The sequence below is a fragment of the Rhineura floridana genome, chromosome 9 (genome assembly GCF_030035675.1).
Source record: "Rhineura floridana isolate rRhiFlo1 chromosome 9, rRhiFlo1.hap2, whole genome shotgun sequence".
In the NCBI taxonomy this organism is placed as follows: Eukaryota; Metazoa; Chordata; class Lepidosauria; order Squamata; family Rhineuridae; genus Rhineura; species Rhineura floridana.
Window position 1 is genome coordinate 3,397,984 of NC_084488.1, and position 144,179 is coordinate 3,542,162.

Here is a 144,179-nt window from a genome sequence, read left to right on the forward strand (position 1 = left end):
TTGTACACAATTATAAAACATTGAATTACAATCCTGTTTACATGAAACCCTAAAACTTTAAAAGAAGAAATTAAAAATTTTCTACATTTATTTGCCTTAGAAGCGCATCAGATGAGCTCCCCATTGCTTTTAAAAACTGGTATGTTTAAGAAAAGCCATTCTAATCTTTGCTGCGGCTAATGCGAACAGAGCTACTCTGTGGGTGACAAAGTTGTCTGTATCTGCCAGCAGCCATCTGATTTTAAGCTCATCTGGCTGACTTTCTAGGAAGGACAAAAGAGGAAGGATGAACTTGGCCCTTGGGGAATTACATAAAGGACAATATAAAATGTAATGTTCCATGCCTTCTATTTGACCTAATCCACAGATACACAGGTGATGTTTTGATGTTTTTTTTGCGTATCTACCGGCCAGATATTCAGTCGGTATCAACTGAAACCTGAACTGAGTGAAAGCTGGCATTATAGGAAAGAAAGTTAACTCCCTCAAGTAAGTGGCCCTTTCATGGTCCAATTTAATTTTGGCATACCAAATGGCGGACTTACAATTCTTTATATATTCAAGATCTTTTTGAGCATCTTTACTGAAAACCAAATCCCAAATCTCATGTCTAGCGGCATCCTGCGTTGTCATGGCTGGGGAATTGAGTAACTGAGCATCAGGCCTCTACTAGATTGTGCCCAACCTTCTCGGTTTTGTAAATCCAAGAAGCAAATTTTTGCTAAGTGATGTTCTGGCATCACTGATAACTTATTCCAATACAGTACAATGGATTTATGTATGCGTGCTTTTAGGGAAGGAAGGTCTTGCCTCACTCCTTAGCAGTGCACCAGGTGTCCCATGTGGTACAGATAGAATCAGGCGCAGAAACTTGTTTTGAATTACATCCAATTGCTCTCTGCAGTGTTTCCCCTAAATTGCGGCACCATATAAAAGATGAGTGACAATCTTGGCCACAAAGATTTTTAACGTTGGCTCTACTAAACGGTTACCTATAGTGTGATAGAGTTTCTTTATGGGCCCCAATGAACGAGCTGCTGAAGATGTAATTGCTTCAAGATGGGTATGCCACAGGGTGTTTTCAGAGAAATGGAGCCCCAGATATTTAAATGAGCAGCATTGTTCTATTCTGTGGCCATCCAAAGACCATATATGCTGCTCGTGCCTCTTAGCAAAAACAACTACTTTGGTCTTATTGTAATTAATAGATAGTCCTTCATGCTTACAGTACATTGCGAACCTGGTGAGCAGTCTCCTCAGGCCCACACGAGTTAGAGAAATGAGGGCCATGTCATCTGCATAAAGCAGAACTGGGACCTTCTGATTCCCAACGGTCAGAGGAAAGAAGGACGGGTCAAGAATTTCCTGTGTTCTGTCATTTATATAGAGATTAAATAGGAATGGGGCCAAAATACAGCCTTGCTTGACACCCTTTGACGTGGGGATTGAATCAGAAAGAGAGCCTGTCCTACCAACTCGGATCCTAATATCGGTGTTAGAGTAGAGCCGTTGTATGAGAAGTAGTAAGCGTCTATCCATTGAGCTAGCCTCTAGTTTTTCCCATAGTCGCTGCCTATCTATGGAATCGGATGCAGATGACAAATCCACGAATGCAACATATAATTTATTTGGTGCATTATGTACGTTTTTTTGAATTAAGTGGTTCAGAACAAAGCACTGGTCAATTGTACTGAAATCCTTGCAGAGGCCAGCCTGCATTGGGGATACGATCTGTTGTTCTTCTGCCCAAAGTTCTATTTTATCAAGGAGGTGTCGTGCATATATTTTGGCAGGGACATCAAGTAGACTTATTGGTCGATAATTTTGAGGGTCCCCCCGGACCCCCTTCTTGTAAATTGGGAATACAATACTGGATGTCCAGCTCCGTGGCAATAACCCAGTTGTGTTAATTGATGTAAATAGTTTTGCCAGAATTGGTGCCCACTTCACTGGGTCTAGATGGAAAATTTCAGCTGGTAACATATCCCAACCTGGGGCTTTGCCCAGGGTGAGCTTCGCGATAAGACCTTTTATTTCTGCCACGCCCACCGGGGGGCATGTAGGGAGGATCCCTAGAGATGACTTGTCCATTATTTCATATCTCAGTGTTTGATGGCCTTCAACCCTACCTTTGTACATATTTCCGAAGTATTGAACCCATTTTGCCATTGGGATATGGGCGTCCACTATTGATTTCATTTGTTTAAGGCTGCGTGCTACAAGATCCCAAAAGTATTTTTCATCCTTACTAATAATGGCTTGCCCAAGATCTTTCCAGAATTTGGTAGTATAATCTTTCTTTTTCCCTCTTAGGAGTTGCTTATAATCTCGCCTGTGAGTTATGTACCTCCTTATTTGCTCTTCAGATTTGTTTGTTCTAGGAGATCTGGCTGCTTTTACCAAATTACGTTTGCTATTTCTACATTCTACGTCAAACCAGGAGTTAGTGAAGGATTTCGGCTTGTGGTGCCCAGATTGCACCAAATATGGCCTTAGGTTTTCTATCAGGACCTGCTATGTACCAATAGCATTGCATTCCTTATTTATAAGTTGCCTTATACTGACTCAGGCCGTTTGATACCATCTAGCTCAGTACTGATGACATGGACTAGCTTTGGCTCTCCAGGATTCCAGGCAATTGTCTTTTCCAGAAATTGAATTTTGGACATTTGCATGCAAAGCATATGCGCTACCACTGAGCTACAACCCTTCCCCTGTTTAAAAAAGTATATTTTAAAATTGTTCTTTTCAATTCACTAATGAATGCACATTACAGCTAGGGCAGATCCACACCATTCATTTAAAGCACGTTCAACACACATTTGAAGCACATGAATCCCACCATAGAATCATGGGAACTGTAGTTTGTTAAGGGTGGTGAGAACGATAACTGGGAGAAACGACACTTCTCAGGATTCTTTAGGGGAAGTCATGTGCTTTAAATGCGAGTTGGATGTGCTTTAAATGTATTGTGTGGATCTACTTAATACACATTGCCTGCATGTAAATGTTTTAATTAATTTTTCAAAATGGAAATCAGCTGTAAAGTGTAATGGGTAACCATGGGCTACTCACTATCTCTCAGCCTATCTGCCACTCAGGATGAAAACAAATAGGGGAACTATGAACACCCCAAGCAAGAAGGGCACACTTAAAATGTAGAGGAAATAATAATCTACAACCATATTGTGAAATCAAATACTTCATACACAGTATGAAGAAATATTTATATAAGCATGACTATCAAAGATGTTTATTATTTAGAAACCTGTAAAGATATTTATAGTGCACTCTTATGCTTGTTTACTTAGAAGCAAGTAAAAATGTATTCAATGTGAGTTACTCAAACAGGGAAGTGCAACCTTAAGTGATAAGGAACTTCATTCACCCAACCTAACATTGAGAATCATGTCACATTAAACTGTTTTGCAACTGTTTATACTTGTTTTTATGGCTATTGGATTTTAAAGGGATTTATTTCTTATTTTGAGTTGCCTTGGTTTCCAATCACCAACCCTACCTCACAGGGTTGTTAGAAAGATTCCATACACACACACACACACATTGCAGATGTAAAAATACATACACTGTATATAATACTTTATTGTCAAACCAGTTGGTTATTGTAGAACATTTTTTAAAATCTGTATTAGTTTCCTACATAATAAAAACTGTGATACCTAAGTCCCATTAATTTACAGTACATTCCTAACCATGTTTACTCAAAAGTAAGTCCTATTGAATTCAATGGGGTTTACTCTGGGTATGTGGGATTAGCATCGCGGCTTTACTCCCAGAAAAGCAAGTACTGGATTAAAGCTTCATATTGGGAAGGTTTTCAAAACACTGCCCTCTTCAACAGCTCAGGAAAATTTAAACTTGTGTGACTCCTGCACACACGAGAAAAAAACCTGAAAGCTATATACTTACTCAATTTATGAGATTTTCAGATAAACAGAAAAAAACATTTTCTGGTATTGCAATGGGAGCTAGGCAATGCCTAGAGATCAACAAATCATAACTCTGACTTCACTTATTGGCTACAAACCTGAAAGCATGGGGTTAGGGCAGCCTGCTACCAGCTGATTTAACAGAAGTTGCAGGGGGGCGGCTGATGTTTTGGTGTATATCTCGTGAACCAGACCACCTGGAAACTTAATTTTTTTTTAAATGAAAGTTGAGAGTCCGGAGATTAAGGTGACTTATCCAAAGAGGACCCCCAACATCCAGAGTCTCTGCGCAAAAACCAGACACCTGACAACCACACAGGTATACACATATACATACACACAGACTCTATATTCAGTGCAGTAGGGGATGCAACCTTTCCTCCTTCCTTAAGACCAGTAGGAATGGAACAATCCACTGCACACTCACCAGCTTGGGAAAAGTTATTTGTTTACTATGTGGTATATTTTTTTCTTGGTGTCATATGTCTGTCCCACGGCAGTGGCTGAAATCCCTTGTTCCTAATGCCAAATTAATACAGGCAAGCTTATAATTTAATGCTGTAGAATGCACTCAGCACATATTTAGAGGATCTATTTTCTTTATTACTATTTCACATATTCAAAGCCCAATTCTTGTTTTTGCAAGGACTGGGGAGAATTCCCTTTATTTAAAATTTGAAATGAAAAGGATTGGTTTGTAGCTATCTTCTTTTATATAGCCAAATTTAAAACTTTTTTCTATGTAAACCACTTCGGGAACTTTTTGTTGAAAAGTAGTATATAAATATTTTTACTACTACTATTTTTGGCAAGATTCCATATACATTGTATGTTCAAAATACTCTGAAGTTCGGGCAAATCTTGCTGCACACCAAGATTCTATTCTTTCTAGTGGCATATTAAATACATAAACAGAATACATCAGTGATTCCCAGCCTTTACGAGTACAGTACCCCCTTTGTAAGCTCAAAATATTTTGAGACCCCCCTCCCACTAATTGTAGTTTTAGTATATCTTAATTGAAAAAATAGTGTGTAGCAAAAATCACATCTCCAAATATCCATTTCCATAAGATGTTTCCTGCAAACAGGGAGGTGTTGCGTTCTTTTCTTAATGCAAAGGTCCAATCAAATTGGTATCCTCCTCTCCCTCCACCAGTCTGAAGATGTACAATCCTGTCTCCCAACACCAGTGGGTGACAGTGTTGGACTAAGATCCAGGTTCAATTCCCCATCCAGCCATGAAGCGCACTGGGTGACCTTGGACCAGACACAGTCTCTCAACCTGACCTATCTCACAGGGTTGGTGTAAGGATAAAATGGAAAGGCGGGGAACCATGTGCACCATCTTGAGCAACTTGGAGGAAAGGTGGGATATAATGCAATAATAATAAATTAAATAAATACATTTCAGCTGCAGTATGTGGACCCCAGCCTCAGCCAACCTGCTGAGCTTTTAACAACAACAATAATAAAAGCAGCAGCAGTGTGGTAGTGGTGGGGATGCTAGACGGTGAAGACAAACGGGTGGATAGATTGAGTTGGGTTAGTGCTTTTAAGCCTTGGGATGATCATCAGAACCGATGACTTGATTAGCGTGCCCTTGGGGAATGAGAGTGGAGCAACAGAAGACAAATCAGTACGCACACACATCTGCCCCCCTGCAAGCATTTGCAAGCATGCAGGCATTTGGGCACGTGGGAGAGATGAAGTCCTCAATTGCTGTAGCATCTTGGAGAGAGAGAGGTTGTGGGGGTGGAGTGTAGGTGGAAGAAAAGGGGGAAGCTGGCACATACACTTAGCCTCAGAGATGGGGGGCGAGCAAGTCCTGAGCTTCCTAACTGCTCCTTGGTTCTGTCCGGGCTGAAGGTGAGATCTGGGTGGCCTTGCAAATAAGAATAATTTTTAAAAGGAGGTGGCAACGAAGCGGGAGTCAAGAAAGGCCGGCCGGCTGGCTGGCTGCCAAGAAGGAAGGGAGAAAGCAGCCTTTCCTTGCAGCCTTGCTTCTTTTTGCTTCAAGAAAAGCCCTCTCTCTCCTCTTGTTCTGAGCAAGGGCATCGTCAGCAGTGGTAATACAAGGAGCTGGGAATAGTAATCCCCTCTTTTTCCTGGTAGCTCCACCCTCAGCCTCCTTCAGTATCTGCCACGTGTTTTATAGGCAGATGCCTGCCCTCAATGTGCTTGAAAGATGCTCTGGAACTTCAGCAAAAGTCCTCCCCTCTCATTTGGAGCCAGGGGGAGGTGTCATCTGCAGTGTCCAGGTAGTGAAGAGTTTTGTAAAAAAAATTAAAAATTTACTATTTGCAGCCCCTCTGGATTAGTTCATGGCCTCCCTGGGGGTCATGGCCCCCAGGCTGGGAACCACTGGAATACATCATTCTTGTTTACTTGATGATCTTCAATTTACTGGTCAGCATAAGCTTGGGTGTCTTCAGGTACTTCAAACTTATGCAGGAGTATAGTCTGGTGTTGGAAAGGATTCTATGACAGCACTGCTTGAAGCTAATTAGCGAAGATTATTGACTGAATTGATAATATTGAAATCTTGATTTCTATCTGTGTTACAGGTTGTAGCGTTCATTTCACATTTCCTAATTGTTGCTAAGACAATATCTTGGTCACAATACTGCTATTAATTGACTGATTGTGTATTTTTATTGTTTTTGTAAGCTGCCCTGAGGCAGGATATAAATCCTCTAAATAAACAAATAAATAAATATTCCAAAGTGTTGGAAACTAGAGTCTAGGTATTCAAGTCTGAAAATGTAAGTTAAAAAAAAGATTCCTTGCATCCTTCCCCAGTTTTTGGTGGTAATTACTAGCTACGAAAACAAAACAATTGGACAATGTAACCATTAATGTGATTAATCTGCATAATTAGCAAATAATTTGCATAATATGCAAATTAACCTGCCAAGGTTTGTGGGACTAGAATAAGGCAACTCTACCAAAGCACCACTTCCTTGATAATGAAAACAGCTCTGTGGTGCTGTTAATTCCATTTTAAAAGGGGGGAGGAGTGTGTGAGATCCCCTAATAAATCTCCTGTGTGGCATGTCTACTTTTGCCTTGAGAGGTCTGTAACTACAACAAAAAGCAGTGATAAGAACATCTATTAGATACAAAGAGTAACATTTTATTTAAAAGGGAGAGATGTAATGATAGTAGTATCCAAAAATATTCTGTGTGCAGGTGCATCAAAGGAAGTAAATACAGGAATGCTAGCAGAGAATTGAAGCCTAGGACAACAGCCATGTTGAGATCAGTTGTAACTGTTGCACAGAGTTAAGTTTATTTTATTATACCCCCTCAGTCTCCTCAAGCATTTTACAAATTTTGCAGCAGCCAATATTGAAGTGGTGATAAGCAAATAAAGCAAATAAGCATTTATTAAATATACACAAAGAGAGAAATCCTAAGCAGGTTCAGTGGGGCTTACTCCCCAGTATGTGTGTTTAGGCTTGCAGCCTCTTGCTTTCTTGTCCATGTTGAATTGTCTAAATAAGTATTGTGTTTAAATCAGAGAGAATTTTCTCCCAGGCCAAAATTCTGGATGTTGTTGTTTTAGAACTGACAAATTAAAAGGTAGCTAGTCACAAGGGCTAGATATTATTCATCTGAGAGTTCCTAAGAACTCAGATATGAAACTGCTCACTTTTGAACAAAAATAAAAGCTATAATTTTGTAAAATAAGTAATGAAGGTCTAGAGAGGACCCTCTAGGAAATTATAGACTTGTCAGTCAAGCAGTCTGATCCTAAGCATGTTTATTTGGTAAGTTCTACCTAGTTCAGTGAGTGGGCATTAACAGCCTGATGTCACATAGAGAGCTACTTAAGCCTGCTAAAATTAGTGGTCTTTCTTACATGTTTCTAACTGCATTGGAGGCAGCTGTTACTCCCAGGTAACCGTGCATAGGACTGTGGCCTTTATTTCCATTCCACATATAGTATGACCCTTCAGCAGTTTACTTGGACAAAATGTCCTACTACGTAATTCAATGGAATTTATTTTGTGGTAACCAGAGTTAAGACTGCAACCATAAATTAGTGGAAAGCATTATAAAGGTAATGTTGCTAAAGATGATCATACTTTGATGTGCAATAATTAGCTTGTAAAAAGGGGACGTTCTGTCACACTATCCATTTTAAATGTTGGTTGTTTCCAGATTGCCTGTTTAATGAGCATTTATCCTGATTTGTTTGTGGGGATATTAGATGACATCAGCTATTTATTGACTATTCGTTCTGATTTGTTTGGGGGCAGGTTCAATTACATTGCATCAAACAACTGTTATCCCACACTTTCCAGTGCATTTTGCCATCACTTTCCTTGTTACAAAAAGTTCATTTTGGGAGGGAATTGGGTTTGTTGCTCTAAATCAACTGAATTTGCCAGTATATGACTGAATGACACTTAAAAATAGAATCTGAAAGTACCCTTCGAGGACATCAACAAGCATGTACAAATACTGATCTGGTAGACAGCCACAGGAACAATTACAAAGGTAGCTGGCATTTCAGAATCATCATTACAGAAACACAGGAAATTGCTTATACCAAGTCAGACCGTTGGTCCAACATGTCTACACTGACTGGCAGAGGCTCTTCTGGGTTTCCAGTCCTACCTGGAAATGCTACAGACTGAACCTGGGACATTCTGTGAGAAAGCAGTTATTGTACCATAGTTATGACCATTCCCAAACATAAAGTGTGAAGAATCCATTCACCATTAAATTAGGATTTTTTTTCCTCTCAGTACAAAATTTTGCAAAGAGAATTTGATGAGTGATATAATTTGACCGAATTTCAGAAAATTTTGAAGAATTTGTAGCTTTAGAACTTTGTAACTTTAGAACGTTTGCTTTAAGATAAAGCATTCTGTATTTTGCTCACCCAAAGCACATTTTAAGTCTCTCCTTTTTGAGCTCTGCCCAATTTTGGGCATTTCTCTTCTCTTCCAATAGCCCTCTAGTCCTCATTCCACACTGTTCAGGAGGGTCTCAGAGGCAGTAGGCTTCTGAATACTAGTTGCTGGAAACTGCAGGGGGGGGGTTTCTCGTGCTCAGATCCCGCTTGTGGGCTTCCCATGGATATCTGGTTGGCCACTGTGAGAACAGGATGCTGGACTAGATGGGCCACTGGCCTGATCCAGCAGGCTCTTCTTATGTTCTTATGGCTCCTGATTCTCAGAAGAGGATTTTCAGGGAGTGCATGGAGCTAGAGAAGATAGGATGAACCGAGGTGGGAAAGTCCCTTGGGTTGAGCTCACTTCTTCTCTACTATTGAGGACCTTAGCTTATGAAGCTAATAATAAAAACAGTGCATAACATAAGGGGATAATTATTAAAATAATTATCTTAAAACGTAAAGTTTACTGAGATCCTATATAATAAGTACTCTCCACGTTAAAGGGCACTATAAATGCTAACTATTAAACAGCTGCAGAGAAGTCCCCTCTTTGTATATTACACATAGAAGAAGCCTCTCTAGACCTCACCTTCTTGGGCAAGATGCTTGAGAAGGTAACAACTGGACAGTCCCAGGCATTCTTGTATGAGACTGAGTTTCTGGATCCATTACGTTCTGATTTCACACCTAGTTTAGTGACAGAAATTGCCTTGATTGCCTGCATGGGTAATACCAGGAGAGACACTCTGAGCGATGGGAGTGCAACTCTCTTAATGATCCTAGATCTCAGTGGCTTTTGGTACCATCAGCCATGGAGGTGGGAACTGGAAGCATAATGTTTTGGTCATTCTATTCCTAACTGGAGAGTTAATTCCAGGAGATGGTGCTGGGGACTACTTCTCATCTCCATGTCATATATGAAACAGAGTTGCATATAGTTCTGTCTTGTCCTTCATGTTATTATTTTACACATATAGCAGGGATGGGAAGCAGAATCCTGCCCTGTGGGTCATTTTGACAGGGTTTCCCACATGTCAATCACCTGATATCACAATGACATCAGGTGACCCAAACTATTTTGTTTTCTTTGTGATCCTGGCATTGTGGTCCTGGCTTCAGCCTTGCCTGCAATGGAAGAATCTTTGCTGTATGAAAGTTCAGATTTCAGTGAACTTACTGTAAGCATTGATCAACTGGGGCTGACAACAAGCATTTTTTGTGAAGGAGCCATCAGGAGCGCACTTTTATTATTATTCTTCCTTTGCAGCTGCATTTCTATTTGCCCCATACCTGGCATCACATATAATATCAGATGGGCATAGTTTGGGGGAAATGGCCTTGTGGGCTACCCATGCCTAGCCTAATTTGACCCACAGGCTGGAGCTTCCCCACCCCTGTTCTCAAGGAAATGCTGAGTGAGATAATCCATGCAGTATCACCAACATGTTGATGACACCTAATCCTGTGCAAGGTCAGGTGAGGCAGTAAAGGTGCTAAACCGATGTCTTGGAACAATAAAGGACTGGATGCAGCCCAAGAAGTTGAACTCATTTCTGACAAAATGAAGGTGCTGTGAGTAAGTGGCTCATCTGTCCTGGAAGGTGAAGTTCAACCCATTCTAGATGGGGTTGTGCGCCCTTTAACTATCCAGAAACACAGTCTGGGGTACTCCTAAATCTAGCTTTGCCACTTGAGGAAGTGACCACCGTGGTCCAGAGCATCATTCACCAGTTTATGTTGGTGCACAAGCTGGTTCCCCTTCTGGACAGAGAGCCTAGCCACAATTATCCATGCTCTGGTAAAAACTTTCACATCGGATTATTGCAATGTGTTGTACAGCTGCCAGGCTGTTAACTGGGACTAGTGTTGATACCATATCTCGGCTACATTGAATAGCTTCACTGGCTTCCAGTGAATTCCACACCAAATTCAAAGCTCGATATGGCTTTTTGGACAGGTATTTATTGGACTGTCTTCAACCTCACCACTCCATTAGATTACTGAAATAATCATATGAGATTATTATTATTATTTCATTAATCCCTTCCTATGAAGCATCTCAAAGAGATTTCACAATACAATAAAAAGAGATATAAAACAATAGGATGCCCCCATCTACTAAGTTAAGATGACCAGGGAGAGCCTTTTTGGTGATGGAACCTGAACAATTGATTGCTAACTATTTTCTATGTTTTATTTTATTTTTTAAATTTTATTTTACGTTTATTTTTTGGAACGGCTTTGGGTACCTTGGAAGAACAGCCTAGCAAGGTTTTTTTTTTTGTAATGGTCCTTTAATGATTTAGGAAACAACGCTAACCCACTTACCTGGGAGTAAACGCTATCTTCAAAAGCCTCCGGCAATGGGTTAAAAAACAACTCAGAAGACAAGACCAATTAAAGTTTTTTAAGACACATAATTGTCCCTATGAAAAAAAAAGGAAAAGAAAAAAGGAGAAACTCTGTCCATAATAAGATTTTTTTCTTTCTCGCTACGGACAGAACTCTGAAATGTGAGCGACCCATAACAAGTATTGAGAGGTGGTAAATCTTTTCGATTTAAATATTTTAAATCCAAACGGGGAGCTAAGATATTGAAACGGTAGCGCAACTGGTGGTAGGTAACTGGGAAAGAAGAGGGCGAGATGACGGCAGCAAATTTGGAGTTCGTCGCCAGGCGCGGGCGAGGAATGAACGATAACGATAAAAGAGTATGGTGGGAAAAATTAGTAACTATCCTTTTGGAAGAGGAAAGGCGTATTGTTTCTCGTTTTAGGGGCCAAATCAGGTGATAATTAATTATCTCAGAAATAAGGAGATGTGGTGGATTGATTTCCCGCCTGGCTGAACGAGATGCTTGGGCGTTGTACCTCTCAGGCAAAAGCCATGGAGAAGCGAGAGCTGTCTCCTACGAGAGGAGCCACCTTAAGGCGGGGAGGCGGGGGTGGCGCGGCCTGGAGGAAGCCGGGGGAGGCGGAGCGGAGGCTGGGGCGGAGCTGGGGCCTGCAGTAGCGCCGCAGCCCGGAGCACACGGAGCGAGCACCAGCAGCAGGATAAGGAGGAGGAGCGAGGCCGGGGCCTGCAGAGGGTCTGCCCAGCCGGCGCCCCCCGCCGCCGCCTCGCACCGCTCGGGAGCCCCCGGGGAGCAGCCCAAGCCTGGACAGCAGCAGCAGGCGGCGGCGAGAGCGCCCAGGCCCAGAAGCCGCCGCGGCCTCCAGTGGCAACCGGGTCAGGAGGAGAGCGCCCCCGAGCCCTCCCCCTCCCGCCGAGGGAGAGAACTCCCCAATTCGGCCCCAAGATTCTGCTGCCCTGTTAGGGGGAAGATTCCTCCCTCCCTATACAGACCGAGGGAGAATCTTGGGAGGAGCCCTCGATTACCCGCTGTCCTCTTTTCCTGTAGAGGGTGGGTCTTACATTTATTGCCCCCCTCTCTGCCAAGGACAGCACGCACAACTAGGCCCTGCTTGGCCAGCTGCACACTCCCACAAGTTTTAGTCACCCCCAGCCTTAACCGAGGAGGTATACCGAGGATTTAAAGGGCGCTCAGAATAATGGAAGGGAGAGTAGTGAAGGAGCGCTTATAGCGGCCGCCAGAGCAAAGGGGGGGAAACTCCTATGTACCGTCATCTCCTTTTTTAAAAAACCACCACTCCCTACTTAAATTATTCTTTAACTGAATAGGTACCTACCTACTACTCATTTAATTCCCACTGTCTTATTAGAACCACCTTCTTTATACTACCTAAACCTAGCCAATAACAGCCCCCCCCAAGAGATTGTCGTCGAATATCAATTGTGAAGGGGGAAGATTGGCTTAACAGGCAATCAATCCCAGGGTAGAAAAAGAACAATATCAAACAGCTGTCAAAGGGAGGAGACCTATAATAACAAAAATCCTCCTTGAAAAAATGAAAAAGATGCTTGTTCCTCAAAATGTCAAAAAGGGGCTGTGTTAGCTAAAGAAAATAAGGAACTCCTCAATATCAAAGGAGGTGAAAGTGGTTCCCATTATAGCTACTCGCCCAAAAAAGAAGGGGGGGGAGAACAGGAGTGACATCATTTAAGTAGCAGCCTAGTCAACATAAAAGAGGAATATACCTGTAGTTTTAAGGGTTTGGAAACCCAAAGCTGATCTCTCTACCTCTCACTATCATTCACAACTCAGAAAAACCTACAGCAGCGGCACTTTGAGCATGAGGCCTGTGTGCAGAGTGTGAAGGACAACATCTTTTTTTAAAAAAAGTTCAGAGTCATCCACTGCAGAAAATCTTACAGTGAGTGACAATATCTTATCACATATATCTCCTTATCTGTTTTGCTGTTCTTTCTCCCCACCTGCATTCTTTCTCTCTTACCATTTTCCCCCTCTTGGTTTTCTGCCTTGGAAGTCTGTATGCCTGTATGTGTTTTGCTATCTTGTTTTCTAGAATTTGTTTCTTGCCTTTTAAAAAACGTTCACCTACTTGATTTTTCCAGTGAGATATCCTGCCCCAAGAAATTTTCAGCAGCCCTCTGGTATTTTTCAGCACTCTGGGTAGAGGTGTATGTATGTAGAGATATATATTCCTACCATTCAGGAGTCAATGAGGAAAGAATCGCAGTGGTCAAAAGTTAATGGGTGGAGTGTGTGTGATTATTTACTTGGGAGGTATCATCACACTGTTAATGCAACTGTACTTGCATGGTTGTCAGCACAATCCTGTGCATGCTGAACTCTGTGTGAGACTTAAGCTTCAGATGATAAAGCTGCATGTTAAGTTTCCCTGCTGTGAATTATCTTGAATTTGGTATAGTAGGTCTCTCTTTCCTCCACTCTTTCAAAGGATAATATGGGGATTCTAATGCATGTTAGCAACCAGGAATACAGAGCCCAGAGATTGTAGCTATTGCTGATTGATTAATATTGGAGTATAATCTTGTGAATGTGGAGAATTCTATCTGCAGTGTGAAATTAGGTGCACTTGATGGCCAAGATTTGTCTCGCCATTGCTGCCCTTGATTTGATCTTTCTACTTTATGAAGAGATACAGACAAATTTTAGTGCCAATGTCCTGAGATGGGAGAGTTAAATCTCAGGTCATGGAAGCCTTTTGGCAACAGTGCATAGAGCAAGTTACACACTGCAGCTGCTTCTGGTAGGAAATAGAAGCCTAAAGGGTGACCACTTCAGATAGTGCTTTTAATAGATTTCATTGACAGTGATCACTGTGAGAAAATATACCGAATTACTTACTTATGGTATATAACTGATATTTCAGTCCAGTTTGGGGGAAGACAGTTGCAAGGAGATTTAAGATCAAACTATCTCTTGCCTCATTTACCCCTAGGGACGTCTGACAAATGATTGGTTACAGAGTATACCTAGAAAAAGTATTCAGAGGAGGAGTTCTGGGTTGTTGTCATTGACTTAAATTCAAAACTGTCTGGAGATTTAAAATTAATTGTCCACACCTGGCATTGCTTTTTTATGGCTGCGATGTTTTAATTGGTGAATTGCTAGATTAATCAATGGAAAAATATGATAAATGAAAACAATGCCTTTATGTAATAGAGCAGTGGAGTTTAGAAAAATGTTGATTGTTTTTAGTTCACATTATTATAAAATATTCCAGATGAAAAAAAGTATGCATTCCTGTGTGAAAAGAGGTGGTAGTGCCTCTTTTTATAAGATGCCTGCTTTGAAACATGCATGCAGTCATCTAAACTTCATCATCCAAAAAACAAAGAAACTATAGAATCATAGTTGCAAAGGACCTCAAAGATAATCTAGTCCAACACTCTTTTGCTGCAGGAAATTTACTGCTACATTATCTGTGATAGGTAGCCTCTGCCTAGAAATTTCTAATGAAAGAGAGGCCACCTTTAACATGTTTTTTTCTTTAGAACGATTGCTTTTTCATGTGTGCAAATTCATACAGATTAACTACACATGTAGTTAATGGACTAAGATTTATTTAGTTGGGTGGCAGCTCTGCAACATTTGTATTTAAACTTCCCAGTTGACAAGGTAGTTTTTTTCTGGAGAACTAAAACTTGTAATATATGGTCTCTAGATGATTTTTTGGGAAGAATCATAGAATCATAGAGTTGGAAGGGGCCTTGTAGGCCATCGAATCCAACCCCCTGCTCACAGCAGGAAATCCACAGCTAGAGCATCTCCAGCAGATAGCTGTCCAGCCTCTTCTTGAAGATATCCAGCAAAGGGGATCCCACCACCTCCCTAGGCAGTTGGTTAAAACAAAAGTTAAAACAAAAATGAGTCTGTTGTAAAATTCTCCCGAGTTGTCAACAACGTGACCATTTTCTACTGTGTTTGCTTCTAATGGTTATATTTATTTATTGATTAAATTGATATCCTGCCCTTCCTCCCAGAGGGTAGCCCAGGGTAGCTAGTATAAAGTACTAATAAAATGAGATTGAACTTCAGACTTAATGGAAGGGCAATATGCTCATTATAAGTGGATTCCAAGTATTTTTCTGTTGGAGGAATTATTTTTCTGGGGTGTTTTTGTTACCATTCTCCTCTCCATACACATTACCAAGAGTGTCAGGGGTTTGGATATGCTATGAAATACTTGCAGTGTTGCGCGGGAGAATCATTTAATGGGTCTTATTTGTTAAATGTGAAACTGCACGATGCTGTTCATAAAATTCCTACACATCAGTCTCGGAGTTAAAGAACTTTGATAGTAGGAGCGTTATGTGGAAACTGGGTTCCAGGGAATGGAAGATCCGTGGAGACAGTTGTCTGATTAGTACTTCTGGTTGCCAATGGAAACAATTGCAAGTATTTTTGGTGGAATTGTTCAGTTGTTTGTGACCCAGGAATGTAAGCAATAGGTGGGAGTGGGAATGGAAAGAAGAAGCTTGCACCCTTTCACAGTGTACTTCTTCATAACTTATTAATGCCCAACAACTTCAAAATCAGACTTTTTCAAAATAACAGTCTATAGATTAAAAATATATATATTTAAAGTTACCTAGATTAATTTTTGTGGTCTTTCGGAGTGAGAGATCTGCTTCCTTTGGCATTATTTAAATAGTGCTGAGAATTGTCAACTCTTAAGTTCAGTGGCACTTATTCACTGGAAAAAGTCTGTTTAGGATTAGGTCTAAAAAAGGTTTATGATTAAATTATGGGCATAGGAGAAACTAATGAAATATATATGGAGTTGTTATTAATTCTTTTCATCTTTAAATAGTTTTTTTAGAGTAACGTTTCTAAGACTGAGGGATCAGGCAAATGTCATATTGAATTGAAAAACAATTTGAAGAGGCTGAATATTATTTTTGAAACTGGTTGTGATGATCTCTGCTTCTTGCAAAAATACTTTTGCTTTATACATGGTGCTGTTTGACATCAATTTTAATTTTTTTAGTTTCATTAAGTTTGTAAGTTCTTTAGGTTTGTGGTCCTCTTGCGTTCTTCCTAGAGGGTTTGGTAACGACATCTTGATATTTAACAAGTGCATCTGACGGTTTAATGTTAAGGCTCAACCATAAAGTATGTGAATGAGTGGTAAAGATCAGTGCCTTTGGGCATGGTCAGAGTCTGTTCTGTCCCTCCAAGTAGCCACAACCAGTGCCTATATACCTGGAGTAATGGACTTCAGAGTCAGATGCCACCCAAGCAGGCTTGAGTTTGGATTGATGTCCTGTTGGTTTTCCTATTGTTAAAAATAGAAGATTTCATTTTAAAAATATGATTTTAGTTTATATCCCACCCTTTCAAAGATTGTTCAAAGTTACTTAGTTACTTAAAAAAAGTTCTAAACATTTTTTGAGTACAAAATATTCATTGTATCAAATCAAATCTCAAGAAAACTTCAAAATGAGTATAATAAAACAAAATAGTAATTCATAAAACTGGCCTCTGTGACTGTCTAGTTGCTTTTGAGGATGGAAAGAAAATTCCATGACCTGGATGAAGGTGCATGATGCTGATACAGGCCTGGGCCTGCCTCTTCTTTGGTTCTTTCATGCAAGGCAGCTGTTTTTTCTTTAGGCCCACGGTGATGGAAGAAACATTGATAATAATGCAGGCTTAGGTTTACCCGAAGAGCAGTTTGGAACATACAGTGGTGTAGAGGGTGTCCCGTTTCCACACATGTATAGCCAGAAATGTTAGACTTGTCCTGGAATTTGTTATATAGGTGAGATCTGTACAAAGCCACCATGGGTTCTGAAAGTGATTGTGATCCTGCCCATCTCTGCAGAAGACCCTTTCTCCCCGAGTATTATAGGAGATCAGTGCTGGAAGTCCATAATCATACAGGAAGTCCTGTGCACTGTTCTCTGCCATAATATTTCGGCTCTTTTTTGCAGGTATCTACAGTTAACGGAAGGTCCACAGAAGGTCAGTTAATGTTAAAGGATTTCTGGTTAGTAATCCATAAAGAGGTAGATAATTCACAGTTAGTTAGGCTTGTCAGCTTTTATTTAAAAAATGGCATGACATGGGAACGGGTGGACGCCAGAACAGAAGCCAGTGGATCAGACGTTGTTGTTATGTGCCTTCAAGTCGATTACGACTTATGGTGACCCTATGAATCAGTGACCTCCAATAACATCCATCATGAACCACCCTGTTCAGATCTTGTAAGTTCAGGGCTGTGGCTTCCTTTATAGAATCAATCCATCTCTTGTTGGGTCTTCCTCTTTTTCTACTCCTTTCTGTTTTCCCAAGCATTGTCTTTTCTAGTGAATCATGTCTTCTCATTATGTTTTCAAAGTAGGATAACCTCAGTTTCATCATTTCAGCTTCTAGTGATAGTCCTGGTTTAATTTGTTCTAACACCCAATTATTGGTCTCTTTTGCAGTCCATGGTATGCACAAAGCTCTTCTCCAACACCACATTTCAAATGAGTTGATTTTTCTCTTATCCGCTTTTTTCACTGTCCATCTTTCATCTCCATACATAGAGATTGGGAATACCATGGTTTGAATGATCCTGACTTTAGTGTACAGTGATACATCTTTGCATCTGAGGACCTTTTCTCGTTCTCATAGCTGCCCTCCCCAGTCCTAGCCTTCTTCTGATTTCTCGACTATTGTCTCCCTTTTGGTTAATGACTGTGCCAAGATGTTGATAATACTTGACAAATTCAATGTCCTCATTGTCAACTTTAAAGTTACACAAATCTTCTGTTGTCATTACTTTAGTCTTCTTGATGTTCAGCTGTAGTCCTGCTTTTGTGCTTTCCTCTTTAACTTTTATCAGCATTTGTTTCAGATCATTACTGGTTTCTGCTAAGAGTATGGTATCATCTACATATCTTAAATTACTGATATTTCTCCCTCAATTTTCACACCACCTTCATCTTGGTCCAATCCTGCTTTCCGTATGATATGTTCTGCATATGATTAAACAAATAGGTCAGATATAAATAAACAGATAGATATAAACAAATAGATCAGATATAGGGTCATATAGTATCTGGAATTGCCTGAGTTGTCTAGCTCTAGTAGTGGCTACCTGAGAGAACAGGTGTTTACTAGTCAGACCAGTGAAATACTGACTGGTTAGTTTCCTGCTGTAAACAGGGTGGCGTCTCTCTCTTATACTGCAGTAAATAATACTATTGTATCTCTTCCCCCGTCCCCAGGACCTTAACTACTGTGTTTACTATAGTTCAATACAATCTGGCTTATAGTTGTGTTCTAGAGTGAAGATTTTCATTGTAAATTTTACTGTAATTAGGGAGATAACTTTTGAACTGACTCCAGTGCTTGAATTTGCCACTGTTGTGAAGCAATATTTTCTACCCTCCCACCCATCCCCTTGTTATGTTTAAACTGTCATTTTAGATTTCAGAGTAAATGCTAATAATATCATTTTTCCTGCGTTTTTTTCTAGTAGAATTTAGCTCCTGTGGAAAAGTTGCATATTTCAGATGCCAGTTGGCCCTGGTGGTTCTTTTTGCAAACATAGTACACTGAAACCATGGTATGCATTTATGTGTATATTTCATGTAATTTATAATAAAACCCTAAAGGTATATTTGCAAAGCTAAGTGATGAAATTGGGAGTAGTGGCTGCTCAACACTTTCCCTCTGGTCATTTTTTCATTCAGAATTTCTCCCCTCCCAAACAGCATTTCCCCTTGCAAGCAGAAAAGCATCTTGAGAGGATATTTATATTTTGAGTGAAAAAAACAGCTGGAGAGGCTAGAGTTAAGCAGTCCCCCACCTTCACTATTCCTCTGTTTAACTGCAGTCTCCCAAGGCTATTTTTAGAGTGTTTTTTTTAATTAGGGGAAAGTTGGATACACCTGTGTGTATCTCTTCAGATTCAACCAGAACGGTCTATGATGAAGTTGTACAATGTGTGTGCAAAAATCCGTAGTGTGTTAAAATGAAGGGTCACTAAGAAATGAGTTTAATAAGTAGGAGGATGGTATATGCTCTGACACTCATTTTAGTATCTTGATGACTAAAGCTTTCCATCTGAATATTTTATAGTTCATTCCCTGTGTAGGACATCCAGAACTTTGCAAAATGCAAATAGTATGCAATAGGCCCAGATAATAGTAAATTTGCAGGGTTTTCCCCAGACTGAACTGTGCATAGTATTTTTTAAACTCTGTGACACATGGAGGTTCTCTGAAGTAGGAAGACTATCTTCCTCTGCTGTTACAGTGCCTCAATTCAAATCCCCCCCCCCCCGTTTAGTGGCTTCTTATCTGTTTATTGCATCAAACCCTTACCTGAAGCTTTCAGGCTTTGTAGTACTTTCTCACCTCCAACACTGCTGTTCTCATTTCCTCTTACATCCCTCCTCCCAGCTGTTTCTTTGTCAGAGTTTTTTTCTTGGGTGTCTACTTGTGGCATTCATGAACACGGTTGTACTCTGGGATAGTCTTTTTGATTCCGTTGACTAATTCTCCTATATTCTACTTTTTCCAAAAATGTTTAGATTTTTGTATCATCTTCTAGGCCAGGTGTTTTAAACTCCCATCAGCCCTAGCCAACCAGAGAACCAAGATGGCTGGGGCTAAACCAGGTTGAGGTTCTAGTATTTCCTTCTAGTCCTGCCGAGTTAGCAAATACCTAGTTCAAAATGAAATTTTTTTATTAATCTTGGAAGGTATAGCATAGCTAACTTCCTCTCCACACCACATCCAGGTACATGAACCCTAGAAAGTAGTTCTAACAGGGCTAAACAGATAATTTACTTTAAAATGAATCTCTGACAAGTTCCAGAGGAGGAGACGTGTTAGTCTCTCTCTCAGCAAACACAAAACAGTTTTTGATGACATGGGCTTCACTCACAAAAGCTTATGCTTCAATAAATCTATTAATCTTTTGGGTACCCTAGCCCTTTTTTATATAAAAGTAGGAATGTGTGGCAGGCACATCCATTTAATCTTCCTGGTGTGTCTTCTTAGGGATATGGTTCAGTTCCAGTCGTGAGAAAAGATGGAGAATACCAGTTGCTTTTAAAGGAAGCATGTTAAAACAGTGCAGCATTGGGGTTGGTGCAGGCTCAGCACTACTAATATTAAAAAGATATATTGTTTCCTGAGCTAAATGTCTTGGAGGGCCATGTTGAGAAATCAGTAAGGAATTATAGGCCGCTTTCTCAACCTGCATTTCAGAAAGTAGCTTGCCAGCTAGCTATGCTGCCACTAACTCCAGTAGTTTCAAATTCATATTGGAGTTCTATATTGTCTTATGTGATTTTTCATATTGTTTACTACTTTGGTAAAAAAATCTTTTTGATTGGGCAATACACACATTTGCCAAATAAATACAACCATTACCTTGCTTGGCAGGTAGTGGGGAGAGAAATTTGATGTTTCTGTAGAGGACCATATTTGTCTCTATTTGCTGTTATCTATGGTTATAATAACATGTTTATTACACTAAAGTAATGATAGCAGAATTTATGTAACTTTAAAGTTAACAATGAGAACATTGAATTTGTTAAGGATTATCAATACTTTGGCAAAGTAATTAACCAAAATGGAGACAATAGTCAAGAAATTAGAAGAAGGCTAGGACTGAGGAGGGAGGCTATGAGAGAACTAGAAAAGGTCCTCAGATGCAAAGATGTATCACTGAACTCTTCAGTCAGGATCATTCAGACCATGGTATTCCTGATTTCTATGTATGGATATGAAAGTTGGACAGTGAAAAAAGCATATAAGAGAAAAATCAGCTCATTTGAAATGTGGTGTTGGAGGAGAGCTTTGCGCATACCATGGACTGTGAAAAAGACAAATAACTGGGTGTTAGAACAAATTAAACCAGGACTATCACTAGAAGCTAAAATGATGAAACTGAGGTTATCATACTTTGGACACATCATGAGAAGACATGATTTATTAGAAAAGATAATAATGCTGGGAAAACAGAAGGGAGTAGAAAAAGAGGAAGGCCAAACAAGAGATGGATTGATTCCGTAAAGGAAGCTACAGACCTGAACTTACAAGATCTGAACAAGGTGGTTTATAACAGATGCTCTTGGAGGTCGCTGATTCATAGGGTCGCCATAAGTCGTAAACAACTTGAAGGCACATAACAACAAAGACTGCAGGCTTTGAGGAGCGGAATCCTTGTTCTTTGGTTGTATGTGTTTATGCAGTTGTATTATGTAGTTCACACTATACTGTCTTAACATGGTGCTGCTAATCTGGGATTGGTACCAATGTATTTTTGAACTGTATCTGTTTATGGGTTAAAATTTTCAGTCTAAGATTTGGAGTCTTAGAACAATAGGGGTTTGTACTAGAATCCTAGGATGGAGCATACTCAAGATAGTTTAACAGAGATTAGTAAACCCTACCTCATTTTAAAGAGGACACAAAAAGGGTGTAGCTTTCTCTAGTCTATGTATGACTGAAGTGCATTTATCAGTTGTGAATATGTAACTGAGAGATGGTTTTCTTCTACACTCAGAGTATTATTTATTTATTTATTGCATTTATATACCACCTCATAGCTGAAGCTCTCTGGGCAGTTTACAACAATTAAAAACATTAAACACAAGTATACAAATTTAAACCATACCAAATTAAAATCCATAAAAACCGATAGGCAAGTTAAAACACATGCTATTCAAATGCTGTTAAAAATTCCTGGGAGAAGAGCAAAGTCTTGACCTGGCACCGAAAAGATAACAGTGGTGGTGCCAGGTGCACCTGATCAAAGAAATCATTCCATAATTTGGGGGCCACCACTGAGAAGGCCCTCTCCCTTGTTGCCAGACTCCCAGCTTCCCTCTGAGTAGGCATCCAGAGGAGGACCTTTAATGTTGAGCGTAGTGGGTTCATGTCGGGAGAGGAGTTCCATCAGGTATTGTGGTCCCAAGCCATGTAAGGCTTTATAGGTTAAAACCAGCACCTTGAATCACGCTCGGAAACATACAGGCAGCAAATCCAAGCATGCCAGAATTGGTTTTATATGTTCGAACTGTGGTCTCTGTTACCAATCTGGCCGCTGCATTTTGCACAAGCTGCAGTTTCTGAACTGTCTTCAAAGGCAGCCCCACGTAATCTAGCTTTAGAAAAATGGCTTTAGATGCAAGTTAAAGATGTGAAACTCTTTACCCCTGCCTACTTGCCAGGCCTAAAATGCTTGATTCAAGGGTTTATTCTTTTTTCTTAGTATAATTTCTAAAACAACCTGGAATGCTTTGTGAATGACTATGAAAAAAATCAAGGGATATTTACTTTTAGTTCCATGTTGTGGAAATCCAGTTTACTTCTACATTACTTTCCAAGTTGGAAGGCTTTACAGATGACTGCAGTAGGGCTTCAACATCCAACACACCAAGGAAATGAAATTTGGAAAGCCACTGGAAAATGGCCTGAAACTTTGCTTTACCTCTCTATTGGAAGAGGCTTGTCTTTCCATGGTCACCTCCAGCATGTTGTTCCCAACAAGTCCTTACACAAACAGAGCAACAATTATCTTCCCAAAGAATATACAATTAGATATTTTTCAATTTAAAGGTAGTAAACCAAGAAAAACAGCTCAGATTTTGTTTGTGAATTATAACATTAAAACAAAATCAACACTCTGCTCCTCCCTTCTATTTACTATTTATTTAAAACATTTATATACCACTTAATTTCTAAGCAGCATACATAAACATAAACCATACAGATAAGAAATTAATAAAAACACACCATAACTTGTCTTAAAATGTTTGCTGGAACAGAAAGTTTTAGTCATGTGCCTGAAGTTCAGCAAAGAGTGTGCCTGTCTCATCTCAGTTGAGAGGGAGTTCCATAGGCTTGGGCCCACTACACTGAATGCATGACTTCTAGTAGTCACAAGCAGTACATCTGAGCCTTGGATGGCCTTACGAGGAAAGGTTGCAGCATTTGGGGCTTTTTAGTTTAGAGAAAAGGCGAGTCAGAGGAGACATGGTAGAAGTGTATAAAATTATGCATGGCATTGAGAAAGTGGATAGAGAAAAGTTCTTCTCCCTCTCTCATAATACTAGAACTCGTGGACATTCAAAGAAGCTGAATGTTGGAAGATTCAGGACAGACAAAAGGAAGAACTTCTTTACTCAGTGCATAGTTAAACTATGGAATTTGCTCCCACAAGATGCAGTAATGGCCACCAGCCCTCTACTTCCTGGACTTCCTGGACCGTGTTTCACCTGATGAGCGCATGGAGGCTCGCCCCCCCCCTGCTGTCGGCGGTGGGAAAAGTGTACCGGGCAGAGGGTGGGTGTGCGAAGGAGTGAGAGATTGCGCTCAAAAACTTTCCCTATATAAGTCTGCTGAGTATTGAGGGGGGTGTTGAGTCAACTTTCTTCTTATATCGCAGAGCATGTCCAGAGTGTAGTTAGGGATTCCTAGTGAGTTGATGTAGGGTTTTCTATGAAGCGCTCTGCTTTTGGTATATCCATTACTCTAATAAAACGAGATTTACTTGCGCCAGTGTCTCAGTCTCCTGGTATCGACTCTGGACGGGACAGAGGGTGAGTAACTCCGTTGATTGGCAAATGGCTAGTCTCCTGGACACGCGAACCACCCTCCCACAGTGCCTCCATCTTCCCAGGGTTCCAGCTCAGTTTATTAGCCTTCATCCATTTCACAACTGTATCCAGCCAGTTTTCAGCCTCTCCTGACTAGATGTTATGGAGAAATAGAGCAGCGTATCATCAGTATATTGGTGATATTTTGCTCCCAAACTCTTAATGAGTGCATCCAATGGCTTCATACAGATGTTAAGTGGCATTGGCAGAAAAATTGTGCCCTGCGGGTTCCTTACTATCTGTATCCTGTCCCACCTTCTGAACTCCTGCCATAACCTGCTTTTCTAACATGTCATCATGCATGTCCCACTTTGCTTTAATATTCTGCATACCTACTTTTTAGCTGTGCAACAAGAGGAGGTGGCTTCAGGGGGGAAGAAACCTCTCTCAGCACCTACTGCCTTGACGTGCGCAATAATATTCTCTTTGATTCACTTTTACCTGTTTCCTGATCTCTTCAGAAAATGTCTTGTGTAGCATTTTGTGATGCTGCCTCCGGTTACTGTGAGACTGCCCTAGTGCTTGGAGCTTAGGTTTAGATTAACTAAATTTGTATATAAATGTTTCAAATGAATATAACATTTAGAAACTGTATACCCTGCCCTTCCATTGCAGTGATACCATGTTTTGCTTTTTCTTCTCATATAAATCAATAATATGCAGAGTACATGTGGGGAGTTCTCCGCATATACAGCAACCGCTATGTGGATAGTTCTGTTTCACTGTCAGATCCAAGGCAACGTACCCCTCCTGAACAAAACGTTATAGTTTATCACCATCCTCTAATAGTAATGTTAGCCGATGGGAAGGGGAGTTTCAGAAAGGGGGGCACATGCTTTTTCTGTTCCCACCATCCTGAAGTCTTTCCAAACAGTGCTATATTGTGCTAAAGGGAAAAGGTGGCCTTTCCCTTCCCCACTTCTGAAATCTCTGAAAATAGCATGGCTAGAAGAGGGTTTTTATTTACCCTCATGGTGCTTCCCCGCAAACTGTAATCACCCCTAAAGGATTCCTGTATATCTTGGAGAGGGGAAAGGGTATCCCTTTTCCTTTCTTCATTCCTGAAATCTCCTCATACAGGTTTTTTTTTTGGGGGGGAGAACTTTAACTTCATTGTGCAGATCTCACTCTTCCTATTCTGAGGCACTTTTCCCCCCATTCATTTCTCTTGTGGTGTGAAAGCTGAGAATCTATAGATTTCCTGAAAAGTAGCATCACTGCAGCTTCAGATTTTTATGCATGTACAAGTCTTTTCCTGAGGGCAGCATGCCGCTGAGCATCAGTAGCTCTTATGGAAAGCGGTGCAGGCTTGCCTTGTTTTTCTTCTTCAGTTTGCCTGAAGCAGCTTAGAGATATAGAGAGGCAGCTGGACAGCCATCTGTCGGGAATGCTTTGATTTGGATTCCTGCATTGAGCAGGGGGGTGGACTTGATGGCCTTACAATTCTATATTGCCCCAAATCAGACCTCTCTGTCGCCCTCTTTCTTTTCTCTCCACAAGTGCCCTTCAGACACACAGCTGTATGGGAGCTGCTTTGTGGGGACCTGAGGGCCCCAAGGGACTGGGGGCTGCATGTGAATCTGGTAACCACAAGAGTCTTTCCCAAGTTCCCTGTGCCTGAAGTCTGATGTATGTGTTGATCACAGGCAATATAGTAGCAATAATGAAAAACTGTTATTGCCCAGCCTTATATATTTTGAGGCATTTCCACCACCTGGGGACCAGTTGTTTTCCTCAGTAGTTGCCCAGATACTTAAGTAGTGTTTTTCTAATCTTCTTCCCAGTGAGATCAGGGTTTGTGAAAAGAAAGTTTGAATTTTACCACTTTTCTGGTGCACATCCCCTGACCTTAATCCCTACCTCCAGGATTCTTACTGTTAGATGCCATTGGCCTGCTCAAGCCCTTATCTCCTCCTCTTCCATTTTTTTTTAACTGACACCCTCAATGTCGTGTAGACCTTAGAAGATCACAAGATGTTGTTGGTACATTTTAAGGGATTAAACATAGTTTTCTCTTAATTTGTAAAAGAAAATATTTTTGTGTACCTAGGAACTCTCCCAGTTACTTAGAAAGAACTACGTTTGTTTTGGGTAGCCCATTTCACTTCCAAACTGATAGGCATTCAACCACTTCTAATGAAGGGAACAAGAGGGTACCTGTAAAAAAAAAATTCAGTCTGTTCTTAGCCCCAAACTGGAGTGTTGTGTTCAGGTCTCCAGCCAGCCTGGAACAAGATTCTTGTAGTGCTCTTAGGACTGGCAGAGGAATCTGAGATTTCAGAAAGGGAATGGGAAATGAGGCCAACCTTTTTTTTCTTTTTCCCACTCTTTTAAATCCTTCCTGTGCTATAAAGTGCTCTGGTTTGTGGCTGGTTGCCAGCCCTGAACTTGAGAGACTGATTCCTCTAGTGCAGGAAGGTTTCTGGAAAGTGGGAAAGGGAATGAAAAGTGTCCTTTTCTTCTCCACTTCTTGAACCCTCTCTAAATAGCATGGGTAAGGCATCCCACCAACCCTAGTCCCCCTTCCAAGATTGGATGGAATCATGATAATGGGAAAGTTCAGATGTTATTGTTGGACCCCATGGTGCAGTATTCTAGCGAGCATCTCTGCTCATTCATTCTTCCAGTACTATTGAAGGAGAATGTTTGCCCAACCTTTCATATTGATTGCCAGGGACATTGGGATGATGATGATGATTGCAGTGGGGGACTACTACAAAAGGTGTCCTGTACCCTGATTTCCGTATGTTCTACTTAGTGCACTCTTTGCAGCCATGGCTGGTCAGGGCAGCACTGATAATTTTCTCATTGAACTCTCTGTATTTGTTTTGTGTTTGCTATCGTTTCAGAGTCTTTAATGTTACCAGGATCACAAATTTAAAATCCTTGATGCACGTATCAAATTTAGTAGCCCCCAGTGAGGCAGCCTGCCCGCTTATACTCATGGTAGTTATATTTGGCACATGGACTGCCTGAATGAAAAAAAAAAGAACACATTTCCAGTTTTAAAAGCCTTTACTATCTAGTCTCTGGGATATGATTGTTATCCTTTCTCTCTTTTACATTCACCTTGTTTAGATGTCATTATTTTTCTTTGTCAAGTACTGTATATCTTTAGCATTATTGTGTGGTGTAGTGGTTAAGGTGTTGGACTACGGTTCAAATCCCCACACAGCCACGAAGCTCCCTGGGTGACCTTGGGCCAGTCACTGCCTCTCAGCCTCAGAGGGAGGCAATGGGAAACCCTCTCTGAATACCGCTTACCACGAAAACTCTATTCATAGGGTCGCCATAAGTCGCAATCGACTTGAAGGCAGTCCATTTTTTCAATTTTTGTAATATAACAAAATATTTTACAAAAAGTTGAAGCGATGACAGGCTACTGCAGGTTACAATAGAAAATAGAATATTTGGTGCATCTTGTTGAAAGATTAGTCTTGTTTGTATCACATTGGAACAATATGTTTCAAGATCATGTTGGGTCTTGCGTCTCTTTTTTACTTAACATGAGAATTTGAAGTTTATCTTCAATAGGTAGAGGTTATTGCTGATCATACAGATTTGAGAGTGCCAGTAAAGTTAAAGCAGCAAGATTTTTCAGCCTGAAAAGTTTGAGATTAATGAAGAAGGCTTGTCATATCAAATGAAATTTGGCGTACAGAATCTATCTGGTCAAATTTTAGAAAAGTGTGATAGCAAATGCCTGAGTTGGCATTAGTTTAAAAGATTTGCATTGAAGTGCAAGCCCCCCTTCTAATACTTTCTGCATCCACGCACAATAGACCTTCAGTTTCTTCTTTTAGCAGTTGAGATTATGTCAACAAGTCAATGGTATTTTAAGAGCTTCCCTTTGCTGGCTTGATGAAAACATGTTCTGTATCCCTAAATTATGAAAGTTCAAAATGTAAGACTTCATGTTAGTGGGTCAGAGGTGCTGCATTTGAAGTTGTCACTTGGATAATAGGTCCAATCATTTTTAGACTTTTACCTTTAACTATTTATATGCCAAGAACAAGGCAAGAAAGATATTTAGCTTTCTTTTTAGCACTAAACCGAATACGTTGTACATTATACTATTTTATGTTGAGCTTATTGTTATCCATGCACAAACACTGTTGACTGTTTGCAATAGTAAATAGTAAAAACAAAGAGGTACTTGACAACGTGGATTGATCTACACAAATTCTAAAATCTGTATCTGCTCTTTTGATCCTCAGAGTATTGCTTTATTTAATTAGATATTTTTGTGCTGGCCGCATAGCTTTAATTGGTTTCTGTGTTTATGCATGAGACTTTCATTTCTCATTTATTTTATATTGTAAATGTGTCTGAGAAGAGTAAAGCAAAAGCATCCTGCTGTGGACAGACATTCTCTCTGTAACAAATGCCTTCATGTTCATTTAGCTCATGATGTCATACAGAACTGTGCAAATTAGTGTGTGTGATTGTCATTTTACTCTGTTAAATGCTTTAAGTGCTTGGATAGAGAAGTGGCAGATGAATTCTATCAATAAAAAGACCCAGAGGCAACCCTCCTATGAGACAAAGGGAAGCTGCCAACACAGATCGTGGATATTGGGCAGCAGAGTAGAAGATAGGTCTGCCTATGGGCCATAATCCACTAGACACCTAGAGTGCAATCCTAAACACACTTACTAGGGAGTTAGCTCCTTGTAAAGAAGCAGGTCTTGCTTCCAAGTAAACATGCATAAGATTGTTCTGCCAGAATCTTCATTGCTTGGCTTTTCCTTAACTTTTAAAATGGCCTTTCTTCTATACATGCATTTTATTTATTTATTAGATTTATTAGTTGCCCATCTGGCTGGTTGTCCAGGCACTCTGGGCGACGTACAGAATAAAAACATACAAATACATTAAAACATTAAAATCTCAAACTGTAGTAATAAAACCTAACCCACCCCAAAAGCCTGTCTGAAGAGCCAGGTCTTCAAGGCCTGGTGGAAGCTCATCATAGCCGGGGCATGGCGGAGATCATTTGGGAGGGAATTCCACAAAGTGGGAGCCACAATTGAAAAAGCCCTCTCACTAGTTCTCACCAGTCTAGCTGTTTTAACTAGTGGGATAGAGAGAAGGCCTTTTGAGGCTGATCTTGTTGCGCGGCATCCTTGATGAAGCTGGAGGCACTCTTTCAGATAGACTGGGCCGAGACCGTGTAGGGTTTTAAAGGTCAAAACCAACACCTTCAATTGGGCCTGGAAAACAACCAGCAACCAGTGCAACTCCTTCAGCACTGGAGTGCTGTGATCTCGCCGGCGGCTGCCTTTGATCAGACAAGCTGCTGCATTCTGTACAAGTTGCAGCTTCTGGACCATTTTCAAGGGTAACCCCACGTAGAGCGCATTACAGTAGTCTAGGCGAGAGGAGGTGAGGGCATGTACCACCGGTGGGAGCAGATGGTTGGGAAGGTAGGGGCACAGCCTCCGTATCAGATGGAGTTGATACAGTGCCGCCCGGCTCACAGCTGAGACCTGAGCCTCCATGGACAGCTGGGAGTCGAGAATGACCTCCAGGCTGTGGACCTGGTTTTTCCTTGCCATTAGATTTACCAGACAGGCAAATTTTGGTTTGGAGGGGATCAGAAAAGGGCTGTGCCCGAAGTATTTTTATTTAGGACAGGAATGAGGAACCTGTAGTCTTCCAGATGATGTTGGACTACAGTTTCTATAATCCCTGACCACTGGCCGTGCTAGTTAGTGCTGATGGGAAATGTAGTCGGTTTTTGTATTTGGAGGGCCACAGGTTCCCCATCCCTGATTTAGGATAAGAAAGATTTGTTTCACTTTGACAAAATAAATATGTTGAGACAGGTTGAACAAGCTCAGTTTATCCTGTTTCTTTGAATCAGATTAATGTAAATTTTAACAGCTGCTGCAAAACTGATAATGGAAGCCACAGATTTGCAGACTCCAAAGCTGAAAATGTAAATGTTTGTTATAGAATTTTTTTCTTAAAAAGAAACTAAAGTGAATGGGATTTTGTGTGTACTAATTGTCTTGCACATTTATTTGCACCATTTATGTACTTTTTTTTGCCAAAGCATAGTAATTTACATTTTAGAACAGCTTGCAATCCAAGAGGCATGAAACAAAAGGAAAAAGAAATGGGGAAGATGGAAATAAGGATATTTAGTTACGAATTCTTTCATTTGTATTATATAATGGTTATACAATCACCAGGTGGAATTGCCACTGCAAGAGCCAGTTTTGGGAGAAGAGAGTCCAAATGCCAGTTGGTCCTATCTGAGCCAATGGAAGAGGCTTTTCTGTCTCACCTCTCTCTGAGATAACCATTAAAAGGGTTGGTAATGGAGACAGGTCTGGGAGAGGGGGAGCCAAATGTCATTCTGTCACAACTGGACAGATGGAGGAGGCCTTGCCATCTTTCCTCTCTCAAAAGCGCATAGGTAGAATTGCACCAGGCATGTTGAAAAAGCAACAACAAACCTTACCTTTTTAGTGTCTCGCACAGCTACATCTCATCTGTGTGTAGAGTGGCTCACTCTTAGCATGCCAGGGGTCTGTGGTCTGCGCAGGTACCACGCCAATAACAACAACAGTAAAACATGATAACCCACCCTTCCTCCCAGTAGGAGCCCAGGGCAGCAAACAGAAACACTAAAAACACTATAAAACATAATAAAAACAGGCATTAAAATAGATTAAAACAAAACCTCTTTAAAAATTATTAAAACAAAACCTCTTTAAAAACATCTTAAAAAGCAATTACAGACGCAGACTAGGATAAAGCCTCTACATAAAAGGCTTGTTGAAAGAGGAAGGTGTTAGTAGGCGCTGAAAAGATAACGGATGGCACCTGTGTAATATTTAAGCGGAGGGAATAATAACATATAAACTTTAAGCCAGCTGTATAAAATACTTCATGGATATGTTTTTCTTGTATACCTGATGTTATGTTAAATTCAGACTTTAATCCAAGTGTTCAGAGGCTTATTGACAATGATTTGTTAATGACGATTGATTAATCTGGTCTCCATGACTTGTATGCTGATACCATCACAAGACTTAAAGCTAGTTCACAGTGAGAAGCAGGTAACTTCCTAGTTCTTTAATTTTTTTCTGAATAGCACAAGCTGGGACAACACTTATTCATTATCAATGATCTACATTGGTGGTTCTTAGATTTCCTCTTGTGCGTTGGTCCCACAGCACAGGGCACTAGCTGCTTGGTAACCCATGAACTAGCTTGGCAATCACATGTTTCTTCTGTTGTACAGCTTCTACCCACTGAAATCCTGGCTTTCTGATTCCAATTAAAAACAAGTCATTCAGGACTTGTAGGTGGCATGGCAGAGTTTAAGCTAAAGTGTTGAGGAAATAAGATAAGTGTTCATCTTCCTTTGTTGAGACGTTGAGGAAATGTCAATATTTGCCCTATTGTTACATGTTAAAAATATAATTATTGTGATACTTTTACCAGTATTCAAGTTAATTCAGGTTTGTTTGTTTTTAAAAAAATGATTCATAGTGGCTTTCCAAATACTAACAATTAAAAATTTTCTCTCAGTTTCTTCATTACTGTAGTGCCTATAGGGGCAGGGCTCTGGCATAGTGATTGTGATACATTTTAGTCTGATTACTGAGGCTCCTTTCTCCACCTTTTGGTTTTGACTCTCAAATTATATCCTCTTGAGGTGGATCACTCTCATATTGTAGTTGATTTTCTTCTCTCCCCCAAACCAGCTGAAAATACTACTTCTCTATTTTAAAAGGAAAAAGTAAATGATACGATTGTTATCCAAACTTGTTAGCCAAGTTCCAATTACTGCACATGTGTGAGCCCCCCATCATGGCTACCATTTGCAACAGGATCTAAATAATAAGAAAAAGTCACCATGGCAGGTTACTCTGAAGGTTTCTTTACAAGCCTTGTGCAACTCATAGGCTCAGGCACCAAATTTCAGCATGATTTCAAAATGAATATTTAGAGTTCTGCCACAGAACATTTTTCAGACTGAAGATTGTGTTGCTTATAACCTTAATGCTTTCATTACTACATGTGAAAAAATCAAGTTTTGTTATGTGAAGTCAGAGGCATGGCTTGTCATTACATGATGAGGCAGTGATGAAAGAATTTAGCAGAAAAGCAGGATGAGTAAAATACTGCCTTCTACCAATCAGTGGCATTCAAAGTGTTGGGAATCTGAGACTAGGGGCTGGATTCAGTTTTCAACTTAAGGTCACATATATTAGTCACTGCACTGCATGTTTTCTGGAGAGCAACAGCTAAATGGCACTTGCATTGAAATGTGTCTATTTCATGCTGCAAGGTAATAGCACCTTTCTTACGTGTTCTGAACTACACAAATTGCCCTGTGCAAGTGTAGAAAAAACACAGAATATGGTACAGTAGGGCCCCGCTTATATGGCGGGTTCCGTTCCGGACCCCCGCCGTAAAGCGGAAAATGCCGTAAAGTGGAACCCCATTGACTTTAATGGGCCGTGTCACGCAAAAATGATGCAAAAATGACGCGAAAACATTGCAAAAGAGAAAAAATTAGCTTTTAAATTAAAAATGAAAGCTGCTGCATCAGCGGAATGCCTTAAAGCGGAACGCCATAAAGCGGGGCCCTACTGTAGAAGATACATGGTATATGGTAGAGGATATATGGTTCAGCTTCCTGAATCCTCTTGGATCCATACATATGTTTGAAAGGGTATGGGTGTTAAAACTGTTATTAGCAATAATGGAAAACTTTATTTTGGGGTTGATGGAATGTTGACATGGTCCACACCCTTGGGAAAGCCTCTTGGCTTTCAAAAGTTAACTTTGTTTATCCTTGGATGAGAGTGTTTCACTCCCCCAATTCCATATCATACATATAAACTACTAGTATCTTGACCCATTCCAATCTGGGTTTAGGCCTGGTTATGGGACTGAATCGGACTTGTTCGCCCTGATGGATAACCTTTATTGGGAGAAGGACAGGGTAATTGTGACCCTGTTACTCTTACTTGATCTCTCTGGGGCTTTTGATACCATTGACCATGGTATCCTTTTGAGCCGACTTGGTGAGATGGGTATTGGAGGCACTGTTTTACAGTGGTTCCAATCCTATCTCCAAGGTCGCTCTCAGATAATAGCATTGGGTGACTGTCTTTCGGCCCCCTGGCAGTTGTGCTGTGGGGTGCCACAGGGTACCATCTTGTCCCCCATGCTGTTTAACATCTATATGAAGCCCTTGGGAGCAGTCATCAGGAGATCTGGGGTGAGGTATCAGCAGTAAGCTAATGATATCCAGCTCTATTTCTCTGTAACATCTGAATCAGGAGAGGCTGTGCAAGCCCTGGACCGGTGCCTGGACTCGGTGATGAGCTGGATGAGAGCTATATTGAGTCTGAATCCTACCAAGGAGGAGGTGCTGTGGGTTGGTGGTTCCCAACTTCAGATAATTGGTCAATTGTGTGCTTTGGATGGGGTTGCACTCCATCTGAAAGAGGAAGTTTGTGCTCCCGGTTCCATCTTTGCTGCTAGAGACCCAGGTGACCTCAGTGGCTAGGAGTACCTTTTACTAGCTTTGGCTGGTAAGATAGCTGTGACTGTTTCTGGACAGGTATACCTTGACCACTGTTGGCCAGGCACTGATAACCTCCAGACTGGATTACTGTTATGCACTCTATGTGAGGGCTACCCTTGAGGTTAGTCCAGAAGCTACAACTGGTGCAAAATGCGGCAGCATGACTGCTCTCTGGGGTAAGATATTTTTTGCTTTTGTTTGCTGCCCTGGGCTCCTTCTGGGAGGAAGGGTGAGATATAAATTTAATAAATAAGTAAATTAAATAAACATGTTACTCTGCTGCTGAAAGAATTGCACTGGCTACCTATTAGCTACTGGGCCAAGTTCAAGGTTCCAGTTTTCATGTACAAAGCCCTATGCAGCTTGAGACCAGGATACCTTGAAGATTGTCTTACCCCTTATATACCCAGTCAATCACTGCGCTGTGCAGGTGAGGGTCTCCTGCAGATACCATCTTATCAGGAGGTCTGTTCTGCACAACATAGAAAGCGGGCTTTTAGGCTTGTGGCACCAGCATTTTGGAATTCCCTCCCCTTATATATGAATGAATGAATAATTTTATTTCGGTCATAGACCAGCCAGTATAATGTAAACATCAAATACACAAAATGGGTTTTACAATAAAATCACTAAGTGAGACATGTAATATATAAAATTAATAATACTGATAATATATAAAAAGAAACCAAGAATTAAAATATTTAATCCATGTTTAAGATCTTCTGTCTGCAGAGGATGGCTGCTGCACAAAATTTAGCTACCCTAAGTGTCACCATTGGGCTAGAATCTGCTAACAGAAAGTAAAGATAATAATCTTCGGACTTTATAGGGAACTCATGTAAAATAGTGATAAAAACGTGCCGAAGACCTCAAGCAGGGCAGATGGCAGAACGTTGAATCTAGCTTTATTTAGTAACTGTTAAGTTTGTCAGATAACACATAGGTAAGAATACTCTTCGGTTTAAGATCAGAGTGGAATATGCCACAGCCAGGCTTAGATTGTTTTGTAGTTCTGTATCCTTAATCCGTTGGAGAACAACTGATTTGGCCTTAGTAAACCCAAGCTCAGTAAGCACCTCGGGCGAAAAACCTAGGGCATAGAGTTTGTTATATACGCCTCACTTCCACCTAGATTGAAAGGAATCTGCTAGTGTCAAGGGGGCCAGTCCTGCAGGTGTAAAGATCATCTTAAGCCAGTAATTAATTCTGTAGGTCCAAACATGAGATTCTATGAGCAGAAAACCAACCTCATGGCGTACGGCCACATTGGGTACATAGGAGGGAAGGCCTAGAATGGCTCTTAGGAATTTAGATTGAATGACTTCCAAAGGGCCAAACTCCTCAAACACACAAAATTGCGCTCCATAGAGCATCTGTGCTATTACCTTGGCACTAAAAACCTGGATCGCTAAGGGGACATATTGCCCCCCTTTGCCGTAATAAAAGGACAAAAGGGCCTTGGCAATCCTCTGTGCGTTCGCCGTTGCGTAGGTAATTTGCGGTTTCCAGGAGCCAGAAGAATGGAAAATAATGCCCAGGTACCTATAGATTGTGACCTGCTGGATCCGATGGTCATTTATATGCCATTTGTGCTTAATCTTTTTCTTAGTGAAGATCATCATTTCCCCCCTTATATATTAGACAGGCGACATCTCTGTTATCTTTTCAGTGCCTATTGAAGACTTTCCTCTTTCAACAAACCTTTTAAGTAGAGACCTTATCCCAGTCTGTGTCTGTGCTGGTATTGCTATTTAAGATGTTTTTAAAATACGTTTTTTGAATGTTTTGTTTTAATATGTTTTTAAAGATGTTTCATTTTAATGTGTTTTAAATTCTTTTGTTTTTAGGATGTTTTCAAGTGCTTTTAGTGTTTTTGTTTGCTGCCCTTGGCTCCTTCTGGGAGGAAAGCTAGGATATAATTTTAATTAATAAATAAATATCAACTCTAGTTCGGTATATTATCTTATTTCTGGGTCTAGTGTTACTTCTTTCTTCTATCAATCACTTTCTCCATTCTTTAGGATTCTAATCTGATCTCATTCTATAATCTCATTCTAATCTGATAGATTCTCCTACTTAGACGAAGAATACTGTTGTAAACTCAAACTGCTTCTAGATCAAGGAAGAATCCAGAAAATCCTTGGCTCTGTTATGAGGAATTAGTAAGAACTGACCCTATTATAATAATTTGTGAGATAGTAGTTAATGTTTATCTTACTAAAAGAGCATTTCTGGCATCATTAGGCTTGGCTTGATAGTCACTGCAATACATTTTAATATTGGCATTTACAGATACAGAGGGGAATTAGGAGTGATGGAGCTGAGCCCCCCCTCCCCAGCTATTTTAGAATGTGACACCATTGAAAATCTGATTTGGTAAATAATCATAAATCTTACAATGACCCATATAATATATTTCAGTGCTGAGAGGGGTATACGTACTGGGCTCCCTCCCTCCCTTTTTTTAGCTTGACACCATTGAAATTAGGATTCAGCAAAACTTCACAAATCCCTTGATACCCACCAATCAGTGTACTATTAAGTGTCCACTGACCAGTATTTTTACTATATGTGCTTCCAGACAGAGGTAATAGCGCTAACCTACCATTATAGGGATGTAAAGACATTGATGTAATCTATGTGAAGTGCTCTGAATACTGTTAAAATAATTAGTGTAGTGTGTGGAGCTGATAAGCTAGCAGATACACATTTGAGAGAGTGATCACATAAGCTAGTGCTGTTGAGCACTTGTGTGAGTCCTTAAGGTGGATGCTGGGTACCAAGATAGCATCATTTTGTGTTATAGAAGCAGTGGTGTATGATGGATCATTGTGTGATGGCACTGAGTACATACATGTCTGGATTTGTGCAACTGTTTTCTGTCATCCTGGAATACCTACTTTTTTGGAAACAACTACCAGTTGCATTCATGGTCAGATGGGCGTTTCCTTCCCTCAGCCAATCTGCTCCTACAAGAAATAAACTGCAAGGGAAACTGATTTTTTCCACCTCCAGGTGGTCAGTCAGTGTCTGCTTGTTAATTAATATGTTAGTTGAGCTTGCAGGTTTCCAGTCTTTTAAATGCACCAGTTCTATACTGAAATATATCCCCTCCTCACAGATCCTGCAGGGGAGTGGTGTTGCAGACTCTACCACTCCTCCTCCTCCTCCTCCTCCTCCTCCTCCTCCTCAGTACAGGCGTCCTTCCCACAAGTTAATGGTGTAGTAGCACAGGTTGTGGAGTCAAGCTCAGAATCTTTGGCTGAGTGCTATAGTTGCCTCAAGCAGTAGATTTTATTTTTCACTAAGGGCAACAAAATGAGAGCCAGACATATCCAGCTCATGGGGCAGAATCCTGCAGGCAATGCTCTGGCACAGCTCCTATTCATTTTATGAGGTTTGTACAAGAGTACCTACCACTATTTTGTGCCCATGCTAATATGTGTCTTGTGGAGGGTTGCCATTTGCTTTTCCATTACGGGTACCAAAATATTGTCTTAAGCTAGCTATGGCACTATTGAGTGCTGTTCTATTAAGCAGGTTGAGTGAGGGAGCCTGGATTTTTGTGATACAGATCTTGTTGATTTCTACAGCAGTTAAAATACTTACAGTAATACTCAAGGACAGGAGAATTGACATTTTTACCCCCCCCGTGTCATAATCAGTCATCACTGCCTTAAACAATCTTGTCAGCTGCCTTAGAGGCCTATTGGCAGGCAGAAAAATGAAATATAAATATTTTAAACAAATAAATATAGCAGTAGCTCATTGTCCTTATGGACCCTTGTTCCATCCCTGCTTCTAGAGGAACCAATGCCACGGTAGGGCAGGGGAGGATTGAGAGGTTGTTTGGTCCTAAATCAGTGTCAGTAGTAACACTAGTCTAATTTATGGTGTCCTCATGAAGAAGGACATTTGCATATTTGGGCACCTGCTGAGGCATGTGTCCCAGGAGGAAGTCCACGACCAGCTCCACAGAGTTCTGGACCTTGTTCTGCTGCCTCCTTGCTGTAGCTGCCTGTTCTGCTGCCTTCTGTAAGTGAGGACTGATTGGAGTGATGCACAGGAACAGCTGTCACTGCTTGGCTTCCAGAGTGATGGTGCAGATTAAGCCTGGAAGAAAAGGGCAAGTTAATGGGTAGCAATGAGGGTAAGGTGGGCGTACTTGGGGAGGGGGCTGTGCCAAGAGCATCTTGCTCAAGGGCCCCGCAAACACTGGAGCTGACTCTAGGTGCTCAGATTGCCATGAATTTACAGGCTGATATACATAGGTCTCTGATTAGCTTTATGTTGATACTACAAATCGCGGACATGAACATTACATTGTAATAAGACATTATTTCCCAAATCTTTGATGCCCAAGACAAAGTGTTGCTGTTTTCCTGGAGTAAAAGCGTAGGCACATTTCATACACTCTCAAAACTATGCAATAGTGGTGAATTCCTAGAGGGCAGGCACCCTCCTAGTAGGCATGGGCTAATCCAGGTGATGCAACTTCCTGACATGCTGCCCTCTCCTTTGTCCATTCAGTCTGTCAAGACTCAGGGACGGGGCTGTGCTTTCTAGACAATGATGCTTCTGAAATTCCTTTGTGCCTTTAAATGGTAGTGTCAACTGCTGAAGGGAATCCTGGTACATCCTTGCACCCATCCTTGGGGTGTTGCCCTTGCCCATATATTGGCATAGAAAGGCAGAAATCAGTGATTTCCTGCTCCAAAAAAGTAGTGTTGAATGCACTCAACATGGTGGCCTAATCTTTCAAGACATATTTCAGCTCGTGTAATTTGTAGGATACTCTAACAGAGTTTTTTCTTTGCTTTCTTTTCTTCTTTTAAGTGTACAATAACAAAGCAGGAATGAAATACCTCAAACAAAACATAATACGTATCCTTTACCTATTCAAAACCAGGGCTGTGGAGTCGGAATCGTGGAGTCGGAGTTGGGAGCAATTTTGGGTGCAGTCGGAGTCGGTAGAAATGTGCCAACTCCAACTCCAACTCCGACTCCTTCATAAATGTCAAATGTATATTAACTAGTAATAACACATTTACTGTAGTAAAATGGTAGCACAAGGCATTTCATCACCACCACATGAATGCAGAGCTTGGAAAAGTTACTTTTTAAAACTACAACTCCCATCAGCCCCAGGGATTGGGCTCGTAGGAGTTGTAGTTCAAAAAAGTAACTTTTCCAAGCTCTGGATTCACGTGGTGGTGATGAAATGCCTTGTGCTACCATTTTACTACAGTAAATGTGTTATTACTAGTTAATATACATTTGCCATTTATGAAGGAGTCTGAGTCGGACAGTTGAAAAATAGAGAAGTCGGAGTCAAAGGTCTGGCATACCGACTCCACAGCCCTGTTCAAAACTTATTTCATTATTCCCACATAATGAACATTATATGGGAAATACAATTTAAATGTCCAATACAGGCAAGTGACCCAAGCTGACAATAAGGACTAAAGTAGCAAACACTGTGGCAATAAATCTTTCCAAAAAGACTTCTCAGATCCCGGTGGCATTAGATTATCACCTTGTTTAGTAATCAATGTTATGAATGGCCTCCACATTGCCATGAAGTTATCATACCTTGATTTTAATGGTCAACTTCCCCATGTTTGTTGGCTTTCTTTGAGGGGCTGATACTAGATTCTGCAGACTACACAATTTTTCCTTGTCTTTCCAGCTCTTGCAAAACGTTTAAAAAATCTGCAAACTCAATCCATCTCATTAAAAATATATTATGCAAATCGTTTGCATCACTTATTCTGACAAGCATTTGTTCTTAGGGCTTTGAATATTTTCAGTTGATGATATCTAAGGAAATACTTTTCCGTTAATAGAATTTTTCTTGGATATTATTGCAATTTCTTAATGGGCCTATCACGATTAAGAGTATGTATGTTTTTCTTTCCTTCTTGATATACATTTCATGGTTCTCTCAATATCTCGACAAGTGACCCTCTTCCTATAGCAGTTCCATGTTTGCCATATTAGGTTTGTCATCAAGCACCATATCTGCAAAAAGTATGTGTGGCTCCCCAGACTGATACTGTGATGTTGCTTTTTGTATGGAGAATTACATTGGATTTTGTTTCTTAGCTGTGAAATTTTAAAAATGCTTCAATAAGTTTTCTTTCCTCCCTTCTTGTTGTTAATTTGTAACGTGAAGATAGCTGGGGCTTATATGCCTTTTCATCCATAAATGATAAGCTAGCCTTGTAACTAGCCCACACAAATTTCTACCAGCCTACCTGTGTTCATTTACATGTTGCAGTAATTTGTGGTCCAACTTTCTTACAGCTTCCCTTTTTGTGTTGTCGGGAGAGGATTCTTACTCTCCATTGGTGACAAAAGGAGTGACTATTTACAAGCCTGTGCTAACTTCTCTAAGTCTGGCTCATATAGTTGTCTTCTCCTTTCCTGACCTGTATAACTAAGCAAATACAATGTTATTTGTGGCTTTGGAAGCTGAGTTGTTGGTGTCCTTAACGATGCAGCCTTTGTTTTAGCCTTATGGAGCGTTTTCCTTGTGGGGGAGAAGAGCCATGTAGTAAGATTATATTTCAACAGCCCTATCTGTGTTTGTCTCTTTCTCCAAATTAGATACCTTTGCCTCCAGCACCATGGCCTCTGACCTGGAAAGCAGCCTCACTTCCATTGATTGGCTCCCACAGCTCACCCTTCGAGCCACTATTGAGAAATTAGGGGGTGCTTCCCAGTCAGGTCCCCCAGGGGCTGGTAGGAAGTGCTCTCCTGGCTCGCCCACTGACCCCAATGCTACATTGAGCAAGGACGATGCTGCTGTCCATCAGGATGGGAAGCCGCGCTATAGCTATGCTACTCTGATCACTTATGCCATCAACTCATCACCTGCCAAGAAGATGACCCTCAGTGAGATCTATCGCTGGATTTGTGACAACTTTCCCTACTACAAAAATGCTGGCATTGGATGGAAGGTGAGAATGCTAAAGACCCGGTTGTTGCCCCTATAAAAAATCATTCCCATTTAACATGATACACTTGTTTAATAGTGTGATCATGCCATGAATGCACATAATGCTTTACAGACTGACTGTAGCAAAAAGACAGATCTCTGCCACAAGGTGGTTATGTTCTAAATTTTGACCAAAGGGGGAAAGGTGAAGACAGAGGTGAAACCTTCCCATGCAATATTCCAATGTCTAGGTTAAATCCCACACATCTCTTCTATACACTTGAAGCCCCTTCTGTATTTCAGTGGATGATATTTAGTAGATATTATTTATTGCATTGGCTGCCAATTAATGACTGGGCCAAGTTCGTGCTAGTTTTGGGACCAGGATACGTGGAAGATAATCTTGCATACCCTGTTGATCACTGCACTCTGCAGGTGAGGCCTTTCTGCAGATATAATCTTATCAGGAGGTCTATTCTCCACAATAAAGGAATTAGCAGCTACCTCTTGTAACTCCCTCCCATTAAATGTTAGACAGGTGGCTCTGTTACGTTTTTAGTGCCTACTGAAGACATTCCTCTTTGAAGAAGCCATATAGCTTGAGTTTTTTCTGTCTGTGTCTTTATTGGAATAGTTTTCAGTTGTTTTTAGATGTTTGCCACCCTGGCCACTTTGGGAAGAAGGGGGATATAAATTTAATAATAATAATTATTAATAATAATAATTAAAAATAATAATGTACCTGTTTCCTTCCCATGAAACGTCATGAAGCAATTAACAATAAAAACATCAGTAATAAAATACAGTTTCTAGTCAAATGCAGATAAAGAGTAGAATAAAAATTTCTATTCAAGAGGCTTGTTGGAATATAAACTACAGATTCATGTTTCTAGTGCTTGTATGCTGGTAGTAGCCAACTTTCTTTGGAAGTGTGTCACAAGTCAAGACAAAGTGCATCATTAGTGCACTTTAGTTGGATTAGTGGGCTGTAGCAAATATGCAGCCTCCCACCTGATGTCAGGGCAGCATGGGATGGGTGGGCAGAAGTATATTGCACAACGACCACTGTGTGCCACTGATTGGCTACATATCTTTCATACAACCCTAGTTCTTCCTGCAGAGTAACGGAGAAATTTGTCTTTCAAGGGGTTAGGTGAGGCAGTCTGTGCTGTTACTTTTGTCTGAGGAATTGCTCAGACTCAGTAAAGCAGGGATGGGGAAAGTTTCTCAACTTTTCTCAGTTCCCTCATGGGCCGCATGCCAGTGATGTGCAGGGACAGAGGCAAATGTGGGTAGAGAAATGGACCTTTGTACCGCAGGCTACATTCCAGCAACAAAAAATTTAAAGGTTTCTATACTTGCACATCTTCTGAGGGTCTTGCCTTTTTTTTCTGTTCAGAAATTTATATTGTGTAGGTAAGAGATGCAAAACCAGCATCCTGGTGATGAGTTTGCAATTGTTGACATAGGTTGGGAGCCTGGCTGCTGCTTCTCTAAGGCCCTGCTGGTGGGAGGATCTGCAAAGGAGTCGTAGCAGGCGGGGAGGAGGTTGCTTAACACTCACTTTCCTGCTTGCCGCATCTTTCCCAGCACCTCCTCCCCTGTTTCCCCCACTTGATGTGGCAAGTGCAGAGCTGGGCCTGAGAACCCTGGCTGAGGGAAAGCAGGAGCGTTTCGTGTTAGGCGGGTTATAAGGGGACGAGTAAGGAGCCTGCCTGTCTGCTACGTCTCTCTCCTTTTGTCTCCCCAGAACTCCATTCGTCACAATCTGTCTCTGAACAAATGCTTTCGAAAAGTGCCTCGCCCTCGGGATGACCCTGGAAAGGTGAGGGATGTAGCTGTGTTTGACCAGCATGTTCAGGAAGTTTTCTATCAGTGTTGTATTGCCTTCCAAATCCTCAGCCCTGCGTTTTCTCAAAATGGGGCAAATGTGAACATACAGATTAATTAGTGGCATAAAATATGCAGGCAAGTCATAAACTGTGCTCCCCCTTCTCCAGGTTAGAGCAATTTTTTGAAGCACTGTACAGGTTTGAGTAGAATCTGTGCACTGTTATTTATTGCAACTCAATAAGAGAAAAAGAAAGCATTCAGGCTTTGTTCATCTGTATCTATCAATGAAATAGTAAAATCTGGTGAGTTGAAGTAGCTTTGCACTCTTCAGTATGTGTACATTTGTGAAAGCTTAGGGAAAGCAGTGGGACTTTGTATCCTAGACTGTAATGTGTGTCTTCATGACCCTAGTGGTTTCTTGTAACAGAAACAAAACAGATCACATTTCCTGAGAATTTATTGCATTTCTGCAATGGTCATTCTACTTCATGGTTTTACATCAGAATTGCTATTCTTGTCCAACCAGTTCTTCCCAAAAACATTTATTAGAGACTGAAGGATTACTAGAGACGGAAGAAATACTGAAGGATTATGACATCACAAAAATGTGAATCGAGGAAGATGTTGCAAAAGTACATTATTGCCATATAGACAAAGGGCTTGTGCGGCAAGTGTAGTTGATAGCTCTAAAAATCAGCATGCTGTTTGGCATAGTGGATTGCACGGCTGCTGTTGCTGATATAAAGGGTTGATTTTATACTCCTGTCACCAGTAGATCTTATTCTTTGCAGGGTTCTTACTGGACAATAGATACCTGTCCTGATATCTCCCGGAAGAGGCGACACCCACCAGATGACGATGTAAGTGTGACTCCCCATCCTACCTGCTACCCCAAAAATCCAAAGGGCTATGTACGTGCCATGATTCTGCAGGGCACCAAAGAAACACACTGGGAATAGAATTCAGTCTTCTGAGAACCTCCACTTTCATGTCTTTTTTTTAAAGCAAGTTTGTAGCTTTTATGGGTTTGAAGAAATATTTAAGAGTGTATGAGCAATGCCTGGTGAAATTTGGAAATAAAGAGGGGTGGTTGCAAAAGATTTCCAGCAGCCAAGGGAAGGAGAGGCTTCAATGCTTTGCCCTCTCTATCTTAACCCTGCTCCATTATTAGCAGAACCAGAATTATTTTTGGAAAGTGGCAAAATGCATAATAAATCGTACACATTTGCTTAATTTACATGACTTTAAAATTTTCTTTGTAAATAATTAACTTAATCCAATATTTTGGAGAAAAAGGTCAACCAGACTTTTTTCTGGATATACTTATATAACTGAGAATGATTAATAACTGCAAGTACTATATTATTGTAAGAACAATCAGCCAAGGTGCTATGGTTTATTGGAAGTAGAGTTGCAATGTTTAGGTTGCATTCCTGAGTACCCAAAGTTGGAGTAAGCCCCATTGATCATAGTGAAACTTGCTCCTGAGCAAATATGCATAGGATTGCACTGCTAAATTAATAGGTTAGATTAATAAATTTAAAAACTTAATCAACCAAAAAGTTGACATAATTAATTGGACAGCATTTTTTTTAAAAAATACTGCTTTTAGTGTAACTGCTTATAAAAGCTGCAGGTGGCAAGTACCATCTAAAAAAGGCATTCCGGCTTTTCTCTTGCGCTTGGGAATGCCCTGTTTATGATGATGCCAGTTACAACACATACCTGCATTATCCGAAAACAAAGAAGGAGCTTGGTGCTTCAGAAATACTGTTTTTAACCCATATGCAAACTTAATTGATAGATCAATTGATTAATCAATTAAAACATATAATTAATCAAATAAAATATATTTCATTGGGTTACAGTACTAATAGAAAGTTCACTCACTGTATTTCACAACAGGTCTCTGAAGTTCTCTCAAAAGTTGCATCTTGGCTAGTGATTTTTAAATAGGCAACCATTGGACTTGGAGTTTTAATTTTCCTGTTCCTGTAGCATGTTGTGGGGCAAATGATATCCCCCTTGATTGCCATAATTGCCCCTCTCCAGTCTGAGCCATGCATTTCGTGTTGACTGCCCAGCTGGTTTCAGCTCTGCTGCTTTATGTCTCTTGTCTGTGTGTTCCTTATGCACTTACTTTCCCATCTGCTCAGTTATCGCAGGATTCCCCAGAGCAAGAGGCAAGCAAGAGCCCGCGGGGGCCTGTGTCTGTTGGGGCAGAAGTGTCGCTGTCCCCGGAGTCCACTCAACAGCTATCCTTGCAAAGCACATCGCCTATTGGCAATTACAGTCAGGTGAGTGGAGATGGGAAGGGAAAGAGGAGGTGCCCATGGGAAGAAGCAGAATCAGAAGACTTTTGAGGAGGAGCTGGGAGGAGGGAGGAAGAAAAGGGGAGGAGGGTGTTGCAGAGGAAAAACAGGCATGGATGGTGAAGGGTAGGATAAGTAAGCTTTTGCCTTGAATTTGAGCCAGAGCTAATAGCTGTGAAGATGAAAAAATGCATATAAAACTCCTGGTTTCAAAAGGTTAGATTTCTGTTCATTATCCCTATTTGTCCTCAGCAGAGTGCAGGGCCTGTGGACGTGGCGGCAACAGTGGCAGGTGGACAGGGCCGTGAAGGGACAGATGTGCCACCTCCACACTACAGTACCAGCAATGACTTGAAATTCTCCTACTCGGAGATCAACTTCCAGGATCTGAGCTGGTCCTTCCGGAATCTCTATAAATCCATGCTTGAGAAATCCTCCTCATCCCAACATGGTGAGTCGTAGCACCCTCTCTATTACATGGTCTGAAAGGCTGGAAGGGGCAGAGAGGAGGTGTTTGCACCTGGACAATGATAATGCCCCTCAGCTTCTGCCACTGGTTAAAGTCTCTGCTGTGATACCTGTGGCTAGCCTGTGGTCCATGGGCAGCATCAGGTCACTCGCATGGGTTTTTCCCCTTCCAACACCATATTGGTAGTAAAGTATTATTATTATTACATTTATTTATACCCCGCCTTTTGGCCAAAGGCCCTCAAGGCGGCTTACAAAGAAAAATAAACACAAGTATAAAAATACATCAATAAAAGCAATGCAATAAAGTAGTGTGAAGTAGCGCTTTGCATGCTCTTCTGGCCTGGAAAGTGCTGCTTTAAGACTGGTCTGGTCAGCTGCAGCTTGAGAGGAAGCTGCATGCTGCGTCGCACTTGCCTGGTGCCCTTCTGTTTGGGAAATAAGATCTTGTCTTAGAGTACTCTTGGATTACACAGAGGCCACATGGATGGTCTAATTTCCTGCCAGGTTCTTCAGCATAGGGTGCTGGATTCTTTGGCCCAGTTGTGTGACTAGAATGGGGCTCCTACCCTATTAAACAGCTCCCCTCAGCTGAAGATGTTGGTTTGCCCTAGAGAACAAGTTAAAAATCCTATGTCCCTTTTTCAGCTGAACCTCTTGTTTTGTAGAATTAAAATGGCTACAGAACTAGGGCTGCTGACACTTTCCAGGTTGTGAGTTTTTAAGACGGCCTCTTAAAAGGGATGTGCCTACGCAGCAGGAAAAAGGGAAAGACCCATAGCTGGTTTGGGTGAAGTGCTAGAAACCAGGCGCAAAGAGATAATATTGTTCGTCCCTCAACTCCAGAGTACTTGGGATTCTGTGATTCAGTTACAACCACTGGAGGGCAGCATTTCATGAAATTTACCTTGTTTTTTATGATACATGCAGAAAAAGGCTGAGAAATTGTGGACCTAAGCTGCTGTTGAATAATGAAAGTATTAATAGAAATGTGATCACTGATTTATAATGGAAGGACTGATGTCTTGCTCTCTTAATGTTTGGGATTGCAGAGGATACTAGCCTCATTTCTAAGGAAGAGCAGATATAGAACTGATCCCTCTAATTTGTATATTTTAATGTGGGGGGTAGCTAACCCCCAGTTCGGGGCAAAATTTGGCTCCCCAAGCAGAACCTTTGGGCCCTCCAAGACCTCACCAATTTTGGCAGTGGTACCAAAAAGAAAAGAAGAAGTAAATTGGATGCAGGTGTGGGTGTAGTAGAGCCCAGTCAGTGCCTTGATAGGGATGCGGATTGCCCCCTCCCCCTGCCAGCCATCAAACGTATCTACGATGAACAGAATGGGGGCAATAATGTGCCTCTGTGTGTCCTGTCTTTGTGTGTGCGTGCGTACAGAAGGATGTGCATGATAAGTGTGGGTGCCCATGCCTGCTGCTGGCATGTGGCTCCTGGAAGCCTAGCCATAGTTGAATGTGGCCATCAGGCCAAAAAAGATTAGCCATCCACTTTAATGTTTTTCTCTTAATTCTCCCTTTAGATTTCTCTTCCCTTCTGGGTGAAATGCAGCCCTCCAACCACAATTACTATATGTACCACCAGCAGCAGGTGCCCTCCTCAGTGGGAGCTGCACCCCCACTCCACACTCCAACCTCAGAAGGCTGTCCATCTCAAGGTGGTAAGCAGCAAGGAGGTGACAGCTATGGCCCCCCACCTGTGATGTCCATTCACCCCTCCACAATGCAGCATGGAGGATATCACCAGCATCAGCAGCACCACCCACACTCCCATTCGCAGCAGCAGCAGCAACAGTCGCAAGCTTCCATGAATAATGCTAGCTTTGGTGAGTTACAGCGTGGGAACACTAGCAGAAATGTTCATTGAATTAAGGATGGATGGATATGGCTAGATATTATGCTGCAGATTTGCAGATGAAAGAGTTTTGATATGTTCCTTCTGGGCAAAACTTGAAGAGCCAGTCCACACTGTACAATTTTAGCTATGTACCTAAAGTGAATGTGAAAAGCTTATGTGTGCAAACCTGTTTTGTTCAGGAAGCCAGAATTGGCTGCAGCTCTTGGAGTGTAAACTGCAACTGGAATTAGCAGGTCCATAGCTTAGGGATACTCCTGGATCCAACATTGTCAGTGGAGTCTCAGGTGACCCCAGTTACTAGGAGTGCCTATTCCCAGCTACAGCCCCTTTTGGAAAGGGATGATTTGGCCATGGTACTCCATGCTCTGTTAGCTTCCAGATTGGATTGCAATGCTAGATTACTTGGAAACTTCCAGCTGGTCCAAATTACTGGCTAGGGTTCAATTTAAAAGTCATATAACGGCTGTTTTAAAACATCTGCGTTGGTTGCCTGTTCATTTTCAGGCCCAATTCAAGGTGCTCACATTAGTGTTTCAAGGCTTAAATGACTTGGGCTCCAAATATCTGAAAGACTGTTTCCTTCCCTACAGACTCTCTTGAGTGTTAAGATCAGCAGAGGGGGCCCGCTTGGTAGTTTGACTGCCTCAGAATTTTGAGGGGTGGCAACCTGGAAGAAGGAATTCTCTCTATCAGCAGCTAAGTTGTAGAATTCCTTCCCCATGGAGATGTGTCCGGCACCTTCATTATGTAGTTTCCATCACATGCTGAAGATGCACCTCTTTACCCTGGCCTTTGAAACTTGAGATGTATGTTTTAGGACCTATCCTATTTTTGTTACTGTAATTTGTTTTAAACTGTTTTTAACGTCGTATTTTTAAATTGCTGTAACCTATCCTTGGAACTTATGGTGAAGGATGGGTAAGAAAAATAATATGTGAAATGGTCCAGGGCCCATATGTATCATGAGTGCCTTCAGGTTGAATAAAAATAGTCACATTAATGTTGGAGGTGATGAGGTATGATGATGAGGTATGATGAACTTCTCTTGGAAGTTCTCAGGTCAGCCTAATGAAGCTGTTTAAGTAAACCAAACCAGATATTCTGCTAGGATGGGCTACTCACAGTACAGCCCATCCTATAAATAGACATCAAGGAGAGTGTTGTAGTTTCTGCTGTTGTCCAGAGGAGAAGAATATCTGTCCCACCCACATCTGGAGATCTCATGTAGATGCAATCCCATCTGGATTATTGCAATGCATTATACATATGGTCTGAAATGTAGCAGCCAGAGTTTTGAGTGGCACAGCTTGCACAGATCATGTCTTACCAATCTTAAAAGAACTTCACTGGCTGCCCATTACCTTCTGGGCCCACGTCAAAGTTCTGATGATCACTTTTAAATGGCTTGGAATTCAAGTTCTTGAATGACCACCTCCTGTCCACACACACTAAGGTCACCAGCTAGTGCACTTGTCCAAATACCATCTCCATCAGATGTGAGGTTTGTCAGAAGATGGAAGAGGACTTTTTGAATAATGGTAGTGGTAGCCTAGCTATGGAATGCCCTCCCCAGAGAGGTATGCCTGGTGATTTAGGTGCCAGGCAAAAACAGTTTTATTCACCCAGAGATGTTAAATATTTTATATTAAAAATGACTTTTAATTATGCTTTTAACTGCTGCCTATTTATTATTTTTGTGATCATTGGTAATAAAAAGCAGCATGTAAATATTTTAAACGAATGAATGAATAAATAAACAGAATTTGGAGAAGAGTAGCCAGGTACCGTGAACAGGCAGATTGTTTTGAGAGGGGCTGTTCAATTCAGGATTTTAGTGAGGAATGTATTGGGTACATATTCTGTACTTAATATAAGGTATGGGGAAATAAGGATACTATGCCCTTCTTGACTACTTTGTGTCCTCCATTTCCAGCATTTCCCCCCGAGTGGTGCTCCAACATTGATTCCCTAAAAGAAAGTTTTAAGATGGTGAATCGACTGAATTGGTCTAGCATTGAACACTCCCAGTTCTCAGGTGGGTCGTGTTATGCTACTTCCTTACACCCTTCATTTTGGTAGAAGGGGAAAGGGGCCCTCCACAGACTTAGAGTGGTAAATAGAGAAGGAGCTCTTCGGCAAGAAAAGAGAGCAGTGATGCCTAGTTTTTTATCTCTCTTTCTCTGCCCCCCTGCAGAGTTGATGGAGAGTCTGCGTCAGGCTGAGCGTAAGAACTGGACCCTAGATCAGCACCACATTGCCAACCTCTGTGACTCCCTCAATCACTTTCTCACCCAGACCGGTCAGCTCCCTCACCTGGGAGGCCCACAGCAGCTTCCCCGAATCTCCGAGTCCTGTGCCATGAATAGTGGCAAACAAGAGCAGCCCATGAACCAAGGTACTCAGCATGGCTTTCTGGGTGGAAACCTGCCATTCCAGGATAGTGAGTGAGACAGAATCCAAGAGATACAGCCACACCCCCTTCTGTGGCATCATGGCTAAGGATGGGGATAACAGGTTCAATCTTAGACAAAACTTGTGTTTTTGTCATATTTAGTCTCCATCTCTGAAATTTCCCCTAACCCTGTTCTCTGATCCCTTTGCAAGCTGAGGAGGGGGGGGCAAAAGGGTGTTCCAGAACCACTGCCATTGTCAAAAGTTCTGCATATACTTTGTGGCCAGACTGTATATTTGCCTGAACAAACCAAAGATAGTAGCACCCACATACTGAAATGGTAGCAGCATCATTTCCATAAAAAAGTTCTTTATCACCCAAGCTGTGCTCAGGTTTGTGCAGGATGGATGGCTAAGCATGTCCCGTACTTTGCCACCTACAGTGCCTGTAGCAGATGTATGTCTGTGCATACTTACAAACACTTGGTTTTACTGAGACTCAAGGAAAACAATAAGATGGCTGATGACCACCTCTGAGCAACATGCAGTTTAAAGCAAGTCATAAGAAACTATTCTGCGCAAAGCCTATTCATAAATTACCCATGAAACACATGGAGATATAAGGGGTTTATGAGGCCATTTGCTTAAAGGGATCAAATTCAAAGTCTTACAATTAACAAAGGATGTTGAGATTGTCCTAATCCTCTCTCTTCCAGAGTGAGATTGCATGGTATGAATTATTCTGTAATTAGCCCATTTCCAAAGAGTCTTGTGTTGTCCATATTGTACAGATACTGACCTCCACACGCCCGTATGTGGCAGTGATAGAGCTCTGATGACACACTGTGCAAAAACATTTGAATATTTAGCTACTTCAAATTGCATCCCACCTCATTTACTGTAGTACAGGAAAGGCATTGTATCAGTAGCAGAGGCTTGTAAATAGACACTTAGCTATTCCTCCATGGTAGGTAATAAATTGATTGGATTGCGTCCAATCAATCAGGAGAGGAATTAATTGTGAGTTGGAAGAGAGGTGTTACATTTTTCTTTCAGATGGTTGATGTGACAAAAATGACTTGTGCTGATGTGGGGGGGCAGGCAAGCTAGTAAAAATGTTTTGGGTCTACTAACTTTTGTGGATTGATTTGCAAGGCCCAGTTAGTATGCTTCTGAAAGAGCTGTAAGATAGAAAGAGGAAAGTTGATCTAGCAAATTATGTCAATTTGGTGGCTGTAGTGATCGGACATTGTTAGCGCAATAGATGAATTCACATGCCAAGAGGGAAGTATTACAACAAAAAACATCTGTTGTACATATTTATTATGGGTTTAAAAATTATATTGAGAAAGTTGCTATTAATTGGTTTTCATGTTTGGGGAAGCAACTAAAAAACTTTAATGATAGAAACCATCCCTGATTTTCTGAAACCAAGATGATGCTACAAATAAACCTATAGGAAGGCCTAAGCATGTAGAAGTTACACGTCCCACCTTAGTCTTCTGCATTTCCAGGCTGCAAACAGGTAACTGATGGTTCTTTCCCCCTTTTCTCTGCTAGTGAACTCTTACGGTCAGCCACAGCCTCCCCATCTCTACTCTGGGCCATCTCCAATGTACCAGATTTCCACCCAGGACTCGCCAGGGTATAATCGTCCAGGTAAGGTTGAGTGCTGAGGTGCCTTTGAACATTAAATGGCTTGCTGCTGCCATAATATTCTGGGGCCTAACTGACAGTATAAAATAACTGCTTTTTGCTATTATCCCTTTCCCCAAACATATACACATTAATTTCTAGCAAACTGTTGACTTAGGTGCTTAGTTACTCCTTTCTCCATCGCATGCATGCATGCATGCTGGGGATGGTGCCTGCTCTCATGCTGGGAAGAAATTTCCTGGTGCTGGAGTTCTATCTATATGCTTGTTGCTGCCACTGCCCAGGTACCGAGAGGACCCCACCTCGGGGAAGAGCTGGTACTTTACATTACATCCATGTCTCCTGAATCTGGCAAAATCTGACAACAGATATAGAAAAGTGAAAATCTCAACCTTTCCCCCCCAAGCTACTAGTCCTTGTAGTTGAATACGTTTGAAGACTATCTTTGCAATAGGAGCCAGTGTTCAGGAAGGGGGAGCCTATTCACCTTGTATAACTACATGACCTTTCCATTCTTCTCCTATGGATGCTGTTGTTTACTATTGTTAGTTGCTTTATATCTTGAAGTGACTTAACAACAGAATAAAATACTGTGATTCTGAGAAGTATTGCTCTTGTATTATCAAGTGGAACTGTAACTGGGTTCCTTATAGCACTTAATATAGTATGTTATTCCCAGTACATAGAAGAAGTTTCTTGGTAGCGAGCTAAGAAATGGTACTTGAATTTTCTTTTTTCTTCCTCCCTTCCATTTCCTTTTCCCTTTGTGTAAGCCACTCTGGAAGCATTCTTTGGCTGAAGACCGGACTAAAATGCTTTAAATACAACAAATAAGGGATCGAGAGAGAAAAGGAAAACAAGGAAATTCAAATATCAAGGGTTGTATTCTACTAGGTCCTTTTCAAAGTAGACTCATTCAAATTAACAACCTTAAGTTAGTCATGTCTGTTCACTTCCATGGGTCTCCTCTGAGTACGACTAGCATTGAATACCACCCCAATTCTCTGTTACTATAAGAACTTTGTAACAAGCTAAAGTGGAAATGGGCTGCTGAGGGTTCAAAAACAAGCTTGGGTAGGCCTCTGAGAAATAAACTGGCAGCCTGCTTAGGTATGCTACCTTCTCACAGCCTCTAGCCCTGAAATCTGAATAAAATTGGACTTCAAGGTGCTATTTTTTGGCTTAACATTTTTAAATGTTATAAGGTGCTCGGAGCTGAATCAGAGGAAATGGCAAGGGAGTGGGGCCTAGAAATTCAAATAAACATGAATCCCAGAGGGATTGATATGCCTCCAAAAGGTCCCCAGGATCTGAATCTGAAAGATCCTGCTCAGGCTAGTCTGTTCCTCAATGTCCCTCACTGTCCTTTTGGAGTTCCTGCAGCAGCACTTGGCAGAGTGATCACCTCTACGCTAAAGGGGCTATGGTTGTAGCAACATGTATGGCATACATTCTCTCCTTTCTTTTATTTTTAATTTTATTTTTAAGCATAAACCTTCTTTTGTGGTGGGAATTTTAAACCATTATAACACTCGGCTGTTTTAAGATAATGTGAATGGGTGATGGGACCTTTGCCTAGACTCCCAACTGAGCTGTTCTCTCTCGTCTCCCCTTTTTCTGGAAGCTGGAGAAGAAGAGGGGAATCTCCAAGTGATGCTGAGCTATCTAGAACTTGGTGTGTGTGTGTGTGTGTGTGTGTGTGTGTGTGTGTGTGTGTGTGTGTGTGTGTGTGTGTGTGTGTGTGTGTGTGTGTGTGTGTGTGTGTGTGTGTGTGTGTGTGTGTGTGTGTGTGTGTGTGTGTGTGTGTGTGTGTGTGTGTGTGTGTGTGTGTGTGTGTGTGTGTGTGTGTGTGTGTGTGTGTGTGTGTGTGTGTGTGTGTGTGTGTGTGTGTGTGTGTGTGTGTGTGTGTGTGTGTGTGTGTGTGTGTGTGTGTGTGTGTGTGTGTGTGTGTGTGTGTGTGTGTGTGTGTGTGTGTGTGTGTGTGTGTGTGTGTGTGTGTGTGTGTGTGTGTGTGTGTGTGTGTGACCCTATAGCAGCAAATCTGTGGCCCTCCAGATGGTGTTGGATTCCAAAGTCCCGTCAGCCCCAGCCAGCGTGGCTAACTATGAGGAGTGATGGAAGCTCTAGTCCAGCAACATTGGCAGGCTCCCCATCCCTGTCCTACAGGGGCGTCCAGGCTTCCCACCGCAAGCTTTAGGAAGTTCAGTACCCCTCTCCCCTTCATTTTAATGTCTGCAATAAGGGAGGGAGAAATATTTGGTTAAGCAAATAAATAAAAATAATTATTAATATTAATAATATTAATATTATTAATTAAAAGTGTTAACATAATTCTAGGAGTAGAGTCTTGGTTTTCCTGGCTCACAATGTGGGGAGAATTGGAGAGCAAAACATGCTATCTACACAGGCTTTGAGTAGAGGGGAAAATTAATGATACGTAGCGTTGCTAGATCTGCTAGCCTGTGTGAATACATGTCTTATGTGTGCAGTGATGGAAAATGCCACTTTGGGGGATTAAACATGCTGCTCTTGAGATCTTTGCTAGAGACAGCTGCACATGTAAACATTGAAGGTAGGAACTTAGCAATATGAAATGATTTAGAAGTCTACAGTAATGATTTTTGTAGCTTGAAATGTCAATACAGACATGTGGAGTGGAAAGACTTAATACATTACACAGGCTAACCCACCCACATGTTGCCTGGACCATAAAACTAGTTCTTACTGCAGGTGTAGGAGAGACTAGGAGAGTTGTGTAATATGGACGTATAAAGCAGATTTCACTATGGGAACGTGAGAAGGCTAAAGAAAGAAAAGAGGCTGCATGCAATGCAGTAGTTTTTCTGGTCTTGCAAGAGTCAGATGTGCATGAAATTGGGAAATTCAGAAAATAGAAAGAACTACAAAAGTTGAGTCACTGATATTTACCTGTTCAGTGGTAGCAGGAAATCTGAAAAAACTGGATTGTCTACTGTAAGGGGCACTGTCCAGTCTGGACACGAGACATTACATAAAAAACACACAGGTAGTGAGTTTCCCTGGGTCCGTCTTGAGTCATACCAGCTGTCTTGTTACAGGGTAAAAGCAAAGTCCACCTCTCAAATCTCATTCTAATGTGATCTCACCCTTGCTGAAAAACAGTTGGGCTTTGACCTCTCGGGGAATGGCAGAATGGTAGTTGGTTTAATTAAGACAGGATATTTTTTGTGGCATCCATTCACTCTCAAGAGATAATGGCCAAATTATAGGTTTTGCTTGCATTGGATTCTGGAATTGAGTTATTTGTAACCTTCTGCTTGTGGCTGGAATGTGCTAAATTCTTCACAGGCATATGCCATTGGGGCTTCACGTGATTCACCACAATGGCACTCAGAATAAAGTCAAAACACACACTTGGGGGGGGGGGATATACAGTGTTCTACCTGAACTGAGCTCCTTGGTAACAACAGTAGTAGTTTATTATCAAGAATTCTACATAATAGACCACTTATTTCCTGTTTTTTCTTCCTTTCTGCAATGTATTCAGGTCATCATCTGGTTCCGCGGCCACCTCCAGGTGCCAATGAGGAAATCCCTGATGATTTCAACTGGGATTTGATCACCTAGCAAGTTACAGACTTGATAGCACATCCCTCATGTAGGGTATGGGAAGGGGAGCCTGGGGTTCAGGTCACAAGACCAGCACCTTCAGCCTCTTTCCTTGCCTGTATATAGGTATATATTCTCTACTTCCGCCAGAGAAGCTGCCGCAAGATTCTGCCGAAGATAATCCTTCCTTGCGCTCCCTGTTTTACCTTTTTTCTTCTTCTTTATTATTATTATTATTATCATCATCATCATCATCATCATCAATAATAGTGCACAGCCCTTCTGCTCCAGCTTCGGATTTTATGTGTTTACTGGCATCCTGAGAGGGATGGAGGGTAGGAAAATTGTTTTCTGGTGCCATGAGAAGACCTCAGAGGGAGGAATTCTTGAGCGCATCTTTCTCTTCCTGCATCACCTGCGTTTTAACAATCCCTCTTTCCCTTCAAGGTGGCCAGTGACTCTTTATTGGCTGCAAGAGTGAGAGAGCCCCGTGGATCTTGAGAGTTTGTAATAATTATGTTTTTTCTTAAATGTTGTAAATGGGGAAGGGAATGGGAGGGAGTGGGTTAGACTGGTGTCGAAAGGAGGCCTGTAAACTTTCTCACACCAGCAGGGACAGCAGAATCAACAAGTGCACAGGATGGGAGGCTTTGGGTGTGGAAAATAGCTGGAATTGTTGCTTGTCAGAGAGGGGCTTCCCTTAGTGGAAGGCAAGGACTTCTCTCTAGCTGAAACATTGTGGTTAGGACTTGTTGCTTGGTAGGGACTGAGTGTCTGGGAAAGACGAAGGGGGCCTTTATCTTTTTTCTACACTGCCTTTTTCAATCACTGCCATTTTGCACTTGCCCCCCTCGGCAGACGAAGAAAGCTTGACAGGTCTGGCTTGTATCTGCATCATGTGGCTCGGGTATCAAGATTGAACCAGACTCCTCAGGGCTTGTCTTACCAGAGTTTTTTTCCTCCTGTTGCCTTCTCTCATAATGCGGTAAGGCTCTTACTTAAATATGCAGATAAGTCATAGAAAGCAAGAAGTCCTCCTCTCCCCAGCAAGGTTTTGTTTAACTTCTGAATTTTACTTCCCCTCATTTCTCTGAAAAGTGTTGTGGCTTGTGGTGCAAGAGTGGGAGCTGAGGGTGTCTTCTCTGCCTTATATAAAACAAGCAATTGATGCTCCCTGTTTTGTGGATAAGCTTAAGATGAAAGGAAGCAGAGCTTGGCGGATGGAGGCTTTAAAACTCTCCAGTTGAGGATATGTGACTGTGGACTATATGGAGGAGATACTGAAAGTGTATAGCTGGAAGGGCCCTTCCAAGTCAGGTGGGGCAGGAAGGGCAGGTATTCAATCGTATGGCAGTCCTTGAAAGATAGGGAAGGACAAGGGTGCCAATGCAGGATTGAATGTTGATGTGGCAGGGTGGCCTCTCCTCACTGCTTTGTTTTCAGTTTCTAGTGTGACTCTCTTTCGCCAGACTTCTTGTTAATCTGCATACTCTTCCAACTGCAAGCCTGCTTTGCGTGAAGAGGAAACCAAGTTGGAAGCAGAAACATCATGGGAAAGTGCTGTGCCAAGGGTGGGAAGGTTTTGTAGCATTGCTTTTAACTCACCATTTCATTGGATTCTGGAGGGAGGGTCTTTTTGGTTGCTGGGGGAAGGGGTCATCATTGTGTATACTGAGAGGAGTAGAGAATCCCTGAGCTGAATTCATGGAGGAGTCTTAATGGTTGTCTACACCGCCCTGAGATGAGAATGATGTCGCCAGGAACAGGAGATTCTGTTTGGTTGGGTGTCTGTAGAACATACTGACTTCTCAGTAGAGATGGCTTCTTCTCCTCCAGATGCCACTTGGTGCTTTTTACAAAATCTTTCTGAGAATAAGATCCACAAAGGTGGAGGGAATAACATCACTCCTTTAGGTATTTAAAGGCTCCTCGCGTGCCTTGTTTGCATATGTAAATATATGCCAGTCAGTGTGCAAACTAGTCACATGCTCCTTTTGCCTCTGAATCAGTTGCATCATTCTTGAGTGGGTTAGTATTGGATTGGACACAAAGTCATAGACTCAGCACTGGAATTCTGCACTGTGAGCAGCTGACACAGCCTGCCTTGGAAAAGCGGTCAGCACAGAGGGCTGGCCGGCCAGCCTGCCTACCTGCCTGTCATGGAGAGAAATCCCTCGTCTGCCCACCCGCTTCAGTGCAACCCACAATGCTTTATGTCAAGGAGGTGGGAGAGGGGTGTGGCCTCACAAATTTATTTTTGTGCATGCTTTCTTAATTAAAAAAGTGAATGTTTATGGTTTAATCCCTTTGTTGCCCGTTTTAATTTGTTTGTGACAACTTGTAGAGTGCAACTCACACTGTTGGACTTAAGAGTTTTGGACAAAGAAACACATTTTTATTCTTACTGAAACAAAGCCTGTCATTTTACATATCACTTGAATCCAAATTGTTCCTTGCATTTGTACCATCACGTTTACTATTACTGTTACAGCCAGGGCCCATATGGCATCACTTTGTGCAGGGCCATGTGTATACTGGGATTCTGCAGGAGCATAGAAAGTGCAGAAACTCTTCTTTGTTTTTTTCCCCCAGTGGGGTTAATGTTTTGTCTGTTATGATTGCAAAGATGTGCTTGAAATTGTGGGCTGAAGTCCTAGAATCCAGAAAAGTAGTTGAAAAGGATTTATTTCCAGCCACTGGAAATCGGGCTTGAGTGCCCTGAATTACCCTTTCTCATTATTAGCAAAACTAGAATAAATTATATTGAATAATAAGAAATTATGGAATAAGCCATATAAACAAAGATAAATTTATGAACGTAAACAGAGCTCTATTAGATTAGATGAAATTTAAGTTCCATCTACTCTAGCATTTTGCTTTCCACAGTGGCCAACCAGATTGATTGGGGAAGCTTATAAGCAGGGAATGAAGGCAGTAGCCCTCTTTTGCTGTTGCCTTTCCCCCTGAACTAGTATTCAAAGGCATGCTCCCTCTGATCACTAGTTTCCATATGGTCATCTTGGCTAATAGCCACTGATAGAATGATCCTCCATAAATTTATCTTGTCCCCTTTTAAAGCCATCTAAGCTGGCAGCAATTATCACATTGTGTGGCAATTAATTCCATAAACTAGTTGTGAATCATGTGAAGAAGTACTCTCTGTCCCCAATTTATTGTCAATCAGTTTAATTGGATAGCATTATTATACATAATTTTATAAATACTTGCTCAATTTACATATCAGCTTTCTAGGGCACAGAATTTGGACTTCCTTGGCACAGTTCTTTTTTTTCGCATGAAGCACACAATAATATATCTTAAGCACAGTGTGGAAACAGCCATACCCAGATGTTTTAAGACCAATCTGAATCATTCTGGTACTTCATTTCAGGCTCCTGGACTCCCTTTTGTTTGTTTTTCCACATTTGCATCCTGTTGTTGTTCCAGGGCGTTCAGGCAGCATATATGGGGTTACCCTGTATTATTTCTACAGGTTCAGAGAGTGACGTGCCCAGGCCACCCTGTGAACTGAACATGGCTGAATGATTAAACACAAACATTATTCATCATCAAACACTAAGTTTCAGTTAAGAAAGTTCTGTTGGGTGAAGAGCTGAATGAGTTAATCAACACAGTTGGGAGTTGTAGCAACCGGTAGTGCAGGAATCAAACATTTGGCTTAGCCATCCTGAGTGCAGTGCAGTTCTGTACCTCATGGACCTTCTGCATCCAGTGAATGTGACCTTGAAATTAGTCAGTGATTGGTGCTTGCTTCATTCAAAGCAGTCTAAGGCAAGGATTGTGATCCCAAATTAGTCATGAGTGAAAAACAGCAAAACTGCTTCCCCCTCCCCCCAGCATTGTTTTGCTGAGCTATGCTATGAACTGAGCAACTTTGACTTGCAAAAGGGAAGTGGTCTTTTGAGCATAGGCTAGAGGCGTGATTGGGTGGAGCATGACACATCTAAGTCAGTTGACTTACTGCTGATTTTTGATTAGGAATAGACAGGAGCTAATCCATGGTCTTGATTTAACCCCAAAGAGCTTCTCATCTGGCCCACAACATTCATAGGAGTCCTGTTCTGCATCTAGCCACTTTCTCCAATATAAGCTCAAGACACAGGCGAAGGGCTCTTTAGCCCACTGTCCCTCAACATGCACATCAACAGACTTTATTTATGTATCACTGTCATATACTAGTGGGCCTGGTCTATGCATGTGACAAAATGAGGTGGTGGGTTCTCAAGGTGGTAGTTGAATACATTATACCATTTTAGAACTGCAGGTGAAGCAATGCAGTTTTTATGTTTCCCTGTGTAGCTTTTTCTAAAATCTTTCAAGAAGAAAGACAGTGGGTTGAACTAGAACTTTCCCCCCGTCATTTTACTTCCACAGAGTGTGTATCTTTTTCATAACTCACTTGTCTGTATAGATCAAGCACAGTTCTTTAATGTTTCCATCCCAAGGGTGGACCCTAGTAGAGGCTATGGCAAAGTTCTTGTGTATCTCAAGCACAAGAGGACAATTCTGGGGAAGTAGTTAAAGCGAGCCAATGACTAGAGTGTTTGTCATGTTCTGGTCTGATGCCAGATACCACAGGGCAAGACATATCAGGAATTGCAGGACCACAGTTACAGCTGAGTAGGCAACTTGGTCTGAGAAAAGTTGACAGAAGACAGGCCTTTTAAGCCCCTGCCTCCAGACTGCCTCTTCTGGGCTCCAACCCCTCCAACCCCACATCTGGCCTGAAGATGTGCACTCCTCCTCTGTTCCATAGATTCCCATTTGGGCACACCCTGTGCCACTGGACCAATGACTGCTGTGGGAGGCATTTGGTTCTGGTTCAGGGTTCAGGGGTGGGTGCCCATGGAGATCCTGGCTCTGACCCTACAGGCCCTGGTGGTAAGGGAGGTTCTTCTGGAACTCTTGTCTGACAGCCTCACACTCAGTAGACTTCTGATCTCCAGCAGCCAGCTCTGAGCCCTGAACTTGGTCCAGCTCCTTTGCTGGTACCTGTGCAGCCTCAGACTGGTGTGTCTGGATTGCTGCTAGATTCAGGGGTCATGACAGACTTTAACCAGGCAGACCTGGGTTTGAATCCTTACTCAGCCATGAAGCTTACTGGGCCAGTTGTTATCTTGCAGACTAACCTACCTCTTAGGGTTGTTGTGTAGTTTAAGGGATGTATATGACTTTGAACTCCTTGGAGAAAGTGGGATAGATATGAAATAAATAATAGTTCTTTGTCCATGTCCTGGCTCATGCAGACGTGTCACTGGGAAGTTCACTTGCTGCTAGTCCTTCAACTCTTGCCTGATTCAATCTCTAGGCCATCCTAAATAACTTGATGACCAAGGTTCCAGGTGCTGGTTTATATGTAATATGTTGTATCCCTGTTATTCCCTGTTGTTATAGTGGTGTGTTATTAATGTATATGATACATTTTTACAGAATAGTATAACCAAAAGAAAACATGAGCAAGACAACAAGGGGATGGGTGGAAGGCAAAACGTTAACAAGAAGGGATGAATATTGAGAGAACTTTATACTTCTGGAAGCAGAATTAGCTGAAAATCATTTCAGATGGAGTGAAGGCAAGAGTTTTCCTTCTTGACATCTTCAGTAATCTCTCCCTCTCACATGAAAATCCTAGTTTTGTGTTCTTGGTATGCAATTTCCATTAATTTGTCAAGAAAAGTAGTTACTTTCCCCCCAAGAAGAAACAAGCTAGGATTCATGAGATTGCTATGCTAGCTTCTCTTAAATGCTTTCAGAAGGACATGGAAAGGAGGGTCAGTGCTGCCACCTCCTAGCTATGGATGGAAAAGCAAAGCAACCTCCTGTCCTGTGGTAATTAGAGTTACAAAAAGACTACAAGCCACACAAGCATTGTAGTCTTTATTGGCCCTTCAGATCCAAAATTGAGCTGGTTGTCTTCTATTGTTGGAAAGTCTTACCTGTAAGGAATTTGCCCTTGAGATGCCTAGGGACAGAGAATGTTCAGGATCTCTGTCACCCTAGTCTTTTTTTTCTTTCTGTATTAGACAGAATGAATGAGAGGTGTACTCCCAAGTTAAACCAATCTAGTATTGCTAAGAAGAGCAAGTAACAGTATATGAGAAGGAAAAAATAAATTCTGTGTTTTAGTTCAGAGGGTTAAAAGTAATTAATTTTAATATACATGTATAGCCTGCCCTGTCCCAAAAACATAATAGCAAAAATAGCGACAAAGAGCAATAGCCCCCAGCAGAACAGAATAAATTGTTCCCCACCCATTCCTGACTTAACCCTCTGTCCCAGCTCTAGTAGTAAAATGTAGGTCTTGCAATGCTTCTGAAAAGTGCTCAGTTGGTGAATTTGTAGTGGGAAGAAATTCATTAATTGGGCAGCTCCTAAGATGTTCACTGGAAATCTGCACATCTTCCATAGTCCTGAAAGCTAAGATACACTACAGAATACTCATAGTTGCCTAAGTCCAGTCCAGTTGCTCTTTAAGTTCTATGTTCTGTCTATGTGTTAATGTGTAATGTTATTCACATGGCATACGTAGGGAAGAAAATTATTCAGATACTGTTTGGCTTGGTCTTGTAGCTTCTCACACATAACACCCTCTCCAGCATCTTAAGCAGTGCTCATTTAGCACCACCTTCACATCTTTCTGTTCATAGGGTTTTTGTGGTAAGAGATATTCCGAGGTGGTTTACCATGGCCTTCCTCTGAGATGCCTTTCATCTTTAGCCATATCTTTTCCTTCCTGTTGAGCAACTGTGGCCTGTTCCCACTTGTTGAGAGGTAAGGGATGGGCTTTCCTTTCAGATCTGCAGGCAGTATCCAGGACTCAACCCTGGCATATCTCTTTTTGGTTTGTTTTTGGAAATTAAGCCCTGTCTCCATTTTTCTTGGACAGCATTCTGTGAACACAGCCCATTTACAAAGCAAAGCTGTTACTACTAATTACAGTATTTCTGTTCCACCACTAAAGCTTATTCTGGCACACCACACCTGGCTATACTACTCTCTTTCATCAGTGGGGATAACAATTGGCATATAATACTATAGGGCATGTTTGCAGTGCTATAAAATATTGGCAAATTTGAAATGCTACCATCCATGTTGCAGAGATCATTCAGTAGGTAGTTGTCCCCATTTCCCTTTCTATGGTGCAAATCCAGGCTTTCACTTAACCAACTCACACCTCTGCACAAAGCAAATGGATGAGGTGTGACTGGTCTTGTGTGTGCAAGAGCTACAGATAGTAATTCGGATTGGCCACATCTGTGCCACTCTACTAAATCAAGAACTTGCAGGAGCAAGGATCGCTTTTGTTGCCTTGAAGCTTCATTTTAGAGGACGGAAACATCAATATCGTCAATTGTAGCCTTGCTTCTGTCCTGGGAGTAGGCAGTGGAGCATGTACCTTCCTCACTGAAGGCTCTTTCAAAAATTCCCTGCACTGTCTGGCATGCTTTTTCCCTGAAACTTTGCCCAACAAACACATAAAGAAGTGGGTTGATGCAGCTGTTGGCATAGGCCAGTGCTGTAGAAACATGGTCCCACAAAGTCAGTGTTTCATAAAATGCTGTGTTTGGGTTAGCCAGGAGAAACAGCACTCCAATGACATGGTAAGGAGCCCAACAAAGAAAGAAAGTGGCTACAACAAGCAGGATCACCCGTAAAGCCTTCCTACGGGAGTTTGCAAATTGGTTTGTGAGCATCTTGTGGGCAATAAGGGCATAGCAGGCTGCCATGATTCCAAAGGGGAGGAGGAAACCAAAGATGCTTCTGGTGACGGTAATGGACACAAGGGCACTTGGCAGTTGGATCTCAGGGAAGTGACCATAAAAGTACATTTCCATGGAGCTGTTACTACCAGAGAGGTTCCCAGAATAACTGCCAGGAGGGAAATACGCAGGACCATCTGAATGAAGAATACTAGATCTGGCAGTATTCAGCTGGGTTCTGGGAGATGTAAGTACTATAGATGTAGGGTCTGTAATGATCATCGATGTATCTGTATCGGTGCCAAGACTGCTTGGTGTGCTAGAATGCAGAGCTTTGGTTTTGTTAGTTGTATTATCAATATGGTACACAGAATGCATGTCAAGAATTCCAAGAATTCCATCTGTGGAAATATCCTCATATCCACTAGCTGTTAAGGGAGGATGTTGAAAAGAAAACACATCATTGCTGGGAAATGGGTCATCTGGCCATTTGTCCCCATACTCTTCACCATGCCAATTGTAGACACATCTGGTGTTGCCAAATTCATCTGTGGAGATCTCACGGTAGAAGAAGGCAGGGCAACACATAATGAAGGCTAGGAGCCAGATACCACCACATATCAATGACGCAAACCTTGCTGTCCGGTGATTCTGACACCAGACAGGCTTCATCACCACAAGACACCTGTCAACACTGATGATGGTGAGGAGAAAGACACTGGCAAACATGTTGAAGATAATGGTTGATGGAATAATCTTGCAGAAAAACCAGCCATAAGGCCATTGCTCATGGAGGGCCAGGTGGACAATGGAAAAAGGCAGGGACAGGCAGCACACAAAGTCAGCCACAGCAAGGTGCAGAAACCAGATAGTGTTCACCGTTCGCTTCATTTTCAGAGCAACTACCCAGATTACCAGGCCATTTCCAGGGAGGCCCAGGAGGAAGGTGATGGAGAAGATGGTCAGAGAGCTGATAGATATGGGAGTATGGTGTAACATGAAGGAGTCATCAGACTGATACAAACTGTAGTTAGCCAGGAATGGAGGCATGTTCTTTAAAAAAAGCCTTAAGACAATAAATAAATGAATGTTGTTAGCTCAGTTCTTGGATGTTGTTCTAATGAGAGTTGACATCCTCAGATGGTGGATCTGAGTTCTATCACCATAAGGTGATACTGGGTGGGGGATTCTACCTCATTCAGTACAATTGAGATGAAAAATATCAGAGAGAAAGTCTTGCTTAGCACCTGCCAGGAGCACCCTAGGGCAGACCACAGTGTGGGACTCTCCAAGCCAAAAGTAGCCCACAAGCAGTATGTAGTCAGGAATAGACACACACCTACCGCCCCAGGATTCAATCATTTGCAGACTGCAAAAATTGGAGAGGGGGTTGCTGGTACCTGCCAAGTCACAGTACTTGGCTGTTTGGATGCACAGGTTATAAGTAGTACAGGACTGCCTTAAGGAGATCAGCTTTATATCTTGCAGTTCATCTCTAGCTGAAGAATTCTGGGGCTCCTCCAGACCACCTGTTTGTTGAGCATCCTGATTTGCTTGCACAAAGGTTATATATCTGCTCTTTCCTGAAAATCTGTTCTGATTTGTTTATGGGGATGTTATATGTTTTCCATCAATTAATAGTTATTTCACATTTTAGTGCATTTCCCCATCACCTTCCTAACTGGAAAATGACTCCCCCCCACCCAGTGGATTTGTTGCAACAGAGTGCTAAATTTCTGGTATGCAATTGAATTCCTTTCACAAAAGAATGATGACCCCACCACTAATAGTGGAGGTGACCCCTGAGATTGTTTTCTGTTGTGTGATCTCAGCCTGCCTTTCTTTTACTTGCAATTATTTGCATAGGATTAAAGAACATGCTTCATGGGTGCAGCCCAAGACATTTTTGCCCTTAGACCAGGAAATCTAAGTGACTCATTTTCTCCACTGCAGGTGCACGCACACAGTAATTTTAAGAACCATAACTTGCATATTGCCACTCTTGCAAATGATGTCCAAAAATTGTGGCAGTCACCTTCCTATCTTAAGGTGGGTCTGGCCTTGTCTATACTCTTGGAACAAACATCTCTCTCTGCCCACTCTCTCACCCTATATAGGAGCAAGGATCCTCCCATGTCTAGCTAAACCTGCACCACCCTGTGGCTGCACAGTCATTCAGCTTGCTCTAGATGCAAGTTATCAGTATGATCAGTAGGTTTCCTTTAATGTTTCCCCTAACTTGAAGCAAACCCACAGTACTCCTGTCATAGAAAACTCACAACTTACCATGTTCTATGACAGTAGGAACTTTAAAGAAGCCCAGTGCTCAATGCCCAATGTTAGATGTGCTCACCATCCACACAGGGGTGCGCTCTCAGGTATTTATGTTATGGGGAAAGTTCCAGTATGACTGGAGCCTTTTTCACTATGGCGTACTTATCCTAATGGTTAATGCCACCTGTTTACCATGTCAATTCTAGCTATGCCTTGAAAGGCTTTTTTAAGTGTGTAGGTCCTTTTCTATAATGGCTTGAGCTTAGTTCCTTTTTTTCCCTTTGCAAATAGTGTGGTTTCCCCTTATGATGGGGGAAAATTTGTGAGTGGAAAGCATTTTTGTCTCTTGTATATTTTTATGGCTTGTGTGATGTTCCAGTTATAATGATGTGTCAGCAATGCAGCAGTGGCAATTTGTGGTCAGTAATAATGAAGCCACCCCAAACATGATGGAATATAAAAGATACGTACAGACCTTTTGTTTGGTGGCTTATGAGTTTTAACTGTAGTGTATTGCAACAATTTATTTTGTTTGTCCACAACCATGAGGGCGAGAATCTAAATTTCTGAAGAAATTCATCTTATAGTTGCAGTTCTGGGGGCTGCTTTATGGGGCTCCTTTTTCAGCATTGTATACCTACTAAAACTGTAATGTTTGGAGCTGGGCACATATCCTTTTAAAAAACGGTGTATATATGGACATGTGCAGTGGGGAGATGGGGTCAATGATTGCACAGTATATGCGTGCTTATTAAAAGACAGAACCATAGAACATAGAAATATATGCATATAGAACTCTATGATTCTATCCCTATTTTTTTTTTTTACATTTAGTAGATAGACAATGTGAGGTGGTATATTGCAACCACAGCATAGTCATCAGTAAATTTAGGCACACTGTTTTAATGATTAAAATGGAGATGGAAAACAGGCCATGAATACCGAATGATCATAATTTGTAGTCCCTTCATAATAACAGTTTTAGTTTCCAAAATATGCCATATATAACATAAGCCTATAATATTTCTACATAACAACGGATTCTTATTAAAAAGTCTTGTGGCACCTTAAAGGCTAACACATTTATTTTGGCATAGGTTTTCACAGACTACAGTCCAACTTCAACTTCATGCATTTTATGAACTGAACCAGGTGTGTTCAGTTCAGTCCATGAACAGGTGTGGGAAACCTTTGGCCCTCCAGATATTGGCCATGCTTGCTGGGGGTGATGGGAGGTTCAGCAATATCAGGGGGGCCAAAGGTTCCCCATGCTTGATGAACGCTTACACCAGAATACATTTGTTAGTCCTTATTGCACCAAAACCAGCAACCATGGCTATCCCTTTGGACATAGATTCTTACTAGTTTGCATTAGGAGAGAGGAAGCATATGGTGTAGAATAAAATTTCTTTCTCTTATTCTAAAAAGAGTTCCCCAACAATGAATATTTTATTACCATTATGAATGGCTGCAAACCTTCCTAGAAATAGCCCTCCCTTTCTCCTCTCCAAATTCTAGCTGTAGCTTGTATGTCTCATGTTGTGCTGTCAGGTAGTCCCCCATCCTAAACTTCTATGGGATTCCTCCAGCACTCTTTATCTCCTCATGCCCACTGCCCCAGCTAATGTTTACCTTTGTTGCGGGTCTCCACAGTTTCTGCTGCTGCAGTCTTTGTTTTACCAGGTCATTCTGTCTGACTGGGGTGAGGAGAGGGGAAAGGGAAGCGGCAGCTACAGGCAGGAAATGGTAGGTTGTATGTGTAAGCACTTGTACAGTGGGAACATGCAAATTTACTTTCTTAATTGCTCTGAATAGGAGAGTTTCTACATGTGATCAAACTTTTGTTTTTCATTTAGTTTTTAAAAAACAAAACAGTGGAGATGAGTATGCGTGGAGGGTGCCCTTCATCCAAATATCCTAAATTGCATTGCAGGACTTCAGAACTGGCCAGAAAAACTGCACTATTAAATCTAGTTTTAAATAAGATGAAACTTCATTTATTTATTCATTCAAATAATTTATAAACTGCTTTTTAAGGCCAAGCCCACACCGAGCAGTATATATAAGATGCAATATATCTAACATAAAAGTGTCCATGTCCAATCTGAAAAATTGCTTTGAATCATACAGGCCATTTGCACTCTTAAAGATAACTGAAAAGAATTATCTTTTCCAGGCCTTCCTAAAGGGCCTACAGTGAAGGAGCCAAGTGTAAGGTAATTGAAAGGGGTTCCTCAACTGGTGCCACCACCAAGAAGGCTGTTTCTTGTGCTCTCTAACCTAACCAATTTTTATCAGGAGGCACATGAGCAGAACCTCTGAAGTCTTATATGGGCAAGGAGGCCTTTAAGGTAACCTGGTCTCAAACTGTTCAGAGCAATGATTGGGAATCTGACCCTCCAGATATTGTTGGACTCCCAATTCCAAACAGTCCTAGGCAATATGGTCAATTATCAGGGATGAGAGATGTAATTTAGCATGATCTGGAGCCCCAGAGTACATTTGAATTGCAGCCATCAATGTAGCCAGTTGGTATGTTTCCTTTGGTAACTAATGCAATTGGTACAAAAATGGTGTTACATGTTCAGATTTTCTAGGCCTCATTAGTACCTGAATAGCCTCATTTTGTGAGAGAGCCAGTGTGGTGTAGTGGTTAGAGTGTTGGACTACGACCTGGGAGACCATGGTGTGAATCCCCACGTAGCCATGAAGCTCACTGGGTGACCTTGGGCCAGTCACTGCCCCTCAGCCTCAGAGAAGGCAATGGTAAACCATCTCTAAATACCGCTTACCATGAAAACCCTATTCATAGGGTCGCCATAAGTTGGAATTGACTTGAAGGCAGTCCATTTCATTTTTTTCCAGCCTCATGTACTAATTGAAGCTTCTAAGGCAGCCCTATGCAAATATCATTATAGTAGTCTAGCTTGAATATAACTGAGGCCAGGTCTGGACATCTAATTAAGGCTACAGCTGGCATACAAACCTGAGCTGCTAGAAGGCATTTATGTGCCTCTCCACTAGTCCACAAACACTCGCAAGCTAGTACCTGGTCTGTCAATGAGAGCACAACCCCATCCAGGACTAGTTTAATACCTCAGTCCAGATCAACCACCTTCCCAATTTACAAAACCTCAATCTTACCTGGATTAAGTTTCAGGCCATCCATCCCAGATACCTGTTCATGAGGTCCACACACAACCTGCTTGGGCTTCTTAGGTGGAAAAGAGAGGTAGACTTGACAACATTACTGCCTAAATCTCTGATTGGCTTCTCCCAGTGACTTCATAGCAATGTTGAAGAGTATGGTGAATAAGAGGGAAGCGTGATGCACCCCCAAAAGGCCATGGGTTGAAACAGAAGTCAGCCATCACCACGTGGGACCAGCCATCAAGTGAAGTGGACGGGTGTGGTAGGACACCATGGTCAATCATATCAAAAACCTAGAGGGTTGTACTCTCATGTCCAAGCTCCCTTCTCCCCCCACACCCACACCCATATCATCATCCACCAGGGTGAACGAATGTGGATCGGAATGGATCTAATAAAAAAATGATTCATTTGTGATATTCTAATAGTAAATATTGCAAAGATTATAATGTGCACCAGTGAGTGGGTTTCCTGCTGTGTTTCAGGGAAGGTTATCAGAGATTCCTCAATGGAAAGATCAGTAATGATGGATTTCATCAAAGGGAACTTCAGAACTTCCCTTAGTTTCAGGGTAGTGAAGTCATCTGGGAGCAACAAAAACCCTGAAATGTACAGCTGGAAGGAGTTTGGATGTGTTCCAACACCCCCACAGTGCAAGGGTGGCTAACTTGTGGTTTTCACTACAACTCTCATCATCTCTGCCCATGGTGGTTGGGGCTGGTGGGAGTCCAACATCTGGAGAGCCACTCAGGTTCCTTGCCCCTGCTACAGAGATTTCACAATCATACCTGGTGCCAGTGGCAGGCAGGAATTGGGGTGTGCGGAGCAGCCTGGTAGTAGTAGTAAGCGTAGCCCTAGCCTGTGCGTCTATAATCCTGGCACTGCCATCTTAATTATGCCATCCCCAGACCCAATGTGTGTAAGTCAGTAACATCAACAAATTTGGGTGTGTGGCTCAGGACTCTGCCTGTCTGGGATGGGGGATGGTCCAACAGTGGCACTGACCAGAGCTTTGAACTATGTGTCTGAACTAACTTAAGGGAATCTTAAAAGCAATAATGCATATATTCCATGTGCTTCCATGTGAAGCCACATAACACATTGATTAGACTATAATGCAGTGATCCTGATGCAGATGGAGTAATGTGCCACAAGTACACAGCCTGCGATGATGAATGGGAATGTGCATTTTTTCCTGCGTTGTGATGCAGATAGGAATATTTATCCTCTGTAATACAGTGTGCCATAAATGGGGATGTCACTGAATCTCTCTCATCCAAATACAAATCACAGTATAGGTATATAGGCACCTACACCATTGCATGGAAAAGGCCTAAGTAAATAAGGTTTCTCAGGTATATTCTTATGTGTTCAACTCTTTTTTTAAATGAATTCTTCTTATATTACTTACATTTATTCAAATCAGGGAAGAATTTACATTATAGAGCAGTGGAATTTTAATGATTTCCTAAGCACTGGGCTTTCTTAATGTCAATGATTTTAAGATAATTTGCTGGCACATAGGTACATGTTCAAACGATACATTTATTCCACCTTAAAGTCATGGCTACCCCAAAGAATCCTGGGAAGTGTAGTTTGTGAATGGGTCCAAGAGTTGTTAGGAGACCCCTGTTCCCCCCAGAGAGGTAAAATTCCCAGAGTTCTGTGGGAGAACAGGCTAGCTGTTACACCACGTCGGAAATTATAGCTCTGTGAGGGGAGCTGGGGTCTCCAAGTAACTTTCAGTACCCTTCACAAACTACACTTTCCAGCATTCTTTGGGGGAAGCCATAACTGTTTAAAGTGGAATAATAGTGGAATAAATACGGTGTGGATGAAAAAAATATTTATAGCGGTTCCCACTTTGAGGTATGGTTCGGACCATAAATCGTACTTATGGAAGCAGTCGGGCATGGTGAACGTTGTCACAAGGGAAGTACTGCCCGGGAAGCCAGATTGTGCCTGTTGGCGAGCCACCCACGCTCCTCCTTGGCCTTTTGGTGATTCAGCTGCCCATCATTCTTTCATTTTTTCAAACGTAAATCTCTCTAACCGGACAGACCTGGAAACAACAGGCAATGTACCCACAGGCATTCTGCGCAATCGTTTACTGAGAAACGAGTCCACTCCCGCCTACCAATGAAATCACCGCATATTACCGGGGAGCGGTAATAGCCCGCAAGTACTCAGAGGCAGTGAAAGAGGGACCCTGTTCAACTCGGGAGAGGGAAGTTGCTAAAGCGATCTTTCCCCTTTACCCGGAGCACAAATAAGAACTGCCCATAGAAGCGGAGTGGAAATCAGTGGGCTCCGCCGTCCCTCAGAAACAAAAGGTAGCAGCCAAGAAAAGAATCCCTCTGCTTTCTGATTCCGGTCTTGTGTGTGTGTGTGGGGGGGGGAAATGTGACCGTGATGGAAAGAAATAGCCAACACTGCACCCAGGTTTGTGTGCGAGGGGGTTGTGGCTGACAGAGGGCGAGAGGAACACGCCGCCCGATCACAACATTGTCGCCTTCATGATTTTCTGTGGGCAGTTCTCACTTCCGACTCGGGAAGACGAAACATTGTGTTCCAAGTAAACCCGTACATTCTCTTAGAAAATTGAGTTTCCTTCTTTTTTTGTATCTCTATAAGCCCACTACTTTGTTGCCAGGGCCAAAGATGGCTCCCTGCATGAGTTCATCAGCCCAATTTCGTCACCGCCGACAGGAAGAAAGGCAGAGATAAAAAATAGAGTGACGCATTCTCTTTCTCTGGCGCATAGAAAGCAATGGGAAAAATCCCAGGAATTTAACGCAACTGCGATTGGTCTGCCCAAAACAAAAGGCAGCAGCAAAAAGAAGCCAGGCTTTCTAATTGCGGTCTTATTTGGGTGAAAAATGTGTGTTTAAAAAAGATTTAAAAACATTATAAAGAGCATGCCCTGTAAATGCCAATACAGTCTCTTATTCCAATATTGCGATCTGTCTCTCTCTCACTCAGTATTGCAGTTTATAGGGCCTCAGGCCGGTTTGGATTTCTAGCTAGAAATACTTCATGCAAAATAGCCATCTGGGTATAGCAAAGGCCAAATTGCTTAAACTGCCCTTTCAGACCACCTCTCAGCCAAAATCCAGCACTCCATTACTTGCCAAAGGTTTATGCTTCATCGCACGGAAACAGCAAGAGGTTTGTGGCACCATAAACGCGACAACAAGAATTTTTATGGCATAAATTGTCGGGGACTAGCGTCTACGTCATCAGATGCATACAATATCCTGAATTTATATATAAACAGGTTATGGAATAAGATCTGAGGCAGATGGGGGATATGTAGTCCTCTCTTTGCTGCCCAATTACAGCTATGACATACTTCTAGATTTTAAATAGGAATATCACTGCGGCATCAGTGAGGAAAAAGGTTTTTAGTGAACCCAGGAGTTGGCCCCTTATGTAAATCTACTTATTAAATCTATGCGGATAAACTTCCAAAAATCCAAGATGGAGCCCGCCACAGGTCGTGACTACGCAATATGGCTGGTCTCGTTGAATAAGAGTGTGCCAGAATCCAAGATGGCGCTCGCCAGTGCTTCAAGGGACTCGATAGGCGCTGTTTTCTCGCCTGCCTTGTTGCCCCAATCAAAGGTGGCGGTCGGGAACGCTCCGGGTTATTATCCTCCCTTCCCATCTCTCCTTTTCTTCCATCTCGCCGGTCTCCCCATCTGAGAATCGGGATGATGGCGGCAGCATCTGCCGAGGTGGAGTACGAATCAGTGCTGTGTGTGAAACCCGATGTTAGCGTCTTTCGGATCCCCCCGAGGGCCTCGAACCGAGGATACAGGTAGAAGATGCGGACATGGAGGGAGGGGGGCGTGCTTGGTTACGAACTGCGCACCCGCCGCCTTAAGAAATCTATCTAATACACACACACGTTCATACACATACACGATTATTCCCGCGCCTAGAGAGCTGATAATAGATGCCTACCCTACAGGGTTGCTGTTAGAATTCTTTGATCTGTATGCGTTTTATTTTTCTTATTATCTTATAATACTATTAGTAACTGTATAGCGTCATCAGTGCACATGGTGCTTTACATAATTTTATAAGGAGAGAAAGTCAAGCCATACTTCCGAGGGGGTTACAGTGATTACAGGGGATTCTGCTTTGACAGTGAAAATTGCCACAAAAGAGAGAGAGGCCTGAATGTAACCAAATGCAGAGAAGCACTTTGAATGCTTACAAAGCGTTATATAACACAGCAATGATTTGTTGCTGTTCAGTTCTAAAGGGCTTAAAATCTACCACTGCTTTTCTAGGTCTTCTCCGTTATCCAGAGGATGCCAGTATTCCCTATCTGAGTGGAGGGGGTTAGGATTGTGCTGGCCTTTCCTCACTTCATCCTTCTTCTTCCACCTCCCAGTAGGAAGGGGAGGGTCTCTCTCTCTCTCTGATTAGCTCTACCTTGGAGATGTTGTGCCCTGTTTTTGTCAGATTCTGCTGCAGGCACTTCCTGCTTTATCACCTCCTCTGCACACTCTATTTTTATATTATTTATTTAACAATGTATAGACTGTGTAATTAAAAAAATCTCTAAGTGGTTTACATAAAGTAGTATAAAGTTGATCAAAAATACTAATAAAACCAACTAACTTTAAAAAACATTTAGATACAGTATCTTGGTTTGAAATACAAGGCTTGCGGAAGACCTTCAGGGCTGAGCAGGTGGATGAATGCTGGTCTTTCCAGTGCAGGAGAAACTCCTATGGCTTCATTGCTTGGGCTTTCTTTGGTTTGACATAGTTGGGAGCCTCTCTTGCCAGCCTTTGCTAGGCATCCTATTGAACTTTTCTATTAGGAGAGCAAAAGGTGGTTGCTTGACATCTTTGGAGTCTCTGGGTGTCTTTCCCTTTGTACCCATAGGGATCTTAAAACAGAGAACATCACTAATCAGGCACTTGTTACTCTTGATAACTGCTCTCCACTGTTCAGTGTGGTAGCTGCACAGGTGAATTCACTTCCTTCTGCTGATGGTCGCTTCTTGAGTATCCTTTTGTTTTATAATGCACTCCTCTCTCCCTCTCTCTCCCTCCTTTCCTCCCTCCCTCCTTCCCTCTCCCCATCTCTGTTCTCTTGCTGTATGCATGTTCTCTGAGTCATCCTATCACAGTTCTTATTAGTGACAAATCCACTCTTCTCCCTTTCATTGTGTTGCTAACAGACACACAAAGGGGGCTGGTTTCATTTCTAGATTGTGCATCAGCACTGACCATCCTGGTTATATGAGCAGAGAGGACTGGAAAGTATTTTGTATTTTAACTTTTTTGTACACCGCCCAGAGAGCTACTCGCTATGGGCGGTTTATAAATGAAACAAAAACAAAAAAACAAAAAGTAGATGACTGCTAAGCAATTACGCTTGGTTTTTTGCTGACACATACACTCTATTGGTCTGAAATGGTTCTGAGCTCAGTTCCTTTTTCAAGGATTTCCATTAGCATAGGTTCCATTAGGCTGTGCGTCTTTTGGGGTTCATACCTGAAATGCCAATAGCATCTCATTTTCTCAAATGAAAATGGTTATTGTAAACATTATTGGAGGTCTGGGATAACTTGGAGGAGACCCCTCCGCCCCCAATTTTTCCTCCTGAGGAATATTTCCAACTTTTGCTGTGTGAAAAATGCAACATAAGGGAAAACTTGAAAAATAAAACCTCATGCATTATTTTCTCTTTCAAGAAATTGATTTGAAGGCACATAACAACAAAATTATGTGAAACTATTTTTAAAGCCATGTTTTTAAATTTATTTATTTATTATTTGATTTAGATTATTATTTATTAAATTTCTATGCCGCCCCATAGCCGAAGCTCTCTGGGCAGTTTACAACATAAAAATCAATATACAATATATAATATATAATTCATAGTTAAAAGGAAAAACAATACATCACATTTTAAATAAACATAAGTAAACAATAAATCTCAGCAATATACATAACAAAATAACAGAATAAATAAAACAAACCAAACATAGCAATTATAACAATATCTACAACATATTCTCCCATGTCCCATTGTGCTTCTCCCCACCTAACCCCATCTTCCATAACCAATAGCACTATAAACATTTCTTCCATTGTCTTCTTTCTCTGAAACAACCCCAAGACGGCGCCAAGTGCGACACTAGCGCATTTAGCATCGCACTTGGCGTGGCGCTGAGGTGCTGCCTCAGGCAGTTCTTCCCCTTCATATATCTGGAGCAGAAGACACAAAACGAAGGCAGGGTAGGTAAGTGGCAACAGCTACAGCAGCACCCAGAGTCCTTCCAAACACACACACACCCAACTTCAGGCAGCTCTTCCCGTTCATATTCCTGGAGCACTTATATCCCACCCTTCCTCCCAGCAGGAGCCCAGGGCAGCAAACAGAAACGCTAAAAACACTTTAAAACATCATAAAAACAGACCTTAAAATACATTAAAACAAAACAACATTAAAAGCATTTTTAAAAAAAGCTTTAAAAACATATTAAAAAAACACATATTAACAAGCAGTTCTAACACAGACACAGACTGGGATAAGGTCTCAACTTAAAAGGCTTTTTGAAAGAGGAAAGTTTTCAAAAGATGCCAAAAAGATAGCAGAGATGGCGCCTGCCTAATATTCAAGGGGAGGGAATTCCACAGGGTAGGTGCCGCCATACTAAAGGTCCATTTCTTGTATTATGCAGAACGAACCTCCTGATAAGATGGTATCTGCAGGAGGCCCTCACCTGCAGAGCACAGTGATCGGCTGGGTATATAAGGGGTAAGACGGTCTTTCAGGTACCCTGGTCCCGAGCTGTATAAGGCTTTGTACACCAAAACTAGAACCTTGAACTTGGCCTTGTAGCAAATGGCATAAGTATATAGATAAATAATAATGTTACAACAAATTATGCTGCTGCAAAACTCCTATATCCAAGATTCAAAGATTTTAGTGACAGCATTGCTGCTATGTTTGTCTTACTAACCATGATGGCCTAGACCAACCTTTCCCAACTAGTGGGCCACCAGATGTTGTTGGACCACAATTCCCATCCTTCCTGACCATTGGCAATGCTGGCTGAGGCTGATGGGAGTTGTGGTCCAACAACACCTGGTGGCCCACTGGTTGGGAAAGGCTGGCCTAGATTAACCAAGTAATATGCTTTAAAACAAGGCTGAAATAATCCCTTCAAGAACTGCAAAATACAGAGCACCTAGTACAGGAATACCTCACATTAACGTACTCAATGGGACCAGAGCGAGTACGTAAACTGAAAATGTCCTTAAAGTGAAGCACTACCTTTTAAAACTTTTTTTTACCTCTCCTTCATGCGGAGCCTCAAAGCCCTGCACTAAAGCCTCTGCTGCTGCACTACCATGCCTCCCAGCTGATCGCGATCGTGCCTCCCAGCTGATTTGCGGTGGCGCGATCGCATCTATTTCCACCCCCACGTGCTAAAGCCTCTGCTGCTGCACTACCGCGCCTCTCCCTAACCCTAACCCTGTAAGTGGTTTGCTACCTGTGTTTCTGGAGAAATACAGGCATATGGAGCATGTACGTTATAGCAAGGCAACGTTAAGTGAAGCGACGTTAAGCGGGGTATGCCTGTATTTGGTCCAAAATGGGAGTCTGCCAAGTGCTTCTGCAACATGTTGATCAGGCCTTTGCAATACAGCCTCTGATTCTGCTTTCTATTCTTCCTTTTTCTGTATCAAGTAAAATAAATTGATGACTGGTTAAAAATATGCATATACTAATGTGTAAAAGAATTTAGAAGCTTCTTTGAATTTATGCAAATCTTCCATTGTCTCTCAAAGTAGAAGCTCAGGATTGGAAGCTGTGGATCTTTCAAAGTGATTGGAAAAAATATAACTGACTTATACTGGTATTCTCAAACATATTTTATTTAGTGATATGGACTAGGGTATTAATAAATCTGAGATCAGGATACCTACATTTAGGATCTGGACAGCTAACTTTCTGGATTGTTACCCATCCTGCTCTTATTATTTATTTATCTATTTGATTTATATCCCGCCTTTTCTTCCAGTAGGAGCCCAGGGCGGCAAACAAAAGCACTAAAAACAATTTAAAACATCATAAAAACAGACTTCAAAATACATTAAAACACAACAACCATAAAAACATTAAAACAAAACATCTTTAAAAACATTTTTTAAAAAGCTTTACAAACATTAAAAAAGAAGGTTTTAGAATATATTAAAAAGCAGTTCCAACCAGATGCAGACTGGGATAAGGTCTCTACTTAAAACGCTTGTTGAAAGAGGAAGGCCTTCAGTAGGCACCGAAAAGATAACGGAGATGGTGCTTGTCTAGTATTTAAAGGAGGGAATTCCAAAGTGTAGGTGCCACTACACTAAAGGACTGTTTCCTATGTTGTGTGGAACGGACCGCCTGATAAGATGCTATCTGCAGGAGGCCTTCACCTGCAGTGCACAGTGATCCACTGGGTATATAAGGGATAAGGCAGTCTTTCAGGTATCCTGGTCCCAAGCTGTGTAGGGCTTTATACACCAAAACTACAACCTTGAACTTAGTCCGGTAGCTAATAGGTAGCCAGTGCAGTTCTTTCAGCAGCAGAGTGACATGCTGGTGATAACCTGCTTCAGTGAGCAGTCTTGCTGCCGCATTTTGCACCAGCTGCAGCTTCTGGACCAACCTCATGGGTAGCCCCACATAGAGCGCATTACAGTAATCCAGCCAGGAGGTTACCAGTGCGTGGATAACAGTGGTCAAGCTATCCCTATTCAGAAATGGCCACAGCTGTCTTAGCATCCAAAGCTGGTGAAAGGAACTCCTAGCCACTTAGGTCAACTGGGCCTCTAGTGACAAAGATGGATCCAGGAGCATCCCCAGACTACAGACCTGCTCTTTCAGAGGGAGTATGACCCCATCCAGAGCAGGCAACTGACCAATTATCTGAACTTGGGAACCACCCTCACAGCATCTCCGTCTTGCTAGGATTGAGAGTCAGTTTACTGGCCCTCAACCAGCCAACCACAGAGTCCAGGCACTGGTCCAGGGCTTGCACAGCATCTCCTGACTCAGATGTTACAGAGCTGGGTATCATCAGCCTACTGCTGACACCTTGCCCCATATCTCCTGATGACCACTGTGATGTTCCTGTATGTGAAAATAATGTATATATGGTAAGTGCAGGTTTATTATAGGAAATATGGTAAGTGGAGTGAGTGAGAAGGGGGAGTACATGGGCTGTAGAATGTTGGATGATGATTGGCTGTGTGTTTGGAATGGCTGAAGGTATAAAAGGGAGAATGACAGTTGAGCTGGTGGTGGTGTTTGGTGGATGTTGAAGGTTGTTGTAGAGAGATTGGATTAGGAGTTCTGAGGCAATTATTAAGAAGTAAGAACATAAGAGGATCATATATGAAACCATACGCTTGTCAACAAAATATATATAAGTAATCTTGTTATTCCTAGTGTTATCAATAAACATTTTCTTGGTTTACTTAAAGCCTGATTCCTTAGCTGGAGTGTACAGACCAGGCGGGAAGGCAGGGTAACCAAGGCTGGAGAAGAAATTGTATCTAATGGTGGCAGCGGTAAAGGAGGAGATATTGTATCAGCATTCAGTACCACAGGACAACCCAGAGCTGTGAGCTTCATAGGCAAGAGGCTTCAGGGGGGTTGGGAATTACCGATACACACAGACACAAGGTATCATATAGCTAGGAAGAGACTAAGTCACAGTCTAGAGCAGCCTTGTCCAACCTTTGGGTTCCCAGATGTTGCTAGACTGCAACTCCCATCAGCCCCAGCCAGCATGGCCAATGGTCAGGAATGATGGGAACTGTAGTCCAGCAACATCTGTGGCCCAAAGGTTGGACAAGGCTGGTCTAGAGACTATATTGAGTACACAGAGTGTTGGGTAGCGTGGCCTAGCAGAGGGATCTTTTGGGATCTGTGCTAGAGCGGAGAGAGGTAAAAATAAACACAACGATCCTGACTGCTGGTAGCCATGAGTGAGAGCGTCATAGGTGGTGCCAGGGGAAGGATGTCACAACCACTCCTAAGGGCTTAATATAGATGTTAAACATCATGGGGGACAAGATGGTACCCTGTGGCACCCCACAGCACAATTGCCAGGGGGCCGAAAGACAGTTACCCAATGCTATTCTCTGAAAATGACCCTAGAGATAGGATCGGAGCCACTGTAAAACAGTGCCTCCAGTACCCTTCTCACCAAGTCAGCCCAGAAGGCTACTATGGTCAATGGTATCAAAAGCCACCGAGAGATCAAGTAAGAATAACAAGGTCGCACTCCCCCTGTCCTTCTCCCAATAAAGGTAATATATCAGGGCGACCAAGGCTGATTCAGTCCCATAACCAGGCCTGAACCCAGACTGGAATGGGTCAAGATAATCTGTTTCATCCAAGACTACCTGCAATTGCTGCGCCACAACCCCCACAATCACCTTCCCTAAGAAGGGGGTATCTGCATCGGTCAGTAGTTGTTGCAAACCAATGGGCCCAGGGTGGGCTTTTTCAGGAGCGGTGAAATCACCACCTTTTTTGGTGGCTGGAACCACTCTCTCCCGCAACGATGCATTGACCACATCCTGGATCCACTTGGTCAACCCCCCTGGGCAAGCTTTAATAAGCCAAGAAGGGCAAGGGTTGTTGCTGGCTGCATTGTTGCAAGCACCTTGTCCACGTCATCAGGCTGCATCAACTGAAACTGTTCCCAAGAAGTTGCAGCAGACGTTGCACTGGGGACTTCAGTAGATATGAATGAGGCATCAAGATTGCTGCAGAGGAGAGCAACTTTACCCTCAAAGTGCCTTGCAAACAATTCACAGAGGGCCTCTGAAGGTTCTAAAACTCCATTTCCTGGAGTTGATGTCAACAGACCCCTGACAATATGGAAAAGCTCCACTGGCCGGCCACTTGAAGATGTCATGGTGGTAGAGAAGTAGGCCGCCTTCGCTGCCCTCACTGCCATACAGTAGGCAAGGTTATGATGTTTTACTTGTGCCCGATCAGGCTTATAGCATGTCTTTTGCCACTTGTGCTCTAGCCGTCGTCCAGCCTGTTTCATTGCCCTTAGCTCACTGGTGTACCAAGGTGCAAACCAGGCTCCACAATGCTGGAGAGGGCACTCGGGGGCAACCTTGTCAAGAGCCCGATGCGCCTCGCTGTTCCACAGCGTGACAAGGGCTTCAACAGAGTCACCTGCTCTATCTACTGGGAACTCCCCCAGGGCATTCAGGAATCCAGTGGATTCCATTAGTCTCTGGGGGAGGACCATCTTAATCTGTCCATTACTTCTGCAGGGAAGATCGGAACCATAAGTCTGAACTTCACCAGGAAGTAGTCTGACTATGACAATGGGGTGACATCCATACCCTCATCTCCAGAGCACCCCTTCCTCCATCTGGAGCAAAAACCAAGTCGAGGGTGTGCCCTGCCCTATGTGTCAGGCCGGTGACAACTTAAGACAGCCCCATTGTTGTCATGGAGGCCATGAAGTCCCGAGTCAGAACACTAGAGGCAACCTCAGCACGGACATTGAAATCACCTAGGACTATTGTTCCGGGCTCCTCCAGTGCCACAGCCGAGATGGCCTCCGTCAGCTCAGTTAGAGAAGCTGCCAGGCAGTAGGGTGGATGGTACACCAGCAGCAACCTTAGTTTACTCTCTCTTTGACGTAACACCAGGTGCAGGCCCTCACAGCCAAGACAGAGTGGTTTCCTGGTGACAGATGGAAGTTCTGTAGACCACATCAGCTGGTGTTGCACCGAGTACCCAGGTGGGCAAAGCTGGGTCAGATTAATTCTTCCCAGCTCACCCATCCAGGTCTCAGTAATGCACACCAAATTGGCACCTTCATCCATGATCAAATCATGGACGAGTGTGGTCTGATTGTGTATCGATCTGGCATTAAACAACAGCACACACAGGCCAATGGGCACAGCAGATGAGCAACGAGGAACCCATCCATGAGAGGAGTGGGAGCGAGGAACAAGGCGTAGATAGCCTTGCCCTCATCTTGTATGGTAGTTCACCACCTCCCCATGGCTATACCTCCCTCTAGCCACGATCACTGAAATTGGGGCGGCATCTCCCATGTTCCTCCTTACAAAGACACCTTCTAAGTACCTGATGTGAACCGAACAACAGCCTACCAACAAACCCTACTTGAACCAATTATCCCTGTAGGGCTCTGAGAGAATTGGGAACAGTCAGACCCACTCAATATTTTTCACACAGGACACATCTGCTCCCCCCCATCTCACACCCTGGAAGGGCCAGCCTTCTACCAGTTACAGACTCTCACTCTGAAGGCAACTGGCGACTGTCTCCTATTGTTCAGTTCACTGCACAGGCTCTCACCCTGCACAGGAACTACACGCGCGCCATACACCCTCCCTGCTACCAATCTCCTCCAGATTGGTTTTTTTTTAAAAAAAAGAATATAGCAGCCTTGCCCTCAGGACTCCCTAAGGGGTTCCCCAAGGGCAGCCAGGCTTTTATGCCCCCTGACCCAGCTAGGAGCTGATGCAGGAGGCTGCAAGAGTGACTGCAGCCTCTCTCTGGAGTCAGGGTCAAGCAGGGGGTCCCAGTCCTTGCAGCACTTACCAGGAACTTCAGCTGTGTCTCTCAAATGCAATTCTCCTTGAGATCAATGGGGCTAACTCACAATAATGTATTCATTTTATGTTGTTCAGTGTATAATGATACACTAGTATCCAAATTTACTGTCACTCCTTAATTACATTACAGGAATTTTTATTTCCTGGTCCTTTTCCTTAAAAAAATTTCTTCTGTTTCTGCATGATAATGGAGAGGGCAACATTCTGTTTCTGAGCCCACATACTTTTTTTTTAGATTTATAAACCATTTCATAGCTAAAAGCTACTGAAGTGGTGTAAAATAAGATAAAATGCAAATGATTATGGATTCAGTAAACTAAAAGCAATTGAAATAATTTCTACAACTGTATAATTAATATTCAGTACAATGACTGGGTCACACTTTATTTATTTATTTTATTTATTATTAAATTTGTTAGTCGCCCATCTGGCTGGTTGTCCAGCCACTCTGGGCGACATACAAGATAAAACAGTATATAAAACAATTAAAATTTAAAAACAGTAAAAAACTAGCCCATCTCAAATGCCCGCCTAAAAAGCCAAGTCTTCAGGGTCCTGCGGAAGCTCATTATAGACGGGGCATGGCATAGATCACCTGGGAGAGAGTTCTAGAGGGTGGGGGCCACTATTGAGAAGGCCCTCTCTCGAGTCCTCACCAGCCTAGCTATTTTGACTGGTGGGATCCAGAGAAGGCCCTCTGAGGTCGATCTTGTTGAGCGGCATCCCTGTAGATGCTGGAGGCGCTCCTTCAGATAGGCTGGGCCACAACCGTATAGGGTTTTCAAGGTTAAAACCAACACCTTGAATTGGGTTCGGTACACAACCGGTAACCAATGCAACTCCTTCAGCACAGGAGTGATGTGATCTCTACGGCGGCTGCCTGCAATCAGACGCGCCGCTGCATTCTGTACCAGCTGTAATTTCCGAACCGTTTTCAAGGGTAACCCCACGTAGAGCGCATTACAGTAGTCTAGGCAAGTGGTGATCAGGGCATGTACCACCGGTGGGAGCAGATGATTGGGAAGGTAGGGGCGTAGCCTCCGTATCAGATGGAGTTGATACAGAGCTGCTCGGCTCACAGCTGAAACTTGAGCCTCCATAGACAGCTGGGAGTCAAGAATGACCCCCAGGCTACGGACCTGGTCTTTCAAGGGCAATCGTACCCCGTTAAGCACCAGGTCTATATCTCCCAGCCTTCCCTTGTCTCCCACAAACAGCACCTCGGTTTTGTCAGGATTCAGCTTCAACTTATTCCTTCCCATCCAGCCACTCACCGACTCCAGACACTTGGACAGGGTTTCCACAGCCAACCTTGGTGAAGATTTAAATGAGAGATAGAGCTGTGTGTCATCTGCATACTGATGACATTGCAGCCCAAATCTCCTGATGATTGCTCCCAGCGGCTTTATATAGATGTTAAAGAGCATTGGAGAAAGGATAGAACCCTGTGGCACCCCACAAGTGAGGGGCCAGGGATCTGAAACCTTTTCCTCCAATGCTACTCTTTGGTATCTCCCAGAGAGGAAGGAATGGAACCACTGCAATACAGTGCCCCCAATACCTAACCTCTGCAGGCGATCCAAGAGGATAGCGTGGTCGACGGTATCAAAAGCCGCTGAGAGATCGAGGAGGACAAGGAAGGTGCCTTCGCCTCTATCCCGCGCCATTCTCATATACCAAGGCGACCAAGGCTTTTTCAGTCCCATGTCCCGGTCTGAAGCCCGACTGAAATGGATCCAGATAATCTGCTTCTTCCAAGTGTGCTTGCAACTGTTTAGCCACCACCCACTCAACTGCCTTGCCTAAGAATGGCACATTTGAGACTGGGCGGAAGTTGTTCAGATCTTGAGGGTTCAAGGAGGACTTTTTTAAAATTGGTTTTATTATCGCTTCCTTGAGCACTGATGGCATTATTCCCTCTTCAAGCGATGCATTTATCATCAGCTTGATCCTCTCTCCCAGTCTATCTTTGCAGCTCATAATGAGCCACGAAGGGCAAGGATCAAGTAAAACATTATTTTGTTTACTACAGTGTTGATGGTAATCAATTTTCAAACTTCATCTCCACCTCCACCCCCCGAGTCTTCCTAATGGTCTAAAGCTCAGATATACTTTGGAGTCCCATCTCTAACACTAATATTTGTAATCAGCTGCAAGAAACTAAGGTATTGATGGTTCTAAATCTCATAAATATACTAAATAGTCCAATTTTGAGTGCCAGGTTAAATAAGATACACATTCATGGTCAGTAAAGTAAGTTCAGTTTTGACAAGAAAGTAAGAACTGCACATTTCCCTTTAAAAAAAAACTTTTTTTTTTTAAACAAAAAAAATCCACCTGTGGTTTCAGATTTCTTGGCAATTTTACGTCTTTGAAACACCGTTATCAAAGGAATTCTCTTGACAAAAGATTACTACATAGAATCATAGAGTAGTAGAGTTGGAAAGAGCCTATAAGGATACAGGTCTATCCCCCTGCTCAGTGCAGGAATCCAATTGCTTGCCGGGCCCAATTGAAGGTGTTGGTTTTGACCTTTAAATCTCTACACGGTTTTGGCCCAGTCTGTCTGAAGGAGCGCCTCCAGCATCATCAGCTATGCCGCCTAACAAGATCGGCCTCAAAAGACATTCTCTCTATCCCACCAGTCAAAACAGCTAGACTGGTGAGGGCCAGAGAGAGGGCTTTTTCAATTGTGGCCCCACCCTATGAAACTCCCTTCCAAATGATCTCCGCCAGGCCCCCTCTACAATGAGTTTCTGCTGGGCCGTGAAGACCTGGTTCTTCAGGCAGGCCTTTGGGGTGGGCTAGATTTTACCATTATCGCTTTTAGATTTTAATGTTATTGTATTGGGGTGTCATTTTGTGTTATTTTGTTCATTTTGTACGTCGCCCAGAGTGGCTGGATGGCCATCCAAATGGGCGACTAAGAAATCCAATAAATTAAATAAAAGCATACCCGACAGGTGGCTGTCGAGCTCCCTCTTAAATGCCTCCAGTGTTAGAGAGCCCATCATCTTTCTAGGGAATTGGTTCTGTTTTCGTACCGTTCTAACAGTGAGGAAGGTTTTCCTGATGTTCACCTGAAATCTGGCTACCTTTAACTTGAGCCCATTATTCCATGTCTTGCAGTCTGGGTTGATCGAGAAGAGATCCTGGCCCTCCTCTGTGTGGCAACCTTTCTAGTACTTGAAAAGTGTGATTACATCTCCCCTCAGTCTTCTCTTCTCAAGGCTAAAAATGCCCAGTTTTTTCAGTCTCTCCTCATAGGGCTTTGTTTCCAATCCCTTGATCATCCTTGTTGCCCTCCTCTGAACCTATTCCAGTTTGTCTGCTTAAAGTTTGGTATCCAGAATTGGATGCAGTATTCAAGATGAGGCCTACCAATGCCAAACAGAGGGGAACTGGTACTTCACGTGATTTGGAAACTATACTTCTGTTAATGCAGCCTACAATAGCATTTGCCTTTTTTGCAGCCACACTGCACTGTTGGCTCATATTCAGTTTGTGATCAACAACAATTTCCTTTTTGCATGTAGCATTGTTGAGCCAAGTATCCCGCATCTTATAACTGTGCACTTGGTTTCTTTTTCCTAGATGTAGAACTTTGCACTTATCCTGGTTAAATTTCGTTATGTTGTTTTCAGCTTATCAAGTTCACTTTGAATTTGGGTTCTGTCTTCTAGGGTATTAGCTATTCCTCCCAATTTTGTATCATCTGCAGATTTGATAAGCATTCCCTGCACCACCTCATCCAAGTCATTAATAAAAATGTTGACGAGCACTGGGCCCAGGACTGAGCCCTGAGATACCCTGCTTGTTACCTCCTCCCAGTTTGAGAAGGAACCATTGCTGAGCAGTCTTTTGAGTACAATCATGTAGCCAACTTTGAATCCACTTGATAGTTGTTCCATCCAGCCCACATTTAGCTAGCTTGCTATTCAGAATATCATGGGGCATTTTGTCAAAAACCTTGCTGAAGTCAAGATATATTATGTCCACAGCATTTCCACAGTCCACCAAGGAGATTACCTAATAGTCCATTGGCAACTATCTAGATGGCAATGCTGTGATTAGAAGGAGCCAGCATGGGTTTGTCAAGAAAAAATCCTGTCAAACTAATCTCATCTCTTTTTTTGATCGGGTCACTAGCCTAGTAGATGGTGGAAATGCTGTAGATGTTATCTATCTAGATTTCAGCAAAGTGTTTGACAAAGTCCCCCACGACCTTTTGATTAGCAAACTGGTCAAATGCGGACTACATGGAAATACTGTCAGGTGGATTCACAACTGGTTGGAAAACCGTACTCAAAGAGTGGTCGTCGGTGGCTCTGCTTCGGACTGGAAGGAGGTCTCGAGTGGAGTGCCACAGGGTTCTGTCCTGGGGCCGATACTCTTCAACATTTTTATCAATGACTTAGATGATGGGGTGGAGGGAAGCCTTATGAAGTTTGCGGATGATACGAAACTGGGAGGGATAGCTAACACAATGGAAGACAGGAATAAAATCCAAAGGGACCTGGATAGACTAGAAAATTGGGCTGAAATTAATAAAATGAAATTCAATAAAGACAAATGCAAGATTCTGCATTTAGGCCACAAAAACAAAATGCACGGGTACAGGATGGGAAATACCCGGCTTAGCAGTAGTGCGTGTGAGAAGGACCTTGGAATTGTAGTGGATTCCAAGTTGAACATGACCCAGCAGTGTGATGCTGTGGCAAAAAAGGCAAACGCGGTTTTGGGATGCATAAACAGAGCTATAGTCTCCAGGTCGAGGGATATTCTGCATTAGTCAAGCCTCATCTGGAATACTGCGTTCAGTTCTGGGCGCCTCATTTTAAGAAAGATATAGACAAGTTAGAGCGGGTTCAGAAGGAGGCGACGAGGATGATAGCCGGTATGGAGAACAAGTCTTATGAGAAAAGGTTGAAGGAACTTGGCATGTTCAGTCTGGTGAAGAGAAGGCTGAGGGGTGACATGATTGCACTCTTTAAGTACCTGAAGGGCTGTCACATAGAGGAGGGTACAGATTTGTTCTCTGCTGCCCCAGAGGGTAGGACTAGGTCTAATGGTTTTAAGTTGCAGGAGCGTAGATTCAGATTGGACATTAGAAGGAACTTCTTGACAGTAAGGGCAGTTTGGCAATGGAACCGACTGCCTGGGGAGGTGGTGGTATCCCCTTCGCTGGATGTCTTCAAGCAGAGGCTGGACAGCTATCTGCGGGAGATGGTCTAGCTGTGGATTTCCTGCTGTGAGCAGGGGGTTGGACTCGATGGCCTACAAGGCCCCTTCCAACTCTATGATTCTATGATTCTAATAAAAAAATGAGATAAGGTTCCTCTGGCAGGATTTTTTTTTTTACAAATCCATGCTGGCTTCAGTAATCACTGCATTGTTTTCAAGGTTCTTACAGACTGACCACTTTATAATCTGCTCTAGAAATTTCCTAAGCATTTATGGCAGACTGACTAGTCTGTAGTTCCCAGGTTCCTCTTTTTTTGCCCTTTTTGAAGATATTGACAACATTAACCCTGCTCCAGTCATCTGGCATTTCACTCATCCGCCAGGATTTTGCAAAGATAATAGATAGCGGTTCTGAGAGTTCTTCAGCCAGTTCCTTCAATACTCTAGGATGCAGTTTATCAGGCCCTGGAGATTTCAACCTGTTCAAAGTGGTAAGGTATTCCTGGACCATTTGCCTGTCAATCTCAAGCTACAGTCCTGCCCCTTCAACTTGTACTTCACGTTTGCCAGGAGGGTCATAAACCCTTTTTTGGAGAAAACTGAGCCAAAGTAGGAACTGAATACTTCTCTCTTTTCTTTCCACTTTTAATTGTCCAAAGGACAACTCTGCATTTTCAGCATTTTCTCAATACTGCTGATGCAGAGTGACTGTTTAAGATGATGACTCAGTTCCCTTGTCAAATAATGCCACAAGCTCCTGGAAGTAGTTTGAAAGTGTGTATTCACAGAAATTGGTCTGAGAAGGCCACAGTTGTATCTGTGGAGGCATTGTGTCACACTTTGGATTCTTGCTGTAAATATGTCTCTGGGGAATGTTGACCTCATTGTGAGGGGAAAAAATTCTACTGGTGGCTCATGATCAAAATACGAATAAAACGTCAAAACTTATCTTAGAAACAATACAGTTGCAACTCTCCTACTAAAGGAAACTTCAGGAAATAGCAGCAGCAGCAGTGTTGGTGAAAATGCAGCTCCTAAAATAAAAACATTCTCAACATTTCTTAAATCTAGGGGTGTCCAGGAATTGCTGACCGAAGGTCACTCATGGAGTTTTACAGCTGAGTGGGGATGTGAGCCTGTTTCTTCCTAGTCCGACAAACTAATCACTTTCTTATGATAGTATTCATTTTTCCATCAGTCTTTTCCCCTTCCTTTTGTGTGTTCTCCCCCCTCCCTGCTTTTGTGGTTGTTGTCTGCGTTCCATTGTGAGTCGTAAGTGCAGGCAAGTTTGGTGTCCCTGTTACTTTTTTGTTAGGCTTGGCTTTTACATCCTATATAAATATTGTGGTGTTGATAATGCAATTCACATTGAAATAAGAGTAACCTCAAACAATGTCTGATGATGATGGTGGTGGTGACGGTGATGATAATACATTTCATACTTATTCTGAATTTTGTTCAACAGTAGGCTGGGAAATGATGGCAATGGTGGCGAAGGAACAGTATGGGATGCTTGGCTACTGCATTCTCTCCTGGAACATATAAAACTAAAAATGCTGTCTGTGCACCTTGCCCCCTTGGCTGTAGGCAGATTGAGTTAAATCTGCTGTGACGCAGAACTGTGGTGAAATCATTGGGGAAAGCCCACAGCGAGACAGTGTGGGAAGCTGAGAGGAGGTTTCGTATCAGGGAATATCCCAGTGTTTGTTTACCCTGCAGGGCCTCTGACTGGAAACTGGACCAGCCGGACTGGACAGGACGCCTCCGTGTTACCTCTAAAGGCCAAGTTGCATATATCAAACTAGAGGACAAAGTTTCAGGTGAGGACATTGCAGGATGGGCATTATGTAGTCCTGAAGACATGACTGTCCAGATTAAGTGCTCCAATTGGAGCACATTCAAATATGTTTGAACTTCTTTCATAACTGCTCTGCTTCATATCTGTCAGCCCATGCACATTTCTTGTAGATAATGCTACCCTCCATGTTTTTTAAGGTAACACCTCACTTGTGGGTGGTTTAGGTTAGTACTGCCATTTTGTGTTCATGCACGCAGCTCCCAGCTGAGCCGACATCCTGTTGGCTTGGTGGCTACTGAACAACAAATGGATGCTGTGGAATTTCCCACCAGCTCCTCCTCTGCTGGCACCCCTTCCGCTGGCTTCCCCTGAGTTGGATTGCTCTGTTGATATCCTGCCGTTCCTCTCAGAAGGAGGCCAGGGCAGCACATATAAACTAAGCATAGGCAAAGCCTGACTATAGGGCATGAACAGGAAGAGGATCTTGAGAGGGGAATGATCAGTAGCAGGGAAAGAAAGAGGGGGAGGGGAATAGGGAAACAAGAAGGAGCCGCTTGGACTGTATGTGGCTGCCTTTGAAACTGTACCATGCGTTAAAATGCATTATGTTAATTAAGTTTTGAAAAATTAGTAAAAATATGTAAAAAGAAAACTTCAGAGAGATGACTACAGTATTTGTTTCTTGCCAAAAAACACCACCTCAGATAATATTAATACTTCAGTGAATATAAAAGACCTCACAAATACTGTAAATATTTCTTTCTTTCAAACTGTACACTTTAGAGTAGAAATCTTAACAAAACTTGAAAATGAAGGCAGAAATTGGGAAAGATGAGCAGTTCCTTGAAAGGCAGCTGTAGCCATGGGACACTCTAGCTCTGGGGAGTATCTTCACCGCTTGGACCTCACCTTCCACCGATTAGGAATCTAAAGCACCACATTACATAGTGGGAAGCGTGAGGAATCCTTACCCCCCCCACACCCCTTTATTACAGATTAGAATGCATGGCTAGGAAAAAACCAAACAAACCCAGACCACACTTTAGCTAATAAAGATGGCCAAGGATATCCATAGGAGAAAACCTTGCTGCTTTGCGAGTTGGCTGCTGACAGACAGCTGACTGCTTCATTTCTCCCTAGGAGGAGTTACTCTCCAGTACAGAACAGTTTAAAATGGCAACTTACCATGATACTCCCTCCCCAAATCTTTGTGAGCAGTGCTGAATTCTTCGGTGTTGTGGCTTTAGCAGAGAACTACCACTGAGGCTTTTCCAACCAGCTGGTTAAATGGGTAGTAAAGCAGCATGGCAAATATGGCATTAGAATTCTTGTTATATTTCAGGGTAGCAGCAAGTGTTGCGTTTCTCTCAAATATGTATTTTTTACTGTATGCAAATTGTTGATGAAGACCAAGGTTTAAAACATGCCAATTATTCTTGTACGGACTGATCTGATGACTGGACAGTTCTAAAACAGCTATTTTTTACATGTGCTTTTGAAAATACACACATATTTGGCACATGACAAATTTTAATTGCTTGCATAAAACATGCATTACAGCTTGATTTTTCCTGAGTCACATACACAGTTTTGAGCGTTATATTATGATTCTTTTTATCTCTTTGTAGAAGATGCTCCTAAAACTCAACCATAAATGTAACATGAAACTCAGTTTGGAAACTTGATTTCTGAACCTGTCTCATAGTTTTGAACTTGAGGCTAGTAGAGCTCAGGCTGTTCAGGACATTCCAGGACATTCAAATAAGAACTAGTCAAGGTGTTGCTTTTATCTGGGCCAACACTTTTGTTGTGATGAATTTCCACTGCTTCAGCAAAATGCATATACACACCATGTGAAATGTCATCACTCACATAGTGAGTTTCTCACCTGCACACAGTATTGCGGAACAGGAAACTAGCTACATGATGACTCTGTATGTGCCTGCGTGTGTACGCACATGCATTATGCTGGAGAAATTTAAGTTCAGTGAGAGAGCTGCTCATGAGAAGGGATGCCACACTAGTTCAAATTTGTCAGGAACTCTTTCTTGAAAATGCAATGATGCAAGCGTTAAAGCTCTAGACTCTCAAGCAAAACCTGCAGTTGTTGATTTGTGATAAGCCTAATATTAGATTTTAACGATGTATGTTGAGCAATGTGTCTATTTATTGATCCTTCCTCCTATAGGATATGGTGATAATGGCCCACGGATATAGCCATAAGCCATACTACATGAGCAAATGGTGAATGTGTGCTACTAAAAAGTTATTAGTAATTGGGCAGACTGAAATACGCACTTCTTTGCAATCTCAGATCTTGGGGGCTAAGGTTTAGCAGTGAAAGCTAGTGTAACTGTGGTGTTAGACGATGATTCAGAGCCAAACTCAAAAATGTTTGGAAGTCAGTTATTATGCCACTGACAACTCAGCAATTTACTGTGTTTTAATCTTCAGTGTTTATGAAAATGCTAAAGAATGCTGCATGGTCTTTGATACTGAATAAGTTGGCTGTTCCTTTGTTTGAATGCAGAGTATGCTGTCTTCAGTCTCCTTGTAGTGATGAAATTGTTTGGGTCTTGAACATAGTGTGTTCTTGTGTATCCTTAGGGGAGCTTTTTGCTCAGGCTCCGATAGATCAATATCCTGGCATTGCTGTGGAGACTGTGACTGATTCCAGTCGGTACTTTGTCATCCGGATTCAGGATGGGAATGGTGAGAAAAAGAGATTTATTGCTCCTTAGCTAAAATGGAATGAATGGAATGGTCATAGAGTGAGACCTCCAGCTGCTTTCAAAGTGATGTGGCTGAATGATGAAGAGGTTGTTTGGGAGTGGAATTGCTGAAGTACATCAACTGCAGGGTAGCAGTCTGGTGCTCTCCTACTACAACTCCGCATCACCTTGACCATTGGCCATGGTTGGTGGCTGGAGCTGATGGCAGTTGTAGATGACAAGATAAGGAGAAGCTAACCTGGTGCCCTCCTGGTGCTGCATAGAGCCAATCAAACCAAGACTCACATACCTAGGTCTGACACTCTCCTCTGTTCTGTTGCTGCTTAGGTAGCTTGCTCCAAAATGCCATAATAAGTTAGTAGTTATAATATCCACAGGAGTAGGCGCTGTGCCTAGTAAAGAGTAGACAAGGGATCAAAATAGTGAAGTCTATTGACAAAGTAGAAATGTTTATGTGAGGAAAATAAGTGATTGAAGGTAAGGGAAACTGAAAATGGAAGATGAGGGACTGAATCAGAGAGCTAAACTACTTCAGAGTTGTGCAAAACATTCAATCGTTGCCACACACTCCAAACAATTGCCCAGTGCAATGTGTTTATTTTATTTAACAAATTGTATATACCGCTTGGTAGTAAAAAACTGCTAAGCAGTTTACAATTTTTTTAAAAAAATGTTTTAAATTAAAACAGCAACTAAGGCTGCAATCTGATACACACTTACCTGGGAGTAAGTCCCATTGAACCCAGTGGAGCTTACTTCTGAATGGACATGTATTGGATTGCAGCCTAAAAAGATTAAAACACATCAGCATCTGTGTGTTTGCATAGGCTTGCCTAAACAAAAAAGGTTTAAGCAGGTGCCCAAAGGAATACAGTGAAGGCACCTGCCTGATGTCAGTAGGCAGGGAATTTCAAAGAGTAGGTGCTTCCACTCTAAAAGAACTATTTTTTGCAAGTGCGGAATGAGTATTGTGTGGCACCTGTAACTGTGCCTGTTCTGCAGATTGAAGTGCTCAAGTGAGCACATATGGGATAAGGTGGTCCCACGAATAAACTGGGACCATGCTGCTAAGGGCTTTATATACTGGTAGTACCAGCTTGAATTTAGCCCGGTAACAAATTGGCAACCCATTCAGATCTCTGAGTAGAGGTGTTGTATGCTGACAGGGTCTCACTCCAGTCAGCAATCTTGCTGCAGCGTAATGGAAGTTTCTGGGTCAAGTGCAAGGAAGACCCACATGGAGTGCATTGCAGTAATTCAGTCTTGAAGTCACCGGTGCCTGAACTACTGTGCCCATGCTCTCCTGGCTTAGGAATGGTCATTTTTGTCTTATCAAATGCAGCCGATAAAAGGAGTTACTAGCCACTGAAACTACCTGGGCAAACAAGTAGCCTTCAGTATAATTCAGTTAATTTTATCTTTAGGATGAAGGCAGATAAGGGACTTATAATGGCTGCTCAAGAGGCCTCGGTGGCTATTCTATAAGCACTGAGGTGGAAAAGAGAAGCCAAAAGATCTTGAATAAGGTCCCTTTTTAACTGTAATCTTCATTTGACTACTGCAAGTAGAGCAGGCGTCATATTAATCTGGTTTTGGGGCAGCCAGCAACCTTAATATATCTCTTGTGGAGGAAGGAGTAAATCAGAAATATGATCTGGAAGTTTAACCATTTGGATAAACACTGGAACTGCAGACCAGAAACAGGTAATCTGTAGTCCTTCAGAGATTTTTGTTAGACCCTCAGGGCTCTTCCTAGCCACACCTCCCTGCCCCAGGCCACATCCCTCCCTGGCCCTGCTCTGTACTCCCCATGAGTGTTTTGCCTTGTTGGGATATGTTCTTGAACTGTGATTATACCACTTGCTTTCTTGGGTGGGTAGAGGGGTGTATGTGTGGCTGGAATGCAACTTACTGTATAACGGTAACCGTTTCATCCATTGCCCTGCCTGCTTTTGCCTCTTGCTCTACCCACCACTGGCACGCGGCCCCTGCAAGGCTGCTCAGGCAGAAATGAGGCCCTTGGGCTGAAAAAAGTTCCCGGCTCCTGCTGATAAGTTAAGGCTGTAAACTGTAAACAGGCTCTTAAATAGTTACCATCTTCCCAAGTTGAATTCTCTCCTGGGTATGGATAAGAGGCCAGAAGGGATTTGCAATTAATTAAGACCTCCAGATTCTCTCCATGGTTCGCTTCTGTGAAAACAGAACACTTTAGAGCCAGTTACTTGACAAAATTAATCCCAGTCTCCCTGAGAACTACGTTTATGGAACTACGTTTCCAAATTATGCCAACTGCAGTATTGGACGGATGCTACCAAAAGGTGCCATTTGAAAATAGACTGTGTATCTGTGACCAAGCCCAGGTGGAGGACATTGTTCATTACATGCTAATGTGCCCACTTTATGGACACCCAAGAGAGAGATTCCTGAAACCTCTGTTGTCTCAGGGAAGCAGGAATACCTTAGTAGAATTAGTACAGTATCTCCTGAGTGATACTAACAGCCATGTGACTCACAAAGTGGCTCTTTTTGCTCTTGCTGAAAAAAGATTAGAAAGAAAGAACTAGATAAAATAGTAATAAACTGCTGGGGAGATTTTGATCTTTAAATTGTGCTAGCCGACCCAAAGGCTGAAATTTTTATAATATAGGTGGCAACAACTTGTTCTTTGTATATTTTATATATCTCTGTATGTTTTATATTTCACGTTTTTACATTTTAATGTATTTTAAGGTATTTGTCATGGCCTTTGGCTAGTACAATAAATATTTTTGGACTAAACTAAGCCAACATAAAAGGGTTCCTTTTGAATGGACAACTGTTTAAAAAAGGCAGTCTGCAGCTGCCTAGATGGGTGCAAATGTGTTGCTGTGCCTCTTCAAACTGGACTCTTTCCAGGCAGTCTGGTGACAGGGTGGATTATTTGCATCTTTGCCTTCTTCAGTTCTGCTGACTGGTTTCTCCCCCTCCCTTGTCAGGGCGAAGTGCTTTCATTGGCATTGGCTTTGGAGACAGGGGAGATGCCTTTGACTTCAACGTTTCCTTGCAGGATCACTTTAAGTAAGTTTTCCTCTGTACACCGTCACTTCAGTTCTCTGTCATGATTCCCTTCACTCTGACCCTTTGAGTCAGAGGATTGGTCCATCTGTTGACGAGTGTGACTTGCAGCAGCTCTTCAAGGACTTGGGCGGAGATGCTTCCCCCTCTCCCCCCCCCGCTTCCTGAAATACTTTCAGAAGGTTTCAGATTGAAAGCATGTGATCTGTTACTGAGTTGTGACCTAGGACTTCGGTACTGTTGACATTCACGCTAGTTACTTTCTGGTCCTCAAGAGGGGCAACTTCACCTGGCAGAGCTGTGCCTCATGCCCTGATGTTGAGAGGTAGGAGCTGGAATGTGTCGAAGCTGCTGAGGACATATGATGATGCCTCCCTTCAACTTCTGGTTCCTTCTCAGATTCCCTAAAGTCCTCTATTTGAGGCCACACTTTATGGCTGTTGGAATCTTCAGCAGCGCAGAATTTAGCTGTCTGCCTCCTAACGGAAGTGGGTCCCAAGGAATATATTAAGCTAAACTATTGCTCATTCTGCACTGGCTTCTGTTGTGCTTCTGCGCCCAGTTCAAGCCACTGACAATGTGCAAAAATCTTAAATGCCCTTTTATATTTGCTGGAGCATCGTCTCTCACATGAACCTTGTGATCCCAGCCCATGTGATCTATAGGAAGTGAAACCTTGCACTTGATCCTTCTGGGTACTAACACTGCAGTTATGAAACATCCTCACCAGGCAGGCCCAGCAGTCAGCTTCATTGTCAATCTTTAGGTTCGGGTTTTTTTATTTTGTTAAAAAAAAACCTTTTGTTGTTGTTTTGGGCCCCTTTTTAATGTGATGATGTGGGTGATTTAGAAAACCTGAATATTTTTTAAATGATCTTAGTGTGTATGTTAAACTTGCATTCATCATGTTGAGGATTTGCTAGAGAGATTATTAGTGCACTTTATTTAGTTGTACTGTTCCTCTGTTTTCACGTTGATTTGTCTGCTCTAAAAGGTACTGCTAACGCTGTGTCTGACACCCCAAAGTGCGGGTACCAGCTGTAGAACATTGCTCCACTCCTTCTACTTGAGTGTCCTGATTGAAATAGCCATTCAAATGGTACTGAATGCATCAGTGAAGGTTGCTTCGGTCAACTATCACATTCATTGGCTTCCTTAGCTTAAAGAGGTTGTAAAGTGCAGGGGTTAGAATGTTGGACTTGGATAAGGGATACATGGATTGAAATTCCTGCGTTACCAGGAAGCTCACCAATCCAGTCACTAACTTTCAGCTTAACCCAAGCATATGACTGCAGATTAAACAAGACAAACTCGAGTAAGCCATCCCCAAACTCTTTGGAGCAAAAGCATGATATAGATTCCATACATGTCATATATTTTTTGGGCTGCTGTCATGCTGTGATCATGCTGTAATCCCTCACAGGAGAAGGTCTGGGGGTGGGGATTGGCGACTTGAGGGGGGAAGGGGGAAGGTTGGCGGAAGTGCCTGGGGTTCCTGGGTGGTGGGGTTGGCATGCAGGGTGGAAGCCCCTAATCGTTAAAACAAGAGTGTACTTGCCAGTATGCAGTATCTAAGGGGGGGAGTACCCATGGGACAGGAAGCCAAAGTGCCAGAGGACGTGCAAGACAATCCCTGTTGAGTTTTTCCTCGCAAGCAGCCATTCATCCCCTTTTGTTAATTTGTTTCTCTTTGTTCCCCACTCCACAATATAGGTGGGTGAAACAGGAGACGGAAATCTCCAAGGAGTCACAGGAAATTGACAGCCGTCCCAAGCTTGACCTAGGCTTTAAGGAAGGACAGACCATTAAGCTAAACATTGGGGTGAGAATCTCAGGTTCCTGATATGCTCAGTGCAGTGTGTGATAAACTACTGTTAGCATAAGAGAGTTCCCCTGATGTTTTTCTCTTTACAGAACATGCCAACAAAGAAAAGTGGGTCAACCAAGCCACGTCCAGCTGGATCAGGGGGACTAAGCCTGCTCCCACCACCTCCTGGGGGAAAAATTGTCCCTCCCCCTGTCCCACCTTCTTCCTCGACGGCTATTTCTAATCATGTCACACCACCACCGGTGCTGAAATCCAGTAATGTGGGCAACACAGGTAAATGCCACATACCTTGTAATGGTGTATGTAGCAAACCATCTGCCTGTATCACACACATATGCACTCCAGGAAGCCTGAAGTGGCCGTGGCTCCTTTCTATGTTTACAGTTGATGGCGGATTCAAGATTGGTGCCAATATAGTTTTGTGGTTTTATTACTGATATTGATGCTGCTGAGATATTACTGTTATTGTAATTGTCTTGTTTGTAATATAATTTGTTTATTTTTATGTAAACTGCGAGGTCACTTGTGACAAAGTAGTATATAAGTCTATTTAATCTTCTTATTAAGTGTGTGGCAGATCTAAGGCTTGGTTAGGGGTGAGTCTCTGGATTGGACAGCAGTCATTTCTATATAAGTGTTGTTTTTAAAGCCATATCCAACACAGTAGATGTGGGAGAAAGTTGTTGGTTGTTAATATTCATGGGGAAGGCCCAGTGAATAGTCTGAGTACTATTCTGCGGCTTAATCAGTGTAGATGTTGTAAGCTGCTTGGATGGAAGACTCCTTAGGAACCAAATGTAAGCTTCTCTGAGAGTGCGGTAAATCAGCTCTTTTTAAAAAGGCTTTGTATTTATTTATTATTCAATTTATTAGTCACCCATCTGGCTGGTTGACCAGCCACTCTGGGCGACGTACACAATAAAACGATACATTAAACATTAAAATTTAAAAACCTAACAATAAAAGCTTAACCCATCCCAAAAGCTTTCCTGAAGAGCCAAGTCTTCAGAGTCCGGCGGAAAGTCATCTCAGAGGGGGCATGACGGAGATCATTTCGGAGAGAATTCCATAGGGTGGGGGCCACTATTGAGAAAGCCCTCTCTCTAGTCCTCACCAGTCTCGCTGTTCTTACCGGTGGGATCGAGAGACGGTTCTCTGAGGCTGATCTTGTTGAGCGGCAACCCTGACGATGCTGGAGGCGCTCCTTCAGATAGACTGGGCCACAACCGTATAGGGTTTTAAAGGTCAGAACCAACACCTTGAATTGGGCCCAGAAAACAACCGGTAACCAGTGCAACTCCTTCAGCACTGGAGTGATGTGATCTCACTGGCGGCTGCCTTTAATCAGACGAGCCGCCGCATTCTGTACCAGTTGCAGCTTCCGGACCGTTTTCAAGGGTAACCCCACGTAGAGCACATTACAGTAGTCTAGGTGAGAGGAGACCAGGGCATGTACCACAGATGGGAACAGATGGTTGGGAAGGTAGGGGTGCAGACTCCGTATCAGATGGAATTGATACAGAGCTGCCCGGCTCACAGCTGAGACCTGAGCCTCCGTAGACAGCTGGGAGTCAAGAATGACCCCCAGGCTGCGGACCTGGTCTTTCAGGGGCAATTGTACCCCATTGAGCACCAGGTCAACATCCCCCAACCTTCCCTTGTCTCCCACAAACAGTACTTCTGTTTTGTCAGGGTTCAGCTTCAGCTTATTCCTTACCATCCAGCCACTTGGATAGGGTTTCTACAGCCAACCTCGGTGAAGATTTAAATGAGAGATAGAGCTGCGTGTCATCCGCATACTGGTGACACTGCAGCCCAAATGTTCTGATGATAGCCCCCAGCGGCTTTATATAGATGTTGAACAGCATTGGGGAGAGGATGGTGCCCTGTGGCACCCCACAAGTGAGAGGCCAGGGATCCGAAACCTCCTCCTCCAATGCTACTCTTTGGTACCTACCGGAGAGGAAGGAACGGAACCACTGCCATACAGTGCCCCCTATACCCAATCCCCTCAGGCGGTCCAAGAGGATAGCGTGGTCAACGGTATCAAAAGCCGCTGAGAGATCAAGGAGGACAAGGAAGGTGCATTCGCCCCTATCCAGTGCCCTCCTCATATCATCCACCAAGGCGACCAAGGCTGTTTCAGTCCCATGTCCAGGCCTGAAGCCCGATTGAAATGGATCCAGATAATCCGCTTCCTCCAAGTGTGCTTGCAACTGTTTAGCCACCACCCGTTCAGCCGCCTTTGTATTATGTTTGTTGTTATGTGCCTTCAAGTTGATTATGACTCATGGCGACCCTATGAATCAGTGACCTCCAAGAGCATCTGTCATGAACCACCCTGCTCAGATCTTGTAAGTTCAGGTCTGTGGCTTCCTTTATGGACTCAATCCATCTCTTGTTTGGTCTTCCTCTTTTTCTACTCCCTTCTGTTTTTCCCAGCATTATTGTCTTTTCTAGTGAATCATGTCTTCTCATGATGTTTCCAGAGTATGATAAGCTCAGTTTCATCATTTTAGCTTCTAGTGATAGTTCTAGTTTAATTTGTTCTAACACTTAATTATTTGTCTTTTTCTCAGTCCATGGTATGCGCAAAGCTCTCCTCCAACACCACATTTCAAATGAGTTGATTTTTCCCTTATGCACTTTTTTCACTGTCCAACTTTCACATCTATACATAGAGATTGGGAATACTGTGGTTTGAATGATCCTGACTTTAGTGTTTATTGTAATGTGTAACTTCTATAAATTCCTGCTTCCTTATGGAAATTTTGCGTCTCCATAGTTTCCTCTCTGATTTCTGCTTGGAATATCTGTCCTTTGCAGCTAACCATAAGAGCATATGAAGGCACTTCATGCCAATATTTTCTAATTCAATATCATATCTGTTGATTGCCAGAGATTGTGGGCAAAGCTTGTGCTGTTCCACTGTGCTATGGCTCCTAGGTGTAGTTAGAGGTTCTCTGAATACCTTGCTGTTTACATTATCAGCAGCTACTGGGAGCCAAGTGATTTGGTTTAGCCTTTGGCCTAGCTAGATTTGATGTCTCTTAATACATAGTTGCATACGAAGTTTAATATAAAAATTGGAGAAAGGCAAGACTTTAGGGTGCACCAAGAACTGAGAGGCAAAACCTTGTCTGGCAGCTAGAAGAAGTTGACTCCTTTCACTATGGTGCAACAAACTTAGTTGCACTTCAGATCCTGTACTGCTTTCAGGTGCCTCTTTAGATGTTGCCCCAACCATGTGGGGGCCCACTCTTTTGTGAGCAGACTCCATGAAGGGGACCATACAGAAGAACAGGTGAGGCCAGGCGGCAGTGAGGCAGAACCAGGACCATTGGGCCTCATGGCACCCAGCGGTCGCTGTCTCCTATAGAATACTGGGGTTCAGAGACAGCAGTGGAAGCCGAGCCACCCGAGAGAGTACCAGCACACAAAGGCACAAAACCAGGCAATAGCCAGGCCCTGGAATGCAAAGAGCTCCCTAGAAAGTAATGGGTACTCATGAGGAGCTGCTTCCTCTTGAGTTGGCCCAAGTTCTTTGATGACTAACAGCTGTGGCAAGGGCAGAGCTTAGGAGGCTCTTGGATAAAAGCTTTCGTTCCCTAGAGGAACTTGCGGGAACAACTTCCTTACTCCAGCTTCTTGAAGTACCTTGGCTCTTTCTCGTGAACCTGATCTCCCTCTCCCTCTCCCTCTCCCTGTTCCCCGAGTGAGTGAGTGAGTGAGTGAGTGAGTGAGTGAGTGAGTGAGTGCATACTTACTCCAAGGGAACGGGGTTATTTACATCCCCCCCCTCAGGCCACTGGGGTTTGTTCACCCCTGTTCTTTTTGGTGCAGCTGCGGTTGCCACTACCAACATTGACCTGCTGTAACTAATCTGCCCAACCTGTGGGTGATGCAGAGACGAGTGTTAGTGCAAGAATGTAAGCAGTCATGGGGCTGATCAGTCCCTGGATCGAAGATCACAGTAGGAATCTGGGTGATTTATGTTATAGAAGTCTAATAAATAAACCTTTGCCTCTGTCGGCCGCCAGATATCCTGCTAGACTTTGACTTGCCACCTCCCGTTTCAAAGGCGCCTGCACCTGCCGTGGTTCCAGGCACCACAGACCTCTGGGGAGACTTCAATACTGCATCCAGGTAACTGTTGTGAAACAAACGGGCGAGGCCAGTAGCACAAGGAGATCATGAGAGGTGCAAATGCCAGAGTTGGGCTGCAAGGTAATTGAGGGGTACTTCTAGAAATGTTTTGGTGAGCTAGCAGGCTAGATGGACATTTTTATATATATTTAACAAACATCAAAAAGCAAATCAGTTTTTTAAAAAATCCTAAGTTTAAAATCCTAAGTATAAAAATTAAAACGGCTACACAACTAAGACTAAGAGACAGCCGAATCAGTTAACTAATCAGCCTCCTTTGCCACCCCTCTGGGACCTATAGCCACTACAAACTAACTAATTTTATGTTTCTTCCTAAAGCCAACCTTTATGGACCAGTGGGCACACTACACGTTTTGACAGACTGCTGTGGGTGCCAGTCTCAAAATGGCTGCTGTGGGAGGCATGGCATAATATAAAAATAGAGAATACAGTTATTGCTGCTTCCTCCCTCCTCACCCCTCTGGAAAACCTCATGTGCTGCTGGTCCTTCTGGGGATACAACTATTAAAGGCCCAAGAACATAGAACATTGTTTCCCCCAATGCCAATCCTAAACAAAAGACCTAGGCTATAATCCTGTACCCACTTACCTGGGAGTAAGCCCTCTTAAACACAAAGACTTATTTTTGAAGTAGACATCTGTACCATTGTACTGTAAATTAACTATACAGTGAATTATTATTTATTTTATTAAATTTATTACTCATCCTTCACCAGAAGGTTCCAGCGGGTGAGTCACAACAATATAAAACACAATATTAAAAACAGTTGAAAACAAATTACATTCACAGCTAAAGTTGGCTCTAAAAATAAAAATATCAAGCGTCAAACGATTAGGGTGAAGAGGTGTGTCTTCAGGATATGATGGAAGCTGTACAATGAAGGTGCCGGACATTCCTCTGTGGGGAGGGAATTCCAGAACTTAGGGGCTGCCACAGATAATGCCGTCTTCCAAGCCACCCCCCTACCAAATTTCTGAGGGTGGTGGAGCTACCAGGAGGTAGCTCCAGTCTCTTAATGAATGCCTGGACATTAGCTCCTGCACAGCAGGAGACATGCCTAAGCCTCTATGCAAAGTTTTCACATTTTGTATTTGCCATTTGGGGAGGGGATTCTTTAACATCCGTTTGAACTTACTGTATAGTAGTATTTGTAGAAAATAACTTCTAGGAAGTACCTGAACTTGGATGAATCCACCACAGGAAAGATGCATCCCGATTACAAGGTAAAAAGGAAGGTCAAACTATAGCGATTCCAAGGACTATTTGAAAACAAGACAGAAGCAGGGAAAGTGCACTAAAGGGGAGGGGAAAGCAGAAGCTGTTTAGGGTCCCAGGAATTGCTATTGCCTGGTATTCAAACAACTTGCTTATCAATCATAGCTCTGACATCACCACTCATTGGCTAAAAACAGAGACAGTCAGGCTAGCTCATTTCAAAGAAATTGCCTAGAAGAGTATCTGCACATTTTGGTTCATAACTTTCTTTCTAGGAGGACAAGAGACTTAGTTTTTTTTAAAAACTCAAGAGTCTAGGACCCCTGCCTGGGGGTGCCAATTAATGCCTTTGTATGCTCCGAGTCGATGACCCCTGCCCTAAAGCAACCAGGAACCAGAAATGCAACTGTCTCCCCTCTGGTAAAACCCTCCCCATAGCATTGGAACAGCTGCAGCAGAAGCCTTATTTCTTCTTGCAGGTGATCTGGTCTCTTTCAGTGCTGGAATTCTAAGACATTTCAACATGAAGATCTTAATAATGAAGCGGGGGAGAGTTGAAGGCTGAGACATGCAGGACTTTAAAGATCCATGATAGCACCTTGAACCAGCATCAAAGGTTGTCCCTTTCCTCACTTAACACTTTTCTGGCTTTCTTCTCCCCAGCACAGTTCCCAGCCAATCTCCTCAGCCACCCAATTGGGTCCAGTTTTGAAGGCATCCACATTGGTGAAGTGGGAGTGGACCAATGACCAAGACTCAAGGGGCCTCAAGTAGGATGAGAATGAGCTGACGGCCTTGGCTCTTCAGTCAAAACTTGATTTCTGGACAATCCTGCTTTTGTTAATGTTTTCATTTGTATTGACACTCATCGTTTTTCTGTCATGCAACAGAACCACAAAAACCTGTGGGGAAATGCTTCAGAATTCTGCTTTGTGATAACGGGGAGGGGGGGCGGAGGGCCCTGGCTGGCTTCTATAAATTTACCCACCTGTTTCATGGCTGCCTCTTTGAGGAAAATTAAGCTGATGCTCTGTGGATAGGTGAAGATTGAGCAGACTTGGCTTTCAATGTGGCTTTTCTCCAGACCTCCCAGAGAAGCAATGAACTTTGCTGGGGCAGGGTGATTAGCAGCCCGAGAAATACAGTACACTCTGACAGTATAATTGACACTGATTTGTACAGAGCAACCAAGTAGGAAAACAAAGCCATTCCTAAAGAAGCCATCCTGGAGTTATCTTCTCCCTGGGACAGGTTGCTTGGTCATAGTATCTTTGTGATGGAATTAGTTCAGCCCTTCCTCAAATGTTGTTTCTCCCTTCAAATCTGTATGGGGTCTGTGTATAAATTTATCTATTATGGATGCTTGTCATTAGGTGTCTACTCTGAGTGAGCATCTACAGATCCCCCACCTCCTCCTCCTGAGCACTAAAGATAGTTGGACCCTTTACAACTGGAAATGCGTGAAAAGAACCCTAACATGCAAGAAACTCTCCTGCTTCCATCCTTAAGAGGGAACAAGAGCAGGGCCATCTGCATGTCAGTCAATACCAGTAGGATTTCTGTTTCTTCTAGAAATCATGTATCTAGACTTGCAGTCTCCTGGCTAATGTGAAAGAAGTCTAGGCACTTAATTTATTGTTTATGGCCAATGGTAGGCTGCTGTCACCTAACTGGCCAAAGTAGCAGAGATACCCCTGTACAGACTTCCAAAAATGAATTTCAGGTTTTGAGGAAGCCAATTTCCTCATTTTACTTGTTGGCCAGTGTGATTTACCTTGTTATATCTCTCCCTAGCAAATATTAGTGGATCATGAAGTCTCTTCCTTGCTGCATATCTAGTGCAAAGGTCCTTATTTTTTGGTTCCTCTGTCCTTTCTTTCCACCAGCTGTGCAGGTTTGCCTTTGCACTCCTCCCTTGTACTCTGTGGGCTGGAAATGACTTTAAAATGACCTGTTTTGCTTGCCCCTCTAGCAGTAAGATCTACTTAATTGCTGAACACTAGATCTGTAAGTTTTACAGTGGTCTCTTCTCATAATGCCAGTAGGCAGTAGTCACTATCCTATAATATCAGCTGGAGGCTTATGTATGTAGACACAATTGTTGTCCTCTTGACCCCGTGGCTTGATGCTTCAGTTAGGGCACATCTGAATAATCCCTGATGTTTTCTTGTTTGCTCATGTCCTTGTCAACCCTTTACGCTTTCTCTCAGTTATTTGATGCCAGAATAACAGAGAGAAACCTGGTTCATTAGTAATTGAGAAGGAAAGTCTACTAAGGAGTTTTGTAAAGTTCTATGCACGTCTAGTCTCTGATTTCTGGGAACTTCACTTGTGGAAAATAGGGACTGGGGTCTGTTTTTTAAGGCTGTACATGCTTTAAATACCCATGGATCCATCCATGTCTCTTTCACACACACATACACACACAGCCTATCTGTTTCAATTAGATTATCTTTCCATTTTTTCATTTCTGGTTATAAACTGTTTTCCACCTACCCCCAAGTTCTTTTCCTAGTGCTATCATATAAGCCAGCCCAAGAATCCTAGAATCTAGCTAAATATACCACATCAGTGGCAGGTCCTCTCATTTCAGCAACTGCTCAGACCTCAAGTATTTGGTAGTATCCCGAAGAGACTAATCAGGACCCTCTCCAGTTTATGTTTTTTTAAGTTAGTATTATCAAGATAATACAGTATGTATTGGCAAAAACTGAAGTAAAATTTCATTTATATGTATATAAAGCATAAGATGTACTGGTACAATACTAGCAATTAAAACCACGGATAAAATTGGAAAACATGCATTTATGGTGTAAGTGGTATGATGTAAATGAAGCAATATTAATATGTACCTGGCACTTCTAGGGAATTATGGTACCTCCCTGTGGTATAAGGATCTCTCATGGATTAGGCCTTGTTTTTTCACCAAGTGGACTGAATAGTCCAGACAGATAAGGCATGTATGGGGAGAAGCAAGGAGCAGGAGTCATGGGGGGGGAGAGTGGGAGAATGCAGAATGGAATCTAAAAGCTGAGCACAAAGAGGTAAAACTTGGTTAGGGACAGGAAGGTGCACTGACCAAAGCAAAGAGTCAATAAAGTGACTTGAGGTCCAGGGAGGTTTCTGGCAGAAATGCAGAGTAGAGGTCCAACTCACCTGTCAGGAGATCTGTTGCTGAAATCTGCTTGTAGCTGTTAACCCTGCTGCTTCACTAACAGTAAGTTACAGGGTTTGGTTTCTGGGGGGGAAATGCAGAGAGACCTCAACTATAACGCTGAATTTTCTCAGGATATAAGTCTTGCTGCAAGCTAGTTTTCTACCACATGTATAAAGAGCAGGGAGAGCATTTTGCATTGGATTCCAGAGCTTTACTCTTGAGGCAGGACTTCAGCTAAATCAGCAAGAAGTCCCTACCTGCTATTGCCTGTTGGAATAGACACTACCCAGGTTCACCCTTTGATCCAAGACTTAGAGTAAGGCTGGAGAACCTGTGGTCCTCCAGATGTTGCTGACAGTTCTTACTATCCCTGACCATTGGCCATGCTGGCTGGGGCTGATGGGAGCTGGGTCCAACAACATCTGGAGGGGCTACAGGCTCCCCAGCCCAGGTCTTCCTGATTTAGAAGAGTGATTTTTAAAAAACAGCTTGAAAGACAACCAGTTCCCAACAATCAGTGTGTTAGCGTGAGAGTATCTATCTTGGCCTTTCGGACACAAAGATGGGGAAGAAAAACCGATGAAGAGAATGGGAAAAGAACTCTGATTAAATACATACAGATGATGTCACTAAATTAACTGAATGGAAAGTATATATTGCTAGTAATAGGTGTATAATATACTTTAGAAATGGGAAATCAACTGCCTCATATAGAAACCTAAGAATGTCAACCATTTGTCTCTAAGAAGCAATTGTTTCATTCTTGAAAGAAAACAAATTGGAATCAAGTTTAGAAAGACTTAAAGTGCAGTCCTGCATGTACATTCAACTGAGTTCAGTGGTTTACGGCATGTCAAACGACTAACAGAGAGGAAGCTTGGTGGATTACACTTTTGTGGGCCACCTCTGAGAAGGACCTGCCCCTGGTATCTGCCACCTTTCTCAGTGTCAGGGCAGAGAGCAGGGCCTTTGAGGCTCATCTTAATGCCTGGACAGCTTCATTTGGATCCAGATGGTTCTTCAAATAGTCTGATCCCAAACCATTGAGGACTTTTTCAAATACCAGAACTTTAAATTGGGCCTGGAAATGAACTAGTAACCAATGGAACAGGGATGTCTGTGCTGCCTTGCCCATAGCAGTGCCCTTGAAGTCCCACTGTAAACCAAGTGTAGTATCTGAGGCATTTTTAAAAAGCAACCCCACATAGAAAGTGTTGCTGTAGCGTGGTGTTACTGCAGATAAGAATCCTGTGTTAGGAGTTTCTGCCAAGACCTTCAGAACAACAATTCCCAGGATTCCTTAGGGAGAAGGAATGATAGACCAATTAGTGTAGTGTATAGTGTTGATATGCCCAGAATGGGAGAGAAGGAAAATAACAAGAGAAGAGAGAGAGGGTTGTATAAGTTAAAGCATTCAACCAGATGAGTTTAATAGTAGAAGGATACTAGATCTGAAAAGGCTGAAGGCTAGAGCACGCATCAGGTGTTAAGATTCAGTGTAAGGAAAATGTGATGGGTAGCAGTGGGGATGTGTACTAGCTCTGCCTCTTTCTGTTACTGTCCTGCCCATAACTCTATGAAGCAGGGAGGCTCTTGCATCCATGGAAGCTTCCCATGTGTTTTGGAACTTGGAAATGTGATATCCCTGCAAAAGAGGAAAGATAAATGGATCATATACAGCAAATAATGGTATTTATTGCACATATCACTCCCAAGAAGCAAGTTGTCTGGAAAACCTCCAAGAACTGATGTGTTGTATTTCTATCTGATTAACACAGTTGCAGAGGAATAAGTTAAATGATATCCTTTCCCCACACCTGCCGCATTATCTTCCAAAGGATGTTATTTTAATGATAATTTGGAATTGTTATGGTGCCATCTGGTGGAAAAATGTGATACAGTTTTATTCCCTGCTGCATATTATTACATGCCATTGCATTTTAGAACTTTCCAGGATAACTGTCTATTGTGTGGCCAACTGTATTGAAGTTTGTTGTGAAATGTGCCCGCATGTTGCTATTTCTGCGATATCCAGCCCCATTATCTTAAAGGCAGGATGGAGACATAGCTTTGCCACTGGAATTATTTTTGGGGGGGGGAGAGGGAAAATCTTTGGAGGGGTGACTATGCTGCTCTTCTTTCTCTCATACGCACACACCCCTCTGCCTTCAGACAAATAGATCATGAAGGGCTTTTTCTAAACTTGTACCCGTCATAAAAGCAGCAGCCTTGGCTAATTTACAGAAATGCACATAGTACATTTTCCAGGAGTGCCTTAGTCTAAAGAATTAGAAACTGGACCCTTGTGAGACTTGTACACAACAAATTTCTCTCTCTCATTTTCTCTCAGACCTCCATGGCAGAAATCAGTACAGCTGTATGGCTCTCCAGTAGAGACACCCTTAAAAATCCTGTGAACTTCCAAAGTATTTTTTTTTCACTTTTCAAGAATACAAAGGCCAATGTAATGATTAGATAAAAACAACAAACAGGAATACAATTCCTAACAAACTAAACCATGTCACAGGATCTTAGGAGTATTTCAGTTTTCTACACATTGTACCATACATAGATGAGCGATAACATAGGAGCCTGCTAAAATTATTTATTTTTTAAAATGACAGCCACTGAGGCTTCACCCAAGAGTGGAGCTGAGAGACATATCCATTGTTGCCCTTGAAAATACACCCTTGATCTTTCTGGCTTATGAGTGAACTCTGAACTGCACCTTTCCTGGGATAGTCTAGTAGTTTTGCAGAGAAGTGCAGGACACTCAAGAGTTCAGAAAGCCTAGCAGACAAAAGTTCTGGGACTGCCTGGTCTGCCCCAGTCCAGCCATGTGGATGAGACTCCCCATCTTGCCAGCAAAGCCAAGATGTTATCTAGTAATTAGGGACCAAGACTAGGGGAGCTGTCCAGCACAACTATCACTGAAAGTTAAGCAGAATAAGGTGTTGCATCAACTATGTCTGGGTACATAACTGATCAGCTTCATAGCTGCTTCTGTTGCCCCGTCCCTTCCTTGAGTGTTAGCAGAGCTCTGGTCCAGAGCATATGTTGAATGTGGCTTCCTCCTGTCCACAAAACAGCACTGCACTTTCAGTTCTGGGACTGTCTTTGGACTTGCTACCATTACTGCTTCTGGGTAATCTTAGACTTCCAGGTGTAATCTTAGACGGAGAATCTGGAACTGGGGATAAGACTCATCAGATCCAATGAATCTGTAGCATCCCTAAGTGGGGCTTCTTTCTAAGTGATGGCAGGATTGTTGGTATCCTATGAATCCTATAGGTACTAGGGTCCTTCTCTGACAAACTTCTTGTTCTTAAATAAGTGAAGAATTTAAAGAATGCAAATCTGCAATTGCTGATCTTCTAGCAAAAATATGTAATGTGTCTCTAAGATCAACCTTCATACCTGAGGACTGGAAAGTGACCAGAGTAATATGCAGAGGAATCTAGGGGAGATCCAAGAAATCACAGGCTAGTTAACATCTGCTCTAGGCAGATTAGTGGAAAACATTATTAATTATAAAATTATGAAGCATATAGAGAAATGAAGTTTGCTGAAAAAGGATCAGCATGGGTTCTGCAAATGTAAGTCCTATCTCATTAACATTTATAGTTATTTTGAGAGTGTCATGTGGATACAGGTGATATGTTAAGACAATGATTGTTTTGGACGCTCTTCATAAAGTCCCTCACCAAAGACTCCTGAGTAAATTTAGCAGTTGTTGAATAAAAGGATGGGGCTTCCTGTGGATCAGTAACTGGAAAAAAAACAGGAAGTAGCAGAGTGTAAGAACAAGTGGACATTTTTCATCATGGGTATTAAAATAGCAAATACAGTTCAAGGAATGCATGTGTAAAGTGATGCATGTTGGGATAAAATCCTAACTTCACATATTCTCTTATGGGGTCTCAGCTGGCTGGAAAAGAAATCTTGGGGTCATAGTAGATAGCTAAATAAAAATGACCCAGTGTGCAGCAGCTGTGAAAAGGTGAATTTCATATTAGGGATCATTACGAAAGCAACACGGCCAATCTCATAATGCCTTTATGCAAATCTATAATCTCATCACGCTTGGAATCCTGTATACAGTTTTGGTCACCACATCTCAAAACTGATCATGTCGAGCTGGAAAAAGTACATAAAAGGGCAATAAAAATGATCGGGGCTGGAGCAGTTCCCCTATGAGGAAAGTTTACCATGTTTGGAGTGTTTTAGTTTAGAAAAAAGGTGAGTGAAAAAAAGTGTATAAAATTATAATGGTGTGGAAAATGTGGTTAGAGAGGAGAGTTTCTCCCTCATAGTATTAGAATCTGGGGTAAGAGCTGGGGTTGAGGGTTGGCATGGTTGGACATCACCTGAGGGGCCCCCGCTGATGAACCTCACCCCCCCCACAAACCTCTTTGTCACCATTACAGGAAATGCAAAAAACAAAAAGTCTTCAGCATTTTTGAACCAGTCTCCATCAATGTACAGGAAAAGAAATTGCATTTGCATTCAGAAATAATGAAAAGGGAGATGAGTTTGTGGTGAAATTCCACAGGTGGTGTGCTGGTTTCTGTTGCACTTACCTTGCTTTTGAGGTGGTTACATGGTGTTTGTGAATGTCCGTTCTTTCATTCTACAAGTCAAGTCTCCAGTGGTCTGCATTCTGTAGCCTTTCTGGATGCCCACGTTTCCAGAAAACCACATGATGCCCTCAGGTGGGCTTTCTTTTTTTAAAGTGAGTACCTGTATTTTGGTGGACTGTTATTGGGATCATCATTATCTAGTATCAATAGCTACAAAGTTTGAAATAACATATAAGGTTAAATACGCTATGTCTTCTTACACCAATATGTTATAAATAAATGGAGCATATTGGCATTTGATGTTTCACATATCCTACAATTATCATTCCCACCTGGATATATTTAGTTCAACCTAGAGGATGTCAAGTACCAACAAAACAGAAACTTATAAAACTTTTTTTAATTTTCAAAGAACTTTATGTAGTAAAGAATAAACATAAATAAAACAAAGTCCATGCATGATTAAATACACAGACACATTCCTCAGTACAAGCCAAAAGAAATAACTGTAACAGTCCACTTGTGCAAGCATAACCTCATATGCCTCTACTCTTCCAGCCCCACTCCAATCACGTCTCCCAGGTTTTTTTAAAAAATGTCCCACCTTCCAGGTCTCATAACACCTCATAAACCAGACACACCTCTGTATTGATGAAGGAGCATGGCTTTGTTTCAGGTAGTGAAAGGTCTCAGTAAATCTGTACCATATTGCATACAATTTGTCCTGTTCTTCTTTGCCACTCAGGACCCTTTGATGATTAGTCCATACATTGAGGGACCACAGGTCCAGATCTAGACTCTCAAGCGTCTTTCACTTTTGCACAATGGGCAGACATGCTGCTATTATCAGAAATGTTAACTTGAACATCCAAATTATGGTTCTCCAACATATTTAAAAGAAATAGCTGTGGAGTGCATTCAATCTGCTCATTCAGAATTGAGGACAGTTCTGGGTGACTGCCAGCCAAAACTAATCCATCTTTAGATACTCCCACCAAAGATGCATGTAGATGCCCTTACTCCCACAATTTCCCAAGCAATCCTGAAACAAGCCAGCTGTCACATGTGAGAGATGTACAGTGGTTCTGAACCACCAATGTATTACATCTCTAAATACCTACATCTGCCCCCCCTTCCTCCTGTGAATCTTGCACCTGCCTCCACTTTTCAGCTTCCATCAGACAAGTCAGCCCGGCAGCTGAGAGCAATAGCATTTGAGGACTCTACAGCTGTTGCTAATTTACAACCCACAGTAGCAGGGCCATAAAGCAGAGGCTTGCAGGGATGTGTGTGTGACACCAAAGGGAATTATTCCCTTGATGCTGGAATGAGGGTGCTACCTCAGTTTGTTTTTTTTAAATGTGTGTGTGTGTGTGTGCGCGTGTGTGTGCGCGCGCATGCGCGTGCGCGCGTGTTTTCCTCCCCACTTGTTGACATTGTATGACACTTGTTTATTGTTATGTGGTATATATTCACTAATAGGCAAAAAACCTTGCAGTTTAAGAACGTACCTATAGCCCACAGATATTTCTATCAAACTTTAAAAAACAGGGAAATTGGGCAGCTATAGTGAATGCACCAGGGGAGCAGGAGACTTGACCTCCTCTCTGAGATATTGTACTACTCTACAAATTTGTCAAAATGCAAACACAATTTGGGTTGGTCTTTCACAGTCCAATCCACTTCCTGTGTAGCTTGAAAGGATTTGGTAACATGTGCCTCTGAGCATATGGTGAGTGGTGGGATTTATTTCTGTGCAATCATGTTTGAAAATGGAAATAGACTGTCTTCAAGTCCATCCCAACTTATGGCGACCCCATGAATAGGGTTTTAATGGTAAGCAGTATTCAGAGGTGGTTTTACCATTGCCTTCCTCTGAGGCTGAGAGGCAGTGACTGGCCCAAGGTCACCCAGTGAGCTTCATGGCTGTGTGGGGATTCGAACCCTGGTCTCCCAGGTCATAATCCAACATTGACCCGGGGGAAGGACAGGGAGGGTAGGAGGAGGGGGAGGGGAGGAGATTGCATGTGTGGGCACTGGGCAGAGGGGAAGCCCCTTTCTTTTCCAAAAGGAAAACATTGTGAACAGAATAATTGCTTTTCAGGGTTTCCCCTGCCTTTTTTTCTACAGCAGGCATATGTAGCCTCCCACCCAAATTTAAACCAAAGCTGTCCCAGACCACATCCATACCAGGCCTTTATTTCATTTTGGACAGTCATGGCTTCTCTCAAAGCATCCTGGGAAGTGTAGTTAGTGAAGGGTGCTGAGAGTTGCTAGGAGATGCCTTGTTCCCCTCACAGACCTTCAATCAGAGTGGCTGACTGTTAAACCAGTCTGGCCACTGAAGCTCTCTCAGTGGAACAGGAGTCTCCTCTCAGCACCCTTCACAAACTACACTTCCCAGGATTCTTTGGGGGAAGCCATGACTGTCTCAAGTGAAATCAAAGTCTGGTGTGGGTGTGGCCCCCTGATTAACCAAGCCCAGCAGCTGTGAGTCTGGCTTTTAGAAAACTGACAATTGGTTCTTACTGAGCATGCTGACCTTATCATTGAGATCTAGCCAAAATTTATTAATTAAAAATCAGCCAGGCATTTTTTCAACTTTTCAACTGCAGAAGATGAAGGTCAGAGTATGGGCCAAGGTTAGTAATAGGATTACAGGTACTCTGTGAACATGGCTGATTTTTAATTAATTTCAACAGGTTATGAGAACTCAGAGAAAAAAGTCCAAAAGGGCTCTGGTTTTTCTCTCTCTCTTTTTAGACTTTGAACTCTCTATTCTCTCTGACTGTTTTGTGTATCATCATGAAAATTCAGAGGGTTGTTAAGCAAGCGTTTTTGAGTTCAGGACTATAAGTCCTGTAAGGTTTTGTTTTGCAATGAGCTTATAGGAAGCATCAGGATGGCATGGGGGGTATTTTCAATTTAACACTGCGGAATGTGAAAACTCCATGCTGGCTATAGTATAAAGCCACTCTTGTTACTGTATAATTTCGGGGGTGTGAGAGGGTGAGTGCATGACATACATAGGTTTCATGCTTTTGGGGGTGCCTGGTGTGAGAGACTGAGATATCCCAGAGAGGTCATAACCCCTGAGGATGAGGTGGGTAGGGTAGCAGCCGTTTATGCCCTAGATGAGAGATGGGGTGGAATGCATATATTGTTTTGTTTTGCTTTCCCTGCTGGAGGATGGGCATATTTATGGTGGATTGTATGTGTTCTGACTATTATGGATAACTTTCTGCAATAACTAGTTAATGGTTTCTGATTTAAATGTGTGTGCATCTATATGTGTTTATGATTCTGATTTTTTAATGAATAGCATTATATGAATATTTTAATAAGAATGATAATATACAGTAATTACTTTAAGAGAGTTTTCCTTAAGGGAGGCAGAGGCTGATCTCAAGGGTGCTAAAGCCCACAATTTGTCCCATTTGCAGACTTCCAGTGGCATACCTAAATCCATCTCCCACTGCATTTTTAGAGTACTAAAGTTCCCGTGGAGGTCTCCAACAGTATGGTATAGATGTTAGATACCATCCCTCTGTAGTTCTGTTCAGAATCCAAAATCAATCGTTCAAACTTTCTTTAACATTAGTACTTAAAGTTGGCTGTGAAATAGTGTGCCACACCCTTTTCTATATGTCAGACATAATCTCATAGTTCAGGGTTTGTTTCCATTTAGTTTGATATGTATTAGCAGAACCATCACAGCTCATAATAATTCCATGCAATTTACTCAGTAACATGCTCTGGATTTTCCACGTCTGTAATATCTCGTAATGGGTCACATTTAGTCACTAAGCAATTAGCTACATTTCTGACTGGTGAAAACTGAAAAACTGTGGATGGTGCCCTCCCATTTCATTGTTTATTTTGTTATAAGATTTAAAATATCCATATTTGAAAAGATTCCTGATTTCAGTCAACCCATTATTGCACCTAAATTTCACATTGCCTAAGATTGTCTTGTTTTTTGTTTCCTCATTATGATATGGCTGTTGAAGGAAGTTACTTAAGCTTCTGGTCTGTACTGGCAAGAAATGTGGTCAGATGGTTGGGAGGGACAAGACCAATGACTGTGAAGACTGTGAGGGAGGGGGAGAGGGAGGGGAGCACTTCCCTTTCCATCTTGAAGTTCCTCTTCTGTTTCCCTTCAGTTGCTGGGGAGCGTTCTAAATGAAGAACCAGTGAAAGGTCCTGGGCCTCCAAATACATTATCTCATGGGATGGGATGGGTAGGTGGGGGGACATGATTGTTATCCTTTGTCATTTGGGTTTGTCAGACTACTGGAGAAGGCAGAGAGCTGTACAGCTCTCAAGAGTTGGAAAATCTTTATTTTCAAGTTGTTTTTATTACCCTCCACACCACACAAATCCATCTCCATTGATAACATAAGTTTTGAAAAGGACTCTTCAGAATCCAAATGGCTTCGGAAGTCACATATGCTGAAGTGAAGTTCAAGAATGGGCCTTCACCTGCTGAACCCAAAGGTAAAAATCTGTAGATTTCGGGTGGGGTGCATGGGTATATGTGTTGTTGGTGTGGGCAACCTTTCAAAGGGAAAAGTGAATTAGTCTTTGGCTATCCCTGCTGCCCCACTGAGCTGTTTTATGGTAGCTCAGGTACAGTGCAATCCTTCTGTTTTCTGATCTGCAGTATGACTTCAATGCATAGCAGGCAGAAATCAACCAAGTGGATACCTTCTTTTCTTAGCATGACATTCTACAACTATATTAGATTTTTGAAAATGGTTATTGGAAGATTAAGCCAATTCATATAAACAAAATCCATTTCTCTTACATCCAGCCTGTAAGCCCATCATTACTCTGTTGGCATGTACAGAAGATCTGTAATGCTCACTGAATATGTGTGCATCGTAGCACGCATGATGTGTGCAAGACTAATTTTTAGCTGTCCTTTATGTAATCCAAATATGAGGATAGGACTTCCATTTCTTATTTTAATTGCCGGTTGGAGTTGGGGTACTGAGAAGTGCCTGTCTCAGTATAATGCAGCTTCATCTCTCAGAGGGAAACACATACAAATATTTTTTGCCACTTGGATGCCATCCATTTGCTCCCAGTACATGTGAAATTTGAAAATGCTTAAGAATTAAGCTGTAGACTTTCAAGAGTGTCTCACTTTAATGAGCTCTTATATATATTATTTGTTGATGTCGTTATTAAATTTATACTTCTGACTTGTGACCTCAGCTGTGCTTTCAAGGCAGCCTACAAAATAAAATTCCATATACAAGACTAATTAAAATTGTCAAAATCAAATGACAAGGAATGCAATTCTATCTTTCTTTCTTCTCCCCTCAAATGTTAAAGACTGGAAATTGGGTTGGGATTGTGTGCAATCCACCCCTCCACTGGCAGACATATGGGGGGTGCTTCATTATGCTAGAGATGCCAGCTTTGCCTAGGCAGCCAGTAAGCTACTGCCAGTAGAACTTTCATTGGCAATAGAGGCACTTCAAGGTGGAGCACCAGCAGTTTTATATCTCCTGGATCCAAAGCCCCATTGATCCCCTGAGGGGCCTGTTCCCTGAGCCCCTCTGTTACATCAGCTTGGAGCTGGTGTAGCAAAATTCTCCACCACTGCACCGGCTGGTGTAAGCCAGCAGGAGTTTGGAGGTAGTAGTCAATCTGCATCATTGCTCCCCTGCCCGACCCTCCGCAGGATTGCTCTGCCCAATGTCTAAAATCACAGAACACTAAAGAGCATCATAGAACTTCTAGAGCAGCCTTTCCCAACCAGTGTGCCTCCAGATGTTGTTGGACCACAACTCTCATCAGCCTCAGCCAGCATTGCCAATGGTCAGGAAAGATGGGAATTGTGGTCCAACAACATCTGGAGGCACACTGGTTGGGAAAGGCTGCTCTAGAGTATTCAGGTCTTAATGAACCTCCTAAAAGGTAAAAGGAAAATTGGGCACAGTGGGTTTTCTGAAGGAGGGATTCCCCCAAAAAGACCCCACCAAAGGGAAGGACCTGCTCTGTGTAGCTATCAGCTTAACATCAGAGGGTCACAGCATCAAGGCCCTACGGCGTGGCTTACCCAGGTAAGGGGCAGAAGATTCTGGGGCTTTTTAGTTGAGGGGGGGAAAGGCAAATAACGGGGACATGATAGAGATGCATAAAGTTATTTGTAGAGAAAGTAGATGCAAGGAAGTGTTTATCCCGGTCTCATCCTATTAGAACTGGAGGTCATCCAACAAAGCTAAATGATAAGGAATTCAGGACAGACAAAAGAGCACACTTCTGTACATAGTGCATTGCTGAACGATGGAATTCACAGTCATGGCTGCTAACTTGGTCAGCTTCATGGAGGGTAAGGCTGTCGATGGCTGTTAGTGACGATGGTCCAGTGTTGGAGATGCCACTGCATCCCTGTTGCAGGGAAGACAAGTGGGGAGAGTGCTGCTGTCCTGCTGTCGGGCTTCCTATAGGCATTGGCCTGGCTGGCCACTGTGAGAGCTGCATGCTGGATCAGATGGACCGTTGGTTGGATTCAGCAGGGCTCCTCTTATGTTCTTATGGCGTGTTCATGTGGCCATAAAACTATGCCACTTAAGAACATATTTGGGGATTTGGAGCTAGAGACAGCTAACCTTAAGGAAGAGGGTAGGAGAACCTTTTCCTTGTAGAGCATCCATCAAGTAGTTGGAGAAGGTACAATTTAACTGGCAAGCATCAAGCAGAAAAAATGACTCCAAAGCCAAGTACAAAGAAGACTTACATTCTGGTATCCCTTTAAATTAGTGGGCCCGAGAAATGAACAGATGATCATGTTTGCCTAAATAAGATTCTCCTGTGGAGCTTGAGGCAGTTCATGGTATGATTATAGCACTGGACACCTGTCATACACACTTGGATGAAACGGATTATCTGGATCCATACCAATCGGGTTTCAGGACTGGACATGGAACTGAAACAGCCTTGGTCGCTCTGGTGGATGATATGAGGAGGGCACTAGATAGGGGAGAATTCACCTTTCTTGTCCTCCTGGATCTTTCAGCGGCTTTTGATACCGTCGACCACGGTATCCTTTTACATCGCCTGGAGGGATTGGGAATTGGAGGTACTGTTCTACGGTGGTTCCGTTCCTTTCTCTCTGACAGGCATTATTTATTATTATTATTATTATTATTATTATTATTATTTATTAAATTTATATACCGCCCGACTAGCAATAGCTCTCTGGGCGGTGAACATAAAACAGCATAAAAATACAATAAATAACAAAACAATACTAAAATACAAGCAACAATCCAACACAATAAACATTTTTAAAATTAAATCAGTGTAACTTAAAATGCTTCAGAGAATAGGAAGGTTTTGACCTGGCGCCGGAAGGAGAGCAGAGGCGGCGCCAGGCATACTTCCTCGGGGAGACTGTTCCATAGTTCGGGGGCCACCACTGAGAAGGCCCTAGATCTTGTCATCACCCTCCGGGCCTCCCTGTGAGTTGGAACCCGGAGGAGGGCCTTCGTAGCAGAACGTAGTGCACGGGCCGGTTCATATCGGAAGAGACGTTCCGCAAGGTATCGTGGTCCCGCACCGTATAAGGCTTTATAGGTTAATACCAACACTTTGAATCTAGCCCGGAAACATATTGGCAACCAGTGCAAGCTGGCCAGAACAGGTGTTATATGCTCGGACCGCTTGGTCCTTGTCAGCAATCTGGCCGCTGCATTTTGCACTAGTTGTAGCTTCCGAACTGTCTTCAAAGGTAGCCCTACGTAAAGCGCATTACAGTAATCCAAACGTGAGGTTACCAGAGCATGTACCACTGATGTAAGGTCCTCTTTACTCAAATAGGGACGTAGCTGGGCTACCAACCGAAGTTGGTAAAACGCATTCCTAACCACCGAGGCTACTTGAGCCTCAAGTGAGAGGGAAGAGTCTAAAAAGACTCCCAGACTACGAACCCGGTCCTTTAGGGGGAGTGTAACCCCGTCCAGGACAGGGTATATATCCACCATCCGATCAGAGAACCCGTCCACCAACAGCATCTCAGTCTTGTCTGGATTGAGCTTCAGTTTGTTAACTCTCATCCAGTCCATTGTCGAGGCCAGGCAACGGTTCAGCAAATCGACAGCCTCACCTGAAGAAGATGAAAAGGAGAAGTAGAGCTGCGTGTCATCAGCATACTGATGACAACGCACTCCAAAACTCCTGATGACCTCTCCCAACGGCTTCATGTAGATATTAAAAAGCAGGGGGGACAAAACTGACCCCTGCGGGACCCCATATTGGAGAGCCCGCGGTGTCGAGCAATGTTCCCCAAGCACTACCTTCTGGAGACGACCCGCCAAGTAGGAGCGGAACCACTGCCAAGCAGTACCTCCAACTCCCAACTCCGCGAGCCTCTCCAGAAGGATACCATGGTCGATGGTATCAAAAGACGCTGAGAGATCAAGGAGAATCAACAGAGTTACACTCCCTCTGTCTCTTTCCCGACATAGGTCATCGTACAGGGCGACCAAGGCTGTCTCAGTGCCAAAACCGGGCCTAAAACCCGATTGAAATGGATCTAGATAATCAGTTTCATCCAATAGCGCCTGGAGCTGGCCAGCAACCACCCATTCCAAGACCTTGCCCAGGAATGGAACATTCGCCACTGGCCTGTAGCTGTTAAAATTGTCTGGGTCCAAGGAAGGCTTTTTCAGGAGTGGTCTCACCACTGCCTCTTTCAGACAGCCCGGGACCACTCCCTCTCGTAAAGAGGCATTTATCACTTCCTTGGCCCAGCTACCTGTTCCATTCCTACTAGTTTTTATCAGCCAGGAGGGGCAAGGATCCAGTACCGAAGTGGTTGCACGTACCTGTCCAAGCACCTTGTCCACGTCCTTGAGTTGAACCAACTGAAGCTCATCCAACAAAACAGGACAAGACTGTGCTCCGGACATCTCACTAGGATCTACTGCTATAACTTGAGAGTCTAGGTCCCGGTGGATACATGAGATCTTATTCTGGAAGTGATCGGCAAACTGATTACAGCGGGCCTCCGATGATTCCACTGTGTCCGGAGGGTTTGAATGGAGAAGCCCCCGGACAACTCGAAAGAGCTCCGCTGGGCGGCAAAGAGATGATTTAATAGTGGCAGCAAAATGATGTTTTTTAGCTGCCTTCACTGCTCCTACATAGAGCTTAGTCGAAGCACTAACCAGCGCATAATTGTATCCGTCGGGAGTTCGTCTCCATTTCCGCTCAAGCCTCCTCCTATCTTGCTCCATCGCTCTCAGCTCCGGAGTATACCATGGAGCTGTATGAGCTCTACACAGGAGAGGGCGTGCAGGAGCGATCGTGTTTACAGCCCGGGTCATCTCCATATTCCACAGAGCGACCAGGGCTTCAGCAGGAGCGCCAGTCCTATCAGCCGGAAAATCCCCCAGAGCCCTTTGAAAACCTTCAGGATCCATTAGTCTCCGGGGGCGGACCATTTTAATAAGTCCCCCACCCTTGCAGAGGGAAGAGGTTACTGAAAGTCTAAACTTCAGCAAGCAGTGGTCTGTCCATGACAAAGGGAGTGTTGTAAAACTCCCCACATCCAGATCACTTTCCCCATGCTCAGTAGCAAAAACAAGGTCTAGAGTGTGCCCCGATACATGTGTTGGACCACTAACATATTGAGACAGCCCCATGGCTGTCATGGAAGCCATGAAGTCCTGAGCCGCGCCAGACAAAGTGGTCTCGGCCTGAATGTTGAAATCCCCCAGTACTATTAGTCTGGGGGACCTCAACAATATATCCGAGACCACTTCCGCCAGTTCAGTTAGGGAAGCCATTGGGCAGCAAGGTGGGCGGTACACCAAAAGGATTCCCAGCCTGTCCCTCTGGCCCAACACAAGGTGCAAACACTCCAGGCCAGTAACTGAATGAACATGGTGCTTGGTGAGTGAGATGGAACTCTTATAGACGACAGCAACCCCACCTCCCCGACCCTCAGATCTACCATGATGCTGAACCAAGTACCCCGGTGGGCAGAGCTGAGAGAGACCAACTCCTCCCTGCTCACCCACCCAGGTCTCGGTTATACATGCCAGATCGGCTGCCTCATCCACAATCAAATCGTGGACGAGGGAGGTTTTATTATATACCGATCTGGCATTTAATAACAGCAACTGGAGATCTGAGAGTTGGCTGATAGGACTACCAACGACCTTGCGGGTGTGGGAAGGACCGGAACAAGGCACAGCCACAACATGTCTGGACCGCGTTCCCCTTACCTGGCACGTCCTTCTCACAGCGCCATACCTTCCTTTGCCCGTCACTACGGCAATTGGGGCCCCCTCAAGTCTCCCCGCCTGATGGATAAAACTCTCTCCGAAGCACAAGAGAGCTATTGCTAGTCGGGCGGTATATAAATTTAATAAATAAAAAATAAATAAATAAATAAATAATACAACTAAAATATACAACAATTAAACGTATAAAAACAGCTATATATACAGCCATATATACAGCATATAAACATACACACTCACTCAGACATACATTCATATAATCAGGCACCCATTCATCTCAAATTGCATCAACACACCAACAAAAAAGAAAAAGAAAAGAAAGCAGCAGCAAGAGCAGCAGCCTCTCCTTCCCTTGGGGCGATGCTTTCTTTCTCCTGCAGGGCCTGGGTCTCCCAGGCCACCTCAGCCAGCCGGCTTATGTATCCCTCCAAAGAGGGACAGGTGGTAAGAATCAGTCCTGGCTGGCTGGGTACCTGGGGCCTGGCATCAGCAGGTAGCATTGGGCGATGAGGTTTCAGACCCTTGGCCTCTCACTTGTGGAGTGCCACAGGGTTCTATCCTCTCTCCCATGCTATTTAACATCTACGTGAAGCCGCTGGGATCCATCATCAGGAGATTTGGGCTGCAGTGTCACCAATATGCAGATGACACTCAGCTCTATCTCTCGTTTAAGTCCTCACCAGAGTTCGCTGTGGAGACCATGTCCAAGTGCCTGGAATCCGTGAGTGGATGGATGGGAAGGAACAGGCTGAAGCTAAATCCTGACAAGACTGAGGTGCTGCTTGTGGGAGACAGAGGGAGGTTGGGCCCTGTTGACCTGAGGTTTAATGGGGTACAATTACCCCTGAAGGATCAGATCCGCAGCCTTGGAGTTGTTCTTGATTCCAGGCTGTCCATGGAGGCTCAGATTTCGGCAGTGAGCCGGGCAGCCTGGTACCAATTACACCTCATACGTAGGCTGCAACCCTACCTCCCTGTTCATCAGCTCCCACTGGTAGTACATGCCCTGGTCACCTCTCGATTAGATTACTGCAATGCGCTCTACGTGGGGTTACCCTTGAAAACGGTCCGGAAACTTCAACTAGTACAGAATGCGGCGGCTCGTTTACTTACAAACAGTTGTCGCCGTGATCATATTACACCAGTGTTATTCAATCTACACTGGCTTCCAGTAGTTTTCCGGGCCCAATTCAAGGTGTTGGTGTTAACCTTTAAATCCCTATACGGTTTCGGCCCAGTTTATCTGAAGGAGCACCTCCAGCATCACCAATTATGCCACCCGACAAGATCAGCCACGCAGGGCCTTCTCTCTATCCCACCAACAACAGTAGCTAGGTTGGTGGGGACTAGAGAGAGGGCTTTCTCAGTGGCGGCCCCCACTCTCTGGAATTCCCTCCCGTTCGATCTTTGGCATGCCCCTTCCCTGGATACCTTCCGCCGAGCCTTAAAAACTTGGCTGTTTGGACAGGCATTTGGGACCGCCGGGGTGAGCTAATTTACATACTGAATGCCCGTTGTTATGTACTGCATATGTTGTTATTTTTGTTATTGCTGAGTATATCATATTTTATTGTATTTACTGTATTTATTGTATTTTATTGGAATTTAATATGTACGTCGCCTAGAGTGGCTTCGGCCAGATAGGCGACCTAAAAATTAAATTTACATTTACATTTACATTTACGTATGATATAAAAGTGAAGATCTATGTGAGGGGTTTTTAACACTAGAATTCCTCAAATATTTGGCTGCCAAGGAGAAACAATTCTTTCACATCTAGAATTTTGCAGGCTATGCAATTGTACAACAGAATTAAAGTTAATGGGAAGTACAGTCAGAAACTTATTTGCATAAGTGGTCTGTAGAGAATTTGTAAATCCCAACACAAATCTACTGGTGACTGATCATTTCTCAAAAATGATTCATAGTCACAAGGAATTCATGTATACTGTATTGGAAGTGCCGCTCTGGGCTCCTCTTTGGAGGAAGGGCGGGATACAAATCAAATAATAAATGAATAAATAAAGTGCAGAGTAGGGACATAGGAAGCAGTTTTATAGAGTCAGACGACTGGTCTCTCTAGCTCAGGAGTAGCCAGTGTGGTGCCCTAAGATGTTTTGGACTCTCAGCTCTTATTATCCCCAGCCAACAGGGTCAATGGTCAGAGACAATGGAAGCTGTACTCCAACAACATTGTTGGAAACTCCTGCTCTAGTTCACTACTGTCTACACTGACTGGCAATGGCATTCCAGGCATTCACAGCCCCACCTGGAAATGTTGGGGGCTGAACCTGGGACTTTCTGCCTTCAAAACAGGTGCTCTACCACTAAGACATGGTCCTAAGTCATTGCCGCTGAGTCACGTATATCCCCCAAACAACAAAGTGACTTGTGGCACTTCTATAAAATGCATTATGACATAAGCATCAGTGCTAGTCCTACTCAGAGTAGATCATCTCAGGGGCGTCACTAGGGCGGTGCGGCAGGTGTGGGCCGCACCTGGTGACACCACCAGATGGGGGTGACACCCAGAGCCGCCGCCCCCCAGGCACCGCCTAGGCACCGAGAGCCTTCACGTGCTGCGCCGCCTGCCTTCCTCGGCTGTTAGAAGGTGGAAGCGGCAGCAGCGAGGTGGTGGCGCGCTCCCGGGCCCTGTTGTTCGGCTATGTGCGTGCTGTGTGTGCATGATTGCTCACAGTCTCAGGGAGAAGGCGCTGCCTAGTGACACCACTGGATCATCTGAAGTTAATAGACATGACTACTTAGGTTCATTACTTTCAGTGGGTCTACTCTGCATAGGACTTAGTTGAATACAACTCTTAGTTGTTAAGGTGCCACAAGACTGTTGTAGTTTTTGTTACAAAATAATAGCAGAGCTACCCTCTAGAAAATGCATGTAGCCCTCCTGTCTAAGGTTGATCACTGATCAGTTTTTGGAGGGCTAAGCCAGTTATTGTTAACGTATTTTATCGTGTAACTCTGCATGTACAGAGCCAAAGAGAAGCTGCAGTGGTGCTACTGATCTGCACATCCAAAGAAGCTGCTGCTGTTATTATGGTTATTTAATACTTACAAAGCATCGGAAATATTCTAAGTGCTGTACAGATATTAAAAGACAAGAGAATCCTTCCTGGTAGGCTCACAATCTAATAGGCAGGATACAAAAGGAAAAAATGAATGGGAAAAGGCAAAGGGAGCAACACACTGGGACAGCCGCTCTTTCATTGGACAATGGACGGGGCCAGGTCTCCCCCCCCCTTATCACGACGTCCTTCCTGTGAGAGCAGGGATGCTGGAGCCTTGTGGCTCTGGTCTCTCGGCCCATCACAGAGTGTGCCTCTGCAGCCCCAGTGTAACCCTTTGTAGCTGGCTTTTCATCTTTGGGTATGTACAGAGCAGAAGTATCTTAAAAGAGGAACTGGCTGTTAGGATCTATGGATTATAATGGTTTTTGCGGAATTAACCACATGCAGTAAGCACTAAGCAGTAGTTACACTTCAGCTTGGTAGAAATTGCACTGGTATAAGAGTCTGGTATAAGAAAAATAACTATGTTTATTGTAGAAAACACATTTAGATAGAAAAGACCTACATGTGACTACCTAGATGGGAGATGCTGTAGAAGAGGTCTGCTGCATCTGTGCTCTCCCCTTTTTCTTCAGATGAGCTATATGTGTTCAACTCTCTAAGCAATGTTTGTATATTTATAGTCTTAAAGGTGCCACCCTGGGCTGCTTTGGGAGGAAGGGCAGGATATAAATTGAAAAAATATAATTATACCTTTAAAACACCATCAGCCCTCTCAGTCATTGAGGAGAGGTGGAGGGAGGTGGGATAATGAAATCCAAGTCACCAGCCAGCCAATCAATACTGTGCACACACGCACACACACACACACAGTCAGCTTTGATTACTGGTCCACAGAACTGGCTTTGCCATAGATCAACCCGTGCCGAGGATATATCTCCAGGGGGTGGAGGGATCCTTGTAGTGGGTGATTTGATCATTAGGAACATAGACAGTGGGGTGTGTGATGGGCGTGTAGACCGCAAGGTGTTTTGCCTGCCTGGTGCGAAGGTTGCGGATATCGCCCGTCGTTTAGATAGTTTGGTAGACAGTGTTGGGGAGCAGTCAGTGGTCGTGGTGCACGTTGGCACCAACGACATGGGGAAATGCAGCCGTGAGGTCCTGGAAGCAAAATTTAGGTTGCTAGGTAGGATGCTGAAAGCCAGGACCTCCAAGGTGGCTTTCTCTGAAATGCTACCAGTTCCACGCGCAGGACCAGCCAGACAGGCCCAGCTTTGCAGTCTCAATGCGTGGATGAGACGATGGTGTCGGGTGGAAGGGTTTAGATTTGTTAGGCACTGGGAAACATTTTGGGACAAGCCGGGCCTGTACAAAAGGGACGGGCTCCACTTGAACCAGAATGGAACCAGACTGCTGGCACTTAAAATTAAAAAGGTAGCAGAGCAGCTTTTAAACTGACTGAGGGGGGAAACCCGACAGGAGCTGAGGAAGGTCCGGTTCGGAATAAACCTCCTCCCTGGGATAAAAACCAAAGAAATGATGAAATTTTAAAAGGGGTAGGCCTAGAAGTAGGCATTGTGAGAGCAGGGGACAGGATATAAATTCAGAAGAGCAAAATTACCACAGGCCAAACCACAAGTGCCAAAGACACTTGAAGAGAGACACTGCTTACAAGTGCCTGTACGCTAATGCTAGGAGCCTGCGAACCAAGATGGGAGAACTGGAGTGCTTGGTCTTAGAGGAGAGCATTGATATAGTGAGCATAACGGAGACCTGGTGGAATGGAGAAAACCAGTGGGATACGGTTATCCCTGGATATAAACTATATCGGAAGGACAGGGCAGGACGTATTGGTGGCGGAGTCGCTCTATACGTGAAAGAAGGCATTGAATCCAGCAAGCTCGAAACCCCAAAAGAGGCAGACTCCTCCACAGAATTGTTGTGGGTGGTGATACCATGCCCCAGGAGGGACTTAATACTGGGAACGATCTATCGTCCCCCTGATCAAAATGCTCAGGGAGACCTTGAGATGAGATATGAAATTGAGGAAGCATTCAAACTAGGAAATGTGGTAGTAATGGGTGACTTCAACTACCCGGACATAGACTGACCGCATATGTGTTCCAGTCATGACAAAGAAGCAAAGTTTCTAGATATTCTAAATGACTATTCCCTAGACCAGTTGGTCATGGAACTGACCAGAGGGACGGCAACCCTGGACTTAATCCTCAGTGGGGACCGGGACCTGGTGCGAGATGTAAGTGTTGTTGAACCGATTGGGAGCAGTGACCACAGTGCTATTAAATTAAACATACATGTAAATGGCCAATTGCCAAGAAAATCCAACACGGTCACATTTGACTTCAAAAGAGGAAACTTCACAAAAATGAGGGGATTGGTAAAAAGAAAGCTGAAAAACAAAGTCCAGAGGGTCACATCACTCGGAAATGCTTGGAAGTTGTTTAAAAACACTGTATTAGAAGCTCAACTGGAGTGCATACCGCAGATCAGAAAAGGTACCGCCAGGGCCAAGAAGATGCCAGCATGGTTAACGAGCAAAGTCAAGGAAGCTCTTAGAGGCAAAAAGTCTTCCTTCAAAAAATGGAAGTCTTGTCCGAATGAAGAAAATAAAAAAGAACACAAACTCTGGCAAAAGAAATGCAAGAAGACAATAAGGGATGCTAAAAAAGAATTTGAGGAGCACATTGCTAAGAACATAAAAACCAACAACAAAAAATTCTATAAATACATTCAAAGCAGGAGACCATCTAGGGAGGCGATTGGACCCTTGGATGATAAGGGAGTCAAAGGTGTACTAAAGAACGATAAGGAGATTGCAGAGAAGCTAAATGAATTCTTTGCATCTGTCTTCACAGTGGAAGATATAGGGCAGATCCCTGAACCTGAACTAACATTTGCAGGAAGGGATTCTGAGGAACTGAGACAAATAATGGTAACGAGAGAGGAAGTTCTAGGCTTAATGGACAATATAAAAACTGACAAATCACCGGGCCCGGATGGCATCCACCCGAGAGTTCTCAAAGAACTCAAATGTGAAATTGCTGATCTGCTAACTAAAATATGTAACTTGTCCCTCAGGTCCTCCTCCATGCCTGAGGACTGGAAAGTGGCAAATGTAACGCCAATCTTCAAAAAGGGATCCAGAGGGGATCCCGGAAATTACAGGCCAGTTAGCTTAACTTCTGTCCCTGGAAAACTGGTAGAAAGTATTATTAAAGCTAGATTAACTAAGCGCATAGAAGAACAAGCCTTGCTGAAGCAGAGCCAGCATGGCTTCTGCAAGGGAAAGTCCTGTCTCAGTAACCTATTAGAATTCTTTGAGAGTGTCAACAAGCATATAGATAGAGGTGATCCAGTGGACGTAGTGTACTTAGACTTTCAAAAAGCGTTTGACAAGGTACCTCACCAAAGACTTCTGAGGAAGCTTAGCAGTCATGGAATAAGAGGAGAGGTCCTCTTGTGGATAAGGAATTGGTTAAGAAGCAGAAAGCAGAGAGTAGGAATAAACGGACAGTTCTCCCAATGGAGGGCTGTAGAAAGTGGAGTCCCTCAAGGATCGGTATTGGGACCTGTACTTTTCAACTTGTTCATTAATGACCTAGAATTAGGAGTGAGCAGTGAAGTGGCCAAGTTTGCTGACGACACTAAATTGTTCAGGGTTGTTAAAACAAAAAGGGATTGCGAAGAGCTCCAAAAAGATCTCTCCAAACTGAGTGAATGGGCGGGAAAATGGCAAATGCAATTCAATATAAACAAGTGTAAAATTATGCATATTGGAGCAAAAAATCTTAATTTCACATATACGCACATGGGGTCTGAACTGGCGGTGACCGACCAGGAGAGAGACCTCGGGGTTGTAGTGGACAGCACGATGAAAATGTCGACCCAGTGTGCGGCAGCTGTGAAAAAGGCAAATTCCATGCTAGCGGTAATTAGGAAAGGTATTGAAAATAAAACAGCTGATATCATAATGCCGTTGTATAAATCTATGGTGCGGCCGCATTTGGAATACTGTGTACGGTTCTGGTCGCCTCATCTCAAAAAGGATATTCTAGAGTTGGAAAAGGTTCAGAAGAGGGCAACCAGAATGATCAAGGGGATGGAGCGACTCCCTTACGAGGAAAGGTTGCAGCATTTGGGGCTTTTTAGTTTAGAGAAAAGGCGGGTCAGAGGAGACATGATAGAAGTGTATAAAATTATGCATGGCATTGAGAAAGTGGATAGCGAGAAGTTCTTCTCCCTTTCTCATAATACTAGAACTCGTGGACATTCAAAGAAGCTGAATGTTGGAAGATTCAGGACAGACAAAAGGAAGTACTTCTTTACTCAGCGCATAGTTAAACTATGGAATTTGCTCCCACAAGATGCAGTAATGGCCACCAGCTTGGATGGCTTTAAAAGATTAGACAAATTCATGGAGGACAGGGCTATCAATGGCTACTAGCCATGATGGCTGTGCTCTGCCACCCTAGTCAGAGGCAGCATGCTCTGAAAACCAGTTGCCGGAAGCCTCAGGAGGGGAGAGTGTTCTTGCACTCGGGTCCTGCTTGCGGGCTTCCCCCAGGCACCTGGTTGGCCACTGTGAGAACAGGATGCTGGACTAGATGGGCCACTGGCCTGATCCAGCAGGCTCTTCTTATGTTCTTATGTTTTTATGTTTAACCCGTTTATCAAGTTCATCCATTTATTATTATTCTGTAGCCAGTTAGATTGGGAGTGCAACAGAGCGATGCAGCAGGGTTGTTAAATATATTAAAAGCTAACTAGCTTACACATGAGCATGTACCCTTAACCTTTGTGATGGTGGTATCTTCACTTTTCAGCACCTTCAACACCTCCTAGTATAGTCCCGAAATGGACTCGTTGGTTTCCATGGGTAATGTCTGGGTTTTTGATGTTGCTATCCATTGCACTTCTTGTTGTCATCATTGGTGAGTATAAAGGATGAGCTTTGTTTGAAAAAGCAAACTGGGTAAAACCGAGAGAAAGGGGAAGATTCTTCTAAATAGTCATGTGACAGTTTTGAATAATGCAGGGAGAAATGAAGCCTGTTAGACTAGAGGCTTAAAAAGTAAAAATGACTGAGCGGTGATTTTCTCTCTCCAGCGGGTTCTTAGGACTCACAAACAGTGAGCATGACAGAGCCTAGACGTTCTCCAGTTCATAACTGACCTATTTAAACTGAGTGAGCATGAACTGGACATGTTATGATAAGGGGTCACTGGGGATGGGAAAGAAATTTGATTCAGTTCATATTTAAATGTGAATCTATCTGATTTGTACTTTCTGAAACAATATGCAAACTGAAGCATAGCCATTCTTCAAAATTCACACTTCTCCAACTTTTGCAATGCAGTTCTCTTGCCAGGTAACGTGCAAAAATGCTAAGTTAAAGTGTGCATACAGATGCGTATATTCATGAAAATAACATACAAAAATGCATTATGTTGGAGAATATATATATGAACATTTTTGCACAATGTATTGGTGTATATTAGGCAAAATTGAATACAAAATGTGTATGTTAGGAGAAATTTGCATTAAAATGCTGATGAATGTTCATGAGAAACTTTTGGTTTTTTTAAAAAAAATCACCAACAGTTGTAGAGTCCTGAACTTAAGATTGGAAAAATGAGAAAGTGAGAGGAACAGAAACGGAGAGAGTTGCCCCTTCCTAGGGCCACTTACATTCTTCCATAGAGGGCTGATTCATTTTCACTCACTGTTTTACCCTTACAAGTAATGTCTTTTTAAAAGAATCTAGCCCAAAAATCTCATCTGTATTTTTAAGTAGCATGTATTGTCACAAAACCAAGAAAACTCAGATATATTATCAGCTGGAACACAACACCTCCATGTTGATTTGGATGGCATGTTGTGACAAACTTGGGTGAGGTGTCCAGTGCACGGTCTAGGCTGATTATGTGGGACACGGACGAAGTATCTAAAGTTGATCACTTGCTTTCTCAACACTTGACCATTGTTGCTGATTCACACTAGCCAACAGGGATTGGCTGGATGGGTCCAGAGTGTGGTGAATGCATCATTACGCGCAAGAGTGATGCTTAACACTTTTAAAGAGGTGGTAGTGTGACCACTCCAGAAAAAATCAGCCCAAGATATCTGTCTCTTCATAATTTACTACAGAGGTGCCAAATCCCAGACACCCTAAGGGGCACTGTTAATCTATCACATGAGAATACAGGGGTTAAAAGACTTGACTGGGGAAGAAGAAGTAGTATACTGGGAAATTCAGAAGTGCGGGGTCCCTTTGTGAAAGTCACACCACACCCCCTCACAGCCATGCTCTCTTTTACACTTTCCCTCATCTCCCTTGCTCTCCCTGTCATCCTGTGAGTCCACACTCCACTACAGCAGACATCCCTAGCAGCTAATCAGCATGAAAAGGGAAGCCTTGTCTTCTCAGTGGATGACTCATCTCCTTTCACTCTGATTGGCTCCAATCAACACAAAAAGACAAGAAATCTTCTCAGTGGTTAACATGCTTCCTTTTCATGCTGATTGCCTCATACATAGGAACCTGGCTGGGACCTTGCTCCCAAAAAAGTAATGGGTCTATGACCCCCCACAACCCTGGACGACTGCACTCCTGGGAAGGAGAATGTTATGTTGGAGCTTTGCGATATTATAAGATATTGCCGCTCATTCTCTTTTTCCAGCTATGCTCAAGGGAAGCCCAAAGAAGGAATCCCTCGAAAGCCAGTATCATAATGCAACAGAATGGCATTGCCTCTTAAAAAGAACTGAAGATAAAGGTTAGTAGTAACTGTGAATGAGAGGATCAGACGGGCAACACAGAAAGCCCTGTATGTACCCGATGGGAATTTAGATCCTTTAACATAAAAAGTGAAAAGCCGCCCCCATTTAACTAAGCCTGTTAAGAGCCGGAATTGATCTGTAATTTGGCAGGCTTTATCTGCTCCAGAGGAACTGCTGTGCCTTCCATTTTTTCCCCTTCTGTCAAAAGAAAAAAGTTATAGACATTTTAAATTTTCCCCATAATAAATGCTTGGAGGGTGGTGGTGATAGGGAGAAACTATGTTTCATTTTTTGTCAAGTGGATTCAGCCTTGATTGAGAGACTCTGAGTAGAAATACACTCACTTTTCTGCTAGTTCCAGTGCGTCCCCACCTATCTTTTCTGAAAACGGGGGCACACAATGCTAGTCAAACCTTTGCCCTTTCTTACTGTTTGCTTTACTTTGCAATTTTAGTGAAGTTTCCTATAGTAAATTAAAATGATTTTCTTCTGCTTCTGTTTCTGTAAATATGTGAAGTATAGCAACACTTTGCATAATTTACACTTAAAAAAGAGCTCCAAAAACAACTGTGGAATAATGGCATTGACTGTTCTGCGGAATAGTTTCCAGTGGACATGAGGAGTGTCTTAGTTTGCAAAAGTCAAAACAGTGGGAGGTGAAATGTATTCTAGCAAGTTTCTAGGTGTGCTCTTTGTTTTTAATTCTATGCTCAACCTTCCTTAAGTGGAGTAGTTTAAGCATAGCAGGCTGAACACATGCATCTTGGGCAGGCTAAGTTTGTCTTCTCCAACAGCTAGATTCATTGCTTAAGTAGTCACATGTTGTAATAAGTCTAATTTTACATCAACCTGTAGTTTCAGATTTAACCATTAATGCACACAAAATAGAAATAGAATATAACCTCCAGTTTGAAACACAAAAGTCTGTCTTCACCATCATATGACATTGACCAATAAAAAGGCTTTGAAATTAATAAAAATAGATTTGACAGAGATTTCTAGGATGAATAATGAGAGAAATATAGTTTTCTAGGTTAGATTCTCTGTAGAAACAGTAGTAACGCAGGAAAGAAGCAAAGTAAGAACACCAACAAACATACAAAAAATGTAATTCTCCATCTTTGGAGATGGCAGGTGTTGCCACCACTCACCATATGTTCAAAGTAGGGTTGCCAGGTTCTTGGCCTGAGACTGATCCTGTATCTTTAGGAGAAGAGAAAGTCAGCCAAGTGCAGGTGTTCTTGCAACGCTGTAATGGGAAAAACCACAAGGTGGAATTCTCCCAGCACAACTTTTAAAGATACAGAAGACCTCTTGGTTGCAGCCTCCAAGAGGTCTTCTGTATCTTTAAAAGTTGTGCAGGGGGAAGGGAGAATTGGCAAGTCTGGCAAAACCTTCAGCTCTTCACCACCTGTATCTGATCTCCATCTGACCAATATAAAGTGCATGTCCACTTACTTTCTGATCCTCCCTACACAGTTTTTCAAAACAAAAGAAATGTAATGCCACAAGGGTAGCATCCAACTTTAAACAAACAACCTTAGCTGAATGCAATTAAAAACAAGAGAGAGACCTGGAAAGGGAAAAAATATCTGTTTCCAGATATTAAATTTCTTGCTGCTTCTCTTTGCCTCTGTTTTCCCCTTCAGAACAAGGCCTGTTATGTTGTATGGAGGGCCTACAGCAATTTGAATCCAGGTGCTACAATTTCTCTACAGTCAAGATGACCTGGAATGAGAGCAAGAAGAAGTGCCTAGACATGGGCTTCAACTTGGTGGTGATAAATTCGGAAGCTGAGCAGGTGAGTTACAGTAGGTCAGCTTTTCTGAATCTGATGTTTTGGACTACAACTCCATGTTGCCAGCATGGCCAATAGTCAGGGATGATGGGAGTTGTAGTCCAGCAACATCTGAAGGGTTCCAGGTTGGGGAGCCTGAAATACATGTATCTGACAGGCTACCCTGGAAGCAGAATATAAGAAGCATCTCTCGCTCTCTGTTTGTAGTCTTCAGGTACACTGGGATTTGCATGCTATGAAAGGCACCCTTGGGTCTGGGGTGTGTTTGGCATGAAAGGTCCCCAAATATCTCTGTTTGCCCTAATTATGTGATTCTATTTTTATACAGGATTTTCTTACAAAACATCTAAGTAAAGCCAACAGTGGAAAAGAAAATTTTTGTGTTGGCCTCACTGATCAGGAGGAGAAAGGTCAATGGCGTTGGGTGGATCAGACAGAGCACACAGCAATGTGAGTCATCATAGATATAGTAATAGTTATACTTAGCATTTAAACTGTGCATTTTGAGCATGCAAAGCACTTCATATACATCATCATGGCAATCTTTAAAACATCCCTGAGGTAGCCAGTGTGGTGTAGTGGTTAAGGTGTTGGACTACGATCTGGGAGACCAGGGTTCAAATCCCCACACAGCCATGAAGCTCACTGGGTGAGCTTGGGCCAGTCACTGCCTCTCAGCCTCAGAGGAAGGCAATGGTGAAACCACCTCTGAATACCGCTTACCATGAAAACCCTATTCATGGGGTTGCCATAAGTCGGGAACGCCTTGAAGGCAGTCCAACACACACACACATGTGGTAGCCAGTGTTCTCATCTCCACATTGCAGATCCAGGGTTGGGGGGGAGCTGAGATTGAGAGAATAATGGTTTGCATCAGGCCACTGGCTTTGAATGCAAGAGAACCTTAAACTCCTTAGATTTCCTCTCACAAGGGAGTTGAGAGAGAGGGATGGCAGTGTGATGCAACTCTTCATTCTTTATTCCAGCAGTTCATAGCATTCTGCAGTGAGCAGTTTTTGCTGTGGTCTTTTTCTGAGCTGATTTGGCTGAGTTCCCCTACAAGCGCAAAAGCTCTAATCAAGTACATCAGCATGTAGCACCCATTACCTGCACCTTCTGAAAAAAATTCAAGACATTTTTGTTCCAGTAGGTTTTCCCAGCTGGATAAATGGGTCTCTGCCATGGGTGTCAATTTTGTTTTGTTTTAAATACATTGGCTGTCTTCTGTGTTTTTTGCTGTACTTATAGTACATCACCTTGAGACAATTGTAGGAGGTGATTAATAAATTGATGATATGCGTGTAGAGTCCTTTCACAAAAAGCCAAATCCACCAGGGAGAAGGGTTGCCACAGTGCATGATGGGCTAGCCTGTGTAACCCTATGAGCCGTTTCATAGAATAGTAGAGTTGGAAGGGGCCTATAAGGCCATCAAGTCCAACCCCCTGCTCAATGCAGGAATCCACATTTCCCTTCAACATGTGGGAAGGGCATTCTGAACCCCCCTTTAGTGTCAGAGCAAAACATGCAACAAAATGACTATTTATTGTCTATTGTTTCACAATTTTAAGGAAATCAACAAGGGTTGGCAAATGACATAGCCATGAACAAGCTAGTAAGGCACACCAAGAAATCTATAATCCTCTCACAAGTGAAATATATAGATGGTCTTAAAGAAAAACATATTCATCAGATCGGATGTCCCAAGGAGCAATCAGAGGAGCAGCCAGTAATCACTCAGATTCCAGTCAAGATGACTATTCCATACTCAGGCAGAGCCAGTTTATATAGAGAAAAAGGTGAGATATAATGTTAGGGTGTCTAGGAGAAAATCTTGAGGGAAGTGTTTTCTTCTTCAATGAGAAATGTGATTACATTGTTATGTTCTCTAGAAACACCCTTCATGTTCAGTGTGATCATCTTCCTTTGGGGTGTTAATTCCAAAACATGAATCGTGCTTCCTTATCTGCTGTTCTATGGTGGGCTCCCTCTGAGAACAGTCAGGGAAATTCTTAAAACTGCTCAGTTTCTGTCCTTCATTTGCTGATTTAAGGCCTGTTTGATTTCCTGAGAACCCAACATTTTCTGAGCCTTGACCTTACACTGCATCCTGGGTATGTTGTCTGGTGCTATTTGGGCAGATCTACAGGGCTACAATGTTGTAAGAACAGAACATTGGCCCTTGCACCATGCAGAAACTGGGGTTAATAATCAGCATGAGGACTTCATGAGATAAGCCGGGCAAAACAAGTTGCTCATGATATGAGCAGGGATGTAGTCATCCGGGGTCTCGGGGGTCTTAGACCCTTTACTTTTTTGGGAACCAGGTCCTAGCAGGATTCCTATGTCTCCAGTGCCCTACAAGCCAATCAGCATGAAAACGGAGTGAAGCCTAAACACATAGCAATTTTTTAAAAGGTTGTACTTTTCTTTATTGCTGTAGGGCTTTCTAAGGCAGTTATGCAGGGCCCCAATGAGTGTCAATTGCAAATAAGCCTTTAGTAGTTCCTACTTCAAGAAGCTTTCAAAAAGTACTTTGGACACATCTTGAGAAGACCTGATTCACTAGAAAAGACAATAATGCTGGGAAAAACAGAAGGGAGTAGAAAAAGAGGAAGGCCAAACAAGAGATGGATTGATTCCATAAAGGAAGCCACAGACCTGAACTTACAAGATCTGAACAAGGTGGCTCATGACAGATGCTGTTGGAGTTCACTGATTCATAGGGTCACCATATGTCATAATTGACTTGAAGGCAAATAACAACAACAACAAAACTTCAAAAAGCCAGGACAAGTTATAGAAAGTGAGAATTCTGTAATTGCAGAACAGAGAGTGTATCCTGATGATAGGATCCCATCTACATCATCAAGCATTTTGGTAGCAGCAGGAGAAAAACGTGTGTAGACACTGAGTTCAGTAGTTCAAGCAGTATCTTTCACAGTGAGAAAGAACAGTCAAATGGTGACAGTGACAGAGGAACAGAAAGCAATATTCAAACTGGGTCAGATTATTATATAAATTTAGAAGGTTGTACTATATAATCTTAAAAGTAGACATGGCTGTGAAGGGGTGTGGCTATAACTATCATGAAGGGACTCTGCACTTTTGAATTTGCCACTGGATATGAGAGGGTATAATCTGATCTATGTTCATTTCTGCAGTTTGCATTGTTAAAAGGAGATTTGGGGGCCAGAGAAAATTTTACTAAACTTTTCTCTCCCCATCCCTCACCAGCCATGCATCCTTTTCTCATAAATTGTCTCTCTTTCAGGTTCTGGAGAGATGGAGAACCCAATAATGATGATGAGAACTGTGTTGTCATGCATATAGACCAAAGCACACAAACAAGGAACAACTGGAATGATGTGACATGCAACATGGGCAATCATTACTACATTTGTGAAACTGAGGCAGTCATTTTTTAATTTAAAGGGCCATGCAGGATGTGAGAGCAGAAAGACCATCCATGGTATGAGACCTATCCATCTCAAGGGCCCTGAATCCATCCTTGGCATTAGCTGCACATGAAAAGGTTCTGCATCCTCATTTCACACATATGCTCTGAAAGAAAAGTAATGTATAGACTTGTTCAAAATGGGAGAAAGAATCCCAAGTTCAGCTTGCTAGGGCATTCACAGCCTTAGACCAAATTAAATATTTTTCCTCTGTCTTCTCGTTACCCTTATTTTATGTGTTAACTTTTCTAAAATAGCTATCTGCCGCACTTTCTGATACCAGTGACTCAATTCATTACCTAGGCTGTAAACAAGCTAGTTGCCAGATCAAAGTGTTACCATTAGCCACACCTGGAGGGGGAGTGGTTTGATCTCCTGATCAGTTGTGAAATTTCTTTGAAGCTGAATTAAAAAAACCCACTCAAGCTGCCCCCACCAGGTTTTACAGTAAAAAGGGGCTGGGTTTCAATAGCCTCATTTGCCCCCGTTTTCAGAAGACAGAGGTGAAGACACGCTGGAACCACAACAGTGAGTGTGTTTCTACCCATAGACAAAGTAAATCTCAAAGCCCTAGACTAACCTAATGGTCCCAGATAAACCTAACTGTTCTCAAAAATGTTTTCTCCTTTTCCTTCCCAAGCCTTCCTTGATTGGGTCAGGGTTAGGAGACAAAGTAGCCACTTCCATGCACTATATGCCTATTCTCTATTCCTGTGATTGTAATTTATTTTAAACTGTTTTCAAAAATTAATGAATCTTAAATTGTTGTAACCTGCCCTGGGACCTTAAGGTGAAGGGTGGGTAAGAATTATTATTATTGTTAACACCACCACCATGAACACCACCACAACAACACCAACAACAACTAGTACTAGTAGTCAGTGGTGATGATGTCTTTTTCTTAATTTCCAATGGACCCTCCATGCCCCACTTTTCCATGGCTTTAAAACATAAGAACATAAGAAGAGCCTGCTGGATCAGGCCAGTGGCCCATCTAGTCCAGCATCCTGTTCTCACAGTGGCCAACCAGGTGCCTGGGGGAAGCACGCAAGCAGGACCCGAGTGCAAGAACACTCTCCCCTCCTGAGGCTTCCGGCAACTGGTTTTCAGAAGCATGCTGCCTCTGACTAGGGTGGCAGAGCACAGCCATCACGGCTAGTAGCCATTGATAGCCTTGTCCTCCATGAATTTGTCTAATCTTCTTTTAAAGCCATCCAAGCTGGTGGCCATTACTGCATCTTGTGGGAGCAAATTCCATAGTTTAACTATGTGCTGAGTAAAAAAGTACTTCCTTTTGTCTGTCCTGAATCTTCCAACATTCAGCTTCTTTGAACGTCCACGAGTTCTAGTATTATGAGAGAGGGAGAAAAACTTTTCTCTATCCACTTTCTCAATGCCATGCATAATTTTATACACTTCTATCATGTTTCCTCTGACCCGCCTTTTCTCTAAACTAAAAAGCCCCAAATGCTGCAACCTTTCCTCGTAAGGGAGTCGCTCCATCCCCTTGATCATTCTGGTTGCCCTCCTCTGAACCCCTTCCAACTGTATAATATCCTTTTTGAGATGAGGCGACCAGAACTGTACACAGTATTCCAAATGTGGCCGCACCATAGATTTATACAATGGCATTATGATATCGGCTGTTTTATTTTCAATACCTTTCCTAATTATCGCTAGCATGGAATTTGCCTTTTTCACAGCTGCCGCACACTGGGTCGGCATTTTCATCGTGCTGTCCACTACAACCCCGAGGTCTCTCTTCTGGTCGGTCACCACCAGTTCAGACCCCTTGTGGGTCTACAACTACAAGAATGACCTCTGCATTGAATTTATATTTATTTTAGGTATCCATAGGTGGACTGCCAGACTGCCAGTTATCTTTTTGACTTTTCCAGGTATCATTCAAGGCCACACATCTATAGCAAAGCAGCTAACCTTCAGCAATTCCATGTGCATTATTAACATAGCTATAACATACCTGCTTTTTCTAACTGCTTATTAAGTCTTATTGCAACTATGGGCTCATCTACATGGTGGTTTACTGTGTGTTTGATGCTACCCAAATCTCCTTTAAATTTGCATAGTTCACATGACGTTACTGTCATACAGAAGCTATCATGCAGTTTTCCCCCTGTAAATCTGTACTAACTCAATCTGCTTATAATATGAAAAGTGGAGAAAAAAAGCCTGCACTGTTTCTCTAGTGTTTGCAGATGCTTTGCTCCAATGCTTTTAGGTGGATTTATCAATTGTCCCCCTCTCCACACCCACTATCTCCTCCTCCTTCCTTCATTTTCAACTTCTGGTTATTCTCCTCCATTATGCTGGCCTTTGTTATGTTGCTGCAAACGGAGCCTTTATTTTCTTTTTCCCCAACTTGTGCACAAAAGCTAACACTGCTCAAACAAAGATTTGTATTTCAGCTGTATCATACCAACCATAGGCAGGGAAAACACAGATATTCACACTTCCAGGTTTTTTTTAAAGGAGCCTATGGCAACTGGTAAGACAGACTGAGCATGCTCAGTCAGTCACCTAGCAACCAGAGGGAGTGGAAATGTGTAATTAGAGGGCAGGGCCACAAGGTGAGACTAAGTGAAACAGTGAGACTAAGCCTTCCCAAATGAATGCCTACTTGTGTGAATGGAAAAATCTGATTGGCAGCTAACATTGAGCAGGAACTGTGGACGCTACACATTAATAGCAAAAGTAAAAGAAATGTGTTTGCTTTGAAGAAATGCTGCCATATAGATGAGCCCCAATGCTCAGACAAAGCTGCTCTCTATTGATGACATCATCCAGTTCTATTCCTGCACAGAAGGTTAACAGAAGGTTAGGATCTGGGGAGTGTCTTGTTTTGCTGCAGTGTGGCCTTTTTTCTGCCTTTTAATAGCAATCTTTTGTCAATCTAATATTTCTTTCTTATGGGACTAAAGCGTGCCCTGATCTAGTGTGAGGAAAGTGTGTGATTCTTTACAGTCAACTGACTTTCAGTGTATTTGAAAGTAGTGAGGTACAAGGGTGACCAAAGATCTTCTTACAAAATGGAGTGTGCATAAATATGATCTTTAGCATACAGTTGTCATTCTTTCCAGGGTAGTTTTGTCATCTCCAAGTAGGGGAAAAGTAATCAACAACAACCTTAGATTAGATTAGAATTTGCCATTCATTATTTAGTAAGGCTGTGCATTCACCTCAGGTAAGGATCCCTACTTCAGAGGTATTTGGACCACCTCAGATCTGAGGGATCCAAGGCAGTCTGTAGCAAACCAGGCTGACTCCAAGGCTTTGCCTCCACCTTGGAGCCCTCGGAAAACATCTGTGTGTGTGTGTGTTGTTGTTATTGTTGTTGTTGTTGCTGTTTGATACATTTTTCTAATCTCCTTCAAATTGTCCATAAATTGCCAGACAGAGAGGAGAGGGGAGCAGAGGGGGTGGTGTAGTTCTGTAATTGATAGCCCTAGAGTCCAATCAAGAAATTACTTTACCAGGGCTCTCTTTTCTTCCATTTGCAATGCTTTTGGGAAGAAATCGAAGGTACATGTCAGAGACTGTTTTCTGTGCGAACTCTCATGGGAGGTCAGTCCCATTGAAGTCATTTGGGCTTTCTTTTGAGTAGATTTGCATAGGATTGCACTGTGAGGCTCCGTCCTCTTACTGCCCACAGCCTTTCCCTCACATAGGGAATGTGGGGAGAATGACTAATTGCATGCTGCCACTTAAAGTTCACCCCCCGGTCTTTCCTGAAAGAAGGGCCAATTGGGAGAGGCTGGGTGCTTCTGCTTGAAGATAGACTTCAATTAGTTGTATCCAACCTTCCCACTTGCCTCACTGGCCTTTCCCAAATGACTTGCACAGTCCACACTGGAACAGTCCACTCTTCCACCTCAGGTTTCTCTCACCTCATTTTCCATATGTGCTGTCTAGGCCTAAGGTTTTGGCAGAAGAGAGAAAACAGTGGTCCCAGGAGAGCCACAAATAACATCAATAGTTTCTGTGCACGTGACAGAAAGATCAAGAGGCAGAGGTGGGGATGGTGGAGCTTTTGCAGTGTTGCCAGTGGTAGCTGATTGAAACCAGATGCCAAATCCTACTTTTCTCCCCATTTTCCTCCCTTGCAAAGATACTGTGGACACTTAAGCATTGCAGTTTTACAAATAGTTTATACCTAACTAAACTGAAAAGTGTCTTACTTTGGTGCAAAAGGGATCACAAGGAAACAACTCTGAGCATGCTCAAAGTGCTCTTCAAGCAGCCCTACATTGTCCTATATTGAGGCTGGAATCTCCCTCATAACAACAGAAAGGAGGGGAAACTTGAACAGGGGCTGAAAATCTGGCAGGCCTAATACTCAAATTTCATATGTTTTTTCTACCCTGGAACATATGAGACCTCTTTATCACAGATATACTTTTGAATTATGATTGGCTGAGTGGTGTGGCGACCTGATTGGCCAGAGAACAGTAGATTAACAGAAATGTTTGTAATGCTTTGCTGAGTTCCAATAGGAGTATAAAATGTGTGTGGGATAGGGTAGAGCGTGTGGCTTTTAGGTTTTGGGGGCTTTAAAAAAAATTCTTGACATTCTCTGGGAGAATTGTGCCCCAGGGGACCAGGCTCCTTCACTAAAGAAGATAAAGTGGTGGTCTTACAGAAGCCATTCCATAACAGAGAGGTTGGAGATGGGGAGTTTTTTGAGAAGACAAGGGACTTATCCACACAGGAGCAGTGCTTCATACTAAAGACGCTTGTCGTAGCAAAAATGCTACAAGTTCTCCCAGGTGGAGAATAATAACACACACGCGCACACATGCGGGTAAATCGAGTTGAAGGCTCCTTATTTATTTATTTACTGCAGTAAAGGCTAACCATACACTTCACACAAGGGGTGAGGCATGAGAGAGCACTGAGCCCCCCAAAACAGGGATTTTTATACCCTAAGCAAAACAAGTTACTCAAGTTAATCATCATGTTAGAGCCCCCCCTCCTTTTTCCAACAGTTAGCATTTCTACTTCATAGGCACAAACAATATTTGACCCTTTGCCTTGCTGATCACGCTGTTTCTATTTCTTGCACACATCTTGTGATTATGCATTACCAGCTTTACAAGGCAAACAGGAGACACATAGTTAGCAAACATCTTGAGCAAAATTCCTTAAACCATTAGGACTTTAGACAATCCTAAGGCATTAGTGAATGGATGGGAAGGAATAGGCTGAAACTAAACCCTGATAAGACCGAGGTATTGCTCGTCGGAGATAAGAATAAGTTGGGAGATATAGACCTGATACTTAATGGAGTAAAATTACCCCTGAAAGACCAGGTCCGCAGCCTCGGGGTCATTCTCGACTCCCAACTGTCCATGGAGGCCCAGGTTTTGGCAGTGAGCCAGGCAGCTTGGTATCAACTTCATCTGATACGGAAGCTGCAGCCCTACCTTCCTGTCCACCTGCTCCCACGAGTGGTACATGCCCTGGTCTCCTCTCGCTTAGACTACTGTAATGCGCTCTACGTGGGGCTGCCTTGAAGACGATCCGGAAATTACAGCTGATACAGAATGCGGCGGCTCATTTAATTGGGAACTGTCGTCGCTGTGATCACATCACACCAGTGTTAATAGATCTACACTGGTTACCAGTTGTTTACCGGGCCCAATTCAAGGTGCTGGTACTGACCTTTAAAGCCCTATACGGTTTCGGCCCAGTTTATCTTAAGGAGCGCCTCCAGCATCACCAATTAGGCCGCCTAACTAGATCAGCCACACAAGACCTTCTCTCGATTCCCCCAGCTGAAAAAGCTAGGCTGGTGCGAACCAGAGAGAGGGCATTTTCAATTGTGGCTCCCACCCTCTGGAACTCCCTTCCTTTCGATCTCTGCCATGCCCCCTCCTTGATAGGCTTTTGCCAAGCCTTAAAAACCTGGCTGTTCAGACAGGCCTATGGCACTTCTGGGGAGGGTTAGGTTTTTTATGTTGCTGACCACTTGAAAGAGTGGTGTTTTTAATGGTTGAGTATGTTTTTATTGGTTTTATATTGTATTTTATTGGAAATGTACGTCGCCTAGAGTGGCCGTTAATTCGGCCAGATAGGCGACTAACAAATAAAATTTTATTATTATTATTATTATTAGACTTTACTTTAGCAAATAGCATTCCCAAACAGGTACTTTGGACTACCAAGGGCTAAAATTTTCCTTTAACACGCTGTTTCTACCTCTGTTTTCTATTTGCACTGTGTGCAATGAGTGCTCAATGCTAGCTGCAAACATGGTCTTTTCCATTCACACCAGCTGTCCTACCTCTATGAAGGATCCATCGAGCAGTTTCCTAATGACCACACCCTCTAATTGTACATTTTCATTCCCTCTGGTAGCTAGAGAACCGAACATGCTCAATTAATTTTGCCAGCTGCAGTAGATTCCTTAAAAAAACCTGAGGGGGGACCCAAAATGGTGAGCAAAAGGGCGTGGTGGAAAAAGAACAGACACCTCATGGATGGACGACCCAAAGTTAGCTTAGATGCTCTAGATCAGGAGTTTTGAAACTTTGTCCCCTACTGTACCTTGTCTGAATTGCCAGTGGTCTTTGTGGGCAAATGAATTTTTTTATTCCTGCTTTAGCAATTGTAATATGCTGTGTGAGTTGATCTATGACTTTTAAAGTTGTTTGTATTGCTGCTGCTATTTCTGTTTGAAGTTCTTATATATTGGTATTTTTCAACTTTACACAGAAGCTATTTGAATGCCCCAGCAAGCTGAGATTGAAAGGCTAGTCTCCTAATGCATCACCAGATAAACCCTTGCCTTTAGATATGTTAAACTGGGTACCCAGCATGGCAATTACAAAGAAACTAGCTGAATAAGCTTATTTTGAGTTGATACAGCTGGCAGTACAAACCTTTGTTTGAGCACAAACAAAGTTGGGTGGAAAGAAAGAAAAATCTCCTTCCCATTCTTTCTAGGTGTCTGCAAATAAGAGGAAAATAGATGATGTGAGTACAGCTGAAATTATAAACCTTTGTTTGAGCAGTTAAAAGTTAGGGGTTAAAGGGAAAAATATAAAGGCACCATTCATTTGCAACAAGCAAGACTGCTTGTTGCAGTAAATAGCTGTAGGACACTGTCAGTAGTCTGTGGCTCTTTGCAACAACATCAAAAAGACCAACAGAGGAGAGCAGCTGGAATCATGGAATCATAGAATCATAGAGTTGGAAGGGGCCTGTAAGGCCATCAAGTCCAACCCCCTGCTCAATGCAGGAATCCAAATCAAATCATTCCCGACAGATGGCTGTCCAGCTGCCTCTTGAATGCCTCCAGTGTCAGAGAGCCCACTACCTCTCTAGGTAATTGGCTCCATTGTTGTATGGCTCTAACAGTTAGGAAGTTTTTCTTGATGTCCAGTCGAGATCTGGCTTCCTGCAACTTGAGCCCATTATTCCGTGTCCTGCACTCTGGGACGATCGAGAAGAGATCCCGGCCCTCCTCTGTGTGACAACCTTTCATGTACTTGAAGAGTACTATCATATCTCTCCTCAGTCTTCTCCAGGCTAAACATACCCAGTTGTTTGTCAACCCATAAAAAACAAAATGAAAGAAGAGAGGATATAGTTGGCATGGAAAGCGGTGTTTGAAAAAGTAACAATTGACACACCCACCTAAAAACATCAAAGAAAAGCATCTGCAGCTATGAGTGGAGCGGAGTGGAGACATAGTTTTCTTCACTTTTTGTATTATCAGCGGGTTGGGGGAAAACTGTGTGATAGCTTCTGTTTACTGGTAATGTCATGTGAACAATGTAAATTAAGAGGACATGTGAGTAGCAGCAAACACACAGTAAACCACCATGTAGATAAGCCCTTAAGAATGTGCAGAAGGCAAGTCCAAAGGTGGAAATAAAGGAGATTAGGGAGAGAAATCAGGAAACATCTTGGCCAGAAAGATTGCGGAGATATAATACAGTTCATAAAGTTATCATTGGTTATAGCAATCCAATCACAGTTAAGTACTTTTGCATCCTATTGGTTTTAAGCACATGCTTAAATCTCAACTATTGAAATCGATGAACCTGAAATAAAAATACTGAAATCAGCAAAACTGATTTAATTATGCTCTCTTTCTGCTAAGTAATAAAGATACTATGAGTCTTCTCATGCTATTTATATTAACATTTTATTTTGGATAATAAAGGTAAGACAGAGGAGACAGATCTGTAATGTAAATGAGCATTTTTTAACTTTTACATTTGCAGTACAAAGTAAGAGCTGCTTTAAGATTCATGTATGACAATGTGGGAAGGACAGTGCTATCTATTTGCTACCACCATATAATGAGTTGATGTAGACTTCCAAATAGTTCAGGAACAATGTTGAAGACAAAATGTGAAGAACACCCATGAATGCAGACAGAGACAGTCAGGTGTGCAATTGAATAATCATTTTCACTTTTATTAAATATCATAGTTTCAATTATAGGCCACCAACAGGAAAGATGCATTACAAACCCATTCATTCAGCACCATCAAGGCATATGATCCTTTACAGTATAGGCAAAAGATAGTTTCCTGCCACCAAAGATGAAGGCTGCCCAACAGAATTACTATGTTGTTTCATTAAAATATAAATTTGTATAGTTAATGTGTTAACAATGATGCTAAATGGCATGGCATTTCCAAGATGATCAAACTGTTCATAATAGATTCTAACATGCCAGCAGATCTTCATTTTTAAAAAAGCAACAGCCAAATTACCAAACTCAAATCATCAGCAAGCAATTTTAGGTGGTATTCATTTTGCAGTTGATTCATTTTAAATATATTGTTCAAACTTATGCAATTTAATGACCAGTTATTCAAATGCTAGCAAACATGATTCCTATCACTTCCGATTCCTTATGGAGATGCATACTGCTGCATTGGATTCTCTACCCATGTAGGGAAGGATCTGGCCAGTTTCTGAGAAAGCTCATCCTTAATAGGCCACTTCCAGGCTTTAAAGAAAGGGGCCAGATTTCTGTTCACTTGCTGTGAGAACTTTTCTGCCCACAGATTCATCTTGGACTCGTTGTCTTCTGGGATTTTGGTCATTTTTTGGTATTCGGCAAAGATGCGCATGTAAGGCTCCCATCCAAATGCTTCCTGTAGCTGAAAATTAGAGAATGTGTATTTAGTTCCTTTCTCAAGTACTTCATAATGATTTCTGTAGTCAACAAAGTAAGGAGTAGGTTTCCACGAGTTATGCTCAGAATGTCTACAGTGCCTCATTTGTTAATATGCTGTAGAAATAAACAGATGAGGTTTCTCTTTAATTCACATACAGATTCTGAGCCATGTAGTTTTTTATGTCACATAAGAAAATGCAGTTAGGCGCTAGAGTTCTGAGTCAATCTAGCCGTAGTTAGTAGATTCAAAAGAAACTCCAAATCATATTAGTGGTGATATTTGTGGTTTTGTTCTCTCTTGAAAATGGGAGAATGGCTTTCTGTATAAGCTTTCTAAAGGCTAGTTCAAACATGGATTCTCATCACAATAACTATATCAAACCTGCCATGTATGGAACTGTCAAATATCAGTAATGGATCTTCTATATTGCTTCAAAGTAGAACACAATGCTTTTCAGTGGAAGTGGTTCACACGCTCAGCTTTCAGTCATCACGCAAACAGGTATCAAGTGATAGGCATGCATGTGTAAATCAGCTGTAGCACGAGCAAGTGCACCGCTTGCATTGGCTGCCTGTATGGTTCCAAGCTCAATTCAAGGCGCTGGTCTTGACCTATAAAGCCTTACACGGCTTGGGACCACAATACCTGATGGAACGCCTCCCCCGACACGAACCCACCCGTACACGATGGTCAAGATGTATTTTAAATTGTATTTGTTTTTAGTTACTGTAAACCGCCCAGAGAGCTTCAGCTATGGGGCGGTATACAAGTAAAATAAATAAATAAATAAATAAATAAATAAATAAATGGAAAGAATCTGAGGAAGAACTGGCTGATACAGCCATTGACTAATAAGGGACTGAAAGGGAACTTTACCTGGAAACTGGGAAATTGTGTAATGAGTAGCATAAAGATACAGGGGGGAAGGGAGGATTGTAGCTCAGCGATAGAGCACATGTTTTGCATTCAGAAAGTCCCAGGTTCAATCCCTGGAATCTTTGTGTAAGGCTAGGAGAGACCGTGGAGGGCCAGCCACTGCCAGTCAGTATAGATCAGGGGTGGGGGACAGGATCCAGTCAGGGAGCCACAGCCTGACCTTTCCCATGGGGGATTTTGACAGATGGTTGGCGCTCCCCCCTTTCAAATCACCTGATGCCAGCTGATTGGTGCTGAAAGCAAGCCTCACTTAATGAAGGAACAAGGGTTTATTCTAAGCTTTTTTCCCTACAGCACAAGCAGCCAGCACACTGCCCACTCCCAAACCAGTAATTAGTCCAATAATATACTATTAATATAAGGTTATGAAGATGTTAAAGGAACCAATATTTATCTTCATTTTCTATTTCTTTTCATCTTTTCTCATCTATTTCTTTTTTTAGAAACTACCAGCTCCTTATTAGATCCCATATGTCCAACTGCACAAAAACCTATTTCACATGGCACATATTTTTTGAAACTGCACAAAATATGTCTAGCTGCACATTAGAAGAAACCTTGCAAAGAACAATTGGAAGCACACTTTTGCAAATGTGTTTCTACCTGCCCTGTGCCTGATGTCGCATATGACATCAGATATGGGACAAGTGGGTTGATTTGAGAGAAACAGCCTCCTGAACCACAAATGTACCATTGATGGGCCTAGTTTGGCCCATAGGCCAGAGGTTCCTGAACAGTGGTGTAGACAATTCTGGGCTAGATGGTCAGAT

At 42.7% G+C, this 144,179-nt stretch overlaps 5 protein-coding genes and 1 long non-coding RNA gene across 11 annotated transcripts in view; 3 read left to right on the forward strand and 3 right to left on the reverse strand.

Annotated features, from left to right (window-relative positions):
• Positions 1-11,823: 11,823 nt before the first annotated feature.
• On the forward strand, positions 11,824-56,772 carry FOXJ2 (forkhead box J2). 5 transcript variants are annotated; one of them, XM_061584296.1, is made up of 12 exons: positions 11,824-12,261; positions 13,024-13,132; positions 40,020-40,372; positions 42,101-42,175; positions 42,975-43,043; positions 44,340-44,480; positions 44,748-44,946; positions 46,501-46,803; positions 48,769-48,870; positions 49,030-49,230; positions 50,787-50,885; positions 54,409-56,772. In XM_061584296.1, the coding sequence occupies exons 3-12, from the start codon at positions 40,040-40,042 to the stop codon at positions 54,486-54,488; spliced, it is 1,602 nt and encodes a 533-aa protein (XP_061440280.1). In that variant the 5' UTR covers positions 11,824-12,261; positions 13,024-13,132; positions 40,020-40,039; the 3' UTR covers positions 54,489-56,772. The 5 variants fall into 5 exon arrangements, with proteins under 5 accessions (XP_061440280.1, XP_061440281.1, XP_061440279.1 ...); XM_061584297.1 differs by having other exon boundaries at positions 11,824-12,086; XM_061584295.1 differs by having other exon boundaries at positions 11,824-13,132.
• Positions 56,773-57,639: 867 nt separating this feature from the next.
• Positions 57,640-66,185, reverse strand: C3AR1 (complement C3a receptor 1). Its single transcript, XM_061584496.1, has 2 exons — positions 66,098-66,185; positions 57,640-63,257 (listed from the first exon to the last, which is right to left on the reverse strand). The coding sequence occupies exon 2, from the start codon at positions 63,239-63,241 to the stop codon at positions 61,814-61,816; it is 1,428 nt and encodes a 475-aa protein (XP_061440480.1). The 5' UTR covers positions 63,242-63,257; positions 66,098-66,185; the 3' UTR covers positions 57,640-61,813.
• A 4,980-nt stretch (positions 66,186-71,165) lies between these two features.
• Positions 71,166-103,037, forward strand: NECAP1 (NECAP endocytosis associated 1). The gene is made up of 8 exons (XM_061583948.1): positions 71,166-71,435; positions 87,160-87,260; positions 89,846-89,950; positions 92,946-93,027; positions 94,738-94,846; positions 94,939-95,125; positions 98,893-98,998; positions 100,899-103,037. Exons 1-8 carry the CDS (start codon positions 71,329-71,331, stop codon positions 100,945-100,947), a joined length of 846 nt encoding a protein of 281 aa, XP_061439932.1. The 5' UTR covers positions 71,166-71,328; the 3' UTR covers positions 100,948-103,037.
• A 3,944-nt stretch (positions 103,038-106,981) lies between these two features.
• Positions 106,982-108,992, reverse strand: LOC133364009 (uncharacterized). The gene is made up of 3 exons (XR_009757800.1): positions 108,614-108,992; positions 107,973-108,132; positions 106,982-107,161 (listed from the first exon to the last, which is right to left on the reverse strand). It is a non-coding gene; the product is annotated as an uncharacterized LOC133364009 (long non-coding RNA).
• A 3,154-nt stretch (positions 108,993-112,146) lies between these two features.
• LOC133364183 (C-type lectin domain family 4 member A-like) lies at positions 112,147-133,530 on the forward strand. 2 transcript variants are annotated; one of them, XR_009757868.1, is made up of 7 exons: positions 112,147-112,469; positions 126,105-126,212; positions 127,962-128,057; positions 129,711-129,862; positions 130,188-130,309; positions 131,429-131,656; positions 133,132-133,217. XR_009757868.1 is itself a non-coding variant. In XM_061584389.1 (6 exons), the coding sequence occupies exons 1-6, from the start codon at positions 112,403-112,405 to the stop codon at positions 133,283-133,285; spliced, it is 699 nt and encodes a 232-aa protein (XP_061440373.1). In that variant the 5' UTR covers positions 112,147-112,402; the 3' UTR covers positions 133,286-133,530. The 2 variants fall into 2 exon arrangements, 1 of the variants encoding a protein (XP_061440373.1); XM_061584389.1 differs by lacking the exon at positions 131,429-131,656 and having other exon boundaries at positions 133,132-133,530.
• An 8,673-nt stretch (positions 133,531-142,203) lies between these two features.
• Positions 142,204-144,179, reverse strand: part of LOC133364308 (TRPM8 channel-associated factor 2-like) — a 9,979-nt gene continuing 8,003 nt past the window's right edge. The window contains exon 7 of the mRNA XM_061584675.1: positions 142,204-142,455. Within this exon, the coding sequence (XP_061440659.1) occupies positions 142,204-142,455 (252 nt within the window). The remainder of the gene's footprint in view (positions 142,456-144,179) is intronic.

Bases quoted from the DNA above. Each gene is read 5' to 3' on its own strand.
- FOXJ2 (XM_061584295.1), top strand. From the start codon at position 40,040: ATGGCCTCTGACCTGGAAAGCAGCCTCACTTCCATTGATTGGCTCCCA. The intron at 43,044-44,339 runs GTAAGTGTGACT...CCATCTGCTCAG, and splicing joins GACACCCACCAGATGACGAT to TTATCGCAGGATTCCCCAGA. The intron at 44,947-46,500 runs GTGAGTCGTAGC...TTCTCCCTTTAG, and splicing joins ATCCTCCTCATCCCAACATG to ATTTCTCTTCCCTTCTGGGT.
- C3AR1 (XM_061584496.1), bottom strand. From the start codon at position 63,241: ATGCCTCCATTCCTGGCTAACTACAGTTTGTATCAGTCTGATGACTCC.
- NECAP1 (XM_061583948.1), top strand. From the start codon at position 71,329: ATGATGGCGGCAGCATCTGCCGAGGTGGAGTACGAATCAGTGCTGTGT. The intron at 95,126-98,892 runs GTAAATGCCACA...GTCGGCCGCCAG, and splicing joins CAGTAATGTGGGCAACACAG to ATATCCTGCTAGACTTTGAC. The intron at 98,999-100,898 runs GTAACTGTTGTG...TCTTCTCCCCAG, and splicing joins GACTTCAATACTGCATCCAG to CACAGTTCCCAGCCAATCTC.
- LOC133364183 (XM_061584389.1), top strand. From the start codon at position 112,403: ATGGCTTCGGAAGTCACATATGCTGAAGTGAAGTTCAAGAATGGGCCT. The intron at 126,213-127,961 runs GTGAGTATAAAG...CTCTTTTTCCAG, and splicing joins ACTTCTTGTTGTCATCATTG to CTATGCTCAAGGGAAGCCCA. The intron at 130,310-133,131 runs GTGAGTCATCAT...TCTCTCTTTCAG, and splicing joins CAGACAGAGCACACAGCAAT to GTTCTGGAGAGATGGAGAAC.